The 144,179-nt window shown below is 38.3% G+C and overlaps 1 long non-coding RNA gene and 1 pseudogene across 2 annotated transcripts; both read right to left on the reverse strand.

The window, feature by feature from the left end:
- Window positions 1–23,127: 23,127 nt before the first annotated feature.
- Window positions 23,128–75,887, reverse strand: LOC121068523. Of its 2 annotated transcripts, none has more exons than XR_005818931.1 (3): window positions 75,749–75,887; window positions 48,162–48,231; window positions 23,128–23,399 (listed from the first exon to the last, which is right to left on the reverse strand). It is a non-coding gene; the product is annotated as an uncharacterized LOC121068523 (long non-coding RNA). The 2 variants fall into 2 exon arrangements; XR_005818930.1 differs by lacking the exon at window positions 75,749–75,887 and adding an exon at window positions 52,060–52,323.
- Window positions 75,888–129,972: 54,085 nt separating this feature from the next.
- LOC121068847 lies at window positions 129,973–130,080 on the reverse strand (annotated as a pseudogene).
- Between the last annotated feature and the right edge of the window lie 14,099 nt (window positions 130,081–144,179).

Here is a 144,179-nt window from a genome sequence, read left to right on the forward strand (position 1 = left end):
CTGGGTGAAAGTATCTAGCACATAGTTAGAAGCACTATGACTGGAAGTGCTCACAAAATGCAGACTAATTTGAAAAAATGAGAAGTTTTTTAATCTGTGTTGTCAGGTCTTGGACATTAATTTACAACATCTTAAAGATCTGTTTTTAAAATTCTAGAAAGGATTTTCAAATTCTATTGCCACTAGTGGGAGGTATGCAGCATGTTCAAATGTGGCACAGATTTGACAATGTTGAACAGTTTTCAGGTTTAAATTATTGACAATTGTTTGACAATGTTGAACAGTTTTTAGTTTAAAACTCAGTACCTGATCTGCTGTATACTAAATACGACTCATGCATTATTTAATCATGGACTGCCCCAATTTATTCATCTATCACAATAAAAATCTGAAATATTACTGTGTGGCAACTACAAGCAATTACTGACTTTTTGAAAACAATTACCTGACAAGTTTCTTTTAGTAGTTTAACTACTTGGAGCACTTGAAAGGTAATGACTAGAGATCTCTGTGTAGGATCTTCCATGTGACTATGGCTTTCTTGATACAGTATTTCAAGGTATTTTGTCAACAATATTGCTACGAATTATTTTTATTTTTACTGAACTGGGAAAACTGTAAATGAGCAAGTTCTGTGTTCTTAAAATTGCTTCAAATAATAGATTGACATAGACAGACTCCTCTCATTACCAGAGTGTACTCTCTGCAGTGTATGAAGTGTACTTCACCGTGTGTACCCTCAGCAAGTTTGCAGAGGACACAAAACTGGGAGGAGTGGCTGATATGCCAGAAGGTCATGTTGCCTTTCAGAGTGACCAGCTGGAGAAATGAGCTGACAGGAACCTCATGAAATTCAGCAAGGAGAACTGCTATGTCCTACTGCCGAGGAGGAAAAATCCCATGCATCAGTAGATGCTGGGGGACAACCAGCTGGAAAGATGCCTTGCAGAAAATGACCTGGAAATCACCGGTGAACACCAAATTGAATGTCAGCAATGTGCCCTTGCTGCAAAGAAGGCCAACAGCACTCAGGGCTGTGTTAGGGTAACTGTTACCAGAAGGCTGAGGGAGGAGATCCTTCCCTGCTACCCAGCACTGGTGAGGCCATTCCTGGAGTGCTGGATCCGGTGCCAGGCTCCTCAGTACATGAGAGTCATGGAGCTACTGGTTAAAGTCCAATGACAGGCCACAAAGATGTTTAAGGGACTGGAGGAAAGGCCAAGAGATCTGGGCTGTTTAGCTTGCAGAATAGAAGGCTCAGGTGGCATCTTATCAATGTCTATAAATACATGAAAGGAAGGTGTAAAGCAGATGGAACTAGTCTCCTTTCAGTGGTGCCCAGCAATAAGTCGAGAGGAAGTAGGCACAAACTGGAACACCAAAGGTTCTGTCTGAACACTGAGAAACACTTCTTTACTGTGCAGGTGACAGAGCACTGGAACAGGTTGCCTAGAGAGTCTGAGGACTTTCCCTCCGTGGAGATATTCAAAAGGTGTCTGGACATGGTCCTGGGCAACCCGATCTAGGTGGCCCTCTTTGAGCAGGGGGGTGAGACCCAATGACCTCCAGAGGTCCCTTCCAACCTCAACCATTCTGCGAATCTGTGATTCTGGGAAACAGTGTTTTCAAATAAGAACCTTAAACATGGGTAAGAGCAAAGCATTGAGAAACAACTCTGGGGCAAAAAGCCCATCTGTGAGAGGAATATGTGAAGTGTAGACTTGAATAGATTGAACACTGAAACCACCGAAAACTTTTTACAACCACTATGTGTGATAACATACATAATTCTCAGACTGGTCTTCAGCAGGAGAAAATGATGCAGAGTACGTCTGTCTCTGTAACTGAAAAATTGCAGGGGACGAGCTGCATTTTCAGTACAGTTAAAAGAAAGATTGCAAAATAACTTAGTATATTGCCTGGTGGAAAGAGCCTTGAGCTGGGTGTCAGGCAAATCACGTTCTATTACTGGCTCTGACATTTTATCCCCTTTACCTTGTGTAACTTGTGCTCCATCTGCAGAAAAAGGATGATGTTCTTTGAAGTCTACTAATGGAAAATGAGGTATCTTCCTAATGTTTATTGATTCAATTCATAATTATTTTCTTATGCTTACAGGGTAAAATTAGATCATGTTCTTCATGTTAGTTCTTACAGGCATGACATTTGTTATGCCACAGTATAAGCACTTTTTTCCCCCAAAGGTATTGCACCCATATGTTCCTTCCAAAAGCTTTCCACTTTCTAAAAATGTTGCATGAAATGGTGAATGATTCTAATAAATGCTGCATTTAAAATTATTTCAGTAGAAATATTTTGTCTGAATTTTCTTTCAAAAATAAGAAAGCAAAACAAGAAATACAAATATTTTGACCTTCTGTTTGCTTTCAACCAGTCCAATGAAAGATAATATTATGGTTAATAACAACTGACATGATCTCTTACAAAACAGATGCAGGCTGTTTACTCATTCCTTTTTCCTTCTTTGCCTTTGGCTAAAAGGAAGTGAAGATATGTAGAAAAGGCAGTGTGTAAAATGACTTTAAAATGGTTTAAATTATTATGATTTCAGCCATTACTCCTTTAGCTTGAAAACAAAAAGATTACTTTTTGTAATTGTTATTTGTACTTGTACTGATTGCATTTTGAGACAAACTATGTTCTGGCCTTGTGTCATATTATGGCAATGAAGAAATACAGGACAAACACTACCTTCAGTTATTGATGTGCAAAAATGGCAACTTAATTTGGAAACAGAGACCACACAAATTGTTATCAGAGTATATTTTTGCACATGTGAATCTTTATCTCTGTACTAACATACACAAAGGAAACAATCAAGTACTATGGGTGACAGATGAACACAAAGGAAAATGTGTGCAAACATTGGGAAATGTCTCATTTTGTTGTCTGAACCAGAAAAATCTTGCCAAAATATAAAATGGATTAGACTAAAAAGTATCATCAGACAAAAAAAAAAAAAAAAAAAAAAAAGTCGTCGTCACTGGTTTGTTCTCTTTTTTTTTTTTTTTAAACCAAGAATTAGAATTTGAGGTCATAGAATCCTGACAGTTCTGAGTCAGAACAGAGGAATGCTAGCTGCATGAAGCATAGAGTATAACTGATATGGGGGGGGTGGGGGGGGGAATGTTTTTCCAGCTCCTTTTTTGTTAAAGCTATTGGATGAAGTTGTGTTAAAATCACAGATGATTTAGGTATTCCTGGAGCAGAGTGGAGCGGGAAGGGAAGGGAAGGGAAGGGAAGGGAAGGGAAGGGAAGGGAAGGGAAGGGAAGGGAAGGGAAGGGAAGGGAAGGGAAGGGAAGGGAAGGGAAGGGAAGGGAAGGGAAGGGAAGGGAAGGGAAGGGAAGGGAAGGGAAGGGAAGGGAAGGGAAGGGAAGGGAAGGGAAGGGAAGGGAAGGGAAGGGAAGGGAAGGGAAGGGAAGGGAAGGGAAGGGAAGGGAAGGGGAAGGGAAGGGAAGGGGAAGGGAAGGGAAGGGAAGGGGAAGGGAAGGGAAGGGAAGGGAAGGGAAGGGGAAGGGAAGGGAAGAGAAATAATCTCCAAATATTCTCTACTACATAATGCCCAGATCCTGGAAACACACTGGAAACCAAGAAAAGGATAAATTCAAATAAAATTCTACTGAAGTGATCGTATATAATTAATACTCTGTGCATTTGGAAACACAGCCAACTTAGACTTAAAGTATCTTGAAGTAAATTTGCTGTTCTTATTGATATGAAACTTACTTTTTGAGGACTGTTTCAAGAACTAGCAGTTTCAAAACTGCAACAGCTTTATCATTCCAAGGCTTTATTTCTAGCACTACATTTATACTTCATTAGTTAGTGAGGAATGAGTGAATTCTGTAAGGTGAATGTAACTGTATGAAGAAAACCAAAAGAAACACGATTTCTGAAACACTAAAGAATCAAATTGAGGTTGAACAGGTTGTCTGGACTATTTGGAGATAAGAATGAAGCTGTTTACCAAAATGTAAAGTGTCCTATTTTATTTTTCTTTGTACACAAAGAAAGAAGAAGGGCAATGGCCTTGCACTTGTGTTGTATACACTGTTCTGACCAAGACAGTGAAAAGCTTTCTACTTCTGCAATCTGGTCTTCCATACAGTTCTGTACTAGCCAACATAAAGTGCTATTTGAAAGTCTGCCCTCTATACCACTGCCATAGACACCTTAGCTACATCAAAAGACTGAGAAAAATGGACAAAAAATGTCCTTTTTAATATTTATTTTTTTTAGGACCAGAGTGATTCTGGAGTCTCTAAACTCCTGTGGTGTTTCAAGGAAAGTATGTAATGCATTATTATACTGTCTGCAATTTCTTGTTCATGAAGAAATGTCTTTCACTTTTCAGTTATCATTAATCTGGTGTGCTTTTCTGTATAAATGTTTATCTTTAATCCATACTCCATGGAAATTCCTAGAAGGAAAGAAACTAACTGACTTTGAACCATCTTTGATATACACCACTGCTTAATAAGAAAACAAGATTTCTTAACGTGATAGTTTCACACTGATGGCTGGCTAAACTCCACCACACTGCTCTCTCACTTCCCCTCCTCAATGGAAGTGGGAGAAAAAATATTATGAAAAAGGGCTCCAGGGTTGAGAAAAGGATAGGGAGATCACTCGACAGTTACCATCACAGGCAAGACTGACTCAGCATAGGGAGATTAATATAATTTATTGCCTATTACTAACAGACTACAGCAGGAAGAACTAAAAAAAGCAAAGCAAAAATATCTTCTCCTTACCTGATCCCTTCAACCTCATGTCCCCAAGTGGCAGAGGGGAACGGGGAACGGATGTTGCAGTTGGTCCATAATACTTCGTCTCTGCCACTCCTTAGTTACCCTCTTCCCCTGCTCCACATGGGGTCCCTCCCATGGGATGCCATCCTTCCTGAACTGGTCCTGTGCGTGCTTCCCACAGGCAGCAGCTCTTCAAGAACTCTTCCAAATATGAGCCTGTACTACGGGGTCCATCTCCCAGGAGCAAACTGCTCCAGCACGGGTCCCCCACGGGTAGCAGGTAGCAGCTCCGCCTCCAGATCCCCTGCTCCTGTGTGGGCTCCTCTCCACGGGCTGCAGCTCTGGCCCGGGGCCTGCTCCTGCGGGGGCTCTCCATGGGCCGCAGCCTCCTCCAGGCTACATCCACCTGCTCCACCAGGGGCTCCTCCACGGGCTGCAGCGTGGAGATCTGCTCCATGTGGGACCCATGGGCTACAAGGGGGACAGCCTGCTCCACCATGGGCCTCTCCACAGGCCACAGGAGAACATCTGCTGTGGTGCCTGGAGCACCTCCTGCCCTCCTCCTGCTCAGACTTGCAGGTCTGCAGGGCTGTTTCTCACTCTTCGCTTTCCCAGCTGCTGTGGCACAGCAGTTTTCCCTTCCTTGAATCTGCTGTCATAGAGACACAACCAATGTCATGTAATGCCTCACCTCTGGTCAGTGGCGGTTTCCTTTGGAGCCAACTGGAACTGATATGGCAGCTTCTGGACTCTTCTCACAGAGACCACCCCTGCAGCCCCACTCCTACCAAAACCTAACATACCTAAACAGAGGTTGCCTGTTATGTACTAAACAATATGAACCCAACTGTTTTTACTTTGCAGGTGGCTGGAATAGTCAATAGAACTGCTGACTCAGCAACAAACTTAAGTGGAATGCTGTAACTATTAATTTAGCAGACAGTCTGGAAATTTGTTTAAACTAGGAAGGGATATAGTAACTACTGTTTTTTGTTGTTGTTTTTGTTTGTTTATTTTTATCCAATGAGTTAATAAGAATTCAGTGGTTATGTACTTGAAGGATTTATAAAATGAAGAGTTGGTTATCATATGCTTCATTTTAGCTTCAGCTTTTCTCTGAGAACAGTTTACAGCACAATTTTTCTCCGTTGATAACACTCAAACTCTTTTGTCTTTAATTTTTGAATGCTGCAGGAGGCTTTGTTTATGTGTATGACTTCTAATTTAAAAGCATGTTATAAATAAAATCCCTCACCTTTTACACGGGAAAAACAACAAATTATCTGGTTTTAGCTTCAATCTGATTTCAAGTTCACTATTCAAGTGATCATTTTCCTTAGCAATCTTACTGTAAATGGGATCTTACTTGTTTCCTAATAGACTTTAGACCACTTCATTTGTGTAATTGGTGTGAGTTCTTGGAACATAAAAATATATATAGCAAAAATACTAACAAAAAGGAGAAATTGAAGAGTATAAAACTAGGTCACTAGTAGTTTTAAGACAGAAGATATTGAATCTTGCATTTCATCTGAATTCCTGTTATATCAGCTTTGACTTGTTTATGCACAAGGTTTCTCATTCTGCCTTTTATGCACTCAACCCTGTTGTGGTTTAGCCCGGCTGGCAGTCAAACACCACACAGCCGTTCACTCACCCTCCCCCCTCCCTCTCCGGGATGGGGGAGAGAAACGGGAAAGTGAAGTCTGTGAGTTGAGATAAAGACAGTTTATTAAGACAGGGAAAAGAATAACAACAACAATAATAATAATAATAGTATTAATAGTAATAATGTGTACGAAATAAGTGATGCACAATGCAATTGCTCACCACCCGTTGACCGATGCCCAGCCTATCCCCGAGCAGCCGGCCCCCCCCTCCACCCCGGCTAGCCACCCCTATATATTGTTCAGCATGACGTCAGATGGTATGGAATACCCCTTTGGCCAGTTTGGGTCAGCTGTCCTGGGTCCGTCCCCTCCCAGCTCCTGCTGCATCCCTAGCCTGCTCGCTAGCAGGACAGAGCGAGAAGCTGAAAAGTCCTTGGCTTGGTGTAAGCACTGCTCTACAACAATTAAAACATCAGCGTGTTATCAGCGCTCTTCTCATTCTAATCCAAAACATAGCACCCTGCCAGCTACTAGGAGGAAAATTAACTCTGTGCTAACTGAAACCAGGACAGATATCCACCCCTTATTCCATACCATTTATGTCATGCTCAGGTTACACTCTTTCCAATACCTTCTAATTAATCACCATTTTCATCTATGATATATAGCAACCATGGTAGCGATGACATACAGTGTTATATGATAATTAACATACTATAATTCAACTCATGGGCTATTCTCACCCAGTATTAGGTCCCCTTGAGGTACACACCGGACCTTCCCATTCTCTTGCATTACCCACCAAGTGCATCCAGGTCCCTGAGCAAAAGCAATCCCACGAACGGGCTTGCCTTTTCCTGAGGCAGGAGTAGCCCAGACTGTCTTACCCAGCATGTTTCTTACGTGCACTACAGGAACTTTATCCCCTTCTACAGTGCGTAACAGGTTTGATTGGGCAGGTCCAGCTCGGTTGGCAGATCCTCTAGTATTGACTAACCAGGTGGCCTTTGCCAAATGTGTTTCCCAATTTTTGAACGTCCCAGCACCCATTGCTTTCAGTGTAGTCTTTAACAGTCCATTGTATCGTTCAACTTTCCCGGAGGCTGGTGCATGATAGGGGATGTGATACACCCACTCAATACCATGTTCTTTGGCCCAAGTGTCTATAAGGTTGTTTCGGAAATGAGTCCCATTGTCTGACTCAATTCTTTCTGGGGTGCCATGTCGCCATAGGACTTGCTTTTCAAGGCCCAGGATAGTGTTCCGGGCGGTGGCATGGGGCACAGGATATGTTTCCAGCCATCCGGTGGTTGCTTCCACCATTGTAAGTACGTGGCGCTTGCCGTTGCGGGTTTGGGGGAGTGTGATGTAATCAATCTGCCAGGCCTCTCCATATTTGTATTTCAGCCATCGTCCTCCATACCAGAGAGGCTTTGACCGTTTGGCTTGTTTAATTGCAGCACATGTTTCACAATCATGAATAACCTGTGCTATAGTGTCCATGGTCAGGTCCACCCCTCGGTCACGAGCCCATCTGTATGTTGCATCTCTACCTTGATGGCCTGAGGTGTCATGGGCCCATCGGGCTATAAATAATTCACCTTTATGTTGCCAGTCCAGGTCCACCTGAGCCGCTTCAGTCTTAGCAGCCTGATCCACCTGCTGGTTGTTTTGATGTTCTTCAGTAGCCCGATTCTTGGGCACATGAGCATCTACATGGCGTACCTTTACAACCAGGTTCTCTACCCGGGCAGCAATATCTTGCCACAATGCAGCAGCCCAGATGGGTTTGCCCCGGCGTTCCCAGTTGTTCTGCTTCCATTGCTGTAGCCACCCCCACAGGGCATTTGCTACCATCCATGAATCAGTATAGAGATAGAGAACTGGCCACTTTTCTCGTTCAGCAATATCTAAGGCCAGCTGAACGGCTTTCACTTCTGCAAACTGACTCGATTCACCTTCTCCCTCAGCAGCTTCTGCAACTCGTCGTGTAGGACTCCATACAGCAGCTTTCCATCTCTGATGCTTTCCCACAATACGACAGGACCCATCAGTGAACAGGGCATATTTCTTCTCATTTTCTGGTAGCTTGTTGTACAGTGGGGCTTCTTCAGCACGGACCACCTCCTCCTCTGATGATATCCCAAAGTACTTGCCTTCTGGCCAGTCCATAATCACTTCCAGGATTCCTGGGCGACTGGGGTTTCCTATTCGAGCCCGCTGAGTAATCAGTGCAACCCACTTGCTCCATGTAGCATCAGTTGCATGATGTGTAGAGGGGACCCTTCCTTTGAACATCCAACCCAGTACCGGCAGTCGGGGTGCCAGGAGGAGCTGCGCTTCAGTACCGACCACTTCCGAAGCAGATCGAACTCCCTCATATGCTGCCAATATCTCCTTTTCGGTTGGAGTATAGCAGGCCTCAGATCCTCTGTATCCCCGACTCCAAAACCCCAGGGGTCGACCTCGAGTTTCCCCAGGTTCTTTCTGCCAGAGGCTCCAGGTGGGACCATTCTCCCCGGCTGCGGTGTAGAGCACATTCTTTACATCTGGTCCTGTTCGGACTGGCCCAAGGGCTACTGCATGAACTATTTCCTGTTTAATTTGTTCAAAGGCTTGTCGTTGCTCAGGGCCCCATTCAAAAGCATTCTTCTTACGAGTTACTTGGTAGAGCGGGTTTACAATCAGACTGTAATTTGGAATATGCATTCTCCGAAACCCCACGACACCTAGGAAAGTTTGTGTTTCCTTCTTGCTAGTTGGTGGAGACATAGCTGTTATTTTGTTGATCACATCCATTGGGATTTGACGACGTCCATCTTGCCATTTTATTCCTAAAAACTGGATCTCTCGTGCAGGTCCTTTAACTTCATTTTGTTTTATGGCAAAACCGGCCTTCAGAAGGATTTGGACTATTTTCTTCCCTTTCTCGAAAACTTCCTCTGCAGTGTCACCCCACACAATGATGTCATCGATGTACTGCAGGTGTTCAGGAGCCTCCCCCTGCTCCAGCGCAGACTGGATCAGTCCATGGCAAATGGTAGGGCTATGTTTCCACCCCTGGGGCAGCCGATTCCAAGTATATTGGACTCCCCTCCAAGTGAAAGCAAACTGTGGCCTGCACTCTGCTGCTAGAGGGATGGAGAAAAATGCATTAGCAATATCAATTGTGGCATACCACTTGGCTGCCTTTGATTCCAGTTCGTACTGGAGTTCTAGCATGTCCGGCACTGCAGCACTCAGTGGTGGCGTGACTTCGTTCAGGCCACGATAGTCCACTGTTAGTCTCCACTCACCATTAGACTTTCGCACTGGCCATATGGGACTATTAAAAGGTGAATGGGTCTTGCTGATCACTCCTTGGCTCTCCAGTTGACGAATTAGCTCGTGGATGGGAATCAGGGAGTCTCGGTTGGTGCGATATTGCCGCCGGTGCACAGTTGTGGTAGCGATTGGCACTTGCTGTTCTTCAGCCCTCAGCAACCCCACAACAGAAGGGTCCTCTGAGAGACCGGGCAAGGTAGACAACTGTTTAATGTCCTCTGTCTCTAAGGCAGCTATGCCAAAAGCCCAGCGGAACCCTTTTGGGTCCTTGAAATATCCTCTTCTAAGATAGTCTATGCCAAGGATGCACGGAGCATCCGGGCCAGTCACAATACGGTGCTTTTGCCACTCATTTCCGGTTAGACTCACTTCAGCTTCCAATACAGTTAACTGCTGGGATCCCCCTGTCACGCCATAAATACAGATGGGCTCTGGCCCTTTACAGCTTGATGGCATTAGAGTACATTGTGCACCGGTATCTACTAGAGCCTTATACTTCTGTGCGTCAGATGTGCCAGGCCATCGAATCCACACAGTCCAATAAACTCGGTTGTCCCTTTCCTCCCCCTGCCTGGAGGCAGGGCCCCTCTAGTCCTGGTCAGAATCTTCATTTCTGTGTTTAAAAGACTGCCTGCTAGAAGTTGGAGCAGCAAACTTTTCAGAGAACCCCTTTCTCCCGATTGTTTTCTTTTGCAACTCACGTACCCGTGCCTCTAGGGTCTCAGTAGATTTTCCATCCCATTTTCTCATGTCCTCTCCATGGTCACGTAGGTAAAACCACAGGGTGGTGCGGGGTGTGTACCCACCATATTGTCTTCTTTGCACGGATGCACGTTTACCCCTAATAGCCGAGACGCTGGTTTGTACAGGTGGGGAAGAAAATACACTCTCTTTAAGTTGGTGGACCTCTTCAAAAAGGCTCTCCAAAGTATTCTCTTTTAGTTGGCGGCCACTGGTTTGTTCAGGTGGGGGGGAAGATAAATTCTCTTTAAGTTGGTGGAACTCTTCAGAGACTTTCTCCACAGCCGAGACGCAGGCCTGTAGGGAAGAGGAGAGATTTCCTTCGTACTCCCGGAGTTGTTTAGCCATGTCACCCACTGTGGGATCTTCACCGTTTTTCCAAGTTATTATTGCCAATGTGCTGGCCGATGTTGATGGTGCATTCCGTACAAACTTCCGCCATATGGGTCGAGTACACTGGACTTCATCTGGATCTGTGGATGTTTGTGCATCGTCTAAGTCCTTATAAATTACTTCCTGTACGGCTAATTCCCTCAGGTACTGAATTCCCTTCTCCATGGTGGTCCACTTGACTGGTAGACATACGAGTTCTTCCTTGTAGGGATACCTTCCCTTCACAGCTAACAGGAGACGCCTCCAGAGGCTGTGAGATCGTGCTGCATCTCCAATCGCTTTGTCAATGCTTGCATCTCTAGCAAGGGATCCCAACCGCTTGGCTTCCCTGCCCTCTAATTTCACACCATTGGCTCCAGTGTCCCAGCACCGGAGCAGCCAGGTGACAAGCTGTTCACCTATACAGCGACCAAAATCTTTTCGCACATCTCGTAGCTCACGCTGGTATAGGGTTTGGGTAGTTACTGTTGACTTACTGACATCCTCATCCTCATCTTCATCCTCCTGCACACTTGACGGCCCAGCCTCGTCTTCTCCACACCCAGACTTAGCAGAAGACTTTCTGCGTTCTAAACGACCTGAGTCTCTATACCATTTTTTCACCTTTTCTACAGGGGCAACTTGCACTGCTACAGCTCGCCTCTCCGACCCAGCCACAGGGTCTGCCACAGGGGTTGGAATACCCTCTGCAGGGGCAACTTGCACTGCTACAGTTCGTTTCTCTGACCCAGCCACAGGGTCTGACACAGGGGTTGGAGTACCCTCTGCAGGGGCAACTTGCACTGCTACAGTTCGTTTCTCTGACCCAGCCACAGGAGTGGGAATGGCTGCGGGAGCTGGAACGGCTGCGGGAGCTAGAGCTGGAACGGCTGTGGGAGCTGGAGCCGGGACGGCTGTGGGATCTGGAGCTGGAACAGCTGCGGGAGCTGGAGCTGGAACGGCTGCAGGAGCTGGAGCCGGAACGGCTGCGGGAGCTGGAGCTGGGACGGCTGCGGGAGCTGGAGCTGGAAAGGCTGCGGGAGCTGGAACAGCTGCGGGAGCTGGAGCTGGAACGGCTGCGGGAGCTGGAACGGCTGCGGGAGCTGGAGCCGGGACGGCTGCGGGAGCTGGAGCTGGAACGGCTGCGGGAGCTGGAACAGCTGCGGGAGCTGGAGCTGGAACGGCAGCGGGAGCTGGAACGGCTGCGGGAGCTGGAGCTGGAACGGCTGCGGGAGCTGGAGCTGGAACGGCTGCGGGAGCTGGAGCCGGGACGGCTGCGGGAGCTGGAGCTGGAACGGCTGCGGGAGCTGGAACGGCTGCGGGAGCTGGAACGGCTGCGGGAGCCGGAGCTGGAATGGCTGCAGGAGCCGGGACTGGAACGGCCACAGGGTCTGTCACTAGGTTGATAGTAGCATCAATTGCAGCTCGATAGGCACAAGCCAGACCCCAGCACGCCACAGTGATTTGTGTCACTTTGGAACTGCCAGAGTCATGACACCTTTTTTTCAAGCATTCTACCAGTTTTTTAGGATTTTGCAGTTGTTCAGGGGTGAATGTCCAAAACACTGGAGGTGCCCACTGCCTTAGAAACCTGCCCATATCCTCCCACACTCCCTGCCACTCGCAAATATCCCGCCTCAAGACAGATCTCCGGATGAGATTCCTAAGTAGTTGTTTAACCTTAAACAAAACCTGAAGCGCATTCAGGAGACATAACAACAAGAACATGCTGGTCTGAGTATCCCAAGGATATTCAACATCTTGGAGAGCTACCGTAACTAGCTCGGGGGATAAGAGGGTGGTGAAGGAGGAAGGGAGAGTGAACAGGTAGGAAAAAATATCTTCCCCTGTCCCCTCCAGAGACTGACTCCCTGATGAAAAAAGGCAATAGGTGTAATTGCTAATAGTTTCTGAGATATGGTTTCCGAAGTATAGAGTCGACGACAGTGCTGAGTACAAATACCAGGTTAGAGTCATGACCAGATACCTCATCATTTCATAAGCCATCCTTACACCACACAGTACCATAACAATCTTAAACCAGGGCCCGGAAAGGATAAACAGCACGACAGGGAGCACATACAGAAAGTAACTTGCTATAAAACTCAATTTGGGAAACAGGCACAGCAGACTTGAGATTAAGGCAATCAACATTGTGACTAGCAACTATTAAGCAGGTCGAATACTTATACCAATTTTAGTTTAACACACTCTGGTCAAATCTGTCGATATCTCAACCCTTCGGGCCCCACGTTGGGCGCCAAATGGACTGTTGTGGTTTAGCCCGGCTGGCAGTCAAACACCACACAGCCGTTCACTCACCCTCCCCCCTCCCTCTCTGGGATGGGGGAGAGAAACGGGAAAGTGAAGTCTGTGAGTTGAGATAAAGACAGTTTATTAAGACAGGGAAAAGAATAACAACAATAATAATAATAATAATAGTATTAATAGTAATAATGTGTACGAAATAAGTGATGCACAATGCAATTGCTCACCACCCGTTGACCGATGCCCAGCCTATCCCCGAGCAGCCGGCCCCCCCCTCCACCCCGGCTAGCCACCCCTATATATTGTCAGCATGACGTCAGATGGTATGGAATACCCCTTTGGCCAGTTTGGGTCAGCTGTCCCGGGTCTGTCCCCTCCCAGCTCCTGCTGCATCCCTAGCCTGCTCGCTAGCAGGACAGAGAGAGGCTCAAAAGTCCTTGGCTTGGTGTAAGCACTGCTCTACAACAATTAAAACATCAGCATGTTATCAGCGCTCTTCTCATTCTAATCCAAAACATAGCACCCTGCCAGCTACTAGGAGGAAATTAACTCTGTCCTAACTGAAACCAGGACAAACCCTCTTAATGTAATACTTAAATCATTACTGAATTCACTTATTGGCATTTCTATAATTCTTTAGTCTTAGTTGTAGGTACTCCATCAGAGTATATACAGATTTGATACACTGACATTAACATTGGTATAAAATATAGTGAAGTGGCTCACCAAGATAGGAGGTAAAGTTGTGTTATCACCTTCACTGGGCTCAGTGCATCTGTAACTAATGGCAATGGACAAAAATAATTTGGTCTTTATATCTGTTTTGCTGTTTAATTAAAATAAAATAAAATGAAAAAGACTATTTTTCTACAGTCCTATATTTCATATCATTTTTCTTATATTTCTTCTCATAATAAAGGTGTTTCAAACAGCTTATTAAAAGAAATTTCAGTCAGCTCACACAAGACTGAGTTATCTGTGCCTATAGACTGCATTACTAATTATGGCAATATCCCAACTACCTCTAAAAAAAGTAGTTAGGTCCTCATTCACTCTTCAAAAGCAGCACTTTTTTTTTTCTTCTTTGTCTTTTTTTTCTTTTTTTTCCCTATTATAAACACAAATGTGCTTTTCTTTTTTCCTTGTGTAACCTGTTACAGAGATTTTTCTATTAAAAAAAAAAGGGGGGTCTAAGTACAAAGCATTACAGTGGTAATATTACTGTATCAGCACTCCTACATTCAAAATTATTTTTTGCTCTGCCACACTTATTTAACTCAGGGCAGGTTATTGTATCTCTATAAACATGTTTTAACATCACAGAATGGGGTACCCATTAATCATGCCATTTGATCCAGCCAGCTAGCCAAAATTCAGTCATGTAGATGGATTTAATCATGTGGAGTAGTTAATGGTGGAGCTGGGAATTTCCTTGTTGCAGTTTTTGCTTCAATACATGCACAGCATGCTGTTCTGAAATACAGGAGTTAAGCAAGTGAAGATAAACTCCTTCTTTCGTGGAACAAATTCTTTTCTAATCCATAATTCTTGAACTTTTTTTACATGATAAAACTCCCTGGGATCTGTGAAGTTTTTGTTTGTTTCTTTGTTTGTTTTTTCATGACTGAGAAGATTACTTTTACTAGTGACCCCTTGGAGAAGCCCAATGCTACTCCATGGTGATTCTCAGACACCCAGCTCTGTCTCTGTCCTCCAGGTGCTTGGTAAAGAGGCTTGTTATGTTAATTAAAATGTCTCACATAGACCAAAACTTACATTACTTGTCTTTGGTTGCATTTAGTTCATAGTACATTGTTTATTGAACTGCTACAGTACATGCATTCTACTTGAGTAGAAGGCATCATAACAGTTTTCATGCTTTTCTTTTACAGTGCATTGGCTGTGCCCTAAAAAGCAGAGTTTCTAAAGGATACAAGGTCACTTGAACACAGTCTTATCATTACTTTAATTTAAGGATGAAATAATAAATAGTTATCTATAAAGTTGGGTAAAGTATATAAAAAGAATGAAATTCTTAATGGAGACTATTTACTCCTTAACTGTTCTTGAATCTTATCATATGAGGGTGACTACTTAGCCTCTATAATCTAACCCACGGCAATGATCTTCTAAAGACTCCTTTAAGCTACTCCTCTCCTGCATTTTTTTTTCAAGGATATATATTATAGATGCCTACTAATGCAGTCAATCTGGGCAAGGTTCCCAGTAGACCAAAATGGCAAGATTTTATTTGCTTGATCATGAAAACAGCTTTTCTGTATTTGTGATAGGGACTTGGATAGCAGTACTGATGGAGCAATATAATATGCTCCCACAAAAGATCTGGATGTTTAAAGATAACAAATAATATGATGTTCTAAGTAAATTTGTATTTGTTTTTTTTTTAACACAATTTAAAAATACTACATTTTTCAGTACCATAATATGCTTACAGCATTCCCCCAAAATAGTGGCAGAAGTTACAGATTATAAAAAAAATGTGAAAAAAAAGTATCGAGGTTAGTTTGCTCCAAGATCCTCAATGGAACTGTATTTGAGTTATGAGCAGAATAAAAATAAAAAAATAAAAATGAAAAAAAAAATGGTGTGAATATGACACACTGGGAGGTCATAACCTCTCACTGAACAATTTTTTAAGATGAGGTCATGGGACAATCAGTCATACATAGCATTCAAAAAATTAGATGAATATTATATATATATATTTATATTTATATATATATTTTTACTTCTGGTAGAGACGAGAATCCCAGATTTCTGGAATGGTAACTTCAATTGAATTCTGGGAAAGACTGTTATATCTATTTCAGTGACTTTGAACATAAAGCTGGAGCTCTGAAGAGATCTTGAATTATGTAGTAATTAATCATTTTGGTTTGCTTCTTTGTTTTGGTCCAGGTACAAAGTTAGTCTTTATTAGTTTGCTGTCACATGAGGAGAATAATTGTGAGCTCCCATACAAAGTAGCATATGTTCACATTATGAGGCATATGAGGTTTTTAAAATTGACTAGATTAGAGTGCTATAAAGAAAGAAATCTTAAAGTCTGAATTTTGAAGACAGACAAAGAATGAGGAGTAAGGAGTATTACAACAAAGATGGAGAACTGAGGCTCAAAGAGATTGGCTCAAAGAGATTATGTGATTTGTCCAAAAGCACGCAAATAGCTGTAGGTAAAGTGTCAATGAAACCCATATCTACTGCCTTCTACTTCAGCCTCTCACCACCCATCCTTCTAGAATAAGAAAACTATGTTAAGTAATTCTACAGCTGCAAAATAAGATGATGATGTGTTTAAAAAGTAAAAGTAAAGCTTTCATTCAAAATCCACTTCTGGAAACATCTTTACACAAATTTCAGTATACTGACCATCTCCTGAGGTCAGACTGTTACAGAAGATTTTGCATAATCTTTTCTGACAGGAAGAATAAAGGCTTGATGATGCAGAACTGTAAGATATTTGAATTTGTACAGACCAATATTGAACAGAAAGCATCTTTTCTTTCCAACAGGTATGAAAGCTGCGTGAAAGTTTACATGATTGTCCAGCATCCCTGAGTCTTCTGAAAGTGGGACAAGGGTCATCTTCTCCAAACTCTTCTCTCTGCATTTAGAGGTGTTCAATACAAGTCAAGTACCTCCCTTATGTCAAACTTCCTGTATCTTTTGCCTGAAGCTGCTTAACTTCCATTGTTATTGATGTTGTTATAATTACTGATTCTTATTTCAACTGTAAGTAGGGATTTTAAAACTGGTACAGACAAACTGCTTTCCCAAATTGATTTACAAGCAAAATGTATCAGGAATGTAGGTCGTAACACATTAAAAGAGGAAAATTGCCATATAGTTCTCCTGGTTTGTGATTTTTCATTGCCTCTGGTACTGGGATTTTCGGGTTCCAATTTTGCACCATCTACCTTTTAAGTTGCTGGGGAACAGGGAGAATAGATACTTTGGGGATCAATAACCCCTTTGGGTCTACCACAGACACTGTTCTGGCCTCTCCCAAAGTAGAAACTTGGCTTTCCCACTCAGCAGTGCTCCAGGACAATTTTTTTTTTTTAATTCAAGTTCATATTTTTTCATATTATTATTTTCCCCTTCAATATACATTCTACAGTTTTCAGTAAAAACACATATTCTTATTGATTCAGAATGGATATGCATACACTTTTCAGATTATTTTGTCTCTTCTTTTCTTTCTTATTTTTTTTCCTCTGAACACTTTTAGCTTAGAACCCTTGTGGCTTAGAGATGAGTGACTAGGTAAATTTCCTGGGAAAAAAGCAAACAAACTTAAAATCTATTTCTAAAATCAGCTGGTAAATCCAAGTAAAATATCACAAGTCAGCAAAATTTCCTCAGAATTATTCATCATTGTAAGCATATTTAAGTAGAAGTTTATTTTCTCTGAATAGGTATCCAGCCTTTGTCGGTCAATGTTATTACTCACAGTTAAATGAGCTAAAACTGGCTTTTATTTTCTAATCTATTTTCCAGATTTGGGTCAAAAAAATAGTGAAAGATTTAATAATGAGATGCTGTATTTCTGAACAACTAATTTTTCTTCTTATGGTCTGTTTTGTTGTTGTTGTTGTTGTTTGTTTGCTTGTTTGTTTTTAATTATTCTCACTAATTTTGCTAGAAAGTCCAGTCTAGACCTTTAATTCAAAAACAAAATCTAACTCTACCTTCAGTTTCCAGACAAAATTGTTCATCATTTGCTTCTTTTTTTTTTTTTTGGACAATGTACATTTTTTGCCCTCCAGATTGCTTCTTTCCTGAAAAGGTTTAGCTTTATGAAAACTAACTTGGCTTATCTAATTATTTGAATATTCTATAAAAATATAACCACACTTCATTTTGAATTATTGGTATTCATTTTGAATACTAGATGGCATTGAAATGGTTAAAGTCTAATTCTTCCTTTTTATATTGGAATAAAGTTAATAAGCAACCAGTGACATGGACTGTAGCTGCTAAAGCTAAACTTCTAAGTAATCCTAAATGGAAAGAGGAAAATTGTTCCTAACAAGCCAAAATTACATTATAAAACCTCCCATATTTTGAACAGCCATGATTTGTCCTAGGCATGAAGCTTATTTCAGTGTTTAATGAAACCTGTTTATAAAGAAAATATCTTCCCTGATATTAGTTTTCCAAAAGCATGCCCCTTAACCCTTGCTTTTTTGTTTCTATTCATTGTTGTCATGGAGGCAAAGGGGTACTCCACAAGATTGATCAACGCATGGTAACATCAACATAACATTTTCAGTGAAGTTCCCAGGAGCCTTCCTCCTGAATCCGTCATTTTGATTCAGATAACTAAATCAGCCTATCACTGCAATGATAACGGATGACTTGCCTCATTAGCTGTCTCCTGCTGCTTTACCGTGTCAGGAAGCACCACAGTGACTGTCTGGGTTCTTGGGATAGAGAAGTGGCTTGTCTTATATTATTTTGGTATATATACATGTCTTTCATATTTCTATCCATTATTTTGTCTATATCAATGACAATAATATAGAAAAAATAATAATATAAAAATATATAAAATATATAATAATATAAAAATAATAATATAAAAATATAAAGAGACAAATGCAAGCAGCTTTTAATGAATTAATTAATATTTCATTCAGAGGAAATAGAGTTGCAGGATTCTTTATCAAAAATCCAAAATTTAATCAGATAAATAAATAAATATATTTCATAACATCCTGATAATACAGAAATACAGATATATTCTCTTATCACTTACTGTCTCAAAACTTTCTGTTTTCTTTAAATTGGATTTTTTTTGTTGTTGTTGTTAAGACACTGCTTATCTGAGCCTTCAGTGAATCAATTACCTTAATTACATGAATATACAAAAAAAAAAACAAAAAACAAACAAACAAACAAACAAACAAAACCTAAGAGTCATTCCTAGATAAGTAGTTTGAATTGTAAATATGCTGTTGAATAACAAACTGAATTCAACTATAACCTGTAAATGATAGGACAAACAGGTTTTCAACTGTCATTATTAAACAGACCACAGGTGTTCTACAGGAAGTACAGGTAACAAATGATTCCAAATATACGAATTTAGCCAAGTTGTCAGTTTATACATGGAGAAAGTAGGAGCAGTGTGATTGGTATGTCATCAGTTGTGTTTGTGGGCAGGTGCTTAAATTCAGTAAAAAATTAAAAAATACATGTATTAAATAACCACTCACAACACATGGCCTTCTAACTTGTACTACTGCTACAGTTTCCTTATATACTGACCAAAAAATTATCCAAATTAGTGAAATTACAATATACTAAAATCACAGTCTTCACACTTCCCCCCCCCCCCCCCCCCCCCCCAAAATCAGACAACTTGCTTTGAATTCTAAAAGCAGAGATTTATTGCTAACTGAGAAGAAACCTTGCCACTGGCACTAAAATAATACCATTCTGTGAATGTCAGCCAAAGCATCTCAACCACCTTGAGCTGGCAAGGTACTTATAGAAGGAAAGAGAGAATTACGGAGTTTGCCAATTAACTCCCTACCCCACTGAAGATTTTTTCAAAACCTTTACAGAAACAGGGCAGCAAAACATTTTAGCTGGGCTGGGGAATTCCAGTTTCCGTTCCATGTTCAATCATGGGATGCTTGCACATTCTTATCAGGACACCTGGATTAAATTCACCAGTTAGATTCAGTTGGTTTCAGTGGGGTATCTGGAGAATTCTGGTGTTGACTGCCAGAGCGTTTACAAAAATCTCACTTAATCGAGTAAGCAGGAGTCAGGAATGGGTAAGGAAGTCTTAGCATTTCTATTCCATCGCTGTCTAATTCTTGATATCACCTGCCAGCCTGACAGGTTCAATCAGTTTATTCAGTGGGATTTAAAAATTCCATATTCTGTGGCTAGCTCACTTATAAAGTTAAATAATTTTTTTTTGTTGTTGTTATGGAGCATACTTAAAATTTAGAAGAATAAAGAAAAATAAAAACAAACCATTGGTATAATTTGTTTCCACTATATTGAGTCAAGACTTTTTTCCTGCTCTTTTTTTTTTTCTTGAAGCTGTTCCACTTTGGACACATAAATATTCAGCTGGGGAAACTCAGTTCTGCTAGTTTCTTCCAGGGGGAGAGTTCTAAACATGAGCCCTCTTTGGCCAAAAGGGTTTCACACACACAAATTACAAAAGAATTTGCACTTTTAGAAATATGTTGCTTCCTTATTTTATTGCAAGTAAGAAAAAGATAATAAACTATACATACAATTCATGAGTAAGGCTTATAGTAAGGTCCCTTGCTTGATTTTTAAGTGCAGTCCTTAATCATTACACTTTGTGCTCTTACCTAGAGTTAAGTGTTATACATGGTTATGATACTGTTCCCTCACCACCTACCATCTAAAGTAACATATGTCTGTGTGTATTCCTCAGGAATACTTCACATGTCTGAACCATCATACACCAATCCTTCCTCATGTCTGTCTCCTAAGTACATCCATCTATATGAATATCTAGAACTGCATGGTTCAAACAAGATTAAAAGATTGAAAGAGAAGCCTAATTCTTGTCCCAAAAGAAGGTATATCTCAAATGGAAGAAAGTCTATCTGAAATCCAGAAGTTGTTCTCCAAATGTTTTCTTCTTTACTAAGCATTTTTCCCTTCTGCATTGTCTCCACAGTTTACACATTATTCCTTGAATTATTTTGCAGCATATATAAAGAAAAGATTCTACCTCATGTCATTTCTTATAGTATAACAATTAGAATGTGCTACTACCAAGATTAAATCTCTTTCTAGATTTTGGTCTTTAAAAGGCCTTAATTTAAATTAACACAGAAAACATGAGCAAAAACCCATTTATTATACTTATTAAACTTATTAGTGTTTAACAGTGGAAGTTGTTCGATTATAAATATTCTGGACTTGGAAATGTCTGTAAATACCACACCATATCACTTCAAATTACTCTGATATACAGACATATATCAGTATAAGAATGAAATCCTCTTTCCAGTATTTAATTTTAGGATACAGAAAACGTTGAAGAAAACTCTATTAAGGTCTCACATGTATGTTGTTTATTCATCATTTATTACATTATGTATACCAGTCATTTTTGAAAAATACCATAATGGAAATGTAAAGTATTACCAGTTCCTAATACTGCCAAACCCTAAGCCTAGACCTCCTGAAGACAGAAGATTAAGTTTAACAATCATAAGATTTGAAATAATAAATGCTAAACTTCCATTCTAATTCTTGAACTTGAACATTTGTCTGGCTTCCAAGTGCAAGTAGGAGAGATCAATGTGCACTCATTTTAAAAAATGAAAGCTGACGTGTTTCTATAATCTCTTGATTTCAGCAGCCAAGGCTTTAAGAGATGCTCACTCCATCATGAATCTAGCCTTGTAACAGAACCAAGTTCATATTTTCAGAATGAACCTTTCTCTTTGTGGTTAGGGCAGTATCCTTGCAGAGAAAACTGCATTCCATTTAAAATAAAATAAAATAAAATAAAATAAAATAAAATAAAATAAAATAAAATAATCTCTGAGCTGTCATCTTTCCTCTGCAGGATTTACCAGCATAAAGGATTTCTAAAGGATTTCTTGCACATTTTTCTGAGCAGTTCCTGGAATGAATACTTTGCAATTGCGTTAACCTCTCTACAAAGTGACTTCCAAATGCATATTTTCCCCATACTTATATAAGATTACTATTTTCTTTTAGCTAAAGAAAGATTAAGATGTTCAATTTCTTAAAGTCTTTGATTGCCTCTCTTCAGCTGTAGTTCCTGCTATGGTAAATAATACTTAGTGAATTGAATAAAGTCCCATTATTCTTTGTCAAGATACCAGAGTAAATTTAGCCACAGTGATTTTCTAGACTCAAAACACCTGTTAATTCTATCCTTTGCAATCTAGGAAATACCTACAGTCAGAGAGATTTACCCTTGAAATAGAAATGGATCTAAAATTCTGGTGTGTGCTGTCAAAATTTTATTAGCGCAAAACAGAAAATATAAACTCTTTATAAAGCCTTATGGTGTGTAAGGTTTATGAAACTTATGAGCTCCTTTGTCTGACATGTATTTACTATGATGCTTTTAAATTCAATGGCTCAAAAATATTTCACTTAAGTGTTTTTCTTAAAATAATCTCAATCTTTATACAGCAACACAGATCTTCTAGTTTAAAGATATCTACTATTTCTCAAACTACTTAATATATGTCCACATTTGATTATTTAGTACCTGTGACAAGCTATTAATTAAGTGGTATGTGCCTCAAAGTAATCTGTTGACTGCTGGCTTTTCACTGTTGGTTTTATCTTTCCTTCCCAAATAATTGATTTTAAACTCCAAAATGATACTGTATAATAAACAACCCATGTTCCTGTAACTTGCATACTATTTGACTCAAATATTTGTAGAGTTTAAATGTATGTTTATGCACTGTAACACACACACAAAAAAAAAAAAAAAAAGAATTTTGTATTCAAGTAAAAATAAACATTGTGGCTAGAATGCTGAAGACAGCACTAAGCATGACTTCCAATCGTTTCTATTCTGAATTCGTGTTCCCATTCTAAATCCTTTTTTTTTTTTTCTGCTGTCTTAAAATTCCCAAGATTTGTTTCTGTTCACACCTAAACTGTATTAGAAATCCTGTAAAGAAATATTTTAATGGTTTTCCTGTCAAGGGCAGGAATATAAATTCGCTATGAAAATCACTTTGGTAACTAATTCTTTCACTATATAGGCACTCTCCAAGTTGATGGCAAAAGCATGGAGAAAAAAATATCACTGTGATAATGTGCTATTGGACTAAAATTGCTTCTCAGTTTGCCTGGACTGGGAGACTTGTTGTTCTGGGCAAGGTCTACAGAAAAGGCATTTTGCCCCCTACACATTTTGGAAACATGCTTTGAACTAAAATTACCAGAGCTGAATATTCAAAAGCATCAGCGAGCATAACAGTTTACAAAATTTGCACAGCTTATGTAGGCTCTGTACTACGTATATTTCTTTTATTTCATTTACATATTTTGTATGTTGTACATTACAAGAGAATAATTTTCAGACTTCAGGCAGTGGGTTTTCTAAAGGTTAGTAGATGTCATAACTCAAACGTCTTTAGTGATACAAGCAGGCTTAATTCTAAGTCTGGCAGTGTAAGGGAGAATGACGTTGAAGTCATGGAGGATAAGAAGAAATAAAGCAAATGGTGTTTCCTCTTAAAAACTTCTTATTATAGTCTTTCTTTCAATCTTCAACTCCTTTTGATCCTGAAATTGTAAACACATGAAATAAAAACAAACAAACAAACAAAACCCCCCAATGGTTTTACTCAGATAAACCTCAATAGAAAATGTTTGACTCATTTCTTCCTTTATTCAAAACCATTTTTGAATAGCCCAACTCTGATGCTAACTAAAACAGCAAAATACCTGTTTGTATAGACAAAAAACAGTTATTAACAATATGTATGCCATCTGTCTTTATATTCTTGTCCTTCTCTCCTGAATACTGTAATATTATTTCAATGTAAAACACACAAAAAATGTTAAGTTTTGTAATGGTACTTATTAAACATTCAGTACAGAAAATAAACACTGAATATGCGATCATGGGTGAAAGTGCATCCCAGTGCTCCTAATTCTAACATAAACAGGACCACATATGTATTGCACATTACCCATCTCTTACTGGCTTCATTATCCAAAGAAAACAGTGCAGTTAATCTATTTTACTCAAATTGTACCACATTAGAACTAGTCTGGGCTTGTTCCTCTTACTTTTTTTTTTACTTTTTTTTTAAGGGAGGAATGTTGATACCTATGTTATCAACTTTACTCTTTTGTCATTTGTGAATGCATAGAAGAACACAAGCCAAACTGTAACTTAGCAGTATTTAGGGTTCTTATAGGTGTATGTTTTGCCAGCCACTCGATTCTTTTTAGAAAATTGAGATATTTTATAAAAATTAAATATAAATAATTTCTTCCCTAGGTCGGAATTTCTGTGAGAGTTCAGAGGCAATAAAAGGTGGGAAAGGGGAAGGGGGTGGGGGGTGGTACACATTATGAAGGTGTCTGTCCTCCCAAACAACGGCTATGCATATTCAGGCCCTACTTCCCAGGACATGGCTGAACACCGCTAGCTGATGGGAAGTAGAGCGTAATTTCTTTTCTCTCTTTCTGTGCTTCCATGCAGCCTTTGCTCATTTGCTTGTTTTTCATCCCTCTTCCTTTTCCCTTTAATTAAATTATCCTTTTCTCAACCCTTGAGTTGTTTTTTTGTTTTTTATTTCCAGCATACTTTCTTCTCTCCCTCTTCTTCTAAGGAGAAAGAGTGAAAGAGCAGTTGTGGTAGAGTTCAGCTGCCCAGAAAGGTAAAACCACCACAAAAGGTCACCATTACTTTAATCTTTTCTACTTTTTTTTCCATGTGGATATTTTTTGTTTCTATCCAGGGGAAGAACATAGATAGTGGGGGATAAAAAGAGAAGAAGGTAAAGTGACAAAAGAGAATGGGGGGTGAGTGTAGATCTACCAATTCACTAACACTGCTGATTTTAGTGTACTTGTTTTTGTGTGCACTGTGGTAGAAACATTGTGCTAACAGAGTATTAATGTCAACTACAATATGAGAAAAAAATATTTTTTGGTCACATTAACCAACCTCTAGTCAGTTAACTGGAACCTCTCTGGTTACCCAGGACTGCTGCTAAATTATTAAAAATATAAGAAATACAGAAATATCCTTTCCATTTACATATCGCAGAACTTGCTTGAGCCTGTTATGCTGAGAAATAAAAATACAGTCTGTCTAGCTTACTTTATAATCTTTACCAAGTTCAAAGAACAATATTTTAAAGTGGGGAACACTGAAGTACAAGTGAATTTCTCTTTATTTGCAGGTATCAGTATTTGACTGTAAAGCTAATCAACAAGGAGCACAGCAGTTAACAGCAAAAAATATCAGCAGATTTTCATTTTACTTTAAAATGATTTTATAGTTCATAAATCCATGCAAAGCAAATTACAGTGGTAATAAAACATCTAAGATTACCTGGGATTGTGCTAATCTGCAAACGACCTAATTTTCCAAAGATTTTGGCGCTAGACATAGTCACTAGAACATCAGGAAATCTAAGCTGTAGATGTAACATGTGTCTACATGTAAATTTATTCATTTTGAGCTTTCAAACATCCTCATATTTTATGGTGTACAGAACTTTTTTTTTTTTTAACATTTTTTTTAATATGGGGGTAATTATCCAAACGTTGATTTAAGCCTATGTCCCAGATCACATTTTGGTTAAGCAAAAAGCATTTTGACTAAATAATCTACCTAAGTTTGAAAAAAGAGACTTGTCTTTTCTAGAATCATATATACTACAGCTTAGTAGTCATTCTGAATTATTGCTATACAAACATAAAGCAGTTGAAATCCTTCATTTGGTGGTTGATCATAATCAACTAAATTCACAAACAAATACGATATTTTGCATGGTAAGATGAATACTGTTTTCCTTGTTTTAAGATATTACTACGACACAACCACAATCCAATGACATTTCTTTTAATAGCCCAAGTGGTTTATAATTTGACAGAGAGATGCTAAAATGGAGATAAGTTCTTTATTGCTTTGTCCATAGCTCATTAAGTTGCTTCCTGTTCATAATTAGGAGTCTATTTTCTTGTAGCTTTCAGAAGTTTCTATCTACTCAGATCCATACATTATTTGGGTTGTCTTACACCCTCAGTTATAGAATGCAGCGTTATGTTTCAGTCAGTGTCTTGAAAACTTCATCTGTTTGACCTTCTCTCGTTCTTATAGATATATATGATTATTTTCCCATTTTAAAGCTTAAAAGCAATGTGATTATATTGTTTTGTCTGTCAAAATGTATGTTTATTCAATGCTTGAGAAGAACTTCCTTGTGCTGAGTGATATTATCTCCAGCTATTGTGACAGCAACATCAGTTCTGTAGGACAAAGACACACACTAGTTTGTCACTTGTCTTAGTTCCGGTATCCCTTGGGAGTATTTTGGATCATATTGACATTTATTTCAGGAGCTCATTCTGATCGTCTTTAACAGGGTCACATGTAACTCAGTTACTCAACCATCTCAGTCTTACTTCAATTGTATTCTCTTGCAGCTAAAGTTATCTGTTTGGTTAAATGTTTTGCCCCCCCCCCCCCCCCCCCCCCCCTTTTTTAAATAATTTGTCTTCTTTGTTCTCTTGTATCATGCTGAATACATTTTGAATGTATAAATGTATATGAATACAATGAATCAAATACATGAATACATTTTCTGACAAAATTGAGCTGTTTTCTATTCTCCTATATTTTTCCCTAATTATACTCTTATACTAAACAAATAGGTAATGTACAAATAATGGATGGAAACCAGCTACATAAACCCCCTGTGCTGAAAGATATAGTACAGTAAGGGTCTTTATTATGATATGGTAATTGGATTCTAACATTCAAAATACATGCTAGACATTGAAAGAATGTTATTTAACACTGAATAATTGCAATTTCCATTTCTTTCTGTATGGTCATTTGAGAACAGATAGTATTGCTCGTAAATTTCACTTTTTTTAGCATTGGTCTGTGGGGACTGTTGCATGAAAAAAAATAAGCGAATGAGTGAATTGTAAAAACACATGATGTTCAAAGCTTGTTCAAAAAACATGAAAGTGAAAAGAAGGATACCAGTTGCTTTATCATTATGCCATTAACAAGAAAATCCTGCAATGTGGAAAAAGTTTGGAAAAAATCTTTCTCAACAGCGTTCCAGGAGAACTCCTTGCAAAGGAAATATGATCAGAGGAATTAATATGTTATATGGTTCAGAAAGGAATACTTGCCTGTTCCAGGCCTGTTGCATTTTTTCCTTTTTTATTTCTCACCCTAAGTCCATATTTATAATGTTTCTGACATCTGCCATAATTTTTTATCTTTTGCTGAGTGGACTAGTGTGTGTCTACTATCTAGGAGTCCTCAGCAATTCGAAACAGGATGCACATCAAGAATGAAAGAAAAGAAGTGCTATCTGCAGCTGGAGTTACATAGGTGTTGTAAATATTATCTGTTGCATTAGGTGAAAAGCAGATATTGAAACTGGCATACAGAATCCTCCCCAGAAGTTCAGCTTCAATGTTCTGGAACAAATTTATTTTTGCCAAACTATTTATGAAGTAGGAACTAACTCACATTTGTCATCAAAGCTAGGTGTTAACTCTATACTCCTTTACCTCTCTGTAAGCTCAACCAAGAATTAAATGGCTTGTAGCAATACCAGTCCTCCAGAAGTAGTACATCAGAAAAAAATAAAAATAAAAAAAAAAGAAAATATCAGATATAATAATGATTTCAGATATTGCTTACAAAATAATAACCTCCCATAAAACTTCCAATGGAGGAGCCGAGTATTTGCAGCAAGTCTCTTTAGCTACACAAATTTTTAGATTACATGTTTTTTTTACCTTATCTGATCAACTGTAAGTTGCATTCCTAAAGAATATTTTCACTGCATTCACTTGAGGAAGTGCTAGAGCATTTTCAAGGGCTGAAGCTACATGTTTCATTTCCGCAGCATTCTGTTTTACGGAACAGAAATTATACAAAGCTATATCAGACTGTAAAATAGTTCCTTGATTGAAGGGAGTACAAAGATTTGACAAATAAATATATTTACTGTTACTTTCCTCTTGTTCTTTCTTTTGATCTTTTTTACCTCAGAAGTTATCAGCTTTTGAAAATATCAAAAGCCTTATACCATATCATCTTCTGATATATATGGCCATGTATATTCTGATTATATAAGGCTATATAGTCCATTGCAGCACATTAAATGTACTACAAACTGCAAAGTGACTTTGAAAATATAACTTTATCTACTTCACTCACTCTGTATACCAATGTATTTAGAAGTCATAAGTTACACAAACACAATTTTTAAAAAGCTATTTATAAATAACAGTCCAGAACCATTTTTTAGCTGTAATCTAAACCAGTAGCAAAAGTGGCAACTAAATTCTTCAACAAATAAGAGAAGGAATTTTGATCAATATTGGTAAAACATTAGTCTAGGTGTATTAAGAATTGCCACTTTTGAACTTCTCTGCTATTAACTTTAAGCAAGAAAACAAAACTCATTATAAAACTTCTGAAATGCAGGTCTTGAACCTAGGATCCAAAATATAGACCTTAGTACCTAGTTATACACAAATAGAAAGAATTGCGAAATGGTAAATGCAAAATAGATGGTATTCTTTGTGATTCTTCTCAGAAGAATCCACCCTAGCCTTTTTATTGTAAGTGCAATATTACCACTAGACTAATGAAGTCTAGAAGCTTCGACTAGTCTAAGACTAGTCTTAGAGATAGCTGGTCTCAGAAAAGTCTAAAGAGATGATGAGAAGAACTTATGACAAAACATTACTTGATTTTACCAATTTATTTGTGTCTCATTGTCTCACCATCTATGAGAAGTTTTCATGAAATTTTGGTTGAAGTAGTTACGAAGTTTTGAAATAATTTTAAAGAGCTTAATCTCTCGCTTCAGCATCAATTATGTTTTAAGGTTTTAAGTTTTTAAGTTCTATTTTAATGTTTTAAGTTTATGGTTTTAATTTATAAAATAAATTAACAAGTATATAAAATTTTAAGATTAAAGAAAAATAAAAGTTACCTTTGCTGAAATTCTCAAACTAAAATGTTTCATTTTATGCTACGCAATATTTTTCCTCCAGAAGGAGACCTGTTGATTAACATTTTAAAAATTGTAACTTCTTCTTCCTGCCTAGCTAGGGAAATTGTCTTGAAAGTATACTATATCATTATTATCCTAAAATGAGATGTAACTATCTACACAGCTCCAAATTTTTGCATGAACATACACTTAAACTAGTATGGTGGTTTTTACCCAGCTGGGCAGCTGAGTTCCACCACAACCACTCTGAATCCCCCTCCTCAAAGGGAAAGGGTGAGAAAATGGGATGGAAAGGGCTCAAGGGTTGAGATAAGGACAGGGAGATCACTCAACAATTATCGTCATGGGCAAAACAGATTCAACATAGGGAGATTAATGAAATGTATTACCTATTACTAACAAGCTAGAGCAGTGAGAAACAAAACCAACATGGGTCCCCCACAGGCAGCAGCTCCCTCCAGACCCCCTGCTCCTGTGTGGGCTCCCCTCCACAGACTGCAGGTCTGGCTTAGAGTCTCCTTCTGCAGGGGCTCTCCATGGGCCGCAGCCTCCTCCAGGCTACATCCACCTGCTCCACCGGGGGCTCCTCCACGGGCTGCAGCATGGAGATCTGCTCCATGGGGGACCCATGGGCTACAGGGGGACAGCCTGCTCCACAGGGGCCTCTCCACAGGCCGCAGGGGAACTGCTACTGCGTGCCTGGAGCACCTCCTGCCCTCCTGCTGCACTGATGTATCAGTACAGGCTGGGGGACGACCTGCTGGAGAGGAGCTCTGAGAAGGACCTGGGGGTCCTGGTGGACAACAGGTTGACCATGAGCCAGCAGTGTGCCCTGGTGGCCAAGAAGGCCAATGGGATCCTGGTGTGCATAAAAAGGAGCATGGCCAGCACGTCAAGGGAGGTGATCCTCCCCCTCTACTCTGCCCTGGTCAGGCCTCACCTGGAGTACTGTGTCCAGTTCTGGGCTCCCCAGTACAAAAAAAGACAGGGATCTCCTGGAAAGAGTCCAGCAGAGGGCAACAAAGATGATACAGGGCCTGGAGCATCTTCCCTATGAGGAAAGGCTGAGAGACCTGGGTCTGTTCAGCCTTGAGAAGGGAAGACTGAGAGGGGATCTTATTAATGTGTATAAATATCTTAAGTGTGGGAGACAGAGGGATTTGGCCAACCTCTTTTCAGTGGTTTGTGGGGATAGGACAAGGGGTAATGGCCACAAGATAGAGCACAGGAAGTTCCGCACCAACATGTGAAAGAACTTCTTCACAGTGAGGGTGACGGAGCACTGGAGCAGGCTGCCCAGGGAGGTTGTGAAGCCTCCTAGTCTCCTCCTCTGGAGATATTCAAGGGCCGTCTGGACACCTACCTGGGCAGCCTGCTCTAGGGAACCTGCTTTGGCAGGGGGATTGGACCCGATGATCTTTCGAGGTCCCTTCCAACCCTTTCAGTTCTGTGATTCTGTGATTCTGTGATGCTGTGACCTGGGGGGCTGCAGGGCTGGTTCTCACTTCTCACTCTCTGGATGCTCTTGGGCAGCAGTTTTTTTTTTTTTTTTTTCCCCCCTTTCTTAAACATGCTTTCACAGAGGCACAAACGGCATCACTTATTAGCTCGGTTCTGGGCATTGGCAGTTCCCTTTTGGAGATGGCTGGAACTGGCCTTTATCTAACATGGTGCAGCTCCTGGATTCTTCTCACAGAAGACACCGCTGCAGCCCCCCGCTACCAAAACCTTGACACATAAACCAACTACAACTAAAAAGCCTTTAGATTAGGAACGCTAAAAACATTAGCCAATTAAAAAAATATTTACTTGCTCCTTACTTGCCTATTTGGGCCCAATAATAGCCTTGGTTTTATATTAATGTTAAGAAAGAAATAGCTTTGGTTCATTTGGTTCAGAATAATTTGGTGAAAAATATACTGTTGTGTGCTGCTTTTGTGGTCAATTTGAAAGTCTCCTTCTTAATCTGTTTCAACCTGTAGCTGAAGTCTTAATCTGTTGCCTCAGTCTGTTTGTATTCTGGTTTCAGAGTGCAATATTGATTGCAAATATATTCCTCAACTAAGAACATCATATATATTGACAAGGATTTGGTAGCATTTTATTATTATTATTATTATTATTTATTTATATAGGACACTAAGCAGATGTTGTTTATTGAGAAAAAAAATTTACTGTGCTGAATCATGAAGACATTGGAAACAACAATTTTCGGACAGCAAAAAGGAAAAAAGAAAAAAAGGAAGGTGGCTCAGGTATGTCCTTGAGCTTCACAGTAAATTAACTTTTAAGGTATTTGTAGATTTGAAAGGGAATCCTCACCTCCTTCTTGAAGCAATGACAGTTGTCATCTGTAAATGAGTAAGACTCTTGTCTTCACAAGGAGCCAAATGGAGGAGTCAAAGGGCAACAGGTAAATGATCCATTAGGATAGGTGTTGTCTTAATATAAGAAAGACTTTTTTTTTTTTTTTTTTTTTACAGTGAGATAAATCAATCATTGGAACAATGTTCCTAGGGACTTGGTACAATTCCCATCACAGGAGGTTTTCAAGATGCTGCGGGACAGGGTGATAGGTAACGTCATCTAGGTTCCCTTTTCCCACAGAAGGTTGGACCTGATGACCTTTTGCGCTCCCCTTCAACCTGGGCTGTTCTATGATTCTATGATGCTATAACTGAATCTATGACTCTATGATTCTATGATTAAGTATTTGTATTTCTCTGCATTAGTTAGAGTACAAAATGTAGTTCGTTAATTTGAAATTTATGGGTGTATAGTCTCGCAACAGACAATCTCCATGAATTTGTAGTGTCACATGTCTGTAAGAGCAGGCTCTTCAGTGTAATCTTGTATATGTTACTGCCACATCAGAGAGGTTTGCAGTTTAAATTAAAAACTCTAATACCTGCATATTCAGGGAATGACAGGATTTGTAGCTACAACAGATAACCTGCTAGATTAAGGTCTGAAATCTGAGAGGCATATGCAGTTCATTATACACAGAACAGTTGAGAAATGATCGCCATCACTGAGAGCAAACACAATAATGCCTTGAAGCTAAGTTAGAAAGATAGCAGTGCTGTTAATAATTAATTCTCTCTGTTGTGTCTGGCATCCTTCCTGTGATAGCAAAAAATCCAATAGGATATTGCTATATCCCCAAGCTTGTACAAATCCACCAGGGGTGCACTATGGCTGACATGATGTTGCCCAACGGTACAAAATTAAATCAAGAAGTGCTGTCAGAAACACCCTACCTCATCTCATAGAAAGCAATCGAATGTGGGAGATAGGAGAGTGTTGAAAACCTCAGACTAATGTTGGAGAAATCTGTCTATTGCAGTAACCCTGCTAGCAGATGTTAAATCATTCCAGATAGCAACACAGTCATGCCTGCCTCTTGAATTTTCATCCTTTTTGTTTGTTTTGATTTTGTTTGTTTTTAATTAAATTAAATTTAGCCCAAGTCTTTTTCAAATGGAGGGTCAGCCTTTAAGACAGTCCTGCTAAGACAATCATATATACAAAAGCAGATAATTTATATCTATTTACATCACCCGGTTCCTTTCAGCTATTATATACAAACTTTTGTGAAGTATCATTGCAATAGAAATACTGTAAAACATGCATGACTCTGCCCTACTGTCCTTGAAGTTAAGTTTTCCATGACCTTTAATGTGTTTAGACCTATAGCATGTATTGTTGCTAAATGCAATTACCCAGATTTTTAGAAATACATTAGAGAAGAAGTCACAAAAATAATCTGTGCTAGCAAAAAAAGATTTATCTTGTGTCCATAGAATATTTATCACAGATCCTGAAGAATTTCTTCTTGTAGTGTATACATCTTTCAATTTTCAGTCAGGTTTAGTTAACATATTTAGTCTATTAGAGGACTCAACACCTTGGACTCAGGTAGGTAGAATTTTTTAGGTTCCTGCCTAAAATTTCATACTTGAACTGAAAAATATCAGAAATGCATCAGAAATGTCAACTAGTCTCCAAGTTTGATTTAATTTAAAATTGATTATGAATCCTTCTGCCTATCCCTAATCAAGCATAGTTTAGATTTAAGGAATTAGTTTTAACATTAACCAAACTCATCATTCCCCCACATTGATTGCTCTAGACATTAGTGAATCAATTTCTTATTCTCTTTTTTTTCTTAACTATACAACTTTCCCTGTAGTGCACTTAGAATCATAGAATATCCCGAGTTGGAAAGGACCCATAAGGATCATCAAGTCCAACTTCTGGCACCACACAGGTCTGCCCAAAAGTTTAGACCATGTGACTAAGTGCACAGTCCAATCTCTTCTTAAATTCAGAAAGGCTTGGTGCAGTGACTACTTCACTGAGGAGCCTGTTCCAGTGTGCAACCACCCTTTTGGCTCTTCCTGATGTCCAGCCTAAACTTCCCCTGCCTCAGCTTAACACTGTTCCCGCGGGTCCTGTCACTGGTGATAACGGAGAATAGGTCACCTGCCTCTCCACTCCCCCTCGCGAGGAGGTTGTAGACTGCAATGAGGTCCCCCCTCAGCCTCCTCTTCTCCAGGCTGAACAGGCCAAGTGACCTCAGCCGCTTCTCATATGTCTTCCCCCTAGGCCCTTCACCATCTTCGTCGCCCTCCTCTGGACACTCTCCAACAGTTTAATGTCCTTTTTGTACTGTAGTGCCCAGAACTGCACACAGTACTCGAGGTGAGGCCACACCAGCGCAGAGTAGAGCAGGACAATCACTTCCCTTGACCGACTAGCAATGCCGTGCTTGATGCATCCCAGGATGTGGTTGGCCCTCCTGGCTGCCAGGGCACACTGCTGGCTCATATTCAACTTGCTGTCAAACATTTTACTTCTGTAAAACATAGATGATTAATGCCTAAATACTAATTATTTTTTCTATGCCTGTGATTAATTACCAGTGATTTCTTCTTACTTTCAGGGAAACAAATTTCCACTTTCCCTTTTTTACACCCAAGTTTCACTAGTTGCCTGAAAAGTTCCTAGTCGATACTACCTACATTTAAAAAATAAATAAATAAATAAAAATGAAGTCTTATACTGATATAATGAGTCTGGTTACTCAAACTTGAAAAAAAAAATCACTGTACAAAACATAAATAAGTGATAGATGACTTCATAAGTTGCTCTCATGTTATGGAATCTTCTTTACCATAGTAGCTTCAAATGCAATCAGAAAGAATAATCTTGTACAGATCAATTTCAGGTCGAAGATTTTTCACATCTCTGTCTTTGAACAGATACTTCTTTGTGTATTTTATTTAAACTCATAAAAATGTCCTAGTACCAGCTGTTGCACATTTGCTTTCACTATAGTGCTTGGATAAGATATTAGATTCATGAAAAGGGTTTGTAATTGAAAAGTAGTTAAATATAATTTAAGGAAGAAACACTGCATACTGTTCCGGCACTCTGTGTGCATGGCAAGTGCAATCAGTCCTATTCTATACAGTACTATTAGAGCACAGATACCTAGCATATTAAAAAAAAAAAAAGTAATATTTTTGTTATGCCTGTTAAATAACTCATGGTTATTTAGGAAGTTTTTCTTACTGTTTATGCAGAAGATACTTGCAACTGACTTCATCATAATTTATTGAACACAGCTTTTTTCTGCACATATTTTTCTTTGGAAAAAAAAAAAAGCTCTTTTGTTACATTTAATCTCACAGTCTTATTGTATTACATGGACAGGAATGTACATTGAAGACTCAAAGGTTGCCTAATACAACACAGAGAAAGAATGAAAATGCTGTGCTTATTCACGTAGATGGAAGTTGATGCTTCAGCATGCTATGCTCTAGTTGCCTTTAGTAGTTATTGTTAAATGAAGGAAATCAAGCCACTGAGCTGTGGCTTTCTTCCAAGTTAAGTGAGCACAATAATAATATAAAAACTGTGTATACTAATTTTTGATTATGTGTACAGAAAACTAACATGTAACATATTTATATTTTAGAAGTTAATATTCACTTTCAATTCCAGTGAAAATTCATGGTTCTTAGTAGCACTCAGTACCACTCAGAATCTTGCAGGATTGTCCCCTGGTTTCTAAAGTGAAAAGCCTAGTTTACAACACTTTTTCTGATACTAAAAAGTCATTTGAATATGGCGTTCTGGCATGAAGTCAGTGGGATTGTGTCTTGGAACTAAGAGACACCTTCTGTTTCCTGTGGCAGTCAATTCAAAATTCTTCAGTTATTTCTTTGTGACTTCCAGAAGACTACACATGCTGTAGTTAACTGTCGTCAGTTTCCAAAGTATTGTTGCTACTTTGGTCGACTTTCCAGATTTATCATTCTGCTCAATAAGTAGGGTATCATATGTGTACTCCAACTGCTAAAGGACTGGTAAAACATTCAAAGTGAAGCACTTCAGCATATACAAATGTTTACTGTTTTCCTTTTTTGTTTTAGTTTTTCAGTTTGGTCTTCCCTCACTACATATATTTTTGGTTGTTGCTTGTTTTATTAATGTTAATGTTGTTTTAATTTCACCACAGTTGTGTTAGGAAGAACAACACTGACCATTTATGACTACCAATGTAAGAAAAATATTACTCTCATTTAAGTGTTAAGGTCTCTGTGTCTCTTCTCCTTTTCTGGTTTTTAGAAAGAGAAAATGCTGATCTCGGCTAATCATTAGACCAAAAACAAGCTTTAATATCTTCCACAGCAGAAAGTTACAAAGCCTTAAGATTTCCTCTCCTTGTGTTTTCTGCATGCTCATTTTATGTTGAATTGTCAGATATATCATAATCTATCAATGAAGGCTAAGATCAGAATGGGAAGTTCTTTCTCTACCTATTCTTTCTCCACAGTACTCAATACCAGCCAGAAAACTGGTCTTTGACAGTTCAGGGGTCTAGAAAACTTGACAGAGCAATTCAGCTTGGGAAGTACTTCATGACTGCTGGTGTTGTGAAAAGCTTTGCTTACTTTTTCTGGTCATCTCTCTAATGGTCCATTCACACCAGCAATACTTACAGATATCTGGTATGTGAATCCTTTGAGGGGTTGGAACATCTTTAACAGTGTTATCACTCTTGGCCCACACCATCTCTGTTATTGATATTACATTATTATAAAAACTATATATATCTTCTCAATTTCACAATCATTTCAATTTCTCTTTGTGGATACCCAATGTGACCTACAAACACAGCAATTGACAGGCATCAAGGGCTTGAGCTAAACTAGTTCCTACAGTTAGTTTTAGGGATTCAGACAGTCAGATTATCCCAGGGAATTTCTTCTGTAGAACTCCTCAGATATTTCTTGGCTGTCTGTGTGCAATGACAAGAAAATTGTTAGTGATATTTTAAGTCTTTTTTTTTAGCGGGCAGTGAGATAATGGCCAGTTTCCTTCAAGCCTTTTCCCACATCCCAATACCAGCACGTCTGAACACTCCCAAACACTTCTGAGGTAAAAGACAACATCACTACCTGGTTTCTGAACTAAGGTGATTAATGCCCGGACAAAACCCAAGTGGGGAATACTCAGAAGAGTTGTTATCTGCCTAAGCAAACATATCAATTAGTGTATTCACACAAGTTCAGGAACAGGCAGTGCAATTCAGACTCACCTTTGGACATACAGGTGCTCAGGCATTTAGGAAGATGCCAACACAAAGGAGATGATCAAATTTCAATCACATAACCTGAAGTCCCCAGCACTAATTTCATTCATAGGCAATCTGTCTCTGCTTCCCTCAATAATTTCATAAAGAATTCAGTTGCATAACATCCAGGGCTTAGTTGCCATAACCACTGTATAAAAACTGTGCATCCATTGTCCCCTATGGATTTAATCTTCAGGCACAAGTCCAAGTTTCTAGCTAGTGAAATCCTTAGGAAACCTTCTGCTGTGCACAGGTTTTCCTGCTATATCATGTAACACTGGCAGCTGATAGCCCAACTGCTACACTTTTCATCCAGTGCTGAACTATTGCTCTCCTATTATTATTATTATTATTATTATTATTATTATTATTATTATTATTATTTTATTGTTATTATAGTTTTTTTATTATTATTAAGTGGCAAACTACTGAAAGGTGACCAAGTTTGACAGTCTATTCTCAAAAAAAAAAAAAAAAAAGCGTGAATTAGCAAAGTAGGCAAAAAAGATAAAAAAGATCTAAGCAAACAAGACTGGCACAGAGTTTAGAAGACTCTTTTGAAGAGGCTATTGAATGGAATTCACAGAGCTAGCAATTGGCCTAGGTGTGTGATACCTAAGTTGTATCTAATGTTTTGGCAACGTGTAATGCAATCTTCCTGAAAAATGCCTTTCTAATCAAGGAATTAACTTGCAGAGTGAGTGTCTGAAACCTGCAAAGGAAAAAAACAATGCTGTCTACTGAAGTTTTGGCACCTAAGTTAACCCCGTGAGTGTGCCTAACATATAAAGAGAAATTTTTTAAAAGTGAATGAGAACCTTTTGAGTCTTTGTAATACTCGAGAGAGTTATATGCATTCAGACTTCTGTAAAAATATCAGGCTAACTATTTACTTCTACTTAAATGGGTAGAATTTGCACAACCTTCAAACTAAATACCAGTGCACTTATTTACTTTAGGAGGAAAAAAAGAGACAATTAAAAATAATAAAAATAAAAATAATTAAAAAAACAAAACACTTTAAAAAGAGCATTGTCTTACAGTCTTAGTAAAGGTTATGCAAAGTCCGAAATAAGAAAGAAAATATCTACTGCTTAATGCGTATCTTATGTCTTACATGTTTTGGTAAGGACCATTTTGACTGCTGTTGAATCAGTCTGTCTTGTTAAATTCACTGGGCCAATTTTTACTTACACTTTAGCACACTTTCTTTGTTCCTCACATACATTTTCTTATTATAGTACTTCCCGTGCTCATTATAAGACATAATAATGGACTTTCTGCTGTGGTCTGACATGAAAATCCAGAGCAGTCAGAAGACTGCAAAGCACATGGCCAAGAAAATTATCAGTTCCTCAGTATACAGAATACGTCCAAGATAACACAGGTAGAAGTTGTCTTCTGTTTGCTGGCAGACTGCACTTTTGTCACTTTTTTACACTGAGGCAGTTTATTACAGATATTAAGAAACATTGCATGAGATCCTGAAGTTGTAAAGAAAATGAAGTAAGATGGTGGTGCACAAGCTAGATGTACTCACAGAGACATCAATCTTCTGAATTGCAAAGGCCATTGATATGTATCCATGGTTCAAAGAGAGATATTGGCAACACAAAAATGGTGGTAATTCAGTAGTATGTACACACAGTTCATATGAGCTAATGAAGTAATTTTATGCGCTTTTACTTTAGATACTAAAATTCTCATCAGGTTCTAAACAAACATTGTTTGGCTCACTGCTTCAGATTCAGGGACAATAGTAGGTAGAATGCAATCTCTGACAATGTAGCTCCAAGGAATGGGAAAGAACATTTGCAACCAAAACAAATCAATCCAAAAACCACCATCATTTGGCTTGCATTCCCACTAAATTAGAAAGTTTCGCAGTGCCTGGAATGCAAATAATTTCAGAGGTTTGCTGGGTTTGATTCCAGGTCATAGAGGTATATGCTTTTTCTCGGAAGGTTTTTCCTTGCTTCTTGACCTACAATACCTGAGGCAGAAAATTAGCATAGGTTGTTCATATGTCTCTTCCTCAAAAAGCAATTATAAAGTGTCTTGACTACCACATTGTTTTTCATAAAAGGTTGTCCATAAGATTTTTCCACAGAAGTGCTGCTGTGCTCCTGATCCCAGGGGTCAGGTTAATCAAAGTAATGGAAAACATTTTCAGAAATTATTTGTATGTTGTACATATGCAGTTTAGTTTCACAACACTAAATATTTGGAAGTTTGGTCTTTTTGAGCAACTGCTCAAAAAACTGCTCATTGTACTGTACAAGAGGGTGTGAAATTCTATTTCCTCTGAGCTAGCAGAAGCTTTTCTTACTCCTTAAGATGAGTCATAACTTCCTCTATGTGTCTTGCATCTAGGTTAGATAAGTTCTGCATTTTGTTCACAGAAAGTAACATACACAAACATATAGGTGCTTCATTCATCTCTGAATCTCCTTTCTAGATTAAAAGCACAAATTTTCCTTGCTTTTGTATGATATTAAATGAGAAAGTACTTAAGGGAAGATTCATTTCGGTGTCATCTTTAAAAGGTCTGTGTTGTGATACCATTTTCAAAATCTCTTGGTTTTCTACTACATTATAGAAGTCAAAACTGCCCCAAAATAACCACGCGAGGACTAGAATAACACACCGTGCATACCAATACTCTTGCTATGATGAATTTTGAAAAGGAGTGCTGGGTAGAAGTCTGGACCTGCCTAGACTCAAGACACATTCTGATGTTTCTATATGTTTTCACTTTCTATACTTTTCTATAACTTTTCTGTGATCAAACTGCTGCAAGTTACCTTAATCTATACAGTCCTTTAAGTCATCTGGGTCTTATCTTTCCTGTGCATTTTCCATTACCAGAATCAATGCCTTCCTTTTGGTATATTTGATTTCATGAATGAGTAGAATGTTATTCTGTCTCTGACATGCCCAAGATATTGCATTATTTATGACACTTTTTCTCTCCCATTGCTTTTCGTAACTCTTAATTCCCTGAGCCTATTTTATGTCTTTTTTTGGCAATGTATATGAGATGTTTTCTGTATAATACAGTTATACTTTTCCTTCCTTAAAAAATAAATTAAAAAATAAAATAAAAAATAACAGTTTACTTTTTCAGTGCTTTTTAGGCATGTGATATTATGGCAAGATATGAACTTAGATAACTGAAAATCCACCAATGCAATATTTGAACAAAGCAAATAATCTATTGGTTTGTAGCTAATAATATAACATATTGTATTCTGCTTTGAATATTTGAGTTGTCTATATATACACACCAATACTTTATTTAATTCAGCTTTTATTTTATTTTATTTTATTTTTAATTTTTATGTGCAATGTTAGGCTACATGGATATCTTTGTAACACAGTTCTGCTGTCTGACTGAATTAATGCCTGTCATATTTGAAGTCCAAAATTTAACACTTATTAAATTTTAAATTTTCTGTTCTTATTCTGTAGTGCATACTTAGAATGTCCATGCTGTGTATGATTCCTGATTTTATTTTATTTTTTGATTTAGATGCGAAATATATCTTGTTGATTTATAACTCCTTGAGAACGATTTCATCAAAATTCTTCCATCTTCCACAGTGTAAATATATCCTTAATTCTAGCACTGCTTGAAAACAAAGCAGGGTTTGAAATAGGACTTTTTGGTGGTGTCTCATTCACATATGATAAATTCCTCTGCAGCTTCTGTGAGAATCTAGCTTCTGTTGTGCAATTGTGTGTGCCACTACTCAGATGATAGAAATATATTGGACATCTGTTTCATGAACAATGCCTTGTGCTTGACAGAATGCAATGTTATGGACATATTCCTTCAAATAGCTTCAAAGTAAAAATAAAATACAGCAAGGAATGAAGACTGTGTTTAGTTCCTTAATCTTCTGCCTCTATGCCCTTGTGGATTAATCTTGAACTTGGACAAATATGCCTGGCAAGAAAATGCTCTCACTCACTCTTGCTTGCTTCTTTTTAAATTTTCCAGACTCTCCAGCCTAGAGTGCACATAATTGTTTTCAGTGAAGAACTCTCCAGTTCCTATACTCCCCAGTGGGATTTTCAAGCTCAGTAGACAATTAGATTTTCTAGTGGTTCTGCCAGTCATGCATTGGCACTGTATACCTACATTTAATATGCTTAAGGTATGTGAGTACTCAGCTCTGGAGAGGCCGCACCTCGAGTACTGTGTTCAGTTTTGGGCCCCTCACTACAAGGACATTGAGGTGCTCCAGTGAGTCTGGAGAAGGGCAATGAAGCTGGAGAGGGGTCTGGAGAACAAGTCTTATGAGGAGCGGCTGAGGGAGCTGGGATTGTTCAGTCTGGAGAAGAGGAGGCTCAGGGGTGACCTTATCACGCTCTATGAGTACCTTAAAAGAGGCTGTAGCGAGGTGGGGATTGGTCTATTCTCCCACGTGCCCAGTGATAGGACGAGGGGGAATGGGCAAAAGTTGTGCCAAGAGAGGTTTAGGTTGGATATTAGGAAGAACTTCTTTACCAAAAGGGATGTTAGGCATTGGAATGGGCTGCCCAGTGAAGTGGTCGAGTCACCATCCCTGGAGGTCTTTAAAAGACGTTTAGATGTAGAACTTAGGGATATGGCTTAGTGGAGGACTTGTTAGTGTTAGGACAGAGGTTGGACTCAGTGATCTTGGAGGTCTCTTCCAAACTAAATGATTCTGTGATTCTGTGATTCTGAGTCTGATTTGCAAAGTTCTTTCAAAGAAGAATATTTTCTGATGCTGGGTTGTGCAGGTTGGCTTAGGAATCCGGGTTCAGCCTTGAGAGATAGGGAATTACCTCTGCTCATCATTCTTTTTGCTTTTATTTAACCTGATTGTTTTTCTGTAATAAGTACCATAAGTACTTTGCATCACAGTTCGCATCCTTACTATTTTCAAAAACATTTTTCCACACATGCATGGTCACTTCTAAGGAACTGATGTAAACCTACCAAAGTCAGGAGAAAGACTTGTTCACCCTACTCTCCCTGAGAAATGAATCTGTTGTCTCCTTCATCATAGTAAACAGCTAAACAGATCATTTGAGTATTCTTGGTAATATCTATAGATGGACAGAAAATTAAAGGTAGTTAAAATGGATTAATCATTGTTTGCATTCTCTGAGAATATTATAGACAGTCATCTTCATTAGTCTTCAAGGAAAGCAGTATTTATGTATGAAAGAAGATCAAAAAGAATGCATTTAAATTTAAACACACACATTTTCAGATGAGCTGTGAAAATTTCCTGTGAAATGGGTCATTGCTCTACATAGTTTAACTTATTCGGTGCAAATGTGAAAGTTAAACTGACTGTTGCTTAGAAAACAAAGAAGAAAGGATTTGGTGTTACTTAACAAAAGAAAGCAATGTGAAAAAGAAATTTGAAAATCATGTAACTCTTCCTAATTTTTCTGAAAAAAAAAAATGGGGCTTCTTGGCTTTGTCAAGTTCAGTTTTTCAACTGGATCATTAATGAACCAGTTATTCCACCAAGAAAGTAATCATAACATTTTTTAAGAAAGTTAGGAGATATTTTTAAACATTTTCTTGCAGTGAAATAAGGTGATTTTTTTTTTCAGCTAGTGGGCTTTTTTTTTCTTTTATATTTTTTCTCCTTTGTCCAGAACATCTCTGTATGTAATATGCCACTTCATTTTTCTTTCTTCAGCCTCACAAAGCAACTCATTCAACAAATTCAACAAATCTATGGTAGTTTGTATCAGAAGAATAACTCATCCTGAAATAGTAAGACTTTTTGAATTAAGTCATATAAAGCTATGGCAATTAGGTGAAAAATCATAACTATCAAGCACACATTTTATATCTAAATTCAGTTACTGAATAATTCCATTTTACAGAATACTCAGAAACCTTCAGAATTTAAAGCAGAAAGCTTCTCTTCATTTTCTAGTGGATTAGAATAAGAGATTTGTTTTTATCTATTTGTGGACATTCCATAAAGAGGAAAATGAGGTTGAATTCCTGAAATAAGTTATTCACTGCTAATTATACAGTGCTCTAGCATCAATGGAAAAATCAACCATAAATGTACTGCAGTAGCTCAGCAACGTGAATAGCAAGTGTAGCTGTTCCCTGATGCACATGAATACAAGATGCTAAATTGTATGAAAATGGCCCCAGGATATTGTTTCAGATTCTGTATTGGTTTCTGTATGAATAGCACTGCTGCAGTGGAAAGCAAAAGAAAACAAACAACTCGGAATTTTTCTACTGGTTAAAAATATATCAGGTAAAATCCAATATTCCAGTGGATCAGGAATTCAGGTTAAATTACAAACATTCACTTGGCCATTGCTTTTCTTCTTTACCATATTATCCTGGATATTTTTTTACTTGACAATAAATAAATAAATAAGGTTTATTCTTCACATCTCACTTCTCTTTTTGCTTTGATCCTTCAAGTGGGCCTAATCCTGTGTTTGTAATATCATAATCCCCTGCTATGGAAATTAATGTGGTGTCACACATATTCAGTATTATGTAGCTCCAGTGCCAGAAGGGACAGTGAGCTTTGAAAAGTGCAAGATATTTTAAAGAAAATAAATAAATACCCAAGCAAACAAATATGCAATCTTTTCTATACATATGTAATGTGGCCAAAATTGTGTAATGTTACTGAAAGCATAATTTGCTCCACTGGATTTGAAAGGTCCATTCAGTGATCCCCTCCCCCCCCACCCCCCCGCCCCCCCCACCCTGGCTGTTCAGGTAGGCATATATATTGATTTCAGATATGAGGGCACTAAAAAGGCATAATGTCAGTGTGAAACTATCAAGGGATAGATTTTTTCTAAAATAGTCACATGAATCACTGGAAGATTTTTTTTGGAAATGAATCCTTCTAATGGTTCCAATTCTTTCCACAGGAGAAGGTCAAAGTAAAGGAAATACCTCTCATCTTTTGGGAGGATGGGGTGAAGTTCTCAAGCAAACCCCCCAAACTATTTATCATTTCCATAGCTCATGCAAATGAGAAGAACTCGGCTCCATCTTCTCAAACATTTCTTGGACTTCTTTCTGTCTTACGGGCTCCAGGTCAGAGATATACTGCTGGAGTCCTACAGAGTCAGGTTTTCTGAGACTGTTAGTAGTCCCAGTATCGCTCTGAAAATGGAATATCCTCTTCACATATAGGTATGTTGGTGTTCAATATCTCCTTGTGAAATCCCCTCATTTTCTTCTATTCTTGTCTTTTCCTTGTGAATTTTTGTTTTTGCTAACTTCTATTTTAAATGCTGCTACTGAGAAGGGAAAAAAAAACAAACAAACAAAAAAAAAACATCATTCTAATGTGCATTTCATTTGAGAATAAAGTGTCCATAATTGTTTTGCTGATACTGTGATACTGAAAATCTGCAAACAGACAAAGTAACAATAAGATTCATTTTAATAGGCATGCTGAGGGGAAGTGAACTGTAAAATCATTGTCTGTAAGTCCATTTAAGGACTTGTCCCTTCATTCCACATATCTCTTTCCCCAAAGCACTTCAGAATGTGTTTTTAATTATCTTGAACATCTGATTAATTTTTACATTGCAAACTGCAGCCCTGTTGGGAAGATACCTGTCAAGGCATAGCAAGAATAAAATGCATCTCTTCTGAAAAGTCTGGGAGTCCATTTTTCAACTCTTGTATTACCATTCTCAGGCTTATTTTTTCAAGCATTAATCTCAAAATACCGCTGGCAAACAGTTTATTTGGTGGTTCATTATACTGCCCAGCAGGCAGTGAAATCAGCAAGAGCATGGGCTTGTTGGGCTGCTCCATATGTTTATTTGCTAGCATGTACAAAAAACAACCTCACACACAGATCCTGAAAATGCTGAATCGAGCAAATATGGAAAGAGAGGCTGGAAGATGGAGTGGAGGATGGGGAGAGAAGACTTAAATTCAGATGGGAAATTTCTTTCTTGGCAGAGGAGAGAAACATCAGGGCACTGAGTACACCCATAAACATTACTCAGCCAGTCAGAGCAGTCCCATCTGAGATCCCCCAGGAACTTTCTGCCTTTGGCATGGGGGCTCTACTCAAGCCCTGGCTGAAGTTCAGCCCCAGGACTTCCACACAGCTCCAGGCTGACCTCCAAGCCTCACAGACACCTGAGGCAGCATGCACAGGCAGCCCTGAGGCCTTCTCTACCATATTCAGCACCCAGAACAGCCCCTGGTCTCCCCCTTCCTAAACTGCTCAGTGGGGTTAAGCTAAGGTACAGGACTTTCTCAGTCAGATGCAACTTGTCTTTTCTTCCTACCCAAAAGTTACTTGTTGCTGGTTGGTGATGGAGGTAACAAGAATATCACCAAAGGAGTAGAGAGATTGGATTGGATTTGAGAGCTGGGCAATCACCAACCGCATGAAGGTTAACAAGAGCAAGTGCCGGGTCCTGCACCTGGGACGGAGCAACCCTGGTTATACGTACAGACTGGGCGATGAGATGCTGGAGAGCAGCCCCGCAGAGAGGGATCTGGGGGTTGTGGTTGACAGCAAGTTGAATATGAGCCAGCAGTGCGCCCTGGCAGCCAGGAGGGCCAGCCACATCCTGGGATGCATCAAGCACGGCATTGCTAGTCGGTCAAGGGAAGTGATTGTCCTGCTCTACTCTGCGATGGTGCAGCCTCAACTCGAGTACTGTGTGCAGTTCTGGGCACCACAGTACAAAAAGGACGTCAAACTATTGGAGAGTGTCCAGAGGAGGGCGACGAAGATGGTGAAGGGCCTAGAGGGGAAGACATATGAGGAGCAGCTGAGGTCACTTGGCCTGTTCAGCCTGGAGAAGAGGAGGCTGAGGGGAGACCTCACTGCAGACTACAGCTTTTAGATGAGGGGGAGTGGAGGGGCAGGTGCTGATCTATTCTCTTTAGTGATCAGTGATAGGACCTGAGGGAATGGTGTCAAGCTGCGACAGGGGAGGTTCAGGCTGGATATCAGGAAGAGGTTCTTCACAGAGAGGGTGGTCACACACTGGAACAGGTTCCCCAGGGACGTGGTCACTGCACCAAGCCTTTCTGAATTTAAGAAGTGTTTGGACTGTGCTCTCAGTCTTATGGCCTGAATTTTTGGGTAGACCTGTGTGGTGCCATTAGTTGGACTTGATGATCCTTATGGGTCCCTTCCAACTCGGGATATTCTATGATTCTATGAAAGGAGTAGAGATATGGGAAAATTTATAATACTATATATACTGTGATTATTTTGTCTTTATTTCATTCAGGGAGGTCAAGTTCAAGATGTTTATCATATTAAGTCAGGGACATACTATGCTTGAATTTATGCAAACATAGAAGACAGCAGCTGAGCTGAAGATTTTGTAATCTCAGTAGCTGGCAGAAAAGTTTCCAGGCAGCTATTCTGCCAGACAAGGTGATGAATTAGAGGATGTTTCAGCCCACTGGGTAGAACAGGATTAGCTATACCTATTCCGCTCTCCTTTTTTCCTTACCAAATATCTCAGACAATTTCAGCAATGTAACAGATGTCTGCAACTTAGTTGTTCTCTCCACCTCATTCAAATAAAGAAAATAATTGTACAGTGAAGTATGTTGTAGTAGAGCTTGTTAATATATGTGTTAAAGTAGAAACCAGGTATAACTTGTGCTTAGAACAGAGGGCAGGTAGATCCAGGATGGTCCTGAGTTCCTGCGAGGTTTCATTACTGGATCTTGGACTGACCTTAAAAAAATATCTTCCATATGCATAGTCTTTCTATTCAAGTGGCAAATAAGGAAACAGAAGGAAAACAGGTTTTTAGAGACCTGTAAAAGGATCTGTGGAAAAATAGAGGAATGGAATGGAATGGAATGGAATAGTTCAGTTGGAAAGGACCTTCATAGGTCATCTAGTTCAACCACCTGACCTCTTCAGGGCTAACCAAAAGTTATAGCATATTATTGAGGGCATTGTTCAAACATCTCTCAAACATTGACAGGCGTGGGGCATCAACCACCTCTCTAGGAACCTTTTTCCAGTGTTTGACCACCCCCACAGTAAAGAAATTTTTCCTTCTATCCAGTGTGAACCTCCCTTGGCACAGTTTTGTGCCATTCCCATGTGTTCTGTCATCAGTTACCAGGGAGAAGAGACCAGCACATCTATCTCTATTTCTGCACTTCAGGAAGTAGTAGAGAACAAAGATGTCACCTTTCAGTCTTCTCTTCTCCAGATTAGACAACCCAAGTGTCCTCAGTCTCTCCTCATCAGTCATGTCTTCTAGCCCTTTTACCATCTTTGTTGCCCTCCTCTGGGTGCTTTCAAGGACTTAAAATCCCTTACATGTCTGTATAATTTATCAGTCCCCAGAAAAGCACAACTCTAGCAAACAGTGAGAAAGAGTCTAAGGAAATGACATTTAGCTAATAATAGAAACATTGGGATTATATCTCCCTTGAATTTATCCCTTAGAGTCCTCCAACAGAGAAGACACATACTTGTGAAGCTGTCAGCTGAAAAGTTTCCTTTACCAAAAGCATAGCTTTGGTAGCTGCTGTGTGATTATACATGTATGTGAAATGCTTAGTGATTTCTATTGTTTTGGTATGCTTGTGGTGTAACCAATAAGCTTGAGACTAACCAACAAACCTCCTGTAAGATGGAGTTCATTGTCTGTGATATTCTATCCTCATGGCTCTGGTTGTTGTTACAATAAAATGTAACTGTGTATGTAGAAAATCAGGAACCTAAATAAATGTAGGACATTAGCAAGCAGTAAAGGTAACTTGTAACCCCTTGATCTTGTAGTCTTTAAGCTGCCACAGTTCTTTTTGATACTAGTCAAGGAATGTGTTGGTGTAGCAGATATACAAAGAAGTGTATTAGCCATAGCTGAAGTTCTTAAAGATAGCCTTTATAAATTTCAATGACAGTTTCTCAGTATCAGATGTAGGTTTTGAAGTGTTTTCTTAATCTGTGAAATATATTGTAGTCAATTATGATATTTTATTCTTTGGGTAACTCCATTGACTTCAAATACTTTTCAAAAGTAGAGTAATACACAGATAAGGTTAAAAATGAGAAGTATTGCACCTCCCAGCTGGTATCTGCCATATGAGCACTGGGATATATCACAGTTTAAAATAAACCCCATTGCCTAAATTCCCCAGTACAACTTTTTGAAGTGGCTTCCTTTGCAAATTGGCTGCTACCAATAAGAACTGAATGATTTATATATGGAATACTGAAAATAAACTCTACATTTTGGACTACTCCCCATTCATCCAAATAACAGAGGAGAGGCTGATTTTCATACAGGACAGGATAATTGAAATCAAATATATTATTTCAGAAAATAATTAGAGTAAAATAAATAATTAAATCTTGCTAGATTATTGCAGAATGACTCCTATGAAACTCTTGGCAAGAACAGGCTTCAGTGAAGTCAGTTCCAGCACTTAGCTTAATTCATGGAGGTCAGGAAGACAAGTCTACCTGCTTGGCTAGTACATCTTTCCTGCACACAACAGTCTTTGAAGAAATGTGTGCTGAGCACAAAGGTTTAATATTATTACATTCTTTCAAATACAGCCCAGTGTCAGCTGGACTATTTGAATGTGCCTCAGTGTGTAATTGTTCTGTCTAATAATGTATGAAAGTATGTAAAACCAAATTAGAATAGAAGAAAAAAGACTGTAACTTTCATTGTATCCTGTACTGTTGGTTTGCCCATCCAGACAAGAATGCAGTAAAGGTTTCAGTCACGTTTGCTGTAAACCAAAAAGAATAAGACTTATACCCACAATTTACTCTCCAGCCAGGTGGCAGCAGAAGTTAATTATTTAGGAAGCAATGCCATTGTATGTCAACTTGACCCTGCCTCAGCATGGGATTCAGAATACCTTCCAATAATAGTATAGCGCATGACAGTGCAATATCAAAATTATGCATTCCAGTCCCTAATTCCACTATCCCAAGAAAAACAAAAGTAAGACTGATTGATACAAGTCACTGTTTTAGCAATGTACAAATCTCAGCAGCAGGAAGGATGCTCAGAAGAGACAACAGTTTTCAGATGCATAAACTGTGTTAAAGAATTAAGCTGAATTCTTTAATTATCATAATAAATCCTATGTAAATAGGATTTAGATTCATAGCTATGGTTTTATTGGCCAGATAGGTGATTTTTTATGCTTTTTATTTAATTTTTTTTTCCCCAGATTCGGTTTTGATTCAGTTGTACAAAGGATGACTTTTAATACCTCAGAATACAAGTACCGCCATGATAGAATAAGGGTAGAGTTTTCAAAAATTCCTAAAGGACATGGATCTCTCAGGCTTTTATGAATATCTGATTCAGTTTATCACTCATTACAAATAATTATTGAAAAGAAAAGCAACAACAACAACAACAACGACAAAACTGTGTAACGTGCAACTATGCAACTATGCTATGGTCCAAGGATATTTTTTTCCCTTTTTAATATTTTAAGTTAATAATATATGTAAATGTCACTAATAATAGGGGATGTTCTATTCACATTCAATAATCTTAGCATAATAAGATATATCATTGTTTGTTTTTAAAGCAATTTTGCCTGCTTTAATACAGACATAGAAGATCAGCCACAGACATTTGAGATCCTAAGCAGAAGCTTGCTTCACAAGGCAGCCAATGACTATTTCTGAGAATTGGTATTCTTCTGCATGCCCCAGAATTACTAGTCATATTAAGAGTCTTGACCCTGAGTCTCTGAATATTCCCAGAATGAGCATTGCAGATTCCAGTGTCCATTTTTACTAATCTCAGCTATGATTATTAGCCCTGGAAAAAAAGGTAAGCATTTTCAGATTATGATTTTGATACTAATACTTTGGGGTGAGGTTTTAGCTAAACCATCCAGCTGCAATCAAGGTTATGATCCTTTCATAGCTGAGGTTAATACTGTAAATACCAGTTATGCCCCTTGCTGAATGACTGTTTCGGTAATTCACTGAAGTGAAATAACCTCAGTTTCCAGAAATGAAGATCCTCTAAAGGTTTTGACAAGAAACTATATAAAGCAGTAATCAAAAGCAATGCTACAGAATAGGATAATGCTGTCTTAATTCGTATTTAATTTTGGTGATATAAAGATTTCTTCCTTCCTAAGAATTCAGACTAAAGGGAGAAAGTAATTCTGTAATTTACACCTCTGACATTAAGCTGAAAAGCAGCACTGCAGACACCTGCTTCAGAATTGTCATTGTTTCCATGGTGCCACTTTCTATCACCTATTTTTAATAGTTTACACAACAAGATCAAGGGTGTCCCAGCTGTTACTGCCACTGTTGCTAAGCAACCTTTAAATCAGAGTTCAAGAAGACAAAGAATCATGCTTGAAAAATTTCTCAAGTGTCTGGTTTCCCCCTTCTTCTTCTGTCTACACAATTTTTCAGATGCCATGTTTTTTGTTTCTTTTTTTTTCTTTTTTCTTCCCTTTCAAATTCTGTGTGAATCAACAGAAGTCTCCTAAAGGAATAAGCTAGTTTAAGGTCCAACTTCCAGTTACAAAAGCCACAACTTTATGCAAAAAATGAAGCTGTGGCATTTAATAGGGGGCTTATAGCATTAACTTTTTATTCTTATTATTTATTAAAATATTGTTAGGGCTCTGTAACCCTCTGCTGCTATTATGTAACATCTGTGCATGACTGCATCATGGACCGACATACTGATCAATGGAGGGAGATTCAGAGCTTGCAGGGAATTTCAATATCCCCCTGGACCTTCTGGAATCATAATGCCATCATCTGCAAAAGGTGCAGAGATCGAAATCCCCCATCAAGAAGAATGAGAATTTAGAATGAATGAATCTGGAGAATTTGGGGGCTGGACCAATGTTCTAGAATGTCTAAATATTTTTTGAACTTTGTTGCTAAACCATTAGCATCCCTTACCCGAGAAATTATATGACACAACTTTTTCATTAGATACATTAGCTGTGTTAATGTTGGAAATAAAGCAGCGCAATGGAATATAAGGGTAAAGGAAAATGTAAAGTTAAGAGATCCTGTGCTTCATTTAAAATCTTTGCTTGGACCAATAGCCTCTTCTTTGTAAGGCTATTGGTCCAGGCTATTCCTTTATATATCCATATAAGCTTTTATGTCACCCTAAATGCTTCCTCCCATATCATATCTGCCTGAACCCTTTCCCTTCTTTACACCAATCACTACAACCATCAGGACCATTCCTTGCCCTTTTCTATTTCAAATTATTATTATTATTATTATTATTAATTGCACACACAGTCTTGGTAGATTTTCTTTCAAATTCTGTAGATGAAAAACATTTTCTGCAACTTCTCATCACCTGTTCATATTCCCAAAGCCACTGTTGTTCCCCCAAATAAATTCCTCTCCTGGTTTTTAACCTTCACACTAATCCATGATTTACCAGTCAGGTGAACAATTCATTCACTTCATACTGAACATGTCAAATAACTATTTTCACTCATATAAGAAAAAAAAAAAAAAATGTCTGCTCAGTTTTCAATTTGAAAAAAAATTTAATGCAATTTCAATGTCCATAAGAGGTGCCAGATTGTCTCTGCCTCATTAACTATCTTGAACTTGAGAAACTTCCTGGAAGGTATAAGTAATAGCTTATTCTCTGTGTCCCTTCAGCCCTTGTCTTTATGTTTGACCTCTTTATAGAGGCTTCTCAGCAAGAGTACCAGTTGTGAAGGCACTTTTTATTTATTTGTTTGTTTATTTGCTTGCCTAATGTCAGGAAACATTCATCCCCCTGGGAAGAGGGCTGAGATCACAAAATTCATTTCAGGGAGGTTGCTGTAATGTTGGATGATGCAACCTTTGTTCTCTGTCTGCCTGATCTGACTCTGAAGCTGCCACAGGGAAATAAATAACTCAGTCTGTGAAACCATTTGACCCTTATTTTCATTTCATCTAGGTTGGTGTAAATTAGGAGAAACTTCACTACATTACGGAATGATCAGTGGTGTAAAATTGCCATAAGTAGGACAGTCGACTTTTAGAACTTTTATCCAAAATGTAAGTCTGCTGCCAGTGTTTAATGTGCTTGCTAAAGGCAATCTTACTGTTCTGAGTTAATGAATAGATCATGCATCAGATTTATTACTCTGCAACCTGCCAAGGAAAGATAGCCTCTTAAAACTCTTATGTAGAAACTTACATATAATAAGTTCATCAATCCTCACTAACATACTGAAAATATTTTTTTTTCTTTTTTATCTGGATTCTAAGAATCTCTCTACATTTTGCCACCCCAAAATTCCGAGAAATGTACTTTGCTTGAATAACTGCTGTTACAATAATATTTCCTCTATTTGTGTTAACATATTTCTATGCCCAAAACCACAAATAAGAAATTTTCTGGCAGACTAATTTGGAAACTGTGAAAACTTTTTTTTTTTTTTTCCCAAATAATTATGGAGTACAGCTTCTTATTCTTATTTTACAAGGTGTTTTTAGTACCTATGTCACTAAATATATTTTTCAGAATTTCTGTGTTTAGCAGAATCCTGTTTACAGTTATTAAGTGAACAAGCCAATTTAAAAATGGTGACACAAACTTGGTCCAGGTCCAGGGCCCTGGCATCTGTTAGGGTATGAAGGCAGAATCCCAGTCTTCAGTCCCAGCCATGCAGTTGTGATGACTGAAGAAGAAAGTTAAAAATGCGATTAAGAGACACTTGCTGAACAAATGTGTTCCTTGGCTTCCCTGCTGCAGGTGTGGGAAGCTTTGCAGTGCACAGCTGGGTGTTAATGCTGAAAGCCAGCACTGAGAAAATCAGCCACTGCCCCTGCCAGAGCAGGAAATGCCTGCAGCAGCAGTGCAGCACAATGGGGAGGATACATCATTTGGGCTACTCCCAGAGAGCTGTTAACATGGTTGCCTCAATGCTTAGCTGTACAGAAATAGTTTCTCAGGTTCAAATTATTGATCAGGGTATCACTGAGCTAAGAACTATACAAACAGAAAACAAAAGCAGGGTTGGTTTTGGCCCTGGAGAGCTGTGCAGCCTCCTATAAGGCACGCTCACAGCAGCATTTCTCTCTCTCTGAGTGAACAGTCCCTCAGACTACAAAGGAGTCACTGGGAATATAATTGCAAATAGACGCACTTTGCTTTCCTTTCTCTAACCCTTTGTAAATTAGGATCCAAATCACGTAATGAGAGTTCAAATTTACAGTGTAGCATAAGATAAACAAATGAACTGAGCATGATTTAATCAAACAACATACCATTTTACATGCTGAAAGCAGTTCAGCACAGTTATCACTTCTGGAATTTCAATTTCTGTCACTGTGTAAGATTATATCAATATTAACAGCACTAGTATAATACAAATAATAATAACTTTAAACGCATATTTTCCTTCCAGAATTCAAACTCATTGTAATTTGATCTCAAGATCTGGATTGCAGAGGTTCCTCCTGCAATCTGTTACTCATACTATGTGAGGGACACATTCACTTCACCTCCTACCCCTTTCTTGGTAATGTCAACAAAAAGAAAATGAGCATTTTGGAATGCAGGTGTATCTCAAAGACACCTCGAAGATCAAGACAAAGAATCTGAGGACTTTATTCCACTGATGGGTCAAATACTTATTAATATTAATAAGTGTGCAATTTCATTGATGGGATTCAACTTTTTTCATTTAGCAAGTCTTCCGTTATGAAACTATCACAGGGCAATTTATAAGCATTTGTTCAACTCTTCCTTCATGAATCACAAATCATCTCCTTAAAGAACTCTAGCAGACTGGTTTTTACAGAAAAACAGGGTTTAAATATCACTTGGAATATCACTAAGAATGGTGAGAATTAGTTGTGAAGAAAATAAAGGATAGTTAGCACAAATAAATGGAAAAATGTTAAAACAATAAACAATTACTTTCTCATTTCAAAGATGTCATATTGCATTCTTTATTCTGATTGTGGAAAATTAGCCATTGACTATCAGGAACAATTGATTTTCCTTCACAGATGTTTTCTAATTACATCTGAGCACTGAAAATTCTAGTGCTGCCACTCAGCTGTGCAAGGAATGTCTTCAGTTGGTTTTCTTATTACAGTAAGTGTCCTGTTGTCCTGCTCAAGACCAAAGGTCTGTGGTGCTTTCCTAGTAAACCCTGCTGTTTTTTTTATGTATGTTGGAAGAGTCAGACACTTTACATTACAACAGACTGGAATGACATGTAGAAACTGTCAGCACACATGCAGTTGTAGGAATTTTTCTTTCCTGCTCTGTTTGGCTTAGTAAATTGTAGCTGGGGTATATTCATTAAGTTCTCAGAGCTACAACTTTCTCTGTATACACATATGTTTAAGTATACATGTACATATATATAGACATACATGTGTGTATGTATACATATATTTAGACATACACACATGTTAATATATATATATGTACACCGCAAAATTAAGGGATCACAAATAACATTAACAATGACTGACAGAATCTGACTGCTCAGTGTACTGAATATATTTTCAGGAAAACATACAAAATTTGACAGGCAGATTTCCAGATCTAAAGTTCAGAAAGGAACTTCAAAGCAATTGTGGACTTCTTCAGATCTTATATGCAGTTGCAAGACACAGGTAGCTGGAAGGGTTGTTTGGTTCATTTGGTTTGCATTTTTATTACCTAGCTTCCTTTAATTCTGGGATTCGACAACTATTTTGTTCTCAGATATCTTTCACCCTTTCACTCAAGTACAGTGTAATCCTACACCTCTGCAGTCTCATATGTACTATGCCTTGTGTTCTATATACCATTCTCTGCAATCAAATAGCAAGATTGTTTTTTTTCATCTATTGTCATTTCCCTTTGGAAATCTTCTTCCAACAGATTTCCAGAAGCTCAGGCTCTACTCAGATTTTCTACAGTTCAGCAAAGCGTCAGGGTGAAGGCTGAGGCACACAGTTATAAAGCCCAGGGTGAAGATAGAGTGGGGCTTGAACAGAGTCGCCGAAGAAAAGTGTTGGGATTCTTAGCAGCTGACTATTCATTTAACCTGGGAAAAAAAAAAAAGGGGGGGGGGGGGGGGGGGGCAGGGCATATTTATGCCAGCTAATGAGAAATTCTATTGTTCATGACCACAAAGGTAAATGCTATTTTTTATACGGTATTGGATACAAATACAGTTCTTTTATTATTTGTTGACACATAACAGAGAAGAGGCTAAGCAGAGCTATACTTATTTTCCTCTACTTATTGTAAGGAATAAAACTGTTATCAGAAATGTTATATTGTGCTAGTTGCTGGATTTTTTTTTTCCATAGCAGGTGATTAATATTGTTAGTAATATTACAGAAGCTTCCTCTTTCTCTTTGTTCTATGTGAGCTTACGACTGAATTTGTGGTAGTATATTCAACCTCCAATGAGATATTGGATTTAATGAGCTTTTATTAAAAAATTAACCATAACTATATGTTTTGTTTGACTATTTTCCTTTTTCTTCTAGGTATAAGCACATCTCTGAATGCAGATGCTAATGCATCATGTGAACTAATCCTCTGTTCTTGTCCTCTTTTCTGTGGTATATAGTATATGCTCCTGTGACAGCATTTGTAATTTCCTATAGGCTTCTTCCATCTATTCAGTACATCTAGACATGCCATTGTAAGAAAAAGATAATGTTGATCTTTTGTATGGTTCAGAACAAAGTACACAAAAAGCACAAATTCAAGGGAAACATTTGTTGGTCTTAAACCTCCCTCATTGGATTTGGCTGGAGAAAATGGTCTATAGCTCCACCAAAAAAAAAAAAAAAAAGTTTTTCCTCAAAAAAACTCTTAGCATTTTGGCTTCTATCCCCATTCTCTATGTTCTGTGGAATTTTTTCTTTCTCTTTCCCTCGCTCTTTCTGAAGCCACAAGTAGACCAGAAGGTGTCAAAGATAAAAAAGCTCTTGTTTTCTTGACACAATGTGTTGTGTTGAAGAGCAGGGGTCTGGAAGCTGTAATGCCACTCCTATTCCCCTGTACCCACCATCTACCTTGAATGTGACCGCACCAATTTTTAAAATGGAAGAAATTTTTTCATTGTGACTGGAGCATGTTTGAACAGAATGGCAAATTTCACTGAATGCTGTTGCAAAACACCCAAAGATCACACACACACACACACACACACAAAAAAAAAAAAAAAAAAAAAAAAAGTTTGAACTAGAATTCCAGATTATGCTTCAGTAGGAAAATTGAACAAGAACTTTGAATTCAGTTTGTAAATTGGCACCTGGTTTGAAGTAAAGCCTTGAACAAAATAAGTTCAGGAAATAGATTGACTGTAACGAGTTTCACTGTCTAATGAGTAGAGAAAAGGCAAACCTAGTCAACCAAAGTGACAATTTGTTATTGTCCACAATTTTATATAGAGGAATATGGAGATGCAAACCTTGTTCTGTCACAAATTTCTTTACTGCAATCCTTTTCACTTCATGCTCATTCCGTACTCTGCAATGAGTCACTTACCTTTACATAATTTAAATATTTCAAGCATCTTACTGTGATTATTTTTAAAGCAAATGCTGGAATAGAATCTAATGTCTCCCAGCACTGTGTATTCCTATCAGGCTCTTATAATCAGGATGATCGCTTAATTAGCATGTTTGTTTCCACTAGGGTATACCAATTAAGAGATATAACCACATTGCTGTACATTTCTATTAATGCCTTTCTACATTTAAAATAAGATCACACATTTCAGCAGGTGTAGTTTTTAACACTAACAGAAGATTTTCCAAAGGTATTGAGCTATTTTGCCATCTGTTTCTTATAGTGGTATTCTTAAATTACTAGAAACTAGACATTAGGTGTCTTTTTTTTTTTTCTTTTTCTTTTTCTTTTTTTCTTTCTTTTTTTCTCCTCAAAGCTGCCATAATATTACCTTTATTTCATAGTTTTCACAAATGCATTCAAGCAAAAATACAGCTGACATGAGTAATGATATCTCATAAATGCTAGTTCCACAGATGTGTCATCCCAAGTCATCTTGCTTTTGTATGCGTACTATGCTTAGTTATGTTATCAACAGTTCTCTCAAGAACTACATTGGCTGCATTTGTTTTATTCCTCCTTTACTTTGGACATAAATCTCAGATCTTCTTCTGTGTCTTCTATTTTTTAATGTTAGGAAACATTTTTACTTTTTCTCATTGTGATCTCACAAAAATACATCAAGTAATGCAAACTTTACATTTATTTCCAAATAATTTTTAATTTGGAGCAGAGACATTCAATATTCTTATGCTTTCATTGTTGCTATTAAAGCTTATTTTGTTTTACTTATGTATCTCAATTTAAAAGCTATTTTTCTCTGCATTTAGTCTTGGTTCTTTTCTGGAAGGACAGCAAAGTCAAAGAAAGGAGGTTTTTCACACATTCACTGAAGCATTCTAAGCAATGACTTCAGAAAAGTGTTCATTATTGATGTCCAATTATTGTAAAGTTTACATGCATAGAAGTAACTGGACTGTATTTGAAATGTTTCTAAATACGTGTCTACATTTTTCCTGTGTAGATCTGTAAAGAATCTTCTTGCTTTTCCACTAGACTCCTACTAATTCACCTGTTATACACTGATTCAATTAATTTAGAATTATTATGCCTATGGAAAACACTACTAAAAACTGAAAATTGCAAGTCTTATGTACAATTTCTGCAATATCTAGATGTCTCATTTGTCTCCCAAGTTAGGTCTCAACTTTAAACACTTGCAGGATTTGTGTTTTATATTATTCTTATTTTTTCACAAATGGAGTGTTCTCAATAAGGCTTTTCAAATCATTCTCTTCCACAATGACAGTTAGCCTTGTCTGTCCACTCTTTAATTTTAATAAAGAATATGAAGTTGATTCAAAGGTAGTGGTAATTATCACAAATTCATATGACTCTATGAGTTGATGTTTGAAGAAAAAAAAATGTGCAAAATAACTGAAGTTTTCCATAGCTGCAATGCTTAGAAAGTAAATTGTATTATATCTTTATTTGTGCGTAACGCAGAATAGTGCATTTTAAATATCATTCTCTGTGTGTGTGTTAACACACACACATGAATTCATGTAGATTGGTTTCTCTTTTGCACAGTAATTTTAGAACGAAAGAAATTTATAAAAATGGGATTGTACCCTAACATTCTTTTTCCCAATCGCCTTTAATATGCTTCACTTTTTACAAAGCACATATATGTAAAACCCCACTTTCACTTCCTATTTTGCTGAACTCTAAGCAGTCATTTTGGGTGAGGGTTGAAGTTTTCCCTGAAAGCTCTATTACGATTTTTAGTGAAAAAGATAGGTCCGTGTTTTCTCAGAACTATGTGGAGTAAATAAAATAAACCAAATTGTTAGTGCAAGAATTTCACTAAAAATCATAGTATAGTGTAGAGGAAATGAACAAATAGAACAAATGGCTTGCCATTTTTGGTGGGAATATTTACACCAGGGCATACCTTCTGACATTCTTATCACACATCTAACCTTTTTCTAAACAGGGAGGGATTTTCCTCTTGTGTATCCACTTGTGAGTGCTCATGAGGGTATTAACAGAAATAGACGATTTTATTCTGTGAGGTTTCCTTTATTATCAGAAGCTCAGTATCAGAACTTCAATAAGACTTCACGTACAGATGTATCTCAGTCAACCTTCTGTCTATCTCCCAGTCAATGACTATAAGTATAAAATACTTAAGAAATCATTGAAGGAATTTGTATGTTATAAAAATATTTCACCTTTTACATTTAATCAAAACAGGCTGTGGATTTCCTAGTAATAATGATTTGGATTGAGTTTCATTTCCAAATTAATACTCCAAAACATAGGTGTGTTTTTTTTTTTTTTTTTGGTAAGTACCCCCACATGCAGTGAGTGATTGACCTTCAATTAACAAAGTTTACAGCAATCTAGGGCTCAGCTCAGTTGCTTAAACATAGTCAGCTAATGCCAATAGAGACACTACAGGATATCCCAGCAAGCATCTAACACCTATATCATGACGAGCCATGAAACTCTTTCAAGTACTGTGTCTTCTCTGTCATCCCCATATCAAATACTGTTAGGTCATTTCATAGAATCATAGAATCATAGAATATCCCGAGTTGGAAGGGCCCCATAAGGATCATCAAGTCCAACTTCTGGCACCGCACAGGTCTGCCCAAAAGTTTAGACCATGTGACTAAGTGCACAGTCCAATCCCTTCTTAAATTCAGAAAGGCTTGGTGCAGTGACTACTTCACTGAGGAGCCTGTTCCAGTGTGCAACCACCCTTTTGGTGAAGAACCTCTTCCTGATGTCCAGCCTAAACTTCCCCTGCCTCAGCTTAACACTGTTCCCACGGGTCCTGTCACAGGTGATAACGGAGAATAGGTCACCTGCCTCTCCACTCCCCCTCGCGAGGAGGTTGTAGACTGCAATGAGGTCCCCCCTCAGCCTCCTCTTCTCCAGGCTGAACAGGCCAAGTGACCTCAGCCGCTTCTCATATGTCTTCCCCTCTAGGCCCTTCACCATCTTCGTCGCCCTCCTCTGGACACTCTCCAACAGTTTAATGTCCTTTTTGTACTGTGGTGCCCAGAACTGCACACAGTACTCGAGGTGAGGCCACACCAGCGCAGAGTAGAGCAGGACAATCACTTCCCTTGACCGACTAGCAATGCCGTGCTTGATGCATCCCAGGATGTGGTTGGCCCTCCTGGCTGCCAGGGCACAATGCTGGCTCATATTCAACTTGCTGTCAACCACAACCCCCAGATCCCTCTCTGCAGGGCTGCTCTCCAGCGTCTCATCACCCAGTCCGTACGTATAGCCAGGGTTGCCCCGTCCCAGGTGCAGGACCTGGCACTTGCTTTTGTTAAACTTCATGTGGCTGGTGTTCGCCCAGCTCTCCAATCTGTCCAGATCTCTCTGCAAGGCCTTTCCACCTTTATCCGAGTCCACAACTCCTCCAAGTTTGGTGTCATCAGCAAATTTGCTCAAAACACCTTCTAGTCCTACATCCAAATCCATTTATAAAACCATTGAAGAGGACTGGCCCTAAAATGGAGCCTTGAGGGACCCCACTAGTGACCATCCACCAGCCAGATGTGGCCTCATTTACCACAACCCTTTGAGCCCTGCCCGTCAGCCAATTGCTCACCCATTGTATGATGTTTTTGTTTAGCTGTATGCTGGACATTTTGTCCAATAGGATCCTATGGGAAACCATGTGAAAAGCTTTGGTGAAGTCCAAAAAGATTACGTTGGCTGGTTTCATCTGGCAGTGAATGTTGCCTCTGGTCTTTATGTGTGTCAGAGCATGAAGAGTGATTCAGTTCATCCAAAAGCAGACAGCAAATGTCAGCCAGCTTAAGCTCATGTTTACCCACATTCTTGGATTCTACTTCTCCAGGATACATTGTAAAACAAATAATTACATTTTAATGAACAGACATAGAGACATGGAATTCTTTATAGTTATGCCTCAGTCAGTTGTTGCTCATCATTTCAAACACAGACCAAAAAATTCAGGATAAGAGACACTAAACAGAGAAGAGGCAGCTTACATTTTCTAGAGAGAGTGGATTCAACAGTAAGGGAAAAAAAAAAATTATAGGTTTTTAGGTTTATAAAAGATCATTTACTTTTGCCTAGTAAAAATCTGGGAGTGATTTTTCAGATGCAATTCATAATGAAAATGAGACAGTAAGCTGGTTTTGTTGTTGATTTTGTGTGTGTGTGTGTGTGTGTGCCATTAAAATGGTTTCAAGGTGCAACCGATTCTGCTGCTCACAGATATGTGCTCTGCAACTTAACTTTCTCACATCTGATTCCCCTCATCACACTTTTTGAGATGAATGAACTAATTCAGCAGAAATTACATATGGAACATGAGGTAGCTTTTCCAACTGAAGACTGAAACTGGAAGACATTGATAAGAAGGTTCAGTTTGGACATATGTTGTCAGAAAATTCTCCAAGCTTCTTTACCTATTACTGGTCTGACTTTGCTCTCATAAAAAGAATTGATCTCTTTCAGAACAGAATTTTCCCAAAACTGAAAAAGATTTCTGGACTTTAACTAGTAAACACCTGAATGAAGATTACTTGCCTGATTTTACAAAAATGCCATGCTAGGGAATGTGTTGGTATTGTTTCGAATAGTTTCTTCGTGTGACTATTGTTCTACATGAAGTCACAATCACATTTCAGCATGGATTTGTGACCTGAGATTATCCCATATTCATGGGATATGAGGATGACCTATCTCTGTAATTGCCACTTTTAAGAATAGAAAAAGGCTGTCACAGTGTGCCTAAAACCCTGATCATATATTATAAGCAGTGCAATAATAATCATCATCATCAGCAGCAGCATCATGGGGTTACATAGATCTGTTGATCAAAAAGAGCAACAATGCTGAAATAATCTCCCACGTCTAAACCAAGGTTTTGAAATTGTCTGTTTTATTATGAAGAATATTCAGGAGTTATTTTATGTCACATTGTACTGCCTATTGCTTTTGGGTACCTTGGTTTATGGGTTAGAGTTAGGTTGAAAGTTAGGATTGAAGGAAAACCAGGAGACACGGCAGAGTGCGGCTGGAAATGAGACTACAAAAAGAAGTGTAGGATATATTGTAATTTCTGCAATGCACTGTTTGTCTGGAGACCTTGCCAATGCTCAATCTATGTTTAGGTTCAAGGTTTATATTAGGGATGAGGTTAGGTGTAGGGCTGGGAATATATTGACAGAGAGACTAAGCCAGAGAAGATGCACTTAGAGTGGAGTTGGAAAAGGAGGATTTCTTCTAGTACCTTTTGAAAAATCAGCAAGCTATAGAAATAGTTTGTCTTACCATTTTAACAAGATTATAATATATATATTTACCCTCTTGCTATCCCAAAATGTCCATCAAGTATTCCTCTTTCTTATTCTGTCCAGAATTCATACGCAGATGTTTTTCAATATGTTTAAAAATACTCATTGGTTTTAAAAGTTTGTCATATTAAGTCAAACGTTTACGTCTGATTTGCAGCAATTTACCTTAATAATTAGTTTCATTTACTTTGTTAGGTTACTTTGTTTTCTGTTATTTTAATGCAGTGGAAATAAATATCTACCCAGACATAATTTCAGCATTTCAAGCAAATGAGGAGGAAGAAGAGGAAGAAAAATAGATGGAACTGGCACAAGAAAGAGGTTATTTGTAATAAGGAGATTCCTATTTAGAATCTGTCTATAATAATTATTTCCACAACCATCTATAAAGTATTTTGTCTTATTTCTCATTTGAATTTGTCTGATTTCAGCTTCTATGCACTGACTCTGGATATAACAAAATCAAATGTTTTCACCTACTAAACTACAGATCTCGTTGATCCCTAATATTTGCTTATTGTGAAAATGCAGCTACACTGTAATTAGTTCATATCTCCATCTTATTCTTACAAGCACTTAAGCTTCCTTTAGGAAGCTTAAAAAAAAACTTGTAATTCAAACAGTTTTTGTGGGACTTCCCTGAATTCTCTGCAAATGGTTAAATTTTGCACCATTATTTTAAAAAGGAGGAACATAAGAATTGTGAATGTCATTCCAGTACTGAATCTCTCTAAATCTTATAAGAATTAGAAATTCTTTGTCTTGCTTCTGCTATTCCTATTAGTCTCTTTGCCATGGTATCTCACTGTCAAGAGATTTTAAGTTGCTTGTTTACTGAGGTTCTTAAATCCACCCTGGAATCTTGATTTTCAGTATGCAGTCCTGACTGTATAATCCTGACTGTATAAATTTCCTGCATTCTTCCTACGAGACACTTTACTTCTTATTTTATTCCATTAAATCTGGTTGTAAGTGGGTCCATTTCACTTAGAAATTCTGTATCAACCCAACTCCCATGTCTTCATCTTTATGTCATTGCTCCAATATGCACATCATCCATCAGCTTTATCAGTAACTTTTATTTTTGCTAAGACCATTGCTAAGAACATGAAGTTCTTTTGAATAAGTTAATCCCTAAATTCTGAATAAGTTTTGAATAAATTAATCCCTATGGAACTCCACTGGAAACACATATTTGGTGCTTATTCCCAGTTGACACATAATCCCTTAAGATTCATTTCTTGGTTAGCTCTTAATCATTTTCTTATGTGATTTATTGATATTGTGTAATAATAATTGGAGTTCTGGACCACACTTTGTCGTACGCCAGTCATGATCTGTGTATATGACATCTGCCTATTTAACTTTTCAGCCAAATTTGTTATCTAATCAAACAATAGAATCAGGTTTATTTGAATAAATCTAATTTATGTAAAATCATTTTGTCTGACATTAATTGTGTTCCTATTTCTGAATTCCTTATCAGTGAATTTTATAACCAGCGTTTCCATTATTGCTTTGGACTGATAAAAAGCTTACCATCTACTGAATATGGCAGATTAACATTTCTTCAGCAGCTGGAATTTTCGTGTTTGGATATTTATTAAAAGTGAACATCAGAGCAAACAGACATTTCCTCAGCCAATTTTAAGTGCTCTTGAATATTATCTTAATTGAATATATTTATTTCTGGGTAGATGATGCTTGAATTTTAGTAGTATGTAATGCTGTGATATGTTCCACCAGTTATTATGTACTAAATGTAAATATACTCTCACACTTTCTCTGAGAAATTAAGTCACTTCCTCAAGGGAGATAAGTACATCAGGTCCGCTCAGAAGGAACCAGGACTCTTTTGCTACCACAAAGATGTGAATTTAACTTGGACTTGTGTAAGACATCAGTTGTTAAGCTACTCTGGAGAAATCTCTGGAAACAGGGAGTCTCAGTTTTCAACAGTATCTGGCTTCAGTCTTGGCATTTTGCTGAGTTTGGAACCATAATCTCATTCCTTTTCCCACTATGTTCTTTGAGTATTGATGGAGCCTGACATCTTTCTCAGTTTATGCAGACCTAGTTTGTACTTCATTGTCCTCATTTCACTTCTTTCTTGCTTGGTATACTAAACAGAGGATTTTTTTTTCTTTCTTTTTTTTTTTTTTTTTACTGAATAAATTTAGTAGTAATTTTGTCATATCTAGCTTGCAATGGAATTTTGCTCTTAGGTTTCAATAGCTCTCAGCCCTAAATTATTCTAGCATCCTTTGTTCCTTTAGCAGTTTTCAGGATTTCATCCTTTTCACTATTATTATATTATCTGTTCTACTCCACATTTCTCATATTTATGAGAAAAAACATTTATATAACATCATATATATGTATATATCACATTTATAATATATAAATATAAACAAAATAAAAAGAAATAATTATATTATAAATACTTTACCGTTTGATTTCTGTCTCCTTTTTCAATCTATGTCACAGTGAGCTTTTACCAAATATTATTCTTCATGATTATTGGACCATTACTTTTTTGACCATTAATTCATTCTTTTTAAAATCTCTAGTTCCATTCATACTTCTCTCATAATATGTCATCTTATAATTGCTTACAATTAATGTCTATCATGGATTTCTTCCTTAAAAATGTACAGTACCTGTCAGAGGGTCTTGAATAGTGAAATGTGATCATATCAAAACACTAGTGCTACTAAAATGTTTTCTTTCCCCTGGGATCACAGAATCACAGAATCACAGAATCGTAGGGGTTGGAAGGGACCTCAAGAGATCATCAGGTCCGACCCCCCTGCCAAAGCTGGTTCCCTAGAGGAGGTTGCCCAGGTAGGCGTCCAGACGGCCCTTGAATATCTCCAGAGAAGGAGACTCAACAGCCTCCCTGGGCAGCCTGTTCCAGTGCTCTGTCACCCTCACCATGAAGAAGTTCTTTCGCTTATTGGTGCAGAACTTCCTGTGATCCATTTTGTGGCCATTGCCCCTTGTACTATCCCCACAAACCATTGAAAAGAGGTTGGCCAAATCCCTCTGTCTCCCACACTTAAGATATTATAAACATTGATAAGATCCCCTCTCAGTCTTCTCTTCTCAAGGCCGAACAGACTGAGGCCTCAGCCTTTCCTCACAGGGGAGATGCTCCAGGCCCCATGCTCCAGGCCCCATATCATCTTTATGGTCCTCTGCTGGACTCTTTCCAGGAGATCCTTGTCTTTTTGGTACCGGGGAGCCCAGAACTGGACACGGTACTCCAGGTGAGTCCTGATCAGGGCAGAGTAGAGGGGAATGATCACCTCCCTTGACCTGCTGGCCACTCTCCTTTTAATGCACGCAATTTTAATGTATCCCTGGGATACACTTCCCAAGATCCCCTAAAGGTGCTCTTTGTAATGAGAAACCCCAAAGGGCATATTATCAGTTATAATCAGGAAAAGATGTTTTCCAGCTTTTCTAAGTTTGTTTAATAATTAAAACAACAACAACAAAAAAGTTGTTTTGCCTGAGACCCCTTAGGAACCCCTTAGGAGGTTATTCAGCCTTATGACATGACTCAGGACCTGATGAGCTATTTCCACTCTGTTTTCTGTTGCATACTGCATCAAATGATAAAGATGTAAGTGCAAGGGCTCAACAACTACAGGCTTTACATAAAATCTAAATGGCTGAATATTTTTACAAGTATTAATAAATTTGAGAGAAAAAAATGGAAAGTGGTAAAGAATGACACAGCTTAGAGTAGCTGAATTTATGAATAAAATTTTAGTTATGTACAAATAATTTTACCCTTTTTGCCAATATTTTGTTAATTAGGAAACAAGGGAAATAGAAAAAACAAAAACAAACAAACAAAAAAAAAACACGGCCTGACCTCTAAGGTATATTTAAGATGCTCGTCTGAGGTATACATTCTCAAGACTGAAAATAGGTTTAGTTTTAAGATATATTGTAGATGTGCTGTTGAGCAATTGTTTTACATTTGTTTAAACAATAAAATATATTTTACAGAGGTTTGTGCAGATATATTTAGAATAGAATATATAACCTTGATGACTATTTAGGAAAAGGTAATCAATGTGTAACATTTAGATCATTTTCTGTGCTGAATTGATGAATCCGTAGATAACTCTCCAATTAAAGTCAAAGAATTGTAATTGCATAAGCAATGTTCACTATGACCAGAAAATAAAAAGATAGAGAGAGAGAAAGAGAGAGAGAGAGAGAGTAATTAAAGGAATAATTAAGTCATTTTTGAAATTATTCACATGTATTAATTAAAGCAAGAAGGCATCTTTTTTGTCATTATAGCTGCTAAAATTCTTTTGGGGGACTTGGGTTAGGAAGAGTACCTTTACATGGTTTGGGGAAGTATAACCTCAAGGAAGAAAGCTAACAGGCCTATGTCCTGGGTTGTATCTATCATATGACATGAGAATTTTAGTAATATCAACTAGTGAGGATTATTGAGTTAGATGTCTTACAAATTATGGACAGCAGAACTTTCATAATACCTCACTACAATAATGATTGTTTGTAGAAAATAAAATGTTTAAAATGTAAAAAATGGTTTAGACCTTCAAAAAATGCCTAAGGATTTGCAGACCAACTCCAAGAAAAATTTATGTCCCTAAGCAACATTGAAGAATATCAGGTATAGTAGATAATACTATGTCTTGAGATTACACTGATTTTTTTAGAAGAAAAATGATTGGCATTCAAACAATCTAGATCCGCACAAATAGAATATGGATTGCTTACATATGCTAACAGTTTTAGGATAGTTCACTTTAATGATTTATAGTACTAACTATGTTAAGACTTCGCAGTATTCAAGATTTTGCTTTGGTAGCTCAAGTTTTAGCATTTACATTAAAAAATTCATGCATGGGAAACTGTAAACGTTGGTATCTTGATTTAAAATTGTAAAAGATACAAGTGAATGTGGTAACCTTATTAGATATAATCACTCAGCATAAATGTCAGATACTTTGGTGAAATAGTTATGTGCATGCGTTCTGGATTGTATCATATACGTATAGCTCAAAACAGAGTCCAAAACTTAGGGTCTGGCTGGATAGATGAAAATAACTGATGGTTTGGTATGGTGCTTCTATTCAGCAGCCTTTATATTCCTGGAATATTTTGATTTAGAAAAAAAATCTAAATCAAATAGAAGATGAATCAAAGATGGTAAATGCATCTTAAAATTGGGCATCCAAACTATAATTTCTGCCTCACCACAGAGCCCCTTAACAATATCTCCCTGTTAATATCATGTTAGCTTATAGTCACTACCATAAGTGAGTTGGCTGATCAAATCCTCACTTTCCTCTCCTACTCAGATTGGAGTTGTGTGGGAATAAAAATGTTGTTTTTTGCAGCGTTGCATTGTTTGAAGGTAAGGAATGGGGTATTGAGATATGCTTGCAGTGATAAGAAAATTTAGCAGGTGACCTTGTAAAATGCAGACAACCAGACTCCTTGGAACAATTAGGTGAAAATCACAGTGTTAAGTCAAGTCAGATAAGTGAAGAAACATTACCACTTCAAACAGTAAAAAAAGTCAAAAGAAACTTGAAATTTAACAGGCCGGCATCTGAATGCCATGTATTGTCTGTGAAGCATCAGATAGATTGTGAACCCGGATTACCCACTCAGTGGGGAAACAGGGGAGGGTCCTGTCATCAAAAAGTATATAAACTGTGTTTTGGAACCAGTAGGTGCGCTGATGCTTGTGGGACGCCCGCCATTGCAATCGTGAATAAATTACTACTTCACTGAGATCCTCGCCTGAGCCTAAGTTATTGACTACGGAGTGTTTCTCACAGTTGTATCTAGCTCTCTAAACAGAAAGTAAAATAAGACCGTAAGAACACCTATCTACTCTTTGTACATGTCTAATGACTGTAATCAATAGCTGTTGCAGATCTTTGTATATCTGCTCTTTAGTATGCAAAGGATGACAGCAACATCATATAGACAATATGTTTAATTATAACTATAGCAAGAAAAGGTATTTAATACTGGAAAGTCCCTTGGATGGAGTTTCTGTTTCATTATGCAAACAGTGTCAGATGGAAGTTTGGAGAATACGGAGTGGTAAGAAGCACGTTTCCATTTTGAAAATATGAAGAATGCATTCCTCGTGTTATTGTAACAAGAGAAGGGGTCCTTGTACTTTTGTCCGTGTGAAAGTAACTTTATTCTTGCTTCTCATTCCAATACAATTTCCTTATTTTTTATTGACAACAAACATAACGGCCCTTGTAAAATTATAATTTCATTTTTTATCATTCTTTTGCTGCATTTTAAAGTTCATGAAACTCCTCTAGGAAGTACAATATTTGCACATTTTCTTTCTTTTTCTTTTTTCTTTTTCTTTTTCTTTTTCTTTTTCTTTTCTTTTTTTCTTTTTTTCTTCTTTTTTTTCTTTTTTCTTTTTCTTTTTTTTCTTTTTTTTTTTCTTTTTCTTTTATTTTTTTTTTTTTTTCTTTTTTTTTTTTTTTTTTTTTTTTCTTTTTCTTTTTTCTTTTTCTTTTTCTTTTCTTTTTCTTTTTCTTTTTCTTTTCTTTTTTCCATGCTTTTTGCCTCTAATTTAAACACTGTACTGTCCACCACTGCAATATGCTCAGGCACATTATAATACTAGAACAATATGTGTCATGTTAATGTTAATAAATCTGTATTCAAATTAAATTGAATTGAATTGAATTAAATGACATTCAGTAAATAAACGTGGTGTCAACACAAACTAAAAAGAGAGTAGCATGAAATACTGAACAGTTACATTTGTGTTGATCATAAGCCTTCCTGAGCAATGGACAAAGCTGGGAGTCCATCAAAATAGTACAGCCTGTTTAATGCATTTCCAAAAAAAAGGATGTATACTAAATTAAGCTTATCAGCATTAATTCTGGTATGTCCTAAGTTTAAAGTTCTTGGCTTTTACCCTCAGTGATCTTTGATATGTTTTGGATGCATTCTTTTAAAGGTAATCCTAAAAGCTCCCAGTCCAGTAGTGCGGTCCTATTGTACCAGACTACAAAAACAAAGAGACAATGACTGCCCTTAAGTAGTTTTCTGTATAAATAGGTGTAGTTTTCTGAGTGTTTTTGAGAGTTTTTATATGTTTGGGGTTGTTTGGAATAAGAACAATGAGCCTTTTTTCTCTTGATAACCCTTTCAAAGTGGTATGGAGTGAGGGCAGCCAAGTGTCTCCACTGAAACAGCTATCTAAAGGATTGGCTTACCATGGGGTTCTCAGCTAGAGGTCAGGGAGTCGCAGCAACCCTGCCCTTCTCACGTTGCTGAAAGGGAAATGAGTCTTCTCTAAACCCTAGATAGGCAGGGCAGGCTCCTGGAATTGGGAGAACAGGTTCTGGTATAGGAAAGATTATGATTTCCTGAGCTATAAACAACTGAAGCAAATTTTTTTCATTGTACACTTTCGAATGCTGCTGGAGAAAATATTTTCTGTAGGATTCGGAAATCTCCACCTACCTATATATAGCTCTTAGCCCAGTATTTTGTGCACACAAACTGAGCAGTTTTATTCTGGCTGACTGATTTTCAAATTGATATTGACTTTTCAATTCACATTCACCTCACTGAGTACCTTCCATTCATCCATTTATCGTATTTCTAGCATGCTCATCACTGTAGCCTGTCAAGGCCCTAAATAAATTGTCTGATAATAATCATATGTCAGATACCTATGCAAATGATTATTTTCTTTGCCAGTCCCCATAATCTAGTAACTTTCAAAACCACAAGAACTGTGGTCTTCCTTTGTCTTCACACTTTGCTACACAATGTAATCATTCTGAAGTAGCTTGTTTTTAACATTTTTAACATCCAGTTTTCTTTTCTGAGAGTAAAAATCTCATTTCAGCTAAAAGAGAGCTACTGGGCATTAGAACACTCTGCATGAAATCCAAAACAAGGAATATCTTCCCAGTGAAAACATCATGTGTTACAATACCTTTGTTCTATATAGTGCAGAACATCTTGAGAAAATTAATTTAATTTATTATTTAAGCTTAACATATGTGTTTGAAAACATTTATTCCCATCTTACAGTTCAGATTTATTACAATCAGATTTATTCTGTAAGAGTGAAATTAAACAGTCAATAAAAAGCTTACATTGCTAGTGCAATATTTGTGGTAAATTGTTATAAATTCAATTTCAAGAAGAAAAGTTTAAGAATACATATAAAAATACTTGACTTGAATTATGGGATATCTTTCAAATTAGAGTTACCTAAAAAAAAGAAATCAATATTTGCTCGCCTGGGAAGAATTTTTCTGAGCATATTTTTTCTGTTTATGAATTAAAAATAAATAATCAGAGTGATTATTTGTCACTCTTTAAAAGCTGCCTCTTAGCTGTTCATTTTAAAAAGTAAGGGTTAAATATTAGTTCAGATAGTTCTGTTACAGATCATTCTTTTCTTTTGAAGAAAAAAGACCACACTCATTGCACATCTTCAGTGGAATTATTACAACAATTGTTCCTGTTTGAAATTTCAGTTAATACATATTTAAAGTCTTCTCCTGATCCAGCAGGCAGTTGTGAATATTTTCTACTACCATGGAATTTAATAAACATTTGAGAACCCAGTGCATTTTTTACAAACAGGGACAAAACTCAGCATTGCGAAAGAAAATGCCTGGGTTTTAAAATATTAGTTCATGATTCATTCATGCTCCATCTTCCTTAAAAACTGAGCACATCTGAAAAATAAAATTAGCAGTAGCAGTGGTAGTCATACTAGCCATCATATAATGTAATTAAATCACTCTTAATAATCATTTAGCTTTGAGAAAAAAAAAAAAAATCTTGTCAAAAGTAAGTTTAAATGTAAATTGATATCTCTGTACCAGCAATTACTATAGGAAGGTAGGAAGAAAAAAAAAAAAAAGGAGAGAAAACACAAGTTTTCTTAATTTTTTCCTTCTTAGGTTCAGTTACATATATGAAGTAACAAGAAGTGACTAAAATTCTACAGAAGTCCTGAAACTGTTTCTTTTGTCAGAAAATGCAAGCCCAAAAGTCACATGAAATTTTAACTGTTTCAAATCACTTTTGTAATGAAAAATAACTCAACTTTTTGCCATCAAATCAGAATTCTGTAACCCAATAATAGAGAACTTGAAAAATTGCTAAATTTTCCATGACAGATAGAAAAAAAATATATATTTTTTTTCCATGAAAGATAGTAATACACAATACAATATGCATTTTTTTGTTTCAATTAAAGTAGAATCATTCTTACGTTTTACACATAAAATGCCATCTCTCCAGTAAATGCCTGGAGTATGCTTTGTGGATAGCTTCTGGAAGTCTTAGTTATTGTCTAATTACTAACTGCTATGGCAACAAAATCCTCGCAACTCTTGCATTTCCTTTGCCTATCACCAATCTCTGAAAGTGTGGGAAAGCAGCTACCACTGTGGAAGTGGAGTACTGGGGCGGGCAGAAAGTGACAGAAAGGGACCATTCCAGAAAGGACAGTGTCTGGTATCTGTCATTGGAATTGCTCCCACCGACCAGCACCAACAGGAATAATGGGATGGGAAACCCACCTGTAACCCAGCTCTTCTTTCTCTTTCATTTCTGTAGTGGAATCAACCCTGACTTGGATTTTTATCCTGGAGTGGCAAGTTTTCCTATATTTCTGACAACTTTAACACAAAGTCTGAGATATGACCATATGCTCCAGAACTGAAGGGCTGAAAGTCTCAGACATTTTTTTCTAGAGCTCTTTCTCCTAGTCTTATCTTCCCATTCCCATTTCAAGGCATCTAATACTTCTTGTAAAAAGAGAATATAAATCTTCTGGTCTTGTATCCTAGCTTTCAACCTTAATAGATCGAATTTATAGTGACTACTTATATCAAAATACACCAGTGGTGGATACAGTTTTCTTAAGGCATACATTATTCATATTCTTCTGAAAATACATAAATAAATAAATAAAAATAAAAGTTTCATTGAGTACATCAGTCTTACTGGACTTTAACGAGTGAGACTTCTCTGAGAATAACAATAAGTTTCTTCAGAACTGGAATCACGTTTCAGGAAATGACTCATAAATTCTTATACTGATGACACAGAACATTTTAGGGGTAATATTTGTTAGTTACAAGTTCAAGTATTTTTATTTCTGTCTTGGTACATTTTTTTTATATTTGACACTGTTCTTCCAGTGGAAGGACACAGTTTCAATGATTTTCTTGAAGATGCTTGGTAATGTATCTTCTGGTATATGGTATTCTTTAGAAAGTGAATTTATATTCAGTTTGCATTCTGAAATGCATTATCTCAGATACGGACAAATGATTGATTAGATTGACAGAGGAAAATGAAGGATGCTTGACATAGAGTGTCTATAAGCACTGTCAATAATTTTCTGTGTAGCTGGGCAGGTAATTTATCTGTTCTCAACTATTCATTTATTTCCTGTCTACAATTAAAATAAACTTCAGGTGGTTCTTTTCTTTTCCTTGTCTTACCTCTCCTCGCCTCATATGCTCTCACCTTTGCTGCCCTGCCAAGCCTTGCACTACTTTTTTTGAAATATACATCAGTAACACTCAGAATTTAATAACCCCAAAATACTGTTTCCTATACAATGAGGAAAATAAAATATTTTTAACTCCTAAATAACATGTAATGAACAAAAAAGAAAAAAAAAGGAAAAAAAAAGAAAAAAAAGAGAAAAAAAAAAAAAAAGAAAAAAAAGAAAAAGAGAAAAGAAAAGGAAAAAAAGAAAAAAAAAGGAAAAGAAGAAAAAAAAAAAAAAAGAAAGAAAAAAAAAAAAAAAAAAGAAAAAAAAGAAAGAAAGAAAAGAAAAGAAAAGAAAAGAAAAGAAAGAAAAAAACTAATATCTAGCTAAAATGTTCACAATATCCATAAAAATCATACTTCAAAGAACAAAACTTTAGTACACATGATGCTACAGAGGGTTCAGCACAATGTCAGATACCTATATTGTGGCAGCACAAATGGGAATCAGTTTTAAGGTATGACAACAACTATTATAAAAAAACACTACCTTATACTAATGATTAAATGGTACAGTGAGAGATTAGATGTAATTGCCCATATTCCACCCATGGAAACAGATGGTCATGACAATGCATTTGTCAAGAATTTTCATCCAACATTAATAGGAAATAAGTATTAGAATTTGAAACTTAAGTATATTTCACTTCTCTCTGAAATTTCCAAGCTTATTGCAGCAACACCCACACCTTGTTTTATTGGCAAGTTCTGTTGGACAGCATAATTAAATCAATTGGTAACTGGGCATGACACAATGTTCTGGTAAGTTTCAAGCTGAGAAATTTATATTAACTACATACTATTTTGCAGAAACAGAGAAAACTTAACCTTTCCTAAGGACAAAACTCCTGTAATCTGAAAAGCTATCACTGAGTCTATCTCGGGTATGGATGGCTGCATCTGTAATGGGTTAGCAGCTTGGAAAAAATCCTAAAGTTTAGATTTCTGCATACAAACATTTAAACAGAGCCATTCCCTGTTTTGCAGCAAAAACATAAGTGCTTTTTTGTTTCTTTGCTTGTTGTTGTTTTTTTTCCTGAGACAGAATCATGCCTGTTTTTTTTTTCTCTCTTTTTTTCTCTTTTTTTTTCTTTTTTTTCTCATTTTTTTTCTCATTTTTTTCCTTCATTTTTTTGATGGTGGTAGTTGTGGTGGTGGTGATGGTTGCTTTGATGTTGTTTCTTCTTTTGCTTGGGCATGATACAAGAAGCTTTAGATGCAGAATTAACACAAAGCTAGTGGGAATTAACTGCTAAATCCAAGACATAACATTGAAAGCCTAAGTATCTAAGCATACCTTCTAGTATTCCAGATAGTGGATAACTTCCCTGAACCTGAGAACCTGAGCAAAATTTAAATTTCTACAATACAGAATTAGGAAAAGCTTTTTGTTTGTTTGTTTTTGTTTGGAATAAAAAATAATTATTCCAGGCAGGATAACTGTTTGCCTGTTCCGTTTCGATGAGATCAAGTCTGAGCTTTCCTAGGTGAAGGGAGCTCGTGTATAATTGATGTTGATATCATTAAATGAAACACTCTTTGTCTCTTTTTTTTTTTTTTCCTTCCTGACTTCAGAGTCACACTGACTGCAAACAATGAGAAAATCAAGCAACGAATTTCCCTAGACCGTTTAAATGGAATCATAAAATCATTAAGGTTGGAAGAGACCTTCAAGATCATCTGGTCCAACCATCACCCTACTATCAATTTCACCCTTCTAAACCATGTCCCTAAGTGCCAGATCCAACTTCTCCTTGAACATTCCCATGGACGGTGACGCCACCACTTCCCTGGGCGACCCATTCCAACGCCTGATTACTCTTTCTGAGAAGAAATGTCTCCTAATTTCTAACCTGAACCTCCCCTGATGTAACTTGAGGCCGTTCCCTCTAGTCCTATCACTAGTTACCTGTGAGAAGAGGCTGACCCCTAGCTCCCCATACTTTCCTTTCAGGTAGTTGTAGAGAGCAATAAGGTCTGCCCTGAGCCTCCTCTCCTCCAGACTAAACAACCCCAGTTCCTCAGCCACTCCTCAGCTTGTGTTCCAGGCCTTTCACTAGCTTCATAACCCTTCTATCAACATGCTCCAGTGCCTCGATGTTCTTCTTGTAGTGATGGGCCCAAAACTAAAACACAGTAATCAGGGTGCAGCCTCACCAGAGCTGACTACAGGGGGATGATCACCCCCTGGTCCTGCTGGCTGCACTATTCCTGATACAAGCCAGGATGCCATTGGCCTTCTTGGCCAGCTGGGTACACCTGGGTCACGTTCAGGCGAGCATCAACAGCACCCCCAGATCCTTTTCCTCTGCACAGCTTTCCAGCCACTCTGCCCAAGCCTGTAGTGTTGCATGGGGTTGTTGTGACCAAAGTGTAGGACCCAGCACTTAGCCATGTTGAACCTCATCCCATGGCCTCTGCCCATCGAGCCATCCTGTCCAGGTCCCTCTTAGTAGCATTAGCATATTTAATAGATGTCACCAAGTGGAAAAAACAATTTGACAAAACAAAAACTTTTCCACTGGAAATACAAAAATTCCTATACATGAGTGGAAAAAAAAAAAAGTGTCTATTTTGCATGCATGGTAAAGTAGCCAGTAGTCCACAGTAAGTATGATATGCTCTCACCATAACAAAATTACTGAAGAGTGTTGTGACTTGAATTCTGTGAAAATCAAATAAATTCCTACGTTGGTTTGTTGGATAAATATTCCAAGACATCTGAGAAAAATGTATGCCTGATAGCTCTAAAGAAAGGTCAGTTTTAATTAATTTATGTGAATCAGAAGCTCTTAATTTTTTTCAAAATACTCTCTTTAGTGTTAGTTTTAAAGAAAAATTTCAATTTTCAAAAAAATATATATATTTAGCTGAGAAACTGCTGTGTAATCACTGAGAATAACTGGCAACGAACAAAATATTTCAGAACTATTTATAGTTTGTCACAAATCATTTTTTTAAGCTTTCTATTACAATTTAATAAAAATATTCCAAAACCCTTCTTGTTTTCTGAATATGGAAACAGTTTCTTGTTTTCCATCCTATATTCAAAGCAACAAATCAGTACTGAAAGGATTCTCAACATGTTACACTACCTTCAGATCAGTGAAGCATTTTCAGTCATTACTACTGCTGAATACATAAACATACATTTTCCAATTGCAAAGTAATTCAAGAATTATTTGATAAGAAACTGTGTTAAATCCAAAAGCATGGTAAGAAAGAAGCTGCTTGGACATATCACAGCATGAAATTAATATGAGGAGACTCCTCTGGTCTCCATGTTAAAATAATGTTAAATAGGAAACCATTAAGAAAACTTCTTCATGCAGTGATGTCATATTCTATCTTGGAAACTAAAAGAAACCAAATTCAACAGTCTAGTTTTTTATGCATGTCTACATACCTCATAGTGTACCAGTACTGTAAATAAATGTTGAATCTTTTTGTTACTGCAGAGAATTTCTGTTAATTACACATACCTTCAGGTGTAAATTGAAGTTTTTTAGTGCTTCACTTATACAATAAAGTTCTGGCTGCATGTATTTAATGCACTACTGAATCACAGATGATGAAATCTTCAATGAAGAATGAATTCTGGAGGTAAGAATAGAGATAGAGAAAAACAGTGAAGAAAAAAAAGAAGGAAAAAAAAAAAAAAAAAAGGAGGTTCCTAGTCACATTAGTAATTAAAAACTTTGAAATCTGTCAATAAGAAGTTAAACTATTTTGTGATCATCAAATGTCAAGGAAGGAAAGGTAACACTCAAGACACCACAGCAGAATCCTTATATTCTCAGTAGCAATGACTAATACCTTGTATTGGACCAAACGGAACTTCTGGAAGAAAATGTTTTAAGCATGCAAGTTCTTCTTCATTGTCCTGGTTTCAGTTAGGACAGAGTTAATTTTCCTCCTAGTAGCTGGCAGGGTGCTATGTTTTGGATTAGGATGAGAAGAGCGCTGATAACATGCTGATGTTTTAGTTGTTGTAGAGCAGTGCTTACACCAAGCCAAGGACTTTTCAGCTTCTCGCTCTGTCCTGCTAGCGAGCAGGCTAGGGATGCAGCAGGAGCTGGGAGGGGACGGACCCAGGACAGCTGACCCAAACTGGCCAAAGGGGTATTCCATACCATCTGACGTCATGCTAAACAATATATACGGGTGGCTAGCCGGGGTGGGGGGGGGGGGGCGGCTGCTCGGGGATAGGCTGGGCATCGGTCAGCGGGTGGTGAGCAATTGCATTGTGCATCACTTATTTCGTACAACATTATTATTGTCAATATTATTATTATATTATTATTATTATTTTATTTTATTTTTATTTTATTTTTATTGTTATTATTTTTCCTGTCTTAATAACTGTCTTTATCTCAACTCACAGGCTTCACTTTCCCGTTTCTCTCCCCCATCCAGAGAGGGAGGGGGGAGGGTGAGCGAATGGCTGTGTGGTCTTAGCTGCCAGCCGGGCTAAACCACAACATTCAGATTGCCTCTTCTTCTAGTTATACCAATAGATTTAACAAAATTATTACCTCCACTGAAAACTTTGTCTTGGCTCAGTACTTAGACAACCATGGCTACAAAAGCATATTATTGCTGAATGATAACAACCAGAATCGTGAGCCAAGACTCCCATAATTCCAGTGGTAACACTTATAATATAATATGAAGCACAAGATATTAAAAATACAACTATATCAGAAGTTCAGAAAATCAGTTTTATTTAAATGTAAATTAACAAACTCTCCTTCCTCCAATCTAACAGATTGCATAGTCCACTGATTTTAATTAAGATGGGAAAACTCTTTTGATAAAATAAGAAATGACCCCAACATGTGCCCAAACTTAAAATGAAACTACATTTGAAGTGCATAGAAGAGAAAAATGACTGTTAAAAGTTAACCTTTCCACATTCCCCCCCCCCTTTTCTTTTTCTTTTTTTTTGGGGGGGGGATGGGGAGAGGGGCATTTATGAACTGGAAAGCACAAAATTAATTTGTCAATGTACAAAAACATGGGGACATTTATTGTAGCTAAGAATGTTTTCTGAATGAGAGTACATATCTACTTAAAATATTCTTGTGAATAGTGGACACAGAGACAACAGCCAGCATTCTACCTATGTAGGTATGTCAGTAGCTGATGGCTCAGACAAGAATATAAGATTTTCTTTTTGCCTGGTATACACTGAACGTCAGACATGTGTGCTTTTTATTAGAAGAATTAAACAGCATATTTTGAAGAAGTATGTAGAATAGCAAAATATTCCTCAAGGGATCCACAAGTACAAAGAGCCCTGTATGTTAAAGACATGCATAGTTGTAAAACTTGTAATTCCAGGGGAATTATTCCCTAAGTATCAAATGGAGAGATGTGGATCTGCTTTCTTGATGTATCTATAAGTAGTGAAATTTTAGAAGCATGAATTATGAGGCATGAGTTAAAAAAAAAAAAAAAAAAGATTCTACTGAAACATACACCTTCATACAAGTTGTATTTTAAATGTCTACGCTACCTAGTATTTGATTTAATAATCCATTTTCATAAGATCCAAATCAAGTATGAGACAACTACCTACTTCATCAACTGACTACAATATTAGACTTACAGACTGCACTAGTAGTAGCTACAGTATAATGCAACTATTGTCCTAAATAAGTCAATTAAAATATTAGTCACTGCATCAGACTATTACTATTTTCATATATTCTGAATGGCATAAAATATGCTGGGTTTCTGTTTTTTCAGGAATGTTTTTCTGTATTGAACTTGGTTTTTGAATTGGAGGAACACCTCCAAAGGTGTTTTCCAGGGAAATATTTCTTCTGCAGAATAGGAATACAGCACAGTCTTCTCTAGTGTCTATATTCTCTCCAGCGCTCAGTGGTGTGTATCCAAATCTCCGTAACACTCATTCTGTACAGTCACTGATGTATTTGCAGTTCTCTACAGCAGCTGCTGACACATAACCAGTTATTTCACAATGAAACCTATAATAACTGTTTCTTTGCCAGTGAAACTTTGTCAAAACTGGCACCTAGATACTATGATTGCTGTTGTACAAATAACAGAAAGAGAAAACTAGCCTAAGCACTACCCTCATTCTTCTGTAGGAGTACAAACATATGAATGGCTAAAAATCCTGGTAGTTTCTCACATTCCAATGTTTTGTTGTTTTTGTTTTTGTTTTAATCCTGAGAAGTGTTATACGTACATTATTTTTATGGTTCAATCTGTCTTTGCTGGTCTAATCTCATGTAACTCTTCTCTAAAAAAACAATATAACTAGATTGTTAACTATAACATACTGTACATATACAGATATATATGTATATATGTATACAAATGATTTTTCTTTTTCTTTATAATTACATGCTTTTTTCTTTATTTTATTTTATTTTATTTTATTTTATTTTATTTTATTTTATTTTATTTTTTATTTTTTTATTTTGAGTGATGCAGAATGCTACCATGTAACTCCATAGTAATGAGAAGAAAGAAGACTGGGACTGTCACCTGCTTATCTCTTGCTACTCCTCTCCCTTTTTTGCCTACAAAAAAATCAAGTCCAACACTGTTCTCTCTTCTTGCATCTCTTATGCCAAAATATTAATTTCTTGTAGAACTCTCTCCTAAACTTCTGCAATGGGTTGTCAATCCATATCTAGAAGTGGCTTTAACGCCATCAACAAAGACTAAGGTAACCACAAATTTTGGCTGAAAACTATTGCTAGATGTTAGACAAATAACTATTTTATCTTGTTTATTTTTTTTTTTTTTTGTGGTTTATTATGTTTTCTGATTTTGTCATGTCTGAAATAGTTGTGTAATTTGTGCACTTGCATCTCCTAACCTGTGGCTGTATAATTTGAATGGATGGATCTGCTAGAGAAAATAGGTCCAGATGGTGTATTTCAAGAAAATATGAATTTATTGTGCCTGGATTACCAAATAGATGCTCCACTTGATAATGTTAGTATGGCTCCAATACTTGCCCTTTGGTAAGAATGCAACTAAATGGAGAAACATCTAAAACATCTTTATTAATGAAGAAACATCTAAAACTGAAAAGTGTAAACTATGGTGGAACTTTATATTGTAGGCACAACAAAACAGTTCTAAAAGGGCTTAAGAACTCTATTACCAGATAGTGGGAATGGGATAAACGATGATATTTAAGTGGCTTCCAAACTGGCTTCCAAATTCTGAACTATATGTAGACAGAAATGTGGTCTGAAGATAGGCCACAAACTTTATTGCCTTACAGTGTTTCCCAACTAAAAGTTCAGTGAATGGTCTGGTTCACAGGAAGTGCTGAAGATTGAAAAGTATCAGCTATATGAAACATTTGACAGCACTGCTATTTTCTCTGATTAATATTTCGTTTACCTTTGTGTTCTCCACCACTTACTCTAGTCCTGTAGTGATGGCCCAGTTCTAAACACCACCCAAAAGCCTACACATGATTCTCCCTCATGCCTGCACAGCTCTACAAGGCTATAGATATAGATATCAGTGACTTTTAATTCTATGTCTCTATTTCCAAATCTTTCTATTCCTTGTTCTTTTTTTTTTTTCTTTTTTCTTTTTTTTTTTTTCAATCCATTAAATATGACCTTTGCATATCTTATTGGCTTGGAGCTTTATTATGTAGTTAACGCATTACTTTTTCCTTTGGCAAAGCGTACAGAAGCCGCCTATGTTCTACCCAAACAATGTCTATTTTCCACAGAGTTCAAGAAAATTTCCCTGTGACTGGGACAATTTTAAACTGTGCCTCATTTACTAATGCTACCGTGTATTTCAAGAAGCTATTTAACCACAACGCACAGGACATAAGACCCAAATCCTACCTTTATCCTCTCCTCACACACAGCATTTTTTTCTCAATAGTTATTGAGAAGACCATTAGGATTTTGTGTTCCTACCATGGATAATCTTTCTTGTTCTAATATTGGTAATAAGCAATTACAAATACAAGACTGATTACAACAGTGAATTTATCAATCTTAATGTATGGTAAACACCAGATTACATCTTCAGTATTTGAAGAGCTGTGGAAAAATTCTTACAGCATGGCACCAGAGCTAATGTCAATACCTGTAAGAAGAAGCAGTAACATTCACAATGAAGTGTTGTTCAGACATCCCTGCCTGGCTGGGTTGTAGATTTTTTTAAATTTGTGGTAAGAAAGAGTGTCCACAAGCAGTTTGCATATAGTTTGTGTTGGCTTATTAGCTCACTTTTATGGACAATAAACTCTCATCCATAAAAATAAAACATGAGTCACACAAAGCTTTAGCTGCTTCTAAAATCAAGAACTACAGTTTCTTCATACTAGGGCAATCTTTTCTCCCAGAATCAGTAACCCAAGACCCTGATAAAATTCAGTTTTCCTGACTTACAAGACAGAAGGTCAAAAGCAAAGCAGTCAACAGGTTCTCCTAGAAAAGAATAAAAATGAATTGTTTATCATTTCTGTTTTCCATGCAATTTATTAGATTAATGAAAATGTCCTTGATTTAGGTGCCCCTGAACAATATATGTGAGATACAGTGTATATGATGAGAGAGAGAAGGGCTGGCTCACAGGGGAGCTGGGCAGAATGCAAGGTTCAAACTGCACTTGGTGTACCTTCATCTGCACAGCATCAGCAGCAAACTCCCAGGAGCTGGGATAAACTGACATCTACTTTTTATATTTTTTTACCTTGCTGTCTCCTATTATGCATAATAAGAAGTCCTTAAGCTCTTGGCTGTCTGTGAGAATAGTGGCTATATGGCTCATAGCTGTCTCACAGAGGCTTTGGCCCCCTGTTTTTGTCAACTTTTATAGACACTTGTGCTGGGTCTGGCTGGGATGGAGGTAACTTTCCCTGAAGCAGCCCATATATATGGGCCCATATGCAGTGCTGTGCTCTGCACTCGCAGCTAGAACAGCACTGGCTCACACCATTGTTTTGTCTATTGCTGAGCACAGCATCAAGACTCTCTCCAACCCCCTGCCCTGAGCCAGTAGACTGAGGTTCGGCAAGACATAGGGAGAGGATATCACCAGGGCAGCTGACCTAAACTAACCGAAGGGGTATTCCATACCATATGATTTCACACTCAGCAATAAAAGGTGGGAAAGGAGGGGCTTTCATTATGAAGACGAGACTTACGCTATGAGTGTTGAGGCCCTGTTTCCCAGGATGTGGCCAAACATTGCTCATTGATGGGAAGAAGAGATCTCCTTTATTTTTTTTTTCCAGTTCCCTTTATGCTTCTGCACAGACTTTGATTTTTTGTTTTCTTCCGTCTTTCTTTCCCTTTAGTTAAATTATCCTTATCCCAACCCATGAGCCTTTTTTTTTTTTTTTAACATACTTTCTTCTCCCCCTCTTCTTCTGAGGAGGGGGAGTGAGAGAACAGTTGTGGTGGAGTTTAGCTGCCCAGCAGGGTAAAACCATCATGAACTGAGAATTTCATCTGTGACTAAGCAAATCTGAAAGTAGCTTTCCTTATATGAGGAGTTGTCAAGGATACTCATTTGTCTCTGAGCCACTGCAGAATATTTTCCCAACTATCTCACCTGGGAATGACTTGGAGAGAGAGTCCTCATTTCCAGTAGTATGATCATACCTACACCACCAAAGGAAAAATGCTCACTCTCTGGGTGGCTGGATGGTAACAGATGTCCAAAAAGCACAGTATAGTGCCTCATTTTATAGTGTCAGGTCTGTAACTAAAGCAGTTTGTGCCAGAGAAATATGTTAACTAGGTCAGGATAATTTCACTTTGCACAAAAAGAACTACATAATTTTTTTTTTTCCCAGTTGTTGTGGTTTAGGCCGGCTGGCAGCCAAACACCACACAGCCGTTCGCTCACCCGCCCCCCTCCCTCTCCGGGATGGGGGAGAGAAACGGGAAAGTGAAGTCTGTGAGTTGAGATAAAGACAGTTTATTAAGACAGGGAAAAGAATAACAACAACAATAATAATAATAATAGTATTAATAGTAATAATGTGTACGAAATAAGTGATGCACAATGCAATTGCTCACCACCCGTTGACCGATGCCCAGCCTATCCCCGAGCCGCCTGCCCCCCCCCCCCTCCACCCCGGCTAGCCACCCCTATATATTGTTCAGCATGACGTCAGATGGTATGGAATACCCCTTTGGCCAGTTTGGGTCAGCTGTCCTGGGTCCGTCCCCTCCCAGCTCCTGCTGCATCCCTAGCCTGCTCGCTAGCAGGACAGAGCGAGAAGCTGAAAAGTCCTTGGCTTGGTGTAAGCACTGCTCTACAACAATTAAAACATCAGCATGTTATCAGCGCTCTTCTCATTCTAATCCAAAACATAGCACCCTGCCAGCTACTAGGAGGAAAATTAACTCTGTGCTAACTGAAACCAGGACAGATATCCACCCCTTATTCCATACCATTTATGTCATGCTCAGGTTACACTCTTTCCAATACCTTCTAATTAATCACCATTTTCATCTATGATATATAGCAACCATGGTAGCAATGACATACAGTGTTATATGATAATTAACATACTATAATTCAACTCATGGGCTATTCTCACCCAGTATTAGGTCCCCTTGAGGTACACACCGGACCTTCCCATTCTCTTGCATTACCCACCAAGTGCATCCAGGTCCCTGAGCAAAAGCAATCCCACGAACGGGCTTGCCTTTTCCTGAGGCAGGAGTAGCCCAGACTGTCTTACCCAGCATGTTTCTTACGTGCACTACAGGAACTTTATCCCCTTCTACAGTGCGTAACAGGTTTGATTGGGCAGGTCCAGCTCGGTTGGCGATCCTCTAGTATTGACTAACCAGGTGGCCTTTGCCAAATGTGTTTCCCAATTTTTGAACGTCCCAGCACCCATTGCTTTCAGTGTATTCTTTAACAGTCCATTGTATCGTTCAACTTTCCCGGAGGCTGGTGCATGATAATGGATGTGATACACCCACTCAATACCATGTTATTTGGCCCAAGTGTCTATAAGGTTGTTTCGGAAATGAGTCCCATTGTCTGACTCAATTCTTTCTGGGGTGCCATGTCGCCATAGGACTTGCTTTTCAAGGCCCAGGATAGTGTTCCGGGCGGTGGCATGGGGCACAGGATATGTTTCCAGCCATCCGGTGGTTGCTTCCACCATTGTAAGTACGTGGCGCTTGCCGTTGCGGGTTTGGGGGAGTGTGATGTAATCAATCTGCCAGGCCTCTCCATATTTGTATTTCAGCCAGCGTCCTCCATACCAGAGAGGCTTTGACCGTTTGGCTTGTTTAATTGCAGCACATGTTTCACAATCATGAATAACCTGTGCTATAGTGTCCATGGTCAGGTCCACCCCTCGGTCACGAGCCCATCTGTATGTTGCATCTCTACCTTGATGGCCTGAGGTGTCATGGGCCCATCGGGCTATAAATAATTCACCTTTATGTTGCCAGTCCAGGTCCACCTGAGCCGCTTCAATCTTAGCAGCCTGATCCACCTGCTGGTTGTTTTGATGTTCTTCAGTAGCCCGATTCTTGGGCACATGAGCATCTACATGGCGTACCTTTACAACCAGGTTCTCTACCCGGGCAGCAATATCTTGCCACAATGCAGCAGCCCAGATGGGTTTGCCCCGGCGTTCCCAGTTGTTCTGCTTCCATTGCTGTAGCCACCCCCACAGGGCATTTGCTACCATCCATGAATCAGTATAGAGATAGAGAACTGGCCACTTTTCTCGTTCAGCAATATCTAAGGCCAGCTGAACGGCTTTCACTTCTGCAAACTGACTCGATTCACCTTCTCCCTCAGCAGCTTCTGCAACTCGTCGTGTAGGACTCCATACAGCAGCTTTCCATCTCTGATGCTTTCCCACAATACGACAGGACCCATCAGTGAACAGGGCATATTTCTTCTCATTTTCTGGTAGCTTGTTGTACAGTGGGGCTTCTTCAGCACGGACCACCTCCTCCTCTGATGATATCCCAAAGTACTTGCCTTCTGGCCAGTCCATAATCACTTCCAGGATTCCTGGGCGACTGGGGTTTCCTATTCGAGCCCGCTGAGTAATCAGTGCAACCCACTTGCTCCATGTAGCATCAGTTGCATGATGTGTAGAGGGGACCCTTCCTTTGAACATCCAACCCAGTACCGGCAGTCGGGGTGCCAGGAGGAGCTGCGCTTCAGTACCGACCACTTCCGAAGCAGATCGAACTCCCTCATATGCTGCCAATATCTCCTTTTCGGTTGGAGTATAGCAGGCCTCAGATCCTCTGTATCCCCGACTCCAAAACCCCAGGGGTCGACCTCGAGTTTCCCCAGGTTCTTCTGCCAGAGGCTCCAGGTGGGACCATTCTCCCCGGCTGCGGTGTAGAGCACATTCTTTACATCTGGTCCTGTTCGGACTGGCCCAAGGGCTACTGCATGAACTATTTCCTGTTTAATTAGTTCAAAGGCTTGTCGTTGCTCAGGGCCCCATTCAAAAGCATTCTTCTTACGAGTTACTTGGTAGAGCGGGTTTACAATCAGACTGTAATTTGGAATATGCATTCTCCGAAACCCCACGACACCTAGGAAAGTTTGTGTTTCCTTCTTGCTAGTTGGTGGAGACATAGCTGTTATTTTGTTGATCACATCCATTGGGATTTGACGACGTCCATCTTGCCATTTTATTCCTAAAAACTGGATCTCTCGTGCAGGTCCTTTAACTTCATTTTGTTTTATGGCAAAACCGGCCTTCAGAAGGATTTGGACTATTTTCTTCCCTTTCTCGAAAACTTCCTCTGCAGTGTCCCCCCACACAATGATGTCATCGATGTACTGCAGGTGTTCAGGAGCCTCCCCCTGCTCCAGCGCAGACTGGATCAGTCCATGGCAAATGGTAGGGCTATGTTTCCACCCCTGGGGCAGCCGATTCCAAGTATATTGGACTCCCCTCCAAGTGAAAGCAAACTGTGGCCTGCACTCTGCTGCTAGAGGGATGGAGAAAAATGCATTAGCAATATCAATTGTGGCATACCACTTGGCTGCCTTTGATTCCAGTTCGTACTGGAGTTCTAGCATGTCCGGCACTGCAGCACTCAGTGGTGGCGTGACTTCGTTCAGGCCACGATAGTCCACTGTTAGTCTCCACTCACCATTAGACTTTCGCACTGCCATATGGGACTATTAAAAGGTGAATGGGTCTTGCTGATCACTCCTTGGCTCTCCAGTTGACGAATTAGCTCGTGGATGGGAATCAGGGAGTCTCGGTTGGTGCGATATTGCCGCCGGTGCACAGTTGTGGTAGCGATTGGCACTTGCTGTTCTTCAGCCCTCAGCAACCCCACAACAGAAGGGTCCTCTGAGAGACCGGGCAAGGTAGACAACTGTTTAATGTCCTCTGTCTCTAAGGCAGCTATGCCAAAAGCCCAGCGGAACCCTTTTGGGTCCTTGAAATATCCTCTTCTAAGATAGTCTATGCCAAGGATGCACGGAGCATCCGGGCCAGTCACAATACGGTGCTTTTGCCACTCATTTCCGGTTAGACTCACTTCAGCTTCCAATACAGTTAACTGCTGGGATCCCCCTGTCACGCCATAAATACAGATGGGCTCTGGCCCTTTACAGCTTGATGGCATTAGAGTACATTGTGCACCGGTATCTACTAGAGCCTTATACTTCTGTGCGTCAGATGTGCCAGGCCATCGAATCCACACAGTCCAATAAACTCGGTTGTCCCTTTCCTCCCCCCGGCTGGAGGCAGGGCCCCTCTAGTCCTGGTCAGAATCTTCATTTCTGTGTTTAAAAGACTGCCTGCTAGAAGTTGGAGCAGCAAACTTTTCAGAGAACCCCTTTCTCCCGATTGTTTTCTTTTGCAACTCACGTACCCGTGCCTCTAGGGTCTCAGTAGATTTTCCATCCCATTTTCTCATGTCCTCTCCATGGTCACGTAGGTAAAACCACAGGGTGGTGCGGGGTGTGTACCCACCATATTGTCTTCTTTGCACGGATGCACGTTTACCCCTAATAGCCGAGACGCTGGTTTGTACAGGTGGGGAAGAAAATACACTCTCTTTAAGTTGGTGGACCTCTTCAAAAAGGCTCTCCAAAGTATTCTCTTTTAGTTGGCGGCCACTGGTTTGTTCAGGTGGGGGGGAAGATAAATTCTCTTTAAGTTGGTGGAACTCTTCAGAGACTTTCTCCACAGCCGAGACGCAGGCCTGTAGGGAAGAGGAGAGATTTCCTTCGTACTCCCGGAGTTGTTTAGCCATGTCACCCACTGTGGGATCTTCACCGTTTTTCCAAGTTATTATTGCCAATGTGCTGGCCGATGTTGATGGTGCATTCCGTACAAACTTCCGCCATATGGGTCGAGTACACTGGACTTCATCTGGATCTGTGGATGTTTGTGCATCGTCTAAGTCCTTATAAATTACTTCCTGTACGGCTAATTCCCTCAGGTACTGAATTCCCTTCTCCATGGTGGTCCACTTGACTGGTAGACATACGAGTTCTTCCTTGTAGGGATACCTTCCCTTCACAGCTAACAGGAGACGCCTCCAGAGGCTGTGAGATCGTGCTGCATCTCCAATCGCTTTGTCAATGCTTGCATCTCTAGCAAGGGATCCCAACCGCTTGGCTTCCCTGCCCTCTAATTTCACACCATTGGCTCCAGTGTCCCAGCACCGGAGCAGCCAGGTGACAAGCTGTTCACCTATACAGCGACCAAAATCTTTTCGCACATCTCGTAGCTCACGCTGGTATAGGGTTTGGGTAGTTACTGTTGACTTACTGACATCCTCATCCTCATCTTCATCCTCCTGCACACTTGACGGCCCAGCCTCGTCTTCTCCACACCCAGACTTAGCAGAAGACTTTCTGCGTTCTAAACGACCTGAGTCTCTATACCATTTTTTCACCTTTTCTACAGGGGCAACTTGCACTGCTACAGCTCGCCTCTCCGACCCAGCCACAGGGTCTGCCACAGGGGTTGGAATACCCTCTGCAGGGGCAACTTGCACTGCTACAGTTCGTTTCTCTGACCCAGCCACAGGAGTGGGAATGGCTGCGGGAGCTGGAACGGCTGCGGGAGCTAGAGCTGGAACGGCTGTGGGAGCTGGAGCCGGGACGGCTGTGGGATCTGGAGCTGGAACAGCTGCGGGAGCTGGAGCTGGAACGGCTGCGGGAGCTGGAGCCGGAACGGCTGCGGGAGCTGGAACGGCTGCGGGAGCTGGAGCTGGAACGGCTGCGGGAGCTGGAACGGCTGCGGGAGCTGGAGCCGGGACGGCTGCGGGAGCTGGAGCTGGAAAGGCTGCGGGAGCTGGAACAGCTGCGGGAGCTGGAGCTGGAACGGCTGCGGGAGCTGGAACGGCTGCGGGAGCTGGAGCCGGGACGGCTGCGGGAGCTGGAGCTGGAACGGCTGTGGGAGCTGGAACGGCTGCGGGAGCTGGAGCTGGAACGGCTGCGGGAGCTGGAGCTGGAACGGCTGCGGGAGCTGGAACGGCTGCGGGAGCTGGAGCTGGAATGGCTGCGGGAGCTGGAACGGCTGCGGGAGCCGGAGCTGGAACGGCTGCGGGAGCTGGAACGGCTGCGGGAGCCGGAGCTGGAATGGCTGCAGGAGCCGGGACTGGAACGGCCACAGGGTCTGTCACTAGGTTGATAGTAGCATCAATTGCAGCTCGATAGGCACAAGCCAGACCCCAGCACGCCACAGTGATTTGTGTCACTTTGGAACTGCCAGAGTCATGACACCTTTTTTTCAAGCATTCTACCAGTTTTTTAGGATTTTGCAGTTGTTCAGGGGTGAATGTCCAAAACACTGGAGGTGCCCACTGCCCTAGAAACCTGCCCATATCCTCCCACACTCCCTGCCACTCGCAAATATCCCGCCTCAAGACAGATCTCCGGATGAGATTCCTAAGTAGTTGTTTAACCTTAAACAAAACCTGAAGCGCATTCAGGAGACATAACAACAAGAACATGCTGGTCTGAGTATCCCAAGGATATTCAACATCTTGGAGAGCTACCGTAACTAGCTCGGGGGATAAGAGGGTGGTGAAGGAGGAAGGGAGAGTGAACAGGTAGGAAAAAAATATCTTCCCCTGTCCCCTCCACAGATTGACTCCCTGATGAAAAAAGGCAATAGGTGTAATTGCTAATAGTTTCTGAGATATGGTTTCCGAAGTATAGAGTCGACGACAGTGCTGAGTACAAATACCAGGTTAGAGTCATGACCAGATACCTCATCATTTCATAAGCCATCATTGCACCACACAGTACCATAACAATCTTAAACCAGGGCCCGGAAAGGATAAACAGCATGACAGGGAGCACATACAGAAAGTAACTTGCTATAAAACTCAATTTGGGAAACAGGCACAGCAGACTTGAGATTAAGGCAATCAACATTGTGACTAGCAACTATTAAGCAGGTCGAATACTTATACCAATTTTAGTTTAACACACTCTGGTCAAATCTGTCGATAGCTCAACCCTTCGAGCCCCACGTTGGGCGCCAAATGGACTGTTGTGGTTTAGCCCGGCTGGCAGCCAAACACCACACAGCCGTTCGCTCACCCGCCCCCCTCCCTCTCTGGGATGGGGGAGAGAAACGGGAAAGTGAAGTCTGCGAGTTGAGATAAAGACAGTTTATTAAGACAGGGAAAAGAATAACAACAATAATAATAATAATAGTATTAATAGTAATAATGTGTACGAAATAAGTGATGCACAATGCAATTGCTCACCACCCGTTGACCGATGCCCAGCCTATCCCCGAGCAGCTGCCCCCCCCCCCCCTCCACCCTGGCTAGCCACCCCTATATATTGTTCAGCATGACGTCAGATGGTATGGAATACCCCTTTGGCCAGTTTGGGTCAGCTGTTCTGGGTCTGTCCCCTCCCAGCTCCTGCTGCATCCCTAGCCTGCTCGCTAGCAGGACAGAGAGAGAAGCTGAAAAGTCCTTGGCTTGGTGTAAGCACTGCTCTACAACAATTAAAACATCAGCGTGTTATCAGCGCTCTTCTCATTCTAATCCAAAACATAGCACCCTGCCAGCTACTAGGAGGAAAATTAACTCTGTCCTAACTGAAACCAGGACACCAGTATGCACAAAGAATTTCCTAGTTTTAATGTCTGTGTGTGTCTACAATATACTGTTGTTACAGAAAACAGAATGGACAAGATATAGCTACACTTCTGAAAACTGCCTTGATCTTTCAGTAGATTCCAATAGGCAGACTCTGAGTTAGATGTAGTGGTGTATGAAGCTAGCAAATATCTCCAAAATGTCATGTTGGTGATGTTTCTGAATGAAAAAAAGCAGAAATTCAATATGGATGTGTTGTCAAGTACTTATTAATAAGCATAACTATCTTTAGTATGGTTGCTGCAAACACTGTTGTCAAAGGAATTGCCTGATTTTATCCATTAAAGAAACAAATCTCTTTTTAGTGTTATTTTTACATAGGTCTTACTGTGTCTGATTATATCAGCCTGTGTTGTATCAAAAATGCACACTGTGTATGCCAACAAAGCCCAAAGCAATATCATACAGGATACATTTTCAGCCTAATAAGTGGGAAGCTACAGCTGTTTCTTCTACCAACAGAACATTGTATTTGCTTTCCAACATGCAGTTTTTCACTATTGGTTAAGTGTGCTGTAGGCAGAAGTTACTTTAGCAGAATGCAGTAGGCCTTGAAAACAAGCATGTCACCTCTAATCTGTAATACAGTAAAGGAATAATTACATACTCCCATTGTATTCATTATTATTTTTATAGGTGTATAATGTATTGTTGTATCAATGGAGTTCAAATGTAAATTATATTACAGTCCAAATTAGATTCCCGCTAGTTTCCTGATGCGGGAAGATGACATTTTTTGGAGCTGGAATTCTCACTTACTGGATAACATTGCAAATCCTACTCCAGAAGCAATTAGTAAACAGGATGGAAGAGACCCATAGTCCATTGAGCTTGAGCCTGAAACGATACGAATATTCCCATGTATCTCTCCATGTATTCTCCCACTGTATCTCCCAAAGGTCTCCTTTTTTACTTCCCTTTTTATAATTCTATTAATCTCTGTACTCATTCCTTGTACCATTTCTCTCTCATTTCTACATTTTAGTCCATCTCTCACCCAGTCTCTTAATACTGCCTGTTCAGTCAACTTTACAATACCGTATGGAAAACAGAAATGAAAAGGTCTTAACAATAAATCCTTTTCCCAAACCTGAATGGGCAATGGTGGTATTATAATTCATCTTCACATTTGAAATATTTAGTTATTGCTAAAGAAGAAAATGAATTTAAAACCTCATAACATTAGTTCCACCTAATGGTGATCGTCTCAATTTTACCTTCTGCTTACCACCTTTCTTATTCCTGTCCTATACTGGGACGATAAACACTTTGGAGAAGAATCTATTATCCTTTTTATGTAGTGTGAAGCCTAAAATATTTACGTTAACACATGTGTCTAAAGATTATGCCAAATATTTTCTCCTGCCACTAACCTTCCAGTCACCTTCCCAAGCATATAGTCTCACACACAGGTCTCTGAGGTCAGAAACAGTATAAGATGTAGATATAGGGGTTTAACTTAATTGCAACCTGCAGCTAACAGGAAGCTGCCAGGGGTCTCTAATTTTTGTGCAAAATCTACTGTGAAAGAAAGGGCTAGTCCTGATCAGTAGCAAAGCAAACCATGAACTATGGCAGATATACACCCATAAGAACACATACGTGTATGTGACCAGCTGCTTTTGCCACCTTTTGTGATACAATGGTTATTTACTATTGTTTTAGATGACAGGCTCTTGGATGTGCTCTTTCCTTTGCAATTTCATCTGGGAAGGCAATTATCTTTGGTCTAGAATATTTTTATTTGCTATATAATTGCAAACTTTTGAAGCATTTTCTGCAAAGTATAGTTTCTTTGTCAGAAAAATTTCTTCCCCTTATAAAGGCAAAATATTAACACATGAAAGACTGAAACTTGGGCCATTCCAATTAACTTGGGACTTTTATCCTAAATGGCAAGTAAAGACAATATAATTCCTTAATCCATTATAAACAAGTGTTCCCAGCAAACAAAGCTTTTTCTTCTCAGAAAATTGACACATTTCTGTGGTTTATAGTGTGACAATGTCCTTTCCTGATCTTCATGAAAAGCAATAATGTTTCAGTAAATACTTCTTAGTAGCTTTTAAAAATTCCTTTGTTTGAAAGGTCTCACAATGTCATTTAAAAAATAATGTAATCCTTGCAGCATGTCACAGTTGGAAAAGTTTCTCATCATATGCAAATCTTTGATGATAATTATGAATAAATTAAATCTATCACTGTATTTCCTTCTGAGAGGAAAAAAAAAATCCTACATGTGTATTTACGACTATATTTGAGCATGCTTTCTGAAATGTCTTTAAATTAATGCTTAATTATTTCTGAATTATGCAAGCCAGTAGTTAGAAAAGAAAGCAAATTTTAAAAGACCATAACACTAGCGCTAAGTTTCATTAAAACACCTGCACTGGTTGTGGTGTAGTCAATAAAATCAATGACATCTACCTTTAAATAAAGTAGAAAGTCAAAATGGATTCATGATGTACCTGATAAAGGTCACGTGCCAGGGCATTCAATATCTTAAAACTACAGAAAAGAGGGAAAATTCAGTCTCACAGAAGAAAAATCAAAATCTGTTTCTTCTTTTACACACTGGCTTCCTTTTTCTGTCTTTGTTGACCTTGCTGATCTTTTCTTTTAAGTTAGGTGCAGTTTGGTTGTGTTTGAGGAAAGTTCTGCACATCATCACAACTATGCAAGACTTGTCAGTGTAGCTTTTTTACCTCTAAAAGACATTTATGTACACTTGTTTGTGATACTGAGTTTTACTTTTCAGTAACACTGTTTTGCACTCAATACCAGTTCTACTTGGAAATATATTAACTGTGTTAACATGAAGAAGAAGAACTCAGAATTAAAAGGAAAGCCTATATTAGCCTATGTCTTTTTCAATTTTCTTTTTCTTCACTTGTACAAGAGGATTTTTCAAAAAAGGAAAGTGACATGATAGAGCCATGACTTGTAAGTTGAATACAGCCCACTGCTTTTTCTTTGAGAGGCAAATGAGAACTACTTCTGGAACGAGCCGATGCTTCTGAATGCAGCAAGGCATTGCTGTCTGCCCACTAGAGCTCCCTGTGGGAGATGCAGAAGGTGGTGTGTTTGGCAGCTGCTGCTGCGAGAGAGGGGAGAAAGCAGTGCAGGATGAGGAGAGGTAGAGCGGTCCCAAAGCCCAGTTATAACCTCCCTGATTCTCTTGCTTGAATAACCCATGCTTTGGAGTCATAATACCAATTTCTCACTCTATAAGGAAAATGTGATCTGTGTTGAAATAGCTCAATATACAGTGGATATTGGGTATGCATTTGGTAAACTATATGAAAGAAGGAAAAGTCTTCTTTTTCCTCAGTGGAAAGTTAACTTGAAACACTAGATATGTTTGTTGGCACAATAATGATGTTTACTAAAATATAAAATATAGGTCTGGCAAGGCAAAGACTTTATTTTATTTTATTTTTAATTATAAGGCAGATGCCCCAGCTCAGATTAAGTGTAGCATCAAACGCAGTCAGAACTTTCAAGGAAAAAATATCTGTGTTTTTTCTGTACAGTATCTTCTATCAAGACAACAGTGTAAAATACATCTTTTTGCCTGTGGTGATATCTTGGTATAATAGAGTGGTATCATTTTTATATTTTTTACTTTTTTTCAAAAGATAGAGGTTTCTTATGAACACTGGTTCATTTTACAGTATTTTGTGCAAAATTTCTAAGCTGTTAAGACTTAAAGAGTCAGCTGGTAGTTCTTAAACCAAATGATTCTCCTGGTCTGTTTTTTGGCATGTGGATGTGTCAGTCGTTTTTATTTATAATTATAGAATCATCTACGCAGGAAGGAACCTGGGCTGATCTGTACTCCAACTTCCTGTTCAAAGCAGAATAAGCTGTTCAAGTTTCTAAGGGCTTTACCTTTTCTGGTTTTGATCAGCCCTGAGGGTGGGGACTGCAAAACCTGCTCCATTGCTTTACTGCTCTCAGAGTGAAAAATTGTTTCCTGATAGCAAGCTGAGTGCTGTCTTTTTGTTCACCTTCCACACCTTGCAAGTGCTGAGGTGCTGCTGTTAGGTGCCTCTGAATCTGTTTCTGCCCGAGGCTGAACCAGCCCCAGTTCACCAGTGTCTCTTCACCAGGTGAGAGCTCCAGCTGATTATCTTGGTGGTCCTTGCTTCGGCTTGTCAATATTTTTCCTATAGTGGGGTGCCTGTGACTGGACCAATTCTCTGGATGCAGTCTAAGAAGTGTTAAGTAGAGGGGGATGCAGCAGAAAACAAAATGTTTCCAGGCTATAACCATAACACTGTCCCATCCCTACTTTTGACAGACCAGAATGCAAATAAGTAAAACAAGCTAATAAAGATTTAGCTTACTTTATGAAATAGATACCCTCAATATAGATTCTTTCAACAAGTATCTACTTTATTTATTGCATGTTCTGAACGATCAAGATGCATTCACTTTTCTGTTGCTAATTATCAATTCATAAAAAAATATAAGAATAATAAATAAAAAGAGAAACTGCAATAATTGAGGGGGAAACAGAGCAGCATTTTTACTATTTGGAGAAGAGTGATCGTGATGAAGGTTAAGGGTATTTCTCTGGCAAAACAGATACTGAAGCTTAATTCCTTCTTTCTGACTGAAAGACATCCAACCCTTGGAAGCACATGAATCTCCCATATGGTGAGTTTGTGACAGCTTATGCTGGGGAGAGGAAACTTATTGAATGGGAGGTATAAACTCCTCTCATCTAAAACTTACTCTCAGTACTGATCTTCACTGGTTTAAATGTTTTTATTTCACACTTAGTCTTTGCAGATATGGGGGGCATTTTTGCATCTTGAAAAGTTAATTAAAATATGCTTTACTTGTGGCTGAGAAAACGAAATTTGTTTGGTGCTCTTTTGCATTTAAAAATTCTTCTCCAATACCATTTGATAAAATCTAAACACTCTTCTATTGAAATTCAGCTTTTGAATATATATTCAGACATGTTTATATAAAAGGTGAATCATAAAAACAGTAGAGCATATCATGCTCAGACACTTTGAGAGATGAAAGGGTTAATATGGTCAGCTTTAAAATATGTGTGTAGGCATATGTGATTTTCAGATGATTTCATCCCACTACAACTGAATAAGAATTTAGTTTATTTTTTATTAAATGTGAAATGTGAGAAATGAAACATCAATGATCAATGACATCAAATGGCATCAAATGAAAAATGACAGCCTCCTGTTCATTACTTTGCAGAAGTTTCCACCAGACACTGATTTCCCAAAACATTCTGTAACTGATGACTGTTCATATACTCCTTGTTTATTTTACACATTGTACTGATAAGTGATTGGCAAGAACCGTTCTGAGAAACTATAAAACCTCATAACACAACTTTTTCAACACACTTTCCTAAGACCAAACACATCGGACCACATCTTACTAGGGACGTTGTCACAGTTTAAGGTGAGATATTGATAATGTAGTTGACTACTGGCCTGACATTTCGAGGCACATGTGTGGGAGAGGCAATATGAGTTCCCATTAGCTAAATGCTTCTATTTATAGCTACAGGTAAAGATCATACATGGATAAAGAATATAATTTGCAGAAGAGCTTGGTTCTTAGGTGAGTCACCTATGATCCCAGTGTCTGCAGTCTACTTATGCTTTCTGTATGAAAACAGTGGTGACCCTGTAATAGTATTTCACCCAGAGTATGGAATAGACATCATGACTGCTTTTGCAAATTAAAACTGCTGGAGAACCCTGGGAATTGCCCTGACCAAGTGAGAAAACTGCCCGAGATGGGCTCGGCTTGTGTGAACTGTCACTCACCTAAACATCTCCTGGGCACAGTCTGGGAGTTAGCATGGGCCATGGGCCATTCCCAGCAGGCACTCTGACCAGCAGCACCCTGCCTGGGTCTACAAGAAGGGTTAACAGTACAGGCATGGGCTGTTCCATGACACCTGGTCTCAGTGGCATAGATGGTAGTCCTGGGGCCATTTAATTGGCTAGCACAGGTTTTGCCTCTACTGGGTTGTCTATGAATCAATCATGTTACAGGTGGGCACGCACTGCTAGAAGCTAGTGGAACACAGGCCAACACACATATCCTGTTTCCCTGAGGGCATTTTAATGGCGGCTCAGTCCTGCGGTGATACAGCTGTTGCTTTGTGCTGTTTCCTAGAATGGTCAGAATTTGTCCAGATCTGTTTTTGGCATGCCACATGTAATTGTTATTACCAGATCACCACCCAGGCAGTTGAATGACCTGCACACTACTTAGCTGTGTTTGATTATTAACAAAATTCAAATCAGAGTTATTCTTTGTTTGTGCCATGTCTGATATCTCCTCCTAAACTCTGACCCTTTAGGAACTATTCATTTCTCTGTAGAGACATATGCTTTGAATTTGTGCTAGTGTGTATTCAAGTGATTTACTGTAGACTAATTAGATAATTTAATTGACACAATTAGCTGTAATATTTGTGGAAACAGCACATAACGCCTCACTTCTTGTGTCCTTGTTTTTGTCATGCCAATTATCCTCTGCTTTTCTAATCAAATGATTTTGTGGGAGACTCACAATGAGATACAGAGAGTGACATGAGACTTTATCATCAAAAAGGAAAACTCTACTCCTTGCTTTTCAAGGAGGTATTTTGAATCTATTCACCCTTTATTATGCAAATCATACATTACACCATTCTGGCACATAGAGCCCCTTGTGAGTTTTCTTGGTTTAAAATAAAAAGTCTGGTGTTCATCTGAAAGAGAAATGCTGATAGTACTGAATAGAGGGAACAATAGTGCAGCAGGTACTGTGGAAGCTTCCCCACAGAGCTCTGCCGATGGAGATGAAGTTTGACCTGTAGTACCCTCTGTTATTTCACTGTCACTGGATGCCAATTAAGTTCATCACTAAAACTGCAGCAACCTGTTCAACACAGTTTGATATCTCTGCTGAACAAACAACCTCATTCCCATGCACAAGTTCATGAATGAGTGGACTGATATTCACCTGTTCAGCACAAAATAAAATTGATTTTGAAATCAAGTAACTGTATCTTTTATCAGAAAAGTCCATTTGTTCAACAAGTGGAAAGTAATACATCTGCTTAAACTGTTGTGACAGTCAGAACAAGTCATCCCAAAATGTTTCTGCACTGAACAGTTTTTCTAGGTTGGAGATCGACATTCAAGTCAGGAGCAGCCCAGTTTGGGCATGTAAGATGTTGACAGCTCCCACCTGTATATTTTTCAGAGTGCTCCTCTGCCATGAGACTACACATTCAGAAATGGTACTGGAAGTGGTGGGTGCACACACAGCTGGTCATATGCTAATTCAGGCACTGATGGATTTGAAAAATATCATGGGATGGAAGGTGCTGTATATTTGCCCATGATATATCTGGCATGCAGAAGTACATGCTAGATCATGAGGAAAGGGTATGACATATTACTGAGGAGAAATGACAGCATGAGGCACTGACATGGTCCCAGACTGTGGCTAGCACAGTCTGAAAGATTCAGCATCTCTGTTTTGAGTTGATTCTCACAAAGAAAGAGAGCACTGGATAGACAATACACAAATACTTCCCTTACCACACTAATTTTACTTTTATAGGAAAATAGTTGAGATGATGAAGCTAAATACATCTTATTTTGTGCTACTGATTTTGTAACATCAAACATAGCATTAAACCTTGTTGTGCATCATGTAACACAACTGTAAAATAGAAATCCTAAGCTCTATGCAATTTGGCAAATGGAAGAAATAAAATGTTGTTTGTTTGTTTGTTTGTTTTTAAATTTAAAAGTAAAAGCAAAATTCTTTTAATCTGTTTTCTTTTCAACATTTGGACCTCAATTAGAAAGATAAAATAATATGTTTATAAGTTTGCAGAAGTTTTTTTGTTGCTGCTTTTCTTTCTGTACTGCTGCAGTACTTTTCTGTAGCAGTTATTTTATGAACTGGTGAGCTAAGCAGTTCCAAACTGGAAAAGTCCTAATCATTCCCTCTATTCAAAAAACCTGTTTTCTAAAGCAGTTAAACATGAAAAATAATAAACTAAACCAAACTAAACCAAACTAAACTAAACTAAACTAAACTAAAATAAAATAAAATAAATCCAATACTTGTGGAGATTCAATCTTAGTAGTAACAAAAATAATCTGCTTGGGGTTTAACTTGTCAGACAGTAAGTTTAGACACTAAATCCATGCTCTTGTTTATGCTGGTGAAATCTAAGAATAAAATCTTGATGATTCTTTTGTTCTGGTATTACCATCAGTGAGAAACCATGCGTAGGCAAGAGTCCTCTAGCCACATGTATTGTCACCATCATCTTTTACCTTTTCTCAGGCTTCTTGGGATGGCAGTAAAACAAAACCTGTTGAAAGAAATCTAGTCTTCAGCATGGTTAATTTTCAAGCAATCATTATGGTTGACTAAACTAGTCAATCTAGTCGACTGGCTTGTTCATGATGTCCAGATCAGACAGCAATTTGCAGTATAAGTCACTAGTAACATCAGCTGTTGCTGGAGATGGGAAACGTTAGTGACACTGCTGAAACCTCAGTAGGTGTCAGATACCTATGCCTGACAAAATCTTTAAGTAAAAATATCTCTTACTGTGGTGCTACTTGATGTCTGATGGTGAGCTACACAAAACTAAAACCAATTCAATAGCCTCTTACAGAACACCCTTAGTAAAGAAACATAGATGATAGAAGAGGACTGAGGGAGGATACTATTTTAATACTCTGCTCTTTCTTAGCTGTCTCTATCTGAGGACCTGAATGATATGGCTAATATTAGCGCATTTATTCTTTCAGGTTTACAGCATCTTTGTGCTGTGAGTAACTATTACTGCCACCACAGCATGCCCGCCCACATCTAGAGGGAGAAAATGGTGTTATGGATACCAGGACTATGTTGTTTTCTCCCACTTCTCACTTCTTCTCTGTAAATTATTCCAACATCTGAAATTCACAGCAGAATCTATATGCTAAGGTAGCTGCTGTCCTACTTAAATTCATTAACAGTAATAGACAACGAAGTTATAGCCCTGGGTCTAAGACTTAAATGTATATAAAAAGAGACACAGCAGTGTGTTTTAGGCATTGCCATCCAGTCTGGTATGCAAAAGGATTTATGCAGTATACTGTGTGATGTGATCTCTCCAAAAATGCCAGGCTACATTGAAAAACACCGAGCAAGGGTGATCTCAACTGGCATCTGTCACTGGAAAAGGGGAAACCTAAGTCTATGAAATGTTTGTTTTCAGGTACCCTTGAAAAGAACAGAGTTCACTGCATTGCTTTTAGCAATCAGGTGATCTATACAACCTGTGACCACCATTTGCAGTATAGCTTACTTGTTAGAGAATTCACCTGGAAATTCATGAGACCTGCTAGTTTAAGAAAAGGTGGAAAGACGCCTCAAACGCCCTAAGTTATAGGCTGTTTTCTATGAGTGCTATGTAGAAATGGATTTAGAAGCATAACAAGGTATTGCAGGTACAAAAGAGGTATCACACCCATTAAAGAGTGAGACCCAGGGTTCTTCCTTTCTGTGTTAATCTTCAAACTGGGGAGGGACTCTTTGTCAGGGAGTGTAGTGATAGGACAAGGAAAAATGGTCTTACATTAAAAAAAGAGCCGATTTAAATTACATATTAGAAAGAAGTTCTCTACTATGAGGGTGGTGAGGCACTGGAACATGTTGTCCAGAAAAGCTGTGGATGCCCCATCCCTGGAGGTGTTCAAGGCTGGGTTGGATGGGGCTTTGAGAAACCTGGACTGGTGGGAAGTATCCCTGCCCATAGCAGGAGGGTTGGAAGTAAATGATCTTTAAGGTCCCTTCCAACCCAAACCATTCTGTGATTCTTTGATTCTATTATTCAAACAGCAAAAGTAGGAATGGCCAACCCATTCAGCTGAACATAAAAAAAAATCTTTATTTGGTCAACGTCCATATAATACCTTAGAGAGTCAAAGGAAAGCCACTCCAGGAGTAACCGCGAACAGGAGATGACAAGGACTCTTCAAGGAAGATGCTGCCCCACTGACAAACAGGATTGAAATTTCCCAGAAATCCTCATGCACAATGTGATGCCACAAAATTCTACTCCCATTATGGTTATCCATTGCTAGGATGTTATATTAACTGAAGACAGAGATGCTGCCCTTTAGCACACTTAAAAACTAAAGCAAATACAAGTGCACTGTTAAGATCTCTGATCCTGTCAATGTATGTTGTCCATACTTAAATAAGTTGACCAAAGTTGGCATTTTGGGGGATTTAATACAGCACTCTACTTGTTCCAGTCCTAGCGGGTTTTAGGCAAGAGGTTCTTACCTAAGTCCCAAAGCCAGAACAAGCACCTTAAGAACTGAACAGAGGAGTGGTATGAGCTTTCAAAGTTCCTAATCTTAGCATAGCTCTGCAATATCAGATTTAAGGATCACTGCTTTATATATAGGTATGGTTTTAGATCCTGCCTAAATCATGGTTTAGCACCTACATTCATCTTTATTGTCTTCTTATTTATGTGTCTGTTCCTTTCACGCAGGTCATCTTCTGTTTTAACTAGGTCTTGTTATCTCCTGGTATTTTTAGGGGTGGAAAACTTAGAGAGGTGAAGAGAGTTATCCCTGTCCTCTGTCTTCTTCTTCCTGAAAACTCCTTTTCTGTCATGTCTTTTGAGAACATAAATGCTACACTAAGGGCAAAATCTCCTCTTAATGAAATCAAAGAGAGGTTTGCACTGACTTCACTAGAAAAAAGTATTGAGTCCTTAACATGATTTAACCCAGAAAGAACAGCCTTGTGAATCTGATTAAGCACATACTGTAATAATTGTTCTGACAACTTGTACCTTCCTTTCCACAAGCTGACACTGAGCTCTAGGGTAATGTGGCTCCCAGTCAGATGGAGATTAAGTGATTCAGGAGATGTTATCTCATCTTTGACCTTCAGTACCACCTCCACAGTGAGATGCATTACTCTGATCTCTGGAAAGGGAGCTCATTCATGTTTTGCTGACTAAAACTGCTTTTTATTCTCTTAGCAAAATTGGATAAATATCTCAAGGAAAAAGGTGTACATTATTGCCTTCCTCCAGAGCAGGCAAAACTGCACAATTTGCCTGTTTGGATTTGAGCTCTAACACACATCTCTGCACTAACCTCCCCCTCCTTGGTGTTCTTCTGAGCAGAATATCAATGTCACCAGAGAGGAGTCATCTTTCCTTTTTTTATTTATTTTTTTTTTGTTTTTTTTGTCCCTCCTCCTTTTCTTCTGTTGCTCCTGTGTGAGTTTAAATTTCATTTACTTTGGCAAGACAGCCCTTTCTTTGCCTTTAAAGTTTTAATCCACCTTGTAACACTACCTAAGAAGAAGTGAAATTAAGCTGCAGTCTGTACTAGGAGAGAAAACCTACTTTATTTATCACCCAGCCCTACTTTACCATACACTGACCTAATTACAGCCCGCATCACAAGGGGTATGAGGAGAAGCAGAAGGAGCGCTTCTGCCACCTAGTGACTCGTGTCGTCCCGCAGTAGCCAGCAGCATCCTTTTAGGAGTTTCGGATTTTTGTGTCCCTAGCACTTAAGAGAAAATGACCTTCCCCAGCCTGCCCGCATGGATGCTGGGCTTATCTGCATACTGCACTCTTCTCTTCTTTCACTGATTCAAAACAGCTTTCGTGGGCGAATTCTGCTCTTTCAGCCTACACTAGAGCAGGTAACCAGCAGTAAGGCAGGTGGGATGGTAAAAAAATCTTTTGAAATGATTTAAAATATGGCTGGGGAAAAAAAAGAAAAAAAAAACTGTTCAAACAGGGCTAATACATGTCTAAAAACAGAAAATGTTTTGTATGCACAGATTTAAGCTGGGGGTTTTCAAATGCAACACAGAGAGCTGGGAGCCTCTGTGCCTGTCACAGCAACTGGATGCACAAAAGATTTAGGTCTTGAGCACTTCTACAAGATTTTGCTTCTCCCTCTCCTACAATTATAATTTAGGTAATCTTGTTCCTGTGAAATGACGGGTGAACATGTACCAATTAACCTATTTTTTTTCAATGATACCATTTTCAGTATGAGCTTTGAGGACAGAAAATGAAATAAAATAAAATAATAAAATAAAATAAAATAAAAAATAAAACAAAATAAAATAAATAGTAATAAAAATAATTTTCTTTTGCTATAAACATACAAGCATTACAGAGCAGAACCAAATTTGACTGTTTGAAAATTAAAGTATTTTTATTTTTTAGGACACATCTTCAGATTCTGGTCATTTCATTTCAAAGCATTTCAATAGCTTTTTCCACAACTGCTCTGAAGGTCATATTTTTAACTGGGATTCTTTTGCTAAATTAAATGTACATCACTGGCATCACTTACTGTGCATAAGTGAAAGGATGTGCGCTCTTAAGAATTCCTGCAAGCTAATCTGAATATTCTTGCCCAATGTGTGAATGCTGAGAGAAACATCAACTTATTTTAAACTGTGTGTGCAAAACCCTTTATGTTTTCTTCCTGTTTCAGGTGTTCTAGCGAAGTGGTCTAGTACAACCAATATTTGTATTGGCTTTCATATAAATATATTATAAGAATGAAAATTCATGTTTCAGAAAGCAGTGTTAAACAATCAAGAATTATTCTGACAATTGCCTCCACAATTTCCAATCATTTCCAGACCTTTTTCTTTGGCACCCAGAATGGCATGTCCAAGGGTCTGACAAAAACTGTGAACATTATTCTGCAAATCCGCCTTCCGATTGTAAGGAATATTATTACTACCTTTCATAAATATTTGGTAGTGAGTCACTGAAGTTAAATGGGAGGGCTAACAAAATTTGCCCTGCTACCTGACATCATGAATGCTCAGGTTTTCCAGAAAGGTGCTTAGTTTAAATGTGGCATAGTTTCCTTTCAGGCCACATTTCCCTGTTGCCTCTCCAGGGCAGCCAGGATGTTGAAGCAAGAAGGGACAGAATGTTCTTCAGTACAGCCAAAAGAGTCCAGTGTTCCCTTTGCTGTGTTTTCTTAGTGTCCAGCTCCTGATTGGTCTCTGTTTTAAAGAAACACTGAGCACTCATGTTTTTAATTGAAGGTGTGCTTTGATCAAACAACCTCCTGTATCATATTATATGATACAAATAATCAGGTATGAAGCATCTCAGATTAGCCACTCCACATAAATATACACTTTTTGCCTCAGTTCTTTCTGTATAAGAAAAAAGTAATCCTCTCATTGAGGTGTTATGAAGATAAACTGATTGTTTTTGAAGCATTCATATATATCAGTAGTAAACAGTGTAAAAAAATTCACATGAGGAACAGATCAAAATAGTGTGTAGTAGATACCTTACAAACGTACACACTGAATACTAAAAAGAAAGAGGCTGGAAACTGCTGGCTGAGTGAGCATTACCTATTCTGTACGACGACTGATATAGGGATCTTATATGCAATGTAAATGAAGTTTGTACAAAAAAAACACCTACCCCGAGTGATTAACATTGGACAGATTACTTTTGTAAGTCTTACTTTTGTCTCATATAATTACAGGTCTTATCGTAATTCTAGATCTTTAGAATATTTTCTGGCTGCCTCCTATGTTGCACATCATAGTCAATGGATAATGTTTGATATTGCAACATAATAATGTTCTTTTCAGTATTTTTTGATAAAATAATATACATAATTTTGACACTGCTTATTTCCGTGGAATCTTGGTTCTTTTTAGATCATAAAGGAAATATATTTAACATCTGGTTTGGTTTACCTGTCAAAACAACATTAGGCACTACCTGATCTGTCTATGATATCAGAGAGATACACACATGAGAAAATAAATAAATATTTCCCTCTCATCCATCCAAATGGATAGAAGTTTTCATTTGATGGTTTTTCAGTATACTGTTGTTAAGGAAGGGTGGGGTGATAAAAAGTTGAAAGGAGTGATATTTTCTGTTCTGTTACAAAGGGAATCGAGGAATAGGTTAATAAACTGTTTTAAGAACCACCCATAGCTCTTAATTCATTGCTCGTATTCATCTTCAGATTCATCTACATGCACGTTTAACTCAGATCAGAAGCACGTTCCTGAAACTAAGCATAACTTTCAATATTTTCTGTGTTTTGGATCTGTGTTTTGACCCTTACGGCTCTCGTGCAGTGGTCCTGGAGAGATTTCAGAATGCATAAACTGAATTCCTTTCAGGTTTCTATTAGCTAGAAGGAGCACTCTAGGAGTGCACATAGTGTATTTCAATCTCAAATGGAAACTCAGTAAATAGGACCAGACTGGAGCAATTCCAGAATATAAACTTCTGAAATGGATCTCTGTTGGATGCTAGATCCTCAGCACAAAGTATTTTACTCTACTTGCTATTGTGGACAGACCTTTCCAAGTACCATATCATTCTTTCTATTTCTGATATGACTGCTTTATTAAGAAAAAAAAAAAAAAAAAAAAAAAAAAGTATAATTTTCCAAGTACATAGATCTTTTAGGAAATTGTGAAAGGCTTAAAGCTTCAAATGGAGTTCAATATTCAACATAAAAAACATGCAGGGAACAAAATGAAGTGAGTTTTCAAAATGTGTCTATTATGTCATGGGATAAAACAAATATCTGAGAGAGAAATTAAAATCTGTCCATCACAGAAATTCAAATTTAACCAGAATTTGAGCTACAAAAAAGCATATATTAATGCTTATGTTCTTCCCATGTCCCAAATGAGAACTCTGTTTTGTGAAGTATAGGTAACTTGGGGATTATCTAAAATGTTCTCTGTTCTTTTGGGGTAATTACATTGTAAAAATATGCATTTAAAAGTTATTTGGGAAAAGCACTTTTCCCTATCCCGTATGAGTCCTGTGTGTAATCAATAAAAGTCTTAAGTGCTTACAAATTAGGCACAGCAGAGCCTTTCAGAACACCTGCTGGTGGCCATCAGCGCCCTAAGTATGTCTTTCCCAAACAAAGAAATGCAGTGACAGCATCCTGAGCAAAAGCAATTTTCTCTAGTTCCTCTGCAGGGAACTAACTCTTTAGGGAGGAAAAAGTCCCTAGACAGAAACAAGGAAAAAGAAGATAACTGTGCCAAATATCTGAAAACACAACAGCTGAGAAGATGAACTTGTAGGTGAATACTTTGGAGAATGTTTCATGTGTAAGTAGAGGTCTGATGATTGCTGGCCCAGATGTGCTGAGGGATGTTGCCTTCAGGAGCCAAGGAGGAAGCTACTTGAAGCAGAAGAGCTAATCCAGAAGGTAAGAGTTATTACTCTTAAAAAAAAAAAAAAAAAAAAAAAAGTTCATTTACTGCTAATTTTTTAAAAAGATTGATCATATATCAGAAAATGAGAACAATGAAAGAGAAATCATTCAGTAAATGCTTAATGCTAAACATTTTCTGTCTGATCCAAAATAAAGAGCTGTTGGCTTAGAAATCTCTTGAAAAGTTTTCTTTCTCCAGTTAACATGCACTTGCACAATTCAGAATGCCAACAACTGTGTGGGGGAAAGAACATGCAGACATTCTTATAGAGTTTTAGTCTGTGTCTAGAGTGCTAAAACTATCTACTCTGACCTCAGCACAAGGGTGTCAGGACCTGGGAACGAACTGGGGAGCTAAGAATCAAGAGGTACCCTTAGGGGACCCACTGTTCTTTTCATAGCCAGAGATCCACTTCCAAAAAGCAATAACAGACAGAGATCCTCTATTCTGAAAGCACATTCTGTAAGCTGGAGCCAAAGAATGTGGCTGGAGCCTTGTAAAACCTAGAGGATCATAGTGAAAACAGATGGGCTTGCCATACCAATCTAAACAGCAAAACTGCGTTGTCTCCAGAAGGTGAAGTGCACTGGGACAACTACTCCATGGAGTAAGAGCTGAGGCCTCATTTCTTTCTCCCTGAAGACTGCTCTGAGAAGTCTCTTGGGAAATTGTTCTGACACAGTGAGGGGTAGGTAGGCCTGATTTCCATGCTTTAATGGGCAGATTTTATTCCAGTCCTAGCTGTGGAGAAAAATAAATAAATAAATAAATAAATCTTTCCTTTAAAGTCACTTATCCCTGAGGCTCATAAAACAAATTATTGTTTGGATGATGAGAGCACCTCTTGTCTCAAACCAGGTCAGGTCTAACGTGACTGGTACTGCACAGAGTAATCAGTATGTTTGACTTGTGTCTTTGAAATGGAACAGATTGTACCCAGTATCAGATAGCTATAGGAACCGAGGAACAGCAGTCTGAGGGAAAATGTCTCTAGCTACGATCAGAAAGTCTTAATTAATTAGGTCATCCTTAGAATCTTAGTGCACAAACATCTTCTAAACAGTATAATTTGAGAACTATGATGGGCTATCAAGATATTCACTATGTTTCTGGTGCAAAGCATAAACAATTTCACTCAAGTGTAGTTGCCACAAATTATGTTGCCAAGTGATAATGGATATTAGATCGGTTGTGACTATAAAAAAGTGATTGTGTTTACGTGGAAAAGGGGAAAACATTTCTCATGCTTTCACTTTCCTTTGTTGCACAGTCTTGCAAGCAGGGTGGATGGTAGATGTGACAGTGGTGCTCCTTTGTTACAGAATTTATTTTAATACTTTTTGGTTCTAAAATGTTATGCAAAGCTGTATTATATTTTAATCTGCAGGTGGGCTAGATGAGGAATGATCCCCTCCAGGGAAATATATGTTTTTTTCTTCTTCTGATTTTTAAGAGGGAAAATGGTCTGTGGCAGGGTTCCAGCAATAGAGGAAACTTACTTAAATCAACAAAAAGGTAACGTAAGGAGCAATATGTCATAACCACTAAGAAAGAGTGACACGCAGATTCAATGTAAATCCCATGATCACTGAGTGAATCCAGTCATTGTGTACAGCATCCGCAACCTGCTGCTCTGCACCTCTGTCAGACACAGGGCACCTCTGCTGCCTTCTGTTGTGTCCCTTCACACTCTGTGTCCTTTAGCTGCTCTGACACTGGCAAGTGCCAAGTAGCTGTGGAAAAGAACAACAGGGCAGAATATAGTTTCTGGTACAGAAATACAGTACTGATAGTTCTAATTTTGGCTGACACATAGTCAAATTAAAATAATTCTGCAGCACTTCTGAAACAATTCTGTATACTTCTATTACATGCTACACAAAGGAGCTTTAAAGTTTCTCTGGGGTGCCAAAATATAGTTCCCTTAATACTGAGATTGGTCATTCTTAATCATTAAAGAATATTTTTGTCATACATGTGACTGTCTTAAATTGCAAGTATCATGTCATATCATATCCACTTTTCCTTTATCACATCTTACTGGGGACCTATGGATTTCCCCCTGTTGAGGAAAACAAATATATATATATATATATATATATATATATATATATATTTGATATCTCACAATACCTGTTTCATTCATTGACTGAAGAGATATCCTGATGAAATGACAATAATTAAGCATCTCTATAGCATTTCCAATTTCAGACAAATGGGGAAATTAGAAGGCTTATCCTTTTTTCCTCTACTAGTTTACGGTATTTTATGAACAATTTGGCTTACATTTTGATCTGAAAGGTCTTTCTAGCAAATGCATAAAATCTAAAGACTCAGAATGCATACTTTTTGAATATCTTCAGATCTGTCTAAATAGTGCTGAATGTTGCATCTATTTTAATGTTTTATCATTCTGGAATGACAATGATAGATAATGATTTACTTTAACGAATGCCCGCAATTAAACTAGTCTACATTGGCAACATACAGCTGGGACAACTGAAACAAACATCTTACTTAGGCAGTGGCTTTCTGGCATTCAAATCACACTGCAATTATATTTTATAAAAATGTGGGTTTTTTTCTTTTTCTTTTTTCTTTTTTTTTTTTTTCCAACTAGCAGATGTAGGGTGAAAAATATAACAAGATCTGCACTACAGACCGATTCTAATACTTCTCATATAGCTCCTATTTTCCAAGATTTCTTAACAATATTGAAAAAATCTTGAGACTCCAGTGAACAACTGGAGAGACTTTCTGTTTGTTTTCAATGTTATGGGAAAAAAAAAAAATCGTTTAGACACTTCATTTTGGTCTGTTTGAGGCTTCCAAAATATTCTGGTAAGGACATCACTTCTGAGATAGTGTATATTGACTCATGTCATATAACAATATAGCAGGAACAGTGTGCTCTCTAAACTGCTCCTGGCCCAGGTACACCTTTAATCCTTCTTTCCAGCATCCTGTGAGTCACCATTTAATTGCATTCACATACAATATATATATTTTTATACTGCTGTTCTGTTATTCTTCTGACTTAGAAGCATTGTATTATGGTTCTCCTTAGCATCTGTAAAGTCCCAGCAAACAGAACTATTCCAAATGGTGCATATCCTTATGAACAGCAGTGTTCTCAGTTTGTTGACTCAGTCAAATAATTCCCACTGAAAATAATTTTCCAACCTTTCCACAGACAAGACTGCCATGAACTGAAAGGACACCAAAAATGAGATGTAGACCCATTAGTCTGCATAAATATTATTCAGTGAGCGACTGATAATCTGAGTCAATAATTGAAATAATTTCCTATCATATAATTGTGTTTTGGCAAAATACTCTATATTAAAAATTGAATGTTTATTTTTCTGCCATTGCAGTTTAATCTTGGAAAAAATGATTAAGTTTTGAGCATAATTTTGTGTTATGTCCTATATTTATATCTTATACTAACATCTTCACCTTGCACTATGGCATACGTCATTGTAGTTGAAATGCTCTGAATCTCATCAGTGAAGTGTTCGTACTTTTTTAGTTTTGTTGTTGCTGTTTTTTGTTTTATGATACTGGCGGAGAGATTACTTTTTAGTTTGTCAAACTGTTTTATTAGAAAATAAACAAAAGACAATAGTTATTTAAGCATGTTTTCTAGTTTAAAGGAAATGCTCCCCTGCTTATTTAGAATAAAACTTGCAGTCATAAAACTTGTATATTCTTCACATTAACAATATTTCAGGGGGTTGTTTAATTTAAAGCCTTTCTCTTGCAAGAGGGGATCAATATTTGCAAGACACCTATGGCTTTCCCTTTCATAGGTCTTCATTATTTTGATTGTCACCTGCCAATTAGTTGAGAAGACAGGAAGCAACTTCCCCAGGAATTAAGGTCTTTGAACAGATATGTTATATAGAGGAGAAGATTTCAGATCAGGAGGGTCCTTCTTCTTGGGAGAGGTGGCACTGTACTAAAGCCCGAAGTCAAGCAAATAAAGGTCTCCTGTCTTACCAGGAAAAAAAGAATTCCTATGGGTTTAAATCTAACCACAAGAAATGAAAACATAGCAAAGATCCGTACTATAAATCAGCCAACCGAGAGAATGAGAGTACTTGAAACATACTAAGGGAAATCATATCAGGACAGAAAGAAGAAATAAAAGGTATATTCAGTTACCTGACACACAAGGTTAAATTAAAATAGATTGACTCATTAAGGCATAACAGGAAAAATACACTTTTAGACACCTGAAATGGAATAGTATTGCATTATCACAGGTAAATTCGTAGTGAAGGAAAGAAATGAGTTGAGTGCTGAGCTTGATTCAAAATTTACTAATCAATGACCATTGCATTTACATTTACCATTCTTATCAATGAAACAAAAGCCAAAATATCCAATATTCACTAAAATAGTTGTATGCTAAAGAGCGAAATTGTGAAAAAGTTAAGAAATGTGATAAGAAGAAATTAAAAGGTAAAAAGGAAAAAAAAAAAAAAAGTAAAATTTATACAGGCATCAGGGAGGCTGTTTAAACATATGAATTGGTATCTCAGAACAAATGCATACAACCTGAATAAAAAGAATGAAGGAAAGCTAAAATTAAAGCTCTCTTATTTAAAAGAAAGGATGAATGGAGTATATTACAGTTGAGAAAGCTGAAGTTGTGGCCAAATAGTAAAATTGAAAAGAAGTTCCAACTCTAGCAATGCAAAAAGCCTGACCCCAATAGTGCAACATCTCAGGAACAGAAAGCATGAAACAGAGTCAGTAATGTCAATAGACAAAGTATATAGAAACACCTAGAAAACAACAAAATACAGTAGAAAATTTAAAATACATTGGACACAGTTTCACCCATTTGGAAATTTTCTTCTGAGAGTTGATGTAGATGATGCAGAAAAGTATCTTGCATTGAAGTAGCAGTGGCTGAAACCATTAAAAAATAAAAATAAAAAATAAATCCACTAAGTGAACAATATGACCCATGGCTATTTTAGGCTATGACTTTAGTTGTATACAAAGAAACACAATTACAAGTTCCACAAAAATAAATAAATAAATAAATAAAATGATTGCATTGTTCTCATTCCAACTTTAATGAAGTGTTATTAAATGCATTTAGTTTACATATATACATATATACATAAATTACACATTAATCGGATTTATTACATATTAATATAATACTTTGTATCCTTTATAATCCACTTATTCACATTTAAGAATAAAATCTAATTACAATTAAGTTTATATTATATCTTTGTTAAATATAATATCTATTATATATATTTGTGAAGCATTTAAGAAATCTCAAGATGTTAATGAACATGTACATAAAAAACTAAAAATGCTTCTTAAAATTATGATCTACAAGTGTAGGCAGTTTCATACAAATTTGGTGTAGTTCTGCATATTTTGTTTTGCTTCTTGAACCAAAAAATATTTCAATATTTTTAGGGTGATAAATATAATCATCCACTGAACATTTATTCATTCTTTTGCTATTGAGAGAAAAAGCATTTTGAATTGAAATACCTCTTTCTCCCCCTCACCGCGAGCTTGAACTTTCTATCTCTAAATCATGTATCTCTAAATCATGCACTACCAGTGCAATTTTCTTGTTTGAACTAAAACATTATAATAAGACTCTATATTTTTCAAGTATCTATAATTGCTAAAGGAAGACAGAATGCTTTAAAACAAATTGAAATAAGCATTTTTAAATAATGACCCTTATATGTTACAAACTGATGAAAGCTGGAAGACAAGTTAAAGCAGATAAGCTTTCCATTTCTCCTTGATGTGCAATAAAAGGAAAGGGAAATACAGAATTTTGGAGCCAGTTTGAGAGGGGGATACAGGCCTTTTCTAACAGCTTCACATAGAGGGAGGCTTTTAAATTTTCTTGGTCTTATTCTGAGTACCTTAGAATGTGAACGTACCATAGGGTCTCTCTCTCCTTTGTTCCTCTGAAACACCTGATCAGAGACAGGTTACCAAACTAGGTGGATATTGTCTCTGACCGGAGACCACAGTTTCTCTTTTCTATTTCCTAGTAGTTTATTAGATCCCAGTGTTATGCAGCAAAAAGATTAATAATCTATTTTTTGGGGGGGTATAAAACAGCAGTAACTGATATCCAGCAGGTATCACAGATGAATTGGGGAGCATCCTCAATCTCTAGCTGACAAGTTATACACACAAAACTGTTCTAGCAGGATGGTGTGAAGAAAAATGCAGGAAAAGAGAACTGAAGAAAAACAGCAAAAAAGAATCAAAGCCCTATATAAAGGTCTGCTTCATGGCATATGCAGCCATCTGAAATGCCTTCTCATTTCCAAATGAGATTTGCAAAACCCAATACTGGCAAAACTGACTCACATAATTACCACATTCCTAGCCCTACTAAGAATTTTTAACCTAGTGTTCCTTCTTCATTGGTCTGGGCCCAGAAGTCTCCCTCAGCGTAAATAAAGATTTAGAATCTGTTGATTTTTAATTAGGCCTATTGAAGCAGATGTATTTGGAGAAAGTTACCTTTCCTACTGTACGTTGGACTGTGACATTCTTTTGAGTGAAGTAATACAGTGCAAATAATAATACATTATTTTATACGATTTTTCTACATGATAAGCTGGAGAGATAGGCCAGGAGGAAGCTCATGAAGTTCAACAAAGGCGAGTGCAGGGTCCTGCACCTAGGGAGGAATAACCCCAAGCACCAGTACAGGCTGGAGACTGACCTTCTGGAAAGCAGCTCTGCAGAGTAGGACCTGGGAGTCCTGGTGGACAGCAGGTCAACCATGAGTCAGCAATGTGCCCTTGTGGCCAGGAAGGCCAATGGTACCCTGGGGTACATTCAGAAGTGTGTTGCCAGCAGGCCGAGGGAGGTGATCCTCCCCCTCTACTCAGTCCTGGTGAGGCCACACCTTAGTACTGTGTCCAGTTCTGGGCTCCCCAGTATTCAAGAGGGACATAGAGATAAGGGAGTGAGTTCAGAGCAGGGTTACTAAGATGATTAGAGGGCTGGATCACCTGTCCTATGAGGACAGGCTGAGAGAGCTGTGCCTGTTTAGCCTGGAAAAGAGAAGTCTGAGGGGAGACCTCATCAATGTATATAAAAATCTGAGGGGAGGGTATCAAGACGATGGAGCCAGTCTCTTTTCAGTTGTGCCTAGCGAGAAGACGAGAGACAATGGGCACAAACTGGAGCCCAGGAAGTTCGATCTGAATATGAAAGGGTGGTACTTTGCTGTGAGGGTGGCAGAGCACTGGAACAGGTAGCCCAGAGAGGATGTGGAGTCTCCTTCTCTGGAGATATTTAAAACCCATCTGGATGCCATCCTGCACAATGTGCTCTAGGTGGTCCTGCGTGGCTGGGGAGCTGGACTTAGATGATCTTCAGAGGTCCCTTCCAACCTCAACTATTCTGTGATTCTGTTACACTATGGCTGCATAAGCTGAAGCAACCAATATCAAAAATGAAAGCTAAGAGCAATTTCTTTATCTCTGAAGAATCTACAAAATTTTGATCCTTGGATTTCTTTTAAGTGCCTTGTGGTTTAACCTGGCCAGCAGCTAAGCACCACACAGCCGTTCGCTCACCCTTCCCCCTAGTGGAATGGGGGAGAGAATTGGGAAAAAAAGTAAAGCTTGTGGGTTGAGATAAAAACAGTTTAATAGGACAGAAAAGAAAGAGAAAGAGAAATAATTATTATTATTATTATTATTAATAATAATAATAAATAATGTAAAAAGAAAGTGATCACAATGCAATTACTCACCACCCGTTGACCACCCAGCCCATCCCCGAGCAGAGGTCCCCCCCACCCTAGACAGCCACCCCATATTAGTTTTTCAGAATGGCATCATATGGTATGGAATAGTACTTTTGCCGGTTTGGGTCTGCTGTTCTGGTTCTGTCCCCTCCCAGCTCTTTGTGCACCCCCAGCCTCCTCACTGGCAGGGTGATGTAAGAAGCTGAAAAGTCCTTAGCTCTGTGTAAACACTGCTATGCAACAATTAAAACATCAGCACGTTATCTATATTATTCTCATCCTAAACCCAAAACGCAGCACCATACCAGCTATTAGAAGGAAAATTAATTCTATCCTAGCCAAAACCAGGACAAAGTAGTAAACAGCTTATGTAGTCATGTCTCAGTGACTGAGCAACCCCTTTTATTTTGAAGGTATTCTGTTTTCATTGCAAGTGAAAGTGAGTTGATCTGAACTGTGCTTTTGTTGTTGTTATATAGGGTTTCAACACAAACATTTTTGCAGCACTTAAACTCTTCTAGGTACTAAAGACATTAATCATTTACTAATTTTAATGATTCCCCACAATGCTATTTATTTTAAAAAGTAAAAAAAAATAAAAAAAAATAAAAAAATAAATAAAGTTAGGACACAACCTAATAGAAAGTTTCAGCTACAAAGCTGAAACTTTTTTTTTTTTCTCATGAGAAAAAACATTTAGGCTCACTTATTTCTATTATCTGAAACAATTCCTTTCCTCTTCCAAGAAAATATATATATATATATATATTCTAATCCTATGGACTCAGGAATATTAGAAATTAGTAGTCTGAGTGGCTCTCTTACAAGTTGAGCATCCTTTAATTAGCTGCTCATAGAGTTCCATGTGTGGGACTCCATCTTTCTGGTGGTCTCATCCATTCAGAGCATTCAGACAGCTACTGCTTTTCATAGGATGACTTTATTCCTCCTTACCCCACACCTATCTCTTCCTTATTTATCCATTAATGTCTGGTAATTTGGTAATGTTTGTATGAAACAGTGAAAGGAATGTGAACTAGCTAGTTAAAATATACAATGACAATTTTGTGGAGGCATTGGGCTGTCCACACTACCAGTATGATTTGGCGTTATTGTTAGTATTGTCAAAGAAAACTTTCTGATACTGTCATCTAAGTGACTGCAATCTTTTTGGGGAGATACTCTAAACAATTAATCTTTCCAACATAGTTACTATTAATTATATTGTCATGATGAGTCTTTCATTTTGATGTTTGCACCATAGATTGATGTCTTGCTCAAATCTTGCTGCCTTGGTCAGGTTCTTGCTGCAAAAATTTGCATGCACTTATTTCTGCCTGGCTTCTTACAGACAGTCTTGTCACCTTATTGTCTCAAAATGTGTTCTGTTGCTACAGTTCTGACTTGGTGCTTGCATGACTGAAGCACTGAATATCTAACATGACCTTTTCAGAACAATGTATATTGCAATACAACTTCAAGATCAGAACAGGGGAAGAGTGGAAGGGAGAAAATGTGATGCTGATGTTTACAAAGGGATTCCAGAGTTACTGTGAAGTGCAAGCTGTTATTTCATTTTGTTAAAAGGGACAAAACTGGTATAACAAAGTATTCATAGTTAAGTATATAGTATCAAGGAAGAGTCATTTTTTTCCTTTTTTTTTTTTTTTTTTTTTTGTAAACAGAAGTAATCCTTACAAAAATTAGACTTCCTGTCACCAAAGGATGTATTAGATTTCTTTGGAGGTGTCAATGACGTTTGGGTTATGGTGATCCTGTTGCTTAAATACACATGGCTTTCAAAATATTTTGAAAACTTTCAGATTCTGTGATGAATTTACAAGGGATAAAAACGTAGGTTACAAAAAAATCAAGAATTACAGTCAGTTTTACAGTTACAGAAGGTCTTTAAAGTACCTGTGTGAGGACCTGGGTTTCCCCATCTTAACAGAAACAAGTTTGTAAAGAAAACATGAATAAGGAGAGTAACAAAGCTTGCAGCCAATATATAATTACTTACAATTGCTTGAGCTAAAGCTGACTGTGAAAAGTTCAGACAGATCTCAGTATTGAGATCCCTTAAGTAAGTATCCCTTACACTTTCTGCCTAGAATTTGCTACTGGCTGCTGTTAGAGATGCACAAGATATGGCCCAGAGTGGCCATTTTTATTCTAATTTTTATATACAATGATAAGTTTTCCCTTGAGCTATCCCTCAATATTATCAACAAGCAGGTGTTGGTGCAGCACCCAGCGTCTCACTCCCCAGGCAGACTGGTGTGAAGGAAGTACTTGGTACTCTGACATATGCATTAGCTTTCTGCCTGCTGGTCTGTAATTGGACTCAAATATCCTTGAAGATGTTTTGAGTTCCTTTATTCTCTGCAGTGACCGTTAGTGAACATCTTCATCTGATGCTTGCTCAGTATGAAGTAGAGAGCAAACACAGAACTGTCCAGGGTGTGCGTTAGGTAGGGGCTCTGTTTTAGTATATACACACACATGCATACATTTCCTGATCTGAAACCACCTAATTCTGCCAGTCCGTAGGCACACTGCAGATCCTAGGCTTTTGAGATGGAAGGTTGATTGAGCAGTGAAGTCATTGATCTGGAACCTGCTGAAAAGTACTGATGATTTAATCCTGAATTTCATTATGTTTGATAAAGTCCAGGACAAAGAACTTTTGGGACTTTGGGGGTCTGTTTATCTCATGAGAAACAACATTACTCTGAATTCAATTGACTAACTCAAAATGCACTCCCCTTGCATAGATAAGCCATAGAAGTTTGTTTGGTTAAAGTGCAACTCCTGTTAGCAAGCACATTTTAATTGTGTGAGTTTTCTGGTGTTTATTCATTTGTTGAAGATAATATTCTGGACTCATCCATCCTTATTCCAAGTCCTTTCTTCTTTGGAGCAATCTTAGCTTTCATATGATGATGGAAATACATGCACTTTTGCTTAGACCTGTCTCCCTTTGCAGAGCATACGTGTGGTTCTTCTGCAGCAGTATATTTGCAGATTTGATGTTTAATATTTTCCTTTCCAACATGAACAGCTATATATCTATTATAAAGACATTTCCACTGAATTAATTCACTTCATCCAACTGTAAATTGCTTTTTAACACTTTCCTGAATGAGCCATCAATTAATATGCAGATCAGAATTGATCACAATTTCCTTGGAGTACAACTCTTTTACTTGGTTAGTGATTAATTCACACCAGTGACCTTCCTGAGCTACTGGGGATACAGGTTTTGATTTTACCTTATTAGAGAATAAACACTATACAAATAATAGATTCAGATGTATGAAGTATAGCAAGATTAATAGAGGACAGGCTGATCATCTCTCCTACGTGGCTTGCATTTTGAAATGATCTCTTCTTCAAGATTCATTTCTGTCTATTAACTTTATTATTTGGAAAAGAAATACAATCCCTAGCATAGGAAATGCCCTTGAACTTTTCACATCCTACTAATAACACTTCAGACAGTAACATGTATCAGTAGCATTCAGTAAAATAAATGAAATATTAAACTGGAGGGATTTATTTGGAATTTTTTTTTTCTCGGATGGAGAAGATGGTGCACTCTTTAAACCCAAGTCATCTTACTTTAACTTTCTTAGGATATCTGCTGCATTTCTCTCGGCATTATATATTCATGCTGCCCCTCTTCTAGGTTAGAGTCCCCAGTTGGACAGTTTAGTTTCCTTGGACATATTTGTGTGATGTTGCTCAGCAGGCACTTTGATTCTCATGCTGCTTATCCAGTCAGTTTGCCAGATCTTGAGGTACTGAACATTTCACTTTGAATTTTGCATGTTGCGCTCTGCTCTAAATACTTGAGCTGGTGCATTACTCACATATTTCACTGTGTGCCAGAATTTTTCTTTCATCTAAAGGATGTGCTAGATTCCCAGATTTTCACCTAGCTGAACTGGCAAGAGTTTCACATAACACATCTGATAGTAATTAACCAGCATAGCAGCCTCTGAAATGACTCTGCAATAACTGAGGCTTTGAGAAAACTGCAGGATTTCAAATAAACTTTAACCAACACGTGTATGAGTTTCAACAGATGAGATATGAATCACATATTTTCATGGTAACCCCTTATCATTAAATCTCTCCCTCAGGCTCTACCTCTGGTGTTTTTTTCCCTCAGACAGGCACCTGGCAGGATCACTAATTCCATTCACCTGCTCACAGTAGCTGTTACCAGGGTGGGAAAACTACGTTTTTGTAACCCTTCTGTCCCTAAGCTAACTCTACATTTTCCTTCTGTAGCTGCCTTGAACTGCTACTGTGATTTCTTTCTGCTTGCAAAAATCACTTGGAATATGAGCAGAAGATACTATCAAATCAAGGTCACAAACTAAAAATGAATGAGACCAGTTATTAATTGAAGGAGTGATCGGTAAGTTTTAATTGCACATACAACTTCCTGAATATATTTCTCAATCAACACTGTACTTTCTGTTGGAAAAGTTTCTTAACTGCATAGTGGTATTTCAGGACTGATGTGAGGAATACCCAAAGGCCCATAGAGAGCAAACCAATGCTCATCTATATAAATTTGACTCAAGTTCCTGTTCTGCAGCTGGGACTCAAACTTTTGTATTAGATATTTTGAATAACTCCCATTCTCCCAAGGATGTTAAATACATAACAGTTAGAGAGGAGTAGGTGCAACAACATACCCACTTGCCCGTTTTGCTTCATTCTTTTATTTCTTTTATTTATATACAGGAAGCTTTGGTTTCTGACAGAGAACTGTAACAAACATTTAAGCTTAGTTCTCGGTGAAGGAACTGTACATGGAAATGTGGAGCAAAGTTTATTTATGTCCTGTGAGGACAGTCCTACATCTGCTGGATGTAGATAGATATAGGATACAAACAACTTCATAAAACCTATGGAGCTTGCCAGACTGAGGGATGGATTACAACTAATGGTAAAGTGATACTTTACTTACTTAAAAACTGACAGTCCAAGTATTTTCTGTCTCATATTTTTAGTGGCATTTAGTTTCTGGCTACAACATGGCTCCTCCTTGTGTTTCTCAAAAAGCTTCCTGTTTTACTCTCTACAATTCTTTTCTATGGGTGGAAACATTTTGTTGTGTGGAAACATCACATTAAGCAAAGTCTTGGGCTTGTGCATACTCATTTGATGCAAGTTTGAAGTAAGTTGTTAACAGTTCCCATTGAGTGATTCATCCAGTTAATATTATAATACAGTATTGGTGGTGAGGCCCCAGGTGATCCAAGCAGGAACTAGCAAATGCCTATATAGCCTGTCTCTGGCTGGAGTTCAGAGCAGCTGCTTTTTGAAGAAATGCCAATACAAAATGGTTTGTTCCCATTGTATGGTGCCAGCAAGCATCATTCATCAGTTCAGGGACTTCTGCTCTGAAGGTCATCTATACGCAGTGTTTATAATGCTAATGAACCCATTCACCACAACTGTATATTCCCCTTTATAGCTCATTTGCAATTTACCTATTCCAACTCCAATGTGTGTCATGCCAGGACATAGTTGGTAATGCCCTCTTCTAGCCAAAAACACTGCTAGAGATGAAGAGTACAAATCTAGCATGATGCAGCTCTCCACTTTCATCTCAAAAAGAAATGTCTCAAGGACAGTTTTCAACCTGTTCTTCCGCATATCACCCTTTGGTTATGCGTGTTCTGATATGCTATATCCAGCACCTGTCCTTGGAGATAAAACAGTCTTTTTAAATAAAATAGCAAGACTAATCTAGATGTCTTCTTCTGTAGAACAAAAGTTTAGCGATATGATTTCTTTTTAAAGATATGTTTTCCCTTCAGTGCTCTCTGCCTTGCCAGGGTGGATTTCTGTTCCTTACAGTTCAACCAAATACACAGCAGGTAAATAACTGAACATGTTCTGATTTATGGATGAGTTACTTTTTATTAGAGAAAAAAGCTCAAGCTACTCGAGGAGTAAAACAATCATTTTACTGTTGCATATTACTAGCATCCAGACAGTAATCTCTGACTCAATACAATTGTCTATTTTCTCATGGTCAGAACAAAGATGTCTGGGCTTAGTTTTGATGAGATAAACTAAATTTTAAGAGCTTCATCTGAAGAGTTGTTCTTCACAATAATTGCAGGAATTTTGGAAGATTAAGCATAGAAAACAATCTCACATTTTTTTCTTGTTGTTGTTTTGTTTTGTTTTTTCAATTGAACTAATCACAGAATTGTAGGGGTTGGAAGGGACTTTAAGAGATCATCGGGTCCAATCCCCCTGCCAAAGCTGGTTCCCTAGAGCAGGTTGCCCAGGTAGGCGTCCAGATGGCCCTTGAATATCTCCAGAGAAGGAGACTCAACAACCTCCCTGGGCAGCCTGTTCCAGTGCTCCAGTGCTCCATCACCCTTATCGTGAAGAAGTTTTTTTGCATGTTCGTGTGGAACTTCCTCTGACCCATTTTGTGGCCATTGGGCCTTGTCCTGTCCCCACAAACCACTGAAAAGAGGTTGGCCAAACCCCTCTGTCTCCCACACTTAAGATATTTATACACATTAATAAGATTCCCTCTCAGTCTTCCCTTCTCAAGGCTGAACAGACCCAGGTCTCTCAGCCTTTCCTCATAGGGAAGATGCTCCAGGCCCTGTATCATCTTTGTTGCCCTCTGCTGGACTCTTTCCAGGAGATCCCTGTCTTTTTGGTACTGGGGAGCCCAGAACTGGACACAGTACTCCAGGTGAGGCCTGACCAGGGCAGAGTAGAGGGGGAGGATCACCTCCCTTGACGTGCTGGCCATGCTCCTTTTTATGCACACCAGGATCCCATTGGCCGCCTTGGCCACCAGGGCACACTGCTGGCTCATGGTCAACCTGTCGTCTACCAGGACCCCCAGGTCCTTCTCCGCAGAGCTCCTCTCCAGCAGGTCATCCCCTAGCCTGTACTGATACGTCCAGTTGTTCCTTCCCAGGTGCAGGACTCTACACTTTCTCTTGTTAAACTGCATTTGGTTTCTTCCTGCCCATCTCTCCAGCCAGTCCAGGTCTCGCTGAATGGCAGCACAGCCTTCTGGCATGTCGGCCACTCCTCCCAGCATTGTATCATCGGCGTATTTTCTGAGGGTGGACACTATTCCCTCATCAACGTCATTGATGAAGATGTTGAACAAGACCAGACCCAGCACCGACCCCTGGGGAACACCACTAGTCACAGGTCTCCAGACGGACTCTGCACCACCGATCACCACCCTCTGAGCTTAGTCAGTTAGCCAGTACTCAACCCACCTTACTGTCCACACTCTTACACACTCACACTTACTATCCCACACTTTCTCAGCTTTGCTAGCAGGATGTCGTGGGAGACAGCGTCAAAAGCCTTGCTAAAGTCAAGGTAGATGACATTCACTGCTCTCCCCTCGACTACCCAGCTGGCGATGACATCATAGAAGGCTATGAGGTTGGTTGAACACAATTTCCCCTTGGTGAATCCATGGTGACTACTCCTCATAACTTTCTTCTCTTCCAATTGCTTGGAGATAGCATCCAGAACAAGCTGTTCTAACACCTTTCCAGGGACAGAGGTAAGAATGACTGGCCTGTAGTTTCCTGGATCCTCCTTCTTGACCTTCTTGAAGACCGAAGTGAGATTGGCTATCCTCTAGTCTTCAGGCACCTCTCTTGTTCTCCAGGACCTTTCAAAGATGATAGAGAGTGGTTCAGCGATCACCTTCACTAACTCCCTCAGCACACATAGATGCATCCCATCGGGGCCCATGGATTTATGTGCGTTGATCCCACTCAGACACTCCCAAACCACTCCTTCGTCAACCCGGGGGGGGATCTCCATTTCCTAGACTCTTTCTCCTCCCTCCAGGGTCCAGGAGTCCTGGGGGGGGGGGGGGGGCAGTCTTTGAAGCAAAGACTGAAGCAAAGAAGGCATTCAGTATCTTTGCCTTCTCAGTGCCCCCCGTTACTAGGACACCCCCCTTGTTCAGCAGGGGACCCATATTATCTCTAGTCTTCCTTCTACTGTTTACATACTTTAAAAAAACGTATTATCCTTTACTTTCTACTGCTGCTACTCTAATTAATACAGGAAAAAGATAAATAAAAGGGGAGATAAAATAACTTTCAAACCCAATAATTTAGCATGGGACAGAACTGTGACTTGTTTGGTGTTTTGGGTTGCTGTTTCCCATTTCCTATGGTGCCACTCCAGTTCTGCAGTTTCCAAAATGTGGAGTTTCATAAATTCACTCACTGTAAGCATAGTAAGAAGGTTGAATGGTGGGCTAATATAGCTCATTTTACAGCAAGAGAAGTTACAAACAGAAATAGTCACTAAAAGGCATAGCCTCTGATATATGACAAATATAACTTTATCTAGAAATTATTGTATTCAGTTGCAGCAGAATACATCTGCTGTATACATTCTGCTGCAGCAGAATACATCTGCAGCAGAGAGATCAGTCCAGTTGTCAAAACCCTCTTGCACTACCACTGCAAGCCCACACACATTTAAAGACCTCACTTCTCTCAGTTGTTTATATAAACTTAGCACAAAGCTTAGCGGGGCTCGAAAGCATTATAAGTTCCTACTAAGTAAATTATGAGGTATATATAATCATAATGAGGAATATAATCATTCAGTGATGCTAAATATAAATCCAGGGGCTGACGAAACTATTTCCAGTCTCAATAAAATATGCCTTCATTTGGGGGACAACAGGAACTTCTTGGGCCAGCATAATTGGGAATGGGCATTTGTTAAGAGAAAGCAGTCACCAGATCTTGCCTCCTTCCCCTGCCCCAAAATCTTTATTTTTTTTCTGTTTTTATCCGCTCTATGCTCCCTCTTCCTTTCCTACTCTTCAGTCCAAACCCTAAATCTGTCAAAACTTTACTTCCAAATATATGATTTTTTTGGTCTGATACCTAAGCATACCTATGCTTAACACAGTCCCAAACTTGTGAAATTTAGCCAATATCAGAATCATTCCATCAGGTACCAACAGGTTGTAGTATAATGCTCAACTATCACAACTTAAGGAAAACCTCCCACAAATAGAGCCTGTCAAGTAGCTTCATGCAATGCAGCTCTAGCTTCACCTATAAGAACTGTTTCCTCTCACCACTGATTTTTTCAATGAGAATTTATACTTGGTACAGCTTTAAGATGCTGGATGCAACTAAATTTGGTATGAGACCACTGACATTAGCAGAATTATATCAGAGATTTATTTTGCTTCCTTTGCATTTTAGAGTCTGGTAAATATCCGCATAACGTCTAGATACCTTAGCAAGAAACCTGAGTTATCTTGCAGTACCAGTCGGGGGCGGGGGGGGGGGGGGGGGGGGGGAAGGAAAGGTGGGGAGGGTAAGTAAACTTCGATATTAAGGATCATATTCTCCATCTAGGTAATTTGGTTGGCTCCACTGCCCTTAATGGAGCTATGCCAATTTATATAGCTTTCTGGCTAGCGACAGCAAGATTGTAGTATACAATCTGAGAGCCTGAATTATGGGCAGGGAAGGCATTGTGAACAAATGGAGGAGACAAAAATGGCCTTCCTGAAAAATCTTTACTGCCTAAACATTAGACAAAAGAAAACACTGATGCTGACAGGCAGACAAAAAGCCTTCAGGAACCAACAGCATAATAAATTAAAGAATCGAGTTTGATGTATCATAAAGGTTTATTGTTTGTTTTAAACTGATGATAATATTCCCTTCTTTTTGAAATATCAGGAGCAAAATCCAGCCCTGTTGATATTATGGGAGGCTTACCATTGATTTCTATGGGAACATAGTGGCAAGAAATTTACTTATTCTGCACAAAGCCTGAGCTACACTATCTCTGTATACAGTATAGCTATCGTTAAATAATAATAATAATAAAAAAAGTTAATTGCATATATTTGGTGATTCCTTTTTCTCTCTTTATTTAAAAGAAGACTAATTTAAATATTAGCCTTATAAAAATGTATGTTTCCTTTTCTCTCCCTCTGGCTTTCCTATTCCCCTTCTTTGTTCAGAATAAGATGTTCATTATTTGTCCAGTAAATGAGTAATCTGCTAATTAACTGCACTTGTTATGTGATGAATATTCAATTACCGTAATGAGAAGAGGAAGAAGATGCATCATACCTAAGTAAATTAATTTGCTGTTGGGCAATGAATTTACATCCACCTGGTTGCAATTGCTCAGAAAAGCTCTCCAGGTTTGCTATATTTGAAAATTAAAGGACAGCATAGCCCAATTGCAGCCATATAAAAAAGGTGAATACCTTTCTCTTTTTGTCTTTTCTCTCTGTTTCTTTTAACAGTATTATTCAAATAAATTAAATTTGGAGATAACTTGTGTTCTATCTAGTGATAAGAAAAAGAAATTACCAAGTAAATTACATTTATTTCCTGTCTTTGAAAAATGGTAGCCTGCTCATACCATGTTAACAAAGAAGTGAGCACATCGCCTATGGAAAAACAGGCCAGTCTCTTCCTACACACTGCAAACTAGATTTAACAGCCAGATCCCGTTGTTTCACTGGGCTCACTGATCTCAAAAGCAATACCAAATGTATCCAGTGTGAAATGCTACAAAGTCAGCATAATGGTCCACACTCAAATTGTCATAATTTGTCCAATTTGTCCAACTTACACAGTGAAGGACAAAAGGGAGTGGAGTCCAATTCATAGAACAGAGTGGTCTCATTTCTGTCCAGTGGTGAGACTGCCTGTCTGACATTCCTGCCCATCCTGTTCCCTCAAATAATATATGGAGTTATTATTAGTTCAGCACATGAAGTGTCAAAGCCCTCCTTTTAAGCTGTGACCTGAAACCTTCCTACCACAGCCTCCACACAAACATTATATCATATATTCATAGAGCAGCTGCTTTCCAAGGATGACTGCTTTTTCTTATTTACTGCCAATTAAGGATCATTGTGGTGCTTAGTATGGCACACAACAGTAAGACTGGAAATGATCCAAATGTAACTCATATCACTTCTCTAACCCAAAAAGAAAGAAAAGATCATAACAAAAAATATGCAGTGTTAGGGTAAAGAATAGATTTACTGATTCTATATATCATCAAGATTTATAGACAAGTGCTGGGGAGGTAATAGCTCTTCCATTCTTAGGGAGAGGGAGGAGGAAAGGTCTAAAAAATCCAAACCTGATGACATAGATTAATTTGCATGAAAATCCTATTCAAAAGCCGTGGAGAATCTCTTCACGGGCTTCGGATTTTGAGTGGTAAACAGAAAGGATTAGAAGAGGAAGGGGCATGAGGAAAAAAGTTGTGTTTTGTGATAAAAGTTTATTTCTTCACATCTGGAGTTCAGTGCAATGGTTTTCAGCACTCGTGGTTTTGTGGGGGTTTTCATGTGGCATGGAAATTATGTCATATGGTGCAATGAAGAGGACATCTTCAGACAGGTCGAGAAGCTATCTTGAGGTCAGCTAACACCCCTGACGTGCCCAATACCTTCCTGGTCACAGTTGGTGCAGGGTGGCACAGCAATTAGTGGTAGTGCCTCTGAACAGACCAAAAAATAGTTGTGGTAAGACAGGAGATTTTGAGATAAATTAATTTGTAGGACACTTACCTCATCTAGGAGTGGAATTAGAAGGGGGAGTTCTTCTTTTCCCCCATAATTCTATCTTAATCTTCATGTTTTATTTTGTCAAGTTCATGACTGTGGTTTCTTTCCATCCCTACCTGCTGAAGAAATTGATTTTGAATTGTCACTGCAGTTACTTTCCTAGTCTCAAAGTCCAAGGTGCATGTAAAAGTATGTTATCAGTAACTGTTGCAGGCACTGTCTGCAGACACTCATGCTGTGGCAGACAGCAAACTACTTCTCATGCTCTCTCCTGGAAAGGAAGGATGACAAGTAAGCTTGAAGTGTGGCAAGCAATGAGCAACAACAGTGCCATTGCGTGCCTTATGTCGTCTTTTCTTCTTCTTTCCAGTAACATCCTTTGTACTTTGTCATGGATTGACTGCCATGCTCCTGCTCAGTAGTGTTTGGAAAATAAAGAAAAATACCCTGTCTGTGAACAGCAAAAGGCCAGGAGGGATTTTTTTTTAGTCTGTACCATTCTCACTTCCTGCTGGCACACTGGGAAGAAGACCGGTGAGGAAAATCCAAGATTGTTCTGAAACTCATAGTGCTGAGTGCGGGGGCAAACAGTGCAGCAGAAAAGAAAAAGGGAGCAGAAGATTTTTTGAAGCCCATGTCCTGAAAGTGCATGAGTTGTACAGAACTATACATCTACTGCCTTATATAAGCAGATGGGAATATTGAAATAGTGTAAGCCTCCTAGAAGTAGAGTATCACCAACGACAAGGATTCTTCATCTCACTGGTATCTGGCAACTGTTCAGGACAAAGATTTGTTGTGGTAATGTTGACCAGAAGTTTTTGATTAGATGTCTGGTTACTGCTTTCTGAAAACAAAACTCAGGTTAAGACAAAAGATCAGTGGAGCTTGTTGATTCTGATGTATTTCTGACCTAAAAAAAAAAAAAAAAAAAAAAAAAAAAGTGAAAAAGTTTCAGTTACTGATTAACTTTTTTTGATTTTACTTATCCAATGAATTAGGTTGGCAAAAAATTTTGAGCAATTTCTCATACCTTGCTTGTGTCTTTAGATACTCATTTGCATCTTATTTCATTTCTGTTTTTATTACACACACACACAGAGAAAAAAAAAGCAAAGAATTTAAATGAAAAGAAGATATCTAATTTAAACATAAGAATGTTTTCTAAAGCCCTAATAATTTAAAAAAAAAAAAAAAAGTCTTCTCAAAGAGGACGGAGATTTGAAGGACTTTTTCTTACTTCCTGTCTTCAAGAAAGATTTTTTATGGAAAAAAAAATAATAATCTGCCAGCTATAATGGCAATATAGTTTTCTTCCTGACATTGGCAGAGAAATATAAAATTCCTCTAGACAGTTCTGACTCTGTCTCCTGATAGAGGTTAAGTTCTTTGTCAAGAAGTCATTGCATTTACTTGCTATTAAAGCAGCATGCTGCCCAGCCTCACTCACCATATTTAGCTGTTTCAGTGCAGGTTATGTATGTTGGGATGAGGGTGATAAAGTAGTTGTAGACTGTAACATAAGGTAATTTTCTTTACTGCACAATTACAGTTTATGTTACCATAAAGCTCTTGCCAGGGATGAAAAGTTAGGGAGGATTAAACAAAATGCTATAAAACATATCAAAGTGGATTGCATAAACAATTACCATGCTTTGGGAAATGGCTGATTAATTGACTGAAGTGAGACATCTGCAGGATGTAGACACTGTGGATATATCAAAGGATCTCAACTGCCTCGTTTGTTTTAATAAAAATGGTTTAATTTGTTGCTATAGTACAAAGTCTCCTGTTGTACCTGTTTTTGTTGTCCTCATTATTAAGGGAAAGGGCACTACACCTCTGAATACAAGAGTCCTCTCAAGGCCAAATCTGCTTGCACATTCTCCAGTGCAACAGCAAGAGAAAGGGATTTTATCAGATCTCATAAATTAAGAAGAAAAAAAGCCTGATTTAGGGGAAAAAATAAAACCAAAAACAAACGAACAAAAACCCGACAACAACAACAAAAAGCAGGCTTTTTGAAGATGTTTGGAAAAAAAAAAAAAAAAAAAGTTTTTCCCACCTCTTAGACCTCTGGCTCTTCTTTGACCAACACTAAATAAAAATAAAAATAAAATAAAAATAATAAAAATTCCTTCCAAACTTATCCACCATTTGTGACAATAGTACTTTACAACCTTCAGAGAACATTTTCAGATAGACACTTCTATGCCATTTCTCTGATAGGAAATTTAGATGCAGCTAAACTGAGGCCCATAATGTAAAAGTAAAATAGTGATCTCCTGCATAGGTGCCTAGCTCTTACTAGAAACCACACACAGATTAGATACTTAAAAAATCTAGAGCTAAATGGTTCATCCATGTCACATGAGAATTCTATGGTAAGTCTAACTAAAAGCTAAACTAAGTTTGTTGAGTCACAGCACATCTGACAGCACAAGAAATCAGGACTATCTGTTTCTCCTGGTTTGAATCCAGCCATTTTAGGGACATCCCGAGAGAAGATTTGCCAGACCTATTGAACTTGCAGCTACCACTGCTTTGCTCAGTTTACACTTGGTAGAAAAATGGGTGAATATTTCAGTAAATGTGATGTAATCTTTAAAAGCTAAGAATAAAATAGAATGTGTGAAGTACAGTAGCTCTCTCCTTGACAGCCTGTACACCTGCAAACCTTAAGACTCATCAATGTGACTGAAAGGATAACCTTTCTCCTTAAAATTCTCCTTATTCTCCTGCTCTAAAATTCCCTCTTTCAAAATAACCTATTCTCTCTGATGTTTACTGAGTGGATCTTAAGGATTATATGGGGAAAAAAATCTTCCTAAAAGAGTTTGGGTTGAAAAGTAAATGTCTGCATGTCACCTTTTAGGCAGTCATCTCTGGGCTCCATGGAAGAGACATGACCACCTCAGGGGGCTTGTCTGAACCTTTTGTCTATCAATAAATATGCTACTTAAAGCAAATGTAAGTATAGACAAATAATAAAAATATAAATGTAAATAAATGTAAAAATACAAGAATTAACACGTTGATAAAAATGCATACCTCTCCTCAATAGCTAAGTGCTATAACCTGCTTTCATTCCATGATGAATACTCTTCCATTACAAAAGACAAATATTTTTCTCTTAATCTTTTGCATATTCTACTTGTTCTTATGACTTGCTGTCCACAGAATTTAAAATATACATATATTTTAAAAAGTTAAAATTTTGGATTACTCCAAGGCTTAGCAAGGTCAAATGATTCTCTCCATATATTCACAACATTTTTTGTTGTTGTTGTTAGTCTTGCATGATTCAATCCTTCTGATTCCCTGCCTAACAGACATCCTGACATGCTTACCTGAACCATGTAGTCAGCTGTTTTTTAACTCTTTTCCCTCATAACAGTGTCTAATATTCATGCGGGTTTTTTTTGATGCTTAAGCATGATGCTTAACAAATTGCTTTTAACTCCATCAGTCAGGTTTGTTCCAAACATTATAGTTCTTGCCCAAAAACCTTTATCTTGTCAATGAGACATGTTCTGTAGCAATTACTTAACATTTGTCTAGTGAGTTGTTCAACAAAATCTCTTGCTTATACTGAGCTGCAGAAGAATTCTGCATCAAATCTAAAAATTCAAAAGGGAAAGACAAATTTTATTATCAAGAAATGAAATGCCTTTCTCAAAATAATGACAATCTGAACATTTTATAACATCAGTGACAACTATCTAACACTGGTATTTTATAACAGTGGTAACTACCTTATAGCTGCTTAAAATGTAATGGGTATCTTTGAAAAATCAATAGATTCTATTAGGGTTTCTTTTCTGTTCCACTAATGCCTAAATTATTACATATACTGTGTTAACAAAAAGAAATTATTATGTCTTATTTCTTATTCTCATCACTGTTACCAATGCAGCATGCATGTTTATCACAGCAAGATGCATTCGTGGGCTCACCACACTTCTAGTGGCTAAGCTCTCCAGAGTCTGAGTGGCAGAAAGTGCTTTTTTGTGGCATACACATTCGGCATAATTTTCAAACGTTATGATTTCATGTTTTCATCTGGCCTTCAGTTGCACACTACTCCTTCCCCAAAGCTTCAACAACATTGTGGTTACATCTTTCATAGGTACGTGACAGCTGAAGAAAACATCATAGAGTACTGCACCAAGGTCATTCTTTCCGCAAAGACAGAACAATGTACACATCAAGACAGAGAAGCTGAACATGTGTATGACACTCCCACTAATCCCCCAACGCTTCGCAGGGGTTGAGCTGGTACCTTTACAAGATATCTCAATCCTTACTTCTTTAAAACCTGTTGTCTTCTAGTTCTGTGTGTGCAGACATTCTTTTTCCTCAGTCCCTCTTGAGATGGGTTTGTCCTATTTTTCTGGTGTACTCTGACCAGAAAATTATTCAGGAGAGAACTCTTAATATCAGATATTGACACTGGGACTTGGAAGCAAATGGTTTGTTCTATCTTTGGGGAAACTTTCAAGGATATAAATTTTAAATCCCAACTGTTATAAAATGTGCATATATATGTGTATTTGTGTATATAACCTATATATCTCTGACCACTTGGCAATGATTAAGACATAAATTATGTAAAATCCAAAGATAAACCACTGATATCTTGAAAGTCTTTATCACTGTCCCAGGCTGAAAGTTATCAAGAGAGATGCTGATTCTCTTCCACATTTCCATTTATTGATTTGTGTATAAACATGTGAGAGAAAGGTAGTTGCACATGGATTGCCTACTCACAATGTCACCATCAGTACGAGGGATAGCAGGCTTGCTATTATAGTTGAAAGTGGTTTTTGTTTCTACCCTAGTAAGAAAGGACAATGAATATGAAAGTGTTGGGAATGTTTTCCTGGCTAGCAGAAAAATCTTTATTACCTTGGTTTCTGTGGAATTATTTAACAAATAATTTTGAATAATGCAAAACAACAAAAAGGTTGAATAACATGAACTGACTTGTGTACAGTTATGGGAAAAGAGTAATTGGACTACTCATTCCAAGACAATACCACTTGCCTGGTTTTCACCTAGCTCTGTCTTTACTGAAAGGAATTCAGATCCTTCTTTGATAATACTGTGAGACTAACAGGTTCAGCACAATGCCAGTTTCCCTGGTACTTCACTTCATCTTGGTGCTATTTTTCAACCCATTTAAAAAATGCACACACAAATATATTTTCATTACATAACTTGATGTTAGAATGATGTGACAAAATCTTTCTAAATATTTTATAAATTACTAGGAACTGTGAAGAAATTTTAAAACTTTATGAATTATTTAGTGGATATGACATATTCTAAATGATAATCATAGAATAGAATCATAGAATCACTAAGGTTGGAAGAGATCTCTAAGATCATCTGGTCCAACCATCACCCTACTTCCAGTATCACCCACTAAACCATATCCCTGAGCACCATGTCCAACCTTTCCCTAAACACCCCCAGGGACAGTGACTCCACTACTTCCCTGACTAACCTGTTCCAATGCCTTTCTACTCTTTCTGCAAAGAAATGTTTCCTAATTTCTAACCTGAACCTCCCCTGATGTAACTTGAGGCCGTTCCCTCTAGTCCTATCACTAGTTACCTGTGAGAAGAGGCTGACCCCTAGCTCCCCATACTTTCCTTTCAGGTAGTTGTAGAGAGCAATAAGGTCTGCCCTGAGCCTCCTCTCCTCCAGACTAAACAACCCCAGTTCCCTCAGCCACTCCTCATAGGACTTGTGTTCCAGGCCCTGCACCAGCTTCATAGCCCTTCTATCAACATGCTCCAGTGCCTCGATGTTCTTCTTGTAGTGATGGGCCCAAAACTAAACACAGTAATCAGGGTGCAGCCTCACCAGAGCTGACTACAGGGGGATGATCACCTCCCTGGTCCTGCTCGCTACGCTTTTCCTGATGCAAGCCAGGATGCTTCTGGCCTTTTGGGCCAGCTGGGCACACCTGGGCTCACGTTCAGGCGAGCATCAACCAGCACCCCCAGATCCTTTTCCTCTGCACAGCTTTCCAGCCACTCTTCCTCAAGCCTGTAGTGTTGCATGGGGTTGTTGTGACCAAAGTGTAGGACCCAGCACTTAGCTATGTTGAACCTCAACCAACCTGTCCAGGTCCCTCTGCAGGGCCTTTCTACCTTCTGGCAGATTGACAATTCCCCCCAGCTTGGTGTCATCTGCAAAGTTACTGAGGGTGCACTCAACTCTCTCATCAAAAAAAAAAAAAAAAAAAAAAAAAAACTGAGCCCAAAAATCCATTTAATACAAATGAGGAACATATCAGATATTAAATTGATAAGAACAGATACTACACATGATCTTAGCCAAAAGGCTGAGAAGCGATCAACGAATTAAACCACTGACCTAGAAAAACAGCTCCTAATGATAGACACTGGAGTAATACACATTCTCCAGAGAGAGAGGAAAAGCAAGGAAAAACAACAACAAAAAAAGCACTAAAAATATTTTTTTTTTACATTTTAGAAATATTATGTTGATAATGTGATAAGCAAATTTTGACTAGTGCTAAGTAAGGATTCATAGTAGCTTAAGATAGCCATGATTCTTTCTTCTATCATGACTATATTCCCTCGGCTACTGCACAAGATGCAGAACTTGTCCATATTGCAGACATAACTATACTAATGCATCCATGCCGGTTTAGCTGTGGCAGCAAGATCCCTTTCTGTAGAGAGAGAGTATGTTGACAGAAGGATTTTTTCTGCCTGCATAGTTATATAACTTCCCTGAGCATGCAGAGGTCAGCCCATAAAGCTCTCTTTTGTCAGCATCGCTGTGTCCACATGGGGTTTTTGGCTGGTGTAGCTATTTTGGTAAAGAATATGTGATTTTTCACACTCTTCACTGACATAACAGTGTGGATAAAACACTGCAGATCAGAAGAAGTATGCACACACAATATGTCTCTCGCTCCCCAGCTTGCCTTTGCTTTTCACCTTACCACAAATTAATAACTTGAAGCAATGTTTGCTGAAGAAGGGAATAGACACAAGTTTAAATTAGCACATCACTGTTACTCCGCAATATGTGACAGAGACCATGGGATAGAGGAAATAGAAGAAAGGATGATGCAAGTAAAATTTCAATACAGTTGTAGATATGTATGTATTTTTTCAGTTATGACAGCGTTAGTAAGAAAAAGGTATGCAAAAGCTTGCAAATGAAAAATTTCAAGGATAGGATCATGACGTCAAATTTGCACAGGTAAGATAAAACATCCTCAGGGTACTAATGGAATCACAGAATCACAAAATCATAGAATCATTTAGGTTGGAAAAGACCTCTAAGATCATCTATCCCAACCTTATCCTAGCACTGCCAATCCACCATTAAACCATGTCACTCTTTTTGTTAGAAGGCACAGTTTTAAAGAAGCAGGAGCCTCACTACTGGATTCACAAAACCTGGGCTCAGTTTGGGCTTCTCTAACAGCATTGAGAAAACTCTAACCAAAGGAAAGAGAGAAATATGCAGCCATCACATCCAGGGTATCCTGCCAACTGCAGTTGGCTTCTAGCATCCTATAGCCAGGCTGTCACTCAGAAAGACGTTTTCAAAACACTGCTTCTTAAGTCCAAGCCACTGAGATTTGATACTCTCATGTAGAGCTAAGCAGACAAGGCAGTAGAAAACAGTAGTGTCTTATCTTCAACTCCTATTTACCCATGAGAGAGTGGTAAAAAATATACTATTGCACTTTTTCTGATCCTCACACCAAACAAGTGTTCCTGTGTCACCAAATCACTATCAGTGCTCAGCTGTTAAAAGATCTAGGTATTATATTTGTCTTTATTAATGTTCATCTGCTCTCTCGTATCTCCCGCTGAGAGCCTCCTTTTCTGGCACATCAGGTCTGAATCACAGAAAGCAGCTGAAATGATTCTACAAAGTGACAGAAAGTCATAGATACTAGTTTCTAGGACAAGCTATGCCTCTCTAGGGACAAATCTATTTTATCTCACGTGTTACTAACTAGCAAATGACAGTTAGAAATAAAATAACTGTGCTACCTGCATGTTGCTAGAAAAATTCTTCTCCTCCCCCCATTTTTAACTTTCTCTCTCACACCCATTAACATCATACTTGAACTTCTTTCAGGTGTGTCAATGAATCTGCTAAAGAAGTTACAACATCAGTAAAAGGGGGCTGTATTCCAGATGATTTTTCTCCTGATTCCTTAGCAAGACAGACAATTCTTCATTCTCTTTCTAAAAAAAAAAAAAAAAAAAACAAACAGACCAAAAAAAAAAAAATCAAACAGGAACATTCTGATATCAATCCAGCTAGAGTGATCTAGAGGAATCGGTTGCAGACTTTTCTGAGGAATGTTGAACAATAAACATTCACATGAAATACATTTCTGTAGAAACCAGGCAGCTAGGAAATCACTCAAATCAATGCCAACAGTTATTCTGTGTAAATCTTTCTGTTTGGACTAGCTGACCAGCCTGGGGCAGGAGGAAGCAGGAACATCCATTATCATATTTATTCATTAGAGTTAATTCACCTCCCAATAAAGGTCAGTTATAAATGTGTGTGTCATGAACAAAATAGGTTAACGAACTGGAAGAAAAAATAGAACATGATGAAACAAATTTTGCAGTGTTTCATTTTGCTTATTATTTGAAGCTTTTGCAAAACATACAGTATAACAAACCTGAAAAGAAGAGCCTAGGATTCAAAGATAATCTTTTACCAAGATGGAACAACTGCAAAGAAAGGAATGGAGATAAAAGAAAATGAAGCAGACCTACAAATACTAGTGTAAAAAGAGATAATTTTTTTCAAGTGATAATTAGTTGCATTTCCCTAATCATATAGTGATAACTGAAGTCAAATTCCAGTGTGTTGTTAAAGTTAGTTAACTCTGATGCAATTACTGTACTGCTAACACTTGAAGATCATTGGATTGTACTCAAGCAATAGCAATCCTGGGGAAAAAAAAAAAAAAAAAAAAAAAAAAAGAAAGGAATGGCTTGAGATGTTTTCCATTTTACCTCAACTGATCTTCCTGGACAAGCAGTGAGACTATTTGTCCTATGGACCATAAGAAGTGTGCAGAATTTCATAAAAACACAGACTATGATATAATATTGACTCCACCATCACAATTGACAGTGACTGCTTTCCAAGCTGGTAGCTGCATGGGAGAGAAGGAAAAAGGAGAAATTATTTGCTCAACTTGAAAATATCACTTAAGAGTGCTGGTGACAAAGCTGTTACACTTCTGGATTTTTTAAAAATAGAACAGTGTATAAAATCAGTAAAAAATAGCGGACCATTGGTTTGCTACCTAAACCACACTAATGCCCTACAGGTACTTTTGCGACATATTTATTCAAGAGTAGCAACCCAACATCTTTCTTGATCAAGAAGAAAAAAAAAATATCAAAATGCGACTAACCAGAATGAGGTAGAAGATTATTCAAAACTTTAATGAACTTCAATCAGTAAAGAATCCAGAAGATGTGACTTCATCTAGTATGCTAGCACAAATTCATATTTGAAAAGTCTCCCTTTCATTTAGCTGCAACTGTATTTGATCCTATTTTGTGTTCTGGCACAAAACCTATTAAAAAATATTTGTTCTCTTCCTCATTAAAAAAAAAAAAAAAAGAGAGAGAGAGAGAGAGAGAAAGACTTTTCCAGAATTTTTGATCCTAAAAATGATCCTTCAGCTATCTGGAAAGCATTTAAGTTGAGGTCAGGAAGAGGTTGATGCCAACTGTCATTATTTTTTTGTTTATTCTTAATAATTGATGTCAGGCATGGGAAAAGTATTTGAGTGATAGCACTTGGCAAGAAATATCTCTCTTTCTGCACAAAATAAAGCAACATGGGCATGAACTCTGGAAGCCTTCCTCCTTTTGCCTTGGTTAGACTATCATAATGCTTGCAGGAATTATTCAGTGCATTGGTCCTTTCCTTCTTTGTTTTTTCAATGATAGTAAGAGCACCAGTAGTGCTAATCATATTGCCAGTTTCACTGGTAGGCTTTATGTTAAAAATAACTGCTTCTTAGGAACAACCATAAGATTAATTTCATATGAGCTGCCAAATAAGTAGCAGTGATCTTTGGGTACTGACTACTAGCTACACTGTACCTAACCACTGACTTGGTTCTGAAATGTCCACTGCTTGCTCACACAGCTATCCAAATCTTCCCTCATTCTTGGTGTTATTATTTTATACATCCTTTTCACAGAATCACAGGATCACAGAATCACAAAATGGTTGAGGTTGGAAGGGACCTCTGAAGATCATCTAGTCCAACCCCCCCCCCCCCGCCAAGCAGGATCACCTAGAGCACATTGCGCAGGGTGGCATCCAGACGTGTTTTGAATATCTCCAGAGAAGGAGACTCCACATCCTCTCTGGGCAACCTGTGCCAGAGCTCTGTTACTCTCACAGCAAAGTGCCCTCTCATATTCAGATCAAACTTCCTGGGCTTCAGTTTGTGCCCATTGCCTCTCATCCTCTCTCTAGGCACAACTGAACAGAGACTGGTTCCATCCTCTTGACACCCTCCCTTCAAATATTTGTACACATTGATGAGGTCTCCCCTCAGTCTTCTCTTTTCCAGGCTAAACAGGCCCATCTCTCTCAGCCTGCCCTCATATGACAGATGCTCCAGTTCTCTAATCATCTTAGTAGCCCTCCTCTAAACTCTCTCCAGTATTTCCAAGTCTCTCTTGTACTGGGGAGCCCAGTTTCTTTTCAGTTTCTAAGCTTTTTCCTTAATTCAACATGCAATCATTTTTTATTTTTTTTAACAGTTAAGGACTATCCATGTGAAATATATTAGTGTTTATGTTACAGGTAACATTTCCAAATTCTTCAAATGAAATCATTAGAACTAAGAAATAGGTCACAACCTTGGCAACCATCTGATGTGAGACAATGTAATCTGCTAGCACAGTGGTTGTCATGGAAACTGACAATATTGGATTTTTCCTTCAGTGCAACCTGTATTTTATGCATAAATTATTAGCATATTAAATCTAAAACACTGACACTTCAAAGCAGACCACCCATGTGTTTTATATCTGTTGATGAGTAACTTAAACTCATTCCTATTGGCATTCAGGAGATGGTTCAGCAGATGATCACTCTGACACAGGAAAGATTTTTTTAGATTGGACAGCACAGACCTGTGCTTTTAAGCTGAAGAGATTTCAGGCTCTATCACTTTTAGTTTATGAGACACCTAAGTGTGCTGTATCACAGTGCCCAACTGTTTTGCTTTTAGGGTCTATACTGTCAATTGTCTCAACTAAAAATATGTTGGATGCAAAAACAGCTTTGTGAAATTTGTTGAAAATTTATACATTGCTTGCTTTTCTTTCATCCCAGCTGGGATGAGAATAAGTAAAGAATTCTTTTGCTCCTACTTAACTCCCTATTTCTTCCCCAACCCCTCCCCCAATAAACCATGAGTTTCTCTTTTAAAATTTTCTCTCTTAAAATCAGGGACTAGTGCTTGAATATCTCCCCATCTTCCTGAATTCCCAAACTAACAACCACAGTCTCTTTTTCTTGTTGTCTTCCTTCATCCATTCAGTATTTATCTGCAGTGCATATTAGTTGCAAAGAAATGGCATTTCTGAATGGCAAAAGGTTCATTTAATTTTTGTGTTTTCCACAGCCTCCAGCTGTAGTAACTGCAGCAATGTGGGGAGTATCCAGAGGGAAGAAATGAGACCATTAATCCACTGCCAAAGAACTTCTGTCATACAATGTATAATCTGAGCTGACACCCATGTCTTTTTCTTCCTGGGGAAGGAAAAAAAAAAAAAAAAAAAAAAAAAAAAAAAAACTTGCCTTTTTCTGAAGCATTAAAAAAGTTTGAAAGGTGAGAATACAGAACTGAAAATTGTACCGAATTTCATCTGCAGACCTTTGAAAAGAGATAAGGTGACAGCCCATCACTTTTTCCTTCCTGCAAACCCTTGTTGTGGCAAAGAACATCTCATTAGCTGGACTTTTTTTTTTTTTTTTTTTTTTGCATGGTACTCACAACACAATTTGGCTTCCCAATAAGAACTGTCCTTCCCCATTTTTCATGGGAATCTGATTTGATCTATAAAGGAAACTTACTTTAATGTTCATGTCAGGAGATAGAAAGAGTCACAGATTCCTCCGTGGCATGTAGAACCTCTACTGAATGTGCTAGATTTATTTCAACTGGAAATCAGGCCAGGTATGACTTCTGTGATTTTTTTTATTTTTATTTTTTGCCCCCCAGATAATAATCTTAAAAGCTCTAAATATGGGAATACTAAAGGCTATTCACTTGTTTTACTCAATGAGAAGACAAGAAGATTGTTCTCAATTTTTCATTTTGTGTCTCTGAAGTATTTTGGTCTGTGTAGATAATACACGGCCACAGTGCCTTTATTGATAAAACTTATAGTGCATCCCTACAACTCAATAACATGCAGAAACAGTAATTCTGGGCACTGTATTAATGAAGCAGAAAAGAGTTTCCTATAATCTTTTGATATGTCACTCCAGCCTTTTCTGATGTTGATTTTTCTAATGTAGCTAACAAAGGAGAAAAGGGTTTCACAGCAGAATCAGCATAATGACCGTATTCTACTTGCAATCCAGAAAGATTATATTTTTTTCTCCATAGTGAGGTTTAGAAATGGTCTGGCCAAGGAGAACAAGACTATGAAGGCAAACTTCAAACTTTAGTTCTGTATTTTTTTTAGTAAGAGAAACACTATTTGGAACAGAATGTCTTCAAGTAAAAAGTAATCTCTCAGCTAGAGAAACCTAAGTTATTTGGCTTAGACAGACTCTTTTTTACTCTGCCTGTTGAAACAGTCAGCACATTTGTACAGCTTTCTGTGAACATCCATCTCACTCATGAAAGTTACCTACCATTTTTATATTTGAATGCCAGAACATGCAATAACTGATGTTGCTCAGATTTATCTTTTACATGAAGAATGCAGAATTCCTTCTGGCAAACCAGACCCTAAGAGTTCCTTCTGAACTTTTAACCCACAGGTAAGAGCTATAAACATGAAATATACCTTTTTTTCATATGGTGTTGATGCTAGTTAATGCATTCAGTGCACTTAGAATACCTGTGTTTAGCCCACATGAACCACTCAATAAAATTATTTAATTTGATAACTCAATCTGCTGACTAGATTTATTACTGATTATCAGTATGAAACATGTTTAAAGTGCACACATAATTCGGCATAAATAACCCACAAAGAGAACCCACAAAACCTGAGGTGTTCAGAAGTACTTGCCCACCTCCCTCAGTGAAGCTGTTACTTTTGAGAGGCTCCTTAAAGAGTGAGTTGGAAGGAGCTGTAGCTGTTGGTGTGGCTCTGTGTGGTGTTGGTCACACACAGAGACCTGGAGTGGGCTATTAGTCACTTAGGTCATCTCTGCGGTGCCTTGTCAATTTGAGCCCAGGTAGATTGGTAGAGATCACTCTTACTAAGAGAGTGATCTACAACCTAGCTGTTCTTTGGGATACAATGCCCTAGATTACTAGCACAAATCTTAGCCCACTGTGCACTTGGCAGTAACTGCCACTCTGAACCAGTCCTGTGGTGCCACAACTCCACACTCCTATCCAGCCCACACTCAAGAGCCAGGCAAACTTCAGTGGGTGTCTGCAGCTGTCAGTCACATGTTTTGATCTATCCCCTGGGCTCTGGATAACATTCCTTTCATTGCCCTGGTTTTCTTAGAAACCAATGTGTAGTTTTAAGGCTCTGACCTTTTATCTGAGTTATCATAGAAAGCCCCTCATGAGGCAGAATTTTTTAGATGATAAAGAGGATTTAGGGGGGGGTTATCATTTCCAGAACTCTATCCTGGCAAAGCAACCACAGGCCTATTAACCAGGCTACTGTATTTTAGTACTTGTTGTCTCTTATTCTAGATTATTGTGTAACTGTACAAGTGTAACTCCCTTTACATCTAATCTCCATAGCAAGTAATCCATCATAAACAAACACACGGAGGTACAGGCCATAGTCATAAGCAAAGAACACAGTTTTGTTTTGGTTTGGTTTTCCCACACTTCTTCATAGTAGCTTTAGAAGTCTCTTTTATTGTTGTTTTGTTTTATCAACATTGATCAGAGACCCTGGTGGCAAGCCAGAACAAAGAGGATTGATCTCAGGTTCAAATGTGGAGAGAATTAGAAATGGGAAAGCACAGTATATAAAGAGGGATTTTGTCTAAATCCAACTCTTAAGTTTTATTCATGTTACTTAACTGGGTTTTGTTTCTTAGTGTATATATACATATATATTTAAAAGAAAAAAATCATGTTCATTTTGGTTTTAATCATTTCAGAACATACTGTACTCCAAACAGAAGTATACTTCCATCCACACTACTACATACATTTGTCCATCATACCCTGAACCTCCTACACCTGAACACCAGGGAGGGCAAAAACTAAGTATTAAAAAAAGGCGGGACTAACAACAGTAGAAAGATTCTTGGAGCATAGAAGAAGAATTTTGTGTATTTTCTTACACAAAAATTTTCTGATTGCTTTTATAATAAGTTTTGGGTTGGACTGGTTTGGTTTTGATCTGAGTGTTTGTATAACATTTATATGAGATATGCATGTCCTCTTGCTGTGTATTCAACACTGAAGAAATTCAGGCAAACAGAAAATAATGGCCCAACTTCAGTTGCTCAAAGTGGAGGATGTAGGATACTACTTATGAATTTGGTTTATTTTCAAACTTTTTTTTGTTTCTGAGAGACAAAAACAGTCATTGGCATATAGGAAATTCAACTAGTCATACCAACAAGTGAGATGCCGGTTCCCAGATTTAATCAGTGCCTTTGAGTGAGGATAGAGGGATGAGTTCTTGTATGGTTTTCTGTTCCTGAAATTGACATCCTTGATGAATTCATTCACCAAAATTTCAGACCCTGCCACAAAAATATTGTCTTAGTCTTAGTTCCTTTTTATGCTATTGCATTCTTTTTCCACCAGATGGTAGGCAATAAAAGCAAGCTTATCTGCTGCTGTATACTTAAAAGAAGGCAAACAAAATTAAATAAAGTGCAACTCTGAAACAATTCTCCATATGCCTGAATCCTGTTTATGCATGCAACTAAAAGACAGCACTAGAAGAGAGCTGATAGGTGTTTGCAGGTATTTGATTAATAGCATGAGTAAGGCCTACACAGGCACATAGTACGTGTGCTATTATATATTGAAAAGATACTATTGTGTCTCCTGTTCTGTTGTTCTATAGTTGTAAACAAAACTAATTATTATCAAGATATGCATTTTCTGTCAATTCGTTTAAGGAAAACCATTTATTCCACTTATCCTGCTGCAACCAGATAAATTAAATTGTCTCCCCAATGTGTAAATTTCTTCTCCTGCCTTGTTAGTGCTGTCTTGTACATGAAGTACTCATTTAGTTGCAAAAACCAATTATCATCCCTGTCTGGATACATTAAGAATTTTCCTACAAGTCTTTTTCTCTCTATCACATTTTAAGCAACACTGTACATGAATTATTCATATTGCCCATCTTGCAGGCAGGTTTTTTTATTATTAAATTTGATCATAATAATAGTTATTACCACAGTCATGGCAGTTTTATGAGTATTCTTCAATGCCATTACCTGGAAAGATTTCAATCAAGACATATAAAAGATGCAAATCAATTTCCATAATAAAATTAAGCTGTACCATCTACTCTTTCATCCTTGCAATAGAGTTGATTGACAACTTCTCCCTGATAGGTGTAGCTGATAACTTGCAGGTATGGTAAGGGAGAATGGCAGATTCTCTTGCTCTAATATTCTAAGAAATTCAGTATTTTTCTTGCCTTGTCAGTACTTAATGTCCATGTCTTCATGCAAACACAGTGTTTAAGATGCAAACATTCAGTTTACAAATTTTCGTTAGAATAAGACAATTATTTCTCTGTGGCTATATCAAATTGCTATCCAAAGGCAGTGCAGAATAAATGAAATTCTGTAATGAATGTTCTTATTTGTTATGCTCTTAGTAGTGCTGTTTTCCATAAGGGAATCTTCTTCCAAAGAGGATATTTCCCATGTGATCCCCAACTTCATCCTACTTTTATTTTAGGTCTTTCTCTCTTTCTTCTTTTAGCACTATATATTTTAATGACCACCTGATCATTCTTCTTTGCATCCTTTCTGTACAAGCACTTGTTACCTTGTTCCTACTTCCTTGTTTGATTACTGCTTCCGTTATGCTTCTCATTTATCATTTCCTGGTGCTTTAGATCCATGGTTCTTTCTAAATAATATATATATATATATATATATGCATATCTTTATTGGAAATTAGGAGACATTTCTTCTCAGAAAGAGTAGTCAGGCACTGGAATGGGTTGCCAGGGAAGTGGTGGAGTCTCCATCCCTGGGGGTGTTCAAGGAAAGGTTGGACCTGGTGCTTAGGGACATGGTTTAGTGGGTGATATTGGAAGTAGGGTGATGGTTGGACCAAATGATCTTGGAGGTCTTTTCCAACCCTAATGATTCTATGATTCTAGGATAATGCCCACTGATGCTGGAATTAATTTTCTTACAATTTTGCCCTTAGTCTGGAGGAGGATTAGAAGGTCAATTTCAATGAAAGTTTCAAACTGTTACATTTCACTTCAGATCCACTTACTTCAATTGAAAGGCAGAGAAATGCATTCATCTTAAAGGAGTTACTCTGGAATGATATTGGAATAATTAAAATGAGAATATAAACCTCATTAATATAAACAACATTAGCAGGTATAGAAAGGTCTTTTCAAGTAAGTTTCAAGTAAGGCCAAAAAATACTAAATGCCTATCAACACTAATACCTTGGGAAATAAAGTGCTCACCATTTAGAGTCAAGAAGAAATTTATTTTCCTGATAAGAATTGGACAATTCTACATATTATGTAAAGGTTAATGTTCCCTTTGAAGTTTTAGTGAGACATCTGTTCAAAGTAGGCTCCTGGAGTAGAGGCAGTCTTGCTTCATTCCAGTATAAAATTCTTACACTCCTAAGAACTTGCTCTTTCATGTTCAAAAACACTTAAAAAGATAGATTACCTCACACTTCAAGAAACTAAACCATGCAAGACTGAACTGATGTCTGTTATGTAATTCAATTTATTACAGCAAGGCTTCAGAATTAATGAATGAATTACAATTTTTTCCATAAGCAATTTTTTATTCCTGCTAAGATCATGTTAGGACTATTACTGTTATTTTTAAAGATGCATGACAATAATAATAATAATAATAATAATAATAATAATAATAATAATAATAATGAAATAAGCCATACATTTATATATATATATTCTATCTTCATATGTATCTAGAGGTAGTCTAAATTTCAATTTAAATTATTCATCAGCCTTCAATGTTATCTGTATATTATGGCATCTACGAAAATCACTTTCCGTTGAGAATTAATTGCTATCTTCACCTGCAACATTTCCTGAAAAGTTTGTAGATGGTTTTCCAGCTAGTGTTGGAAAAAACTAACAATAGTGTTGGAACAAGAAAATAAAACCCAGCACCTAAGTGTTAACCATTGGCAATGGAGCCTTAATTTCTATATTCATAACTCCTTCCCCAAGACCTTTTTACTAGCTAGGGACACAGTTTATTCCACAATGCTTTCAGAATTATTGTAATTCTTAATATAACGTTTGGGATTGATACCAGCACAATAGCCTGTCTGTAAAATATGCAGTTTGTGTACAATGCAACATTGAGAACAAATGCTGTCATCATTTTGGGATAATAGGTACTTTTTATGCCACAGATCACTAGAAACTCTGAGAGGTGTAGGAAGGCATTTTGATCCATTTGGACCTTGGTTCTCATTGCCTTCAAAACAAATAAACAAACAAACAAAAAACAACAACAACAACAACAAAAATCCCTAGCAAATGAGCTCTGACTGATTTTGTGTCAGTTTAAGATATCTACTGGAAACAGCCATCTCTGTAGCAGAATTGACAGAAGAAAATGCATGTTCTAACATTTCAGTCTAAAGGTTAGTGCAGCAGTTTACAGCAAGTGGAGAATGGGGAAAAGTGTTAGGATGTATGCTGTACTCATAGGGGTACAGGGGTACATTACACTCCATGAAGTCTGCCAGAGGAATGGTAACCACTGGAAGACTGTTAATACTACAAATTTAGACTGCTAGTGTCTTAAAGTATTATAGTGCCTTACTCAGCCTTTAAAGCAAAACCTTAGAGCTTAGGCTTCGGACAGTCTTATACACTCTGACCAGAGAAAAATGGAAAGACCTATACACTCTGACCAGAGAAAAAACTTCCCAAGAGAAAGACCTGTGTAAGTATGCAGGATCCGATCCATCGAGCTGTCACTGTGATTTTTATCTGATTTTGCTACATCTGAATTATTAAGCCTAACAGGTCTGAGGCCTGTCATGTTGCCTGGCCATGACAGCAAGTGGTGCAGCATGACCTGTATCCACTCTGGCAGCTGGGAAGAGCTTCAGGTTTGAGGCAGTCCTCAAACCACATTTAGGCTCTCTCTAGGAGTGTTTTACTTAGCACAGACTGAAGCTGGGCCAGCAAGAGTAAAATAATTAACCTATACAGATGATGATGGATCAGTGTTGCCTTGATTAATTTACCACTGAAGATGAACCTACAAATCATGCAACTTTAGGAAGAAGTAGTAGCAGAAGGATTTAATGAACAACTTGATCATCCACTGTAGAGAAAAATCAGAGACATTTATAGTATTTTTCACATGCCTGCTGTAAATAAAGGTTAGTACCTTTTTTTCACCCTGCCAAAAATGAACCCTCCTCTCTGTGGAGAAATTCAGGAACAGAACGGCAGAGCCCATGGAAATGCCACAAAGTGACCATTCAAATTCTGTCTTTTCCTGTCTCATCTGTCAAGCAGAACTACAGCCAATTTACACCTACTGATTAAGGCCCAGAACTGGACACAATACTACAGGTGTGGCCTCACCAGGACTGAGTAGAGGGGGAGGATCACCTCCCTCGGCCTGCTGGCAACACATTTCTGAATGTACCTCAGGATACCGTTGGCCTTCCTGACCATAAGGGCACATTGCTGACTCATGGTTGACCTGCTGTCCACCAGGACTCCCAGGTCCTACTCTGCAGAGCTGCTTTCCAGAAGGTCAGTCTCCAGCCTGTACTGGTGCTTGGGGTTATTCCTCCCTAGGTGCAGGACCCTGCACTTGCCTTTGTTGAATTTCATGAGCTTCGTCTCAACCAAACCCTCCAGCTTGTCAAGGCCTCTCTGAATGTCAGCACAGCCTTCTAGGGTATCAGCCACTCCTCCCAGCTTTGTGTCATCAGCAAACTTGCTGAGTTCCACCTCTGTTCCATCATTCAGGTTATTGATGAATAAGTTGAATAAAACTGGACCTAGTCCCGACCCTGGGAGACACTGCTAGCTACTGGCCTCCAACTAGACTCTGCACCACTGAGCACAACCCTCTGAGCTCTGCCATCCAGGAAATCCACCTCACTGTCCACTCATCTAGCCTGTAATTCCCATGCTTATTTGTGAGTATGTTATGGGAAACAGTGTCAAAAGCTTTGCTGAAGTCAAAGTAGACCACACCCACTGCTCTCCCCTCATCTACTTAGCTAGTCATCTAGGAAGGATATCAGATTGGTTAAACATGATTTCCCTGCTGACTACTGCTGATCACATTTTTATCCTCCACATGCTTGGAGACAACCTTCAGGTGAGCTGCTCCATCACCTTTCCAAGGATGGAGGTGAGGCTGACTGGCCTGTAATTGCCTGAGTCCTCCTTCTTGCCCTTTTTGAAGACTGGTGAGACATTGGCTTTCTTGCAGTCCTCAGGCACCTCTCAAGTTCTCCATGACCTTTCAAAGATGCTGGAGAGTGGCCTAGCAATAACATCGTCCAGCTCCCTCAGCACCCGTGGGTGCATTCCCTCAGGGCTCCTGGATTTGTGGATAAGTTAGCATAAAAGATCTCTGACGTGATCCTCCTTGACCAAGGGAAATTCCTTCTTTCTCTGGACTTCCTCTCTTGTCTCCAAGTTCTGAGATTCCCGAGGGCTGATCTTAGCAGTAAAGACTAAAGCAAAAAAGGCATTCAGCAACTCTGCCTTCTCTGTATCCTTTGTCACCAGGGCACCCGCCCCATTCAACAGCAGACCTACTTTTCACCAGTCTTTCTTTTTCTACTGATGTATTTGAAGAAGATCTTATTTTTGTCCTCGACATGATTCTCTAATTCAACTTCCCGACCCATTCAGATTCACATACAGAAGGCTTCCCAGGACTGTATCCACTGAGATTTTGAGTAGCTTCACAGATCAAGACTTCAAAACCTCTCTGGACAATCTGTTCCAGCATTTGACCACTCTCATAGAAAAAAAAATATGTCACAAGATA

Source organism: Cygnus olor, chromosome 3 (assembly GCF_009769625.2).
Source record: "Cygnus olor isolate bCygOlo1 chromosome 3, bCygOlo1.pri.v2, whole genome shotgun sequence".
In the NCBI taxonomy this organism is placed as follows: domain Eukaryota; kingdom Metazoa; phylum Chordata; class Aves; order Anseriformes; family Anatidae; genus Cygnus; species Cygnus olor.